Genomic DNA, 144,179 nt, shown 5'->3' on the forward strand with positions numbered 1-144,179 from the left:
ATTCTTGGGTGTGAGAGAAAATGGTTCTTAGGGTTATAAATGTTTACTGAGTTGTTTACACTGATTTGATAAGTATATCTGGGACTTGGTGCAGGTTTTGAATTCACTTCACCCTCAATGGTTTCTGCCTTCTTTATATGTGTATGCTGGATGCATTTATTCGCATTTATAGTCCCTGCATCCCAAATACTCAGATGCTGCCAGACATTCTCCATTCTCTCTCTCACAGCCCCCTGTTCCCCAACACACTCCACTTTAGGTTCCATGCACAAAGGTGTCACTCTTACAACCCTAAACACTCCCTTCTGTCCTCTTCTCGTCTCCTTTTGACCTCATGTGTTTTCATTTGTTATTTCTATGTAGTAGAGGGCTTGGCCCAATGAATAGCATTGAGAACGGGGGATGACAAATGGCAACAAGAAAATAAAAGCCTTAAAATTGGATGAAGCTGAAGAATTTTTATATTCAAAAGATACTCCTTAAATGTAGATCAAGTAGTAGTTTTATGCTGCCCTACTTTGGGTGCATTATGGGGATATAATGATTTCAGGATAAAGGGGGTGTAGAAAAGTCAAATAGGGCAGATACAGAACAATGTCAAACACAGCATAAGGAAACAGTGATTTCACAATATTGCATCCTCCACTGGGCATGAAACTCTAGTATTCTGCTATGGAGCTCTCATTTAAAATGGAAGAAAAACACAGATCCTTAAGCTCTCTGAGCTTTTACTTGCCCCTTTAATGCTGAAGCAAGATTATAGAATTGAAGCATTGCTAAGAGGAGGGAAGGCCAGGCAGGGCTGGTGGAAGGCAGAAAGGAAGACCTTATCTCAGTGCTGCTATAGGGAAGGGACTGTACTGGAGCAATTGCAGGTTCCCTGGGATTCTGTTTTCACTTATTCTCCCTAATAAGTGGGTTTTCATGCTAAAATAAGATAATTGTGGTTTCTATGGAATTCAATTGTGGTTCATAATTTCTGTGGAAAATTACTTAATGGACAGAAATTGAAGTTGTCTGAAATCTTTGGCTTCTGCTGCTGTTTGTCTATACTAGAATCTGGAATAATATGGCATATAAATTGACCCTAAATGATAGCATTTTAATTTCCACAGGTTGCCACTGTGCAGTGCACAGAGAGAGCTCTCTGCCACCACGAGTCCTGCCATCTTGAAAGGCAGGATATTATAGATGCAAGATCAAAGTCTTAGAGTCCTGGTTTTATCTTTCCACTCTTCCGCTTACTACCTTGCTTGTGCTCAAGATAGCTCCCTTACCTCTCTGGATCTCAGTTTTCACTGAGATTCTGCAAATTTGGATAATAACCAAAGCACAGGATTGTTTTGCTATTGGTTGCAATTATGCATGTTAAAGCACTTGGTCTTTGCTATGGTATGTGGCATATACATGGCCCAATATATGTTTTCCCTGTTTCCTTTCTTTTCTTGAATAAGTAGGAAAATCACAAGTAGAGGAAAAACAGCTTTCTAAGCCATTTTGATTTCTCACAAAGTAACCTAGATCAGTGTTTTCAGGCTTTCCTTAAATCTTACTTAAAAGCCCAATATAAAACAGGTAAAAGTGGAGCTTGAGTAGGAGCTTGGGGCTTCCACTCTTCAGTCTCCCAAGCCTCATTCCTATTGTGTCCTGAGGGAATGGAACTCCCAGTTCCAAGTAAATAGTGACCTCTGGAGCTGTGCACTGAGATATATGCCCTGGCGTCTCCATGGATTATGACATCTCTATGCCTTTAGTAAATTATTAGAGTTACCTTTTCCTCCCAATTTACCGACTTACCTGAGCTATTTTAATGATATCATATACTGGATTCACAAAGACTGTATCAGAATTCTGCACTGTGCATTCTCACCAAAACCAAGGGGACAGAAGCACATGCTTAAGGGATTCTGAAGCACAAAGTGTTTGGACCTGAGATACACACACAATTTCCTTGAGGCATTTCATTGTGAGAAAGGATATTCCATTTTTAAGCAACATGATCCAGCTATCTGCACATTTTCCAAGGATTATTGCTTGTCCTTGGGTGTACTCTGATGCCTGGTGTCAAGATGAACTAGAATATTTACTGAACTCCCTGGAATATAGTGCATTTCCTCCTGATAATTTATAAACATTAGGTTTTAGTAGAAAGTTACCAAAAAAGTTTTTTGAATAACTGAGCTCCCTTATTCATGCTCATTGATGCTTAACTTGATAGAGCATCAGCACCCAGAATTTTAAATCCTTTTCATACAATTAGGTTGTGTGCCTATGCATAGTAACAAGTATGTGAGTGTGGGATGTTTATCTTCTTCCTGAAGATTATAAATTCTTTTGGCAGGTACTGTCTCTTTCTATTTCACTGTGTAATATGTGCGCAGAGGCAACTGTGCTTTGCTAGAGTGCATCCTCCAAACAGAAATCGATGAAGTTAAAGAATGTCCTGAAATGTATGTCTCAAATATGTTGCAGTTTTCCTCACTAGTACATGCATCAACCACTTGGTGGCTATCCTTCTGCATCTGTTCTATTTATTACATTAGTTTTCAACATAGATTCTTTATTTCATAATCATTTAAAGAAGAGAAATTAAAATTGATAAAGTATAGAATGCCATCCTGATTTTTGATTTGGGACAAATACTTAAATGACTAATTCAGGGACCACATTGTATACCTAAATTGCAGTTGAGAATATTTTGAGATTTGGGAAATGTCATTATGCTATCATTGTATTTGTTTTGCTTGTGCCCATCTTGTACCTACCAACTGAAGTAAAGGTCCTGAAGTACAGGCATAGTAGTACTGTTGATGTTTTCAATCCAGTCTGTTGTGGCATTGAATGAGATGTAATACCACTGGAGTCTGATTGCTGCATCGGAGAGAATTGAAGCTATTTTTTGTTCTCAGGAAGGGAGAAATCTGAAGTTTACACTGAGGCAAGGAGTAACAGGAGGAGGAAGAAGAAGACATTTTTGTTTCTGGATTTTCCAAATTCAGTGGCCCATGTAACTACAACAACTGTTTTCAGGTTGTCAGTCCCACGTTGTGGATGTATGTCACCATCCACCAGAATAATTTCATTATGCTTTTTTGTCATCTTTATACCTAAGTGTGAAAGTCATGGCATGCTTTGCCCTCTCCTGGCGTAGTAATCAAGACGTGATAATTGTCTGATAGGCATCCAAGGTTGGGCTCCCATAGCTGTGGCAGGTTGTGTACTTAATACTTCTAGCACATCAGTTTGGCATATCAGTCATCTGCTTCCCCTACCCTGCTAACCACAGTGCACTGCAGTCCTTATATGTGAAACCAAGAGAAATGACTTGAAATGAAAATGAATCTTAGTAACCTCTCACATGGGCGACCATGGGCTGTCGTTCATTCTGAATAGTGCTAGTTAAGACTCTGAATGCATGTCTGAGAAACTTCAGATAACTGGTTTTATCACACACAATCATCCATGAGAAACTGCACCCCAGAAAGCTTCAGTGTGTGTTGTTTACATTGTTATAGGCACATAAGCATTATAGTCTAAATAACTCACTTAAGGTCAGCCTACTAGTATTAATAAGAAATTAAGTTTAATCAAGAAAGGAACCAGATTGCTCTTAGGTGTATGCAATTCTATAATGTTTTTCTGTAAGAGTAAAACAATGATTTCTCAGTCTTGGCTGTATTTTAGAATCACTTGGCTCCCAAGTGATTCTTTAAAAAGTGGTGCCTGATCCTACTCCACAAATATTTTATAATTGATGCTGGGATGTGACTTGGGATTTCTGAAAGCTTCTCATGTGATTCTAATGTGGTAACCAAGGTTGAGAATGCTTGCTCTGAAGTACTGTTTCTCTTTAAACACCATTTGATTTCATTATTTAATTTAATGATAATTTTTGAGCATTATATTTGTTGACTGATAACTTGTTTTCTCTGTCCCTCTCAGAAGAATGTAGGCTCTGTTAAGGCACAAACCATGTCTATCTTATTGGCTTTTATAACCTCAGAGCCTGGTATAGTGCTGGATAAATGAAAATGAGTAATATTGTTTCTCTTTGAAAACAGTTCATTACCAACAAGAAAGTACAGGCTTCAGTTTTCCTAGGCAGCATTTAGCACTTTTACTGGAATAGTAATTTGCTTGAAATGTGAGGGTGATAGCAATTTCTGCAGGTAAGTGACCACAGAAGACAGTCAAGTAGGGGAGGAGACGGGGAGGAAGAGAAAGAACAGGTCAGTGGCATGGAGCTGTGCTCCTGAGAGGAGCGTTCTTTACACGAGGAATTTTCAGGATGATAATTTGGCTTTTCTTTGGCTTAAAATGACATGTTAAACTTCAATCTGATTTTTAATTCAAACTTAAAGTCAATGTAAATGAGGAACCTTGATGGACAGTACAGGATGAAGGAAGACAACCTGGAGTCGGACCTTGGTTTACCCAACATTTCAGGAAAAGAACCGGCTTTCACAATGAGTAAGCTAGCCTGGCCTGGGCTGGGCTGGGCAGGGCAGAGCTGTGCAGGGGACTGTCAGAAGCAAGGCTGTCTCGTGTCTACTTTAGTTTTGGACTAGATGATTAATACAACCAAAAGTCATCTTTAACCTGGAGAATAATTCAGCCTGCAACAGCTCATCAATCTGCTGTTGCTGTGCAGCAGCAAAAATTTAATACATAATAAATAATTTTTCACTGGCTCACAAGGAATAAAGATTTCTTTGTAAAAATATTTCCCATTTTAAGGTTAACTATCATCACACACCATTAATGCTTAATCATACATTTAATTTGAAATCCAAATACGGAAGATTTAAACTGAAATTTTACCCACAACATGAAATGATTAATTTGGTAAGTTGTGATCTCTGCATGTGATTCCACTGCTTATAAAAATAGGATGTGGAGGAGGGAGGTGTAAGTAAGCTGAGTGGGAACCCATTGAGTCAGGGTATGTGTTTGTTTATATAATGCATGTCACAGACTACTTTAAATTTTACATAACAGACATTTTAATAGTACTTAGTATATACCAGGCATTGTTATTAGCAGATAATAAATATTAACTCTTTAAATCATTATATCCACTCTATGAAGTTGATAGTATTGTTATCATTCCTAGTGTGCCGACAAGAAACCAAGGCACACAAGAGATAATAACCTCTGCCTGCATTAGTCTGTGCTGAAGATCACAAAGTGTGTTAGTGATGCAACCAGGAACCAAACCTGAATTGTCCAAATCAGAGTCTGTGTACTTAATCCATAAGCTAAATTACCTCTCTAGGAAAACACCTTCCACCTCTATGTGCTCTCTTCTTAAACCTAAGGAAGGAGGCCACTCTTACCACTTCAGTTAAAGCGGTTTCATGTCCAGGAGGAAGATGACTTTCGTAAGATTGTTGACCAGTGGCAGGGGGCACCATAAGTGCATTTTGAAGGAGTGGCTGTTCTGATCATTGGAACTTGCACTTACCTGAGCAGTCCCAAGAGAAGTGAAGACCACAAAGGCCAAGTTAAATATTTTGTTTGCATCTGTATTAAAAGAGAAAGAAAATATGTGTGAACTTTCTCATGGATACAGAAGTAATGGCCTCTAGTAAGTGGGCTGAAGTGTGGTGAGTTAGAGACTCACTTTTCATCACATATCTTCTGTGCTACACAAGGGTTTTCAATACTGTGCAACTGTCAGTTTCATAATATTTTCCACAAAAAGAAATATCATTTGCCTGTAATCCCCAGCACTTTGGGAGGCCGAGGTGGGTAGATCACGAGGTCAAGAGATTGAGACCATCTGGCCAACAAGGTGAGACCCTATCTCTACTAGAAATACAAAAGTTAGCTGGGTGTGGTGGCGGGCGCCTGTAGTCTCAGTTACTTGAGAGGCTGAGGCAGGAGAATCACTTTAACCCGGGAGGCAGAGGTTGCAGTGAGCCCAGATTGTGCCACTGCACTCCAGCCTGGCGACAGAGCAAGACTCCGTCTCAACAACAACAACAAAAATATTCTGTGTATATACCAATTAGTATAAGTCTGAACTCAGGGAGGTCTCTGCTGTAGAAATTCATGTAGAAATTATAAGTATCTGAGCAAAGGTAGATCAGGACAAGCGAAGCTGAGTTTGGGGTCTATTAGGGAAAAATAACCCTTAGGAATTGGTGACTTGTGAGTTCTACCTAGTTGGGCTAGGTACCCAGCGATGGAAAGGGGAAGCGTATTTTGACAGGTGTCTACCATGGCCATGAGAGCTAATGATAACAGAGCAGATGGAGGTTGAGGAGATTTGGGAGAAGAGGGCACATGAAATTTAGGATCTGTCACATCAGTGCGGCTTGCTGAGCATCTAAAATACCAGGAGAACCAAGATGCATGATCCTAATGCCTGCTGTGGCATTAATGCTTGATGTGCATATGCTTGATGGGACTCTGAATCCTTGGAAGGGCCTTATTTTGACAACTTGCCAGTAGAAAATGTCAGTAGGGGCTAGTGCACATGTATCTAGGCTGAGAATTTTGCATTATAGACAAGTCTTTAAATCTAGCAGCAGAATTAGTTGCCATGAGTTAAAATACATACGATTAAGTCCGGACGTGGTGGCTCAGGCCTGTAATCCCAGCACTTTGGGAGGCCGAGGCTGGTGGATCACTTGAGGTCAGGAGTTCGAGACCAGCCTGGCCAACATAGTGAAGCCCCATCTCTACTAAAAATACAAAAGATTAGTTGGGCATGGTGGTGGGCACCTGTAATCGCAGCTACTCGGGAGGCTGAGGCAGAAAATTGCTTGAACCTGGGAGGAGGAGGTTGCAGTGAGCTGAGATCACACCACTGCACTCCAGCCTGGGCAACAGAGTAAGATTCTGTCTCAAAAAAAACAAAAAACAAAAAACAAAAAACAAAAACCTAGAAACATACAATTAAGTGTTTTTTAAAGCTGTGGTTAATCAGATCATGATAGTCAAATGAATACATTTTAAACCCTTATTAATGTTTTTAATGCTAAACATTTACAGTTAAAATTAATATTTTTCTCAAAGTAATGACTCTAGATATTGGATTATATCATTTAGGCATAAAATGTTCTGATAATTATGCACTGGGAAATGATTTCATGTCTAACTTTTCTTTTAGGGAAAGTGGAAAAAACCACATATAACAATGCATTATTTTATGTAAAAATATTTTTTAAATAATACATGTGCATTTAAAACATTGTGAAAATTTGGTTTCTGCAACACTGTATGAATTCTAAGAAGGCAATAAAAAGTATTGTTAATCAACTCTTAGATTAATGTTTATTATAACTAGAAATTTTTATTTACAATTGTCAAAATTATTATAAGAATTGCATATTTTGTATGCTGCAATACCTTGGGGCCCCTCATAATTAATGGGTGGACTAAGAGAAACATAATTTTAATGTAGAGCTTAACTATTTTATTACTCTCTCCATTCTTTGCTTCACTGGGTGTCTAAACTACAAGTTCTTTCTGCTTTCAAGGAAAGGGGGATTTAGAAAGTTTATTTAGTGTAATAATTAAGGGCATGAGCCCTGGAGATATACTGCACAGATTCAAATCCCCTCTCTAGCACTGCTTAGCTGTGTGGCTTTGGGAAAATTATTTTTTCTGTGCTACAATTTTATAACTATAAAAGGGGAATAAAAGTTATACTTACCTCTGATAGATGTGGGTATGAAGTGAGTTAATACATATAAAGCAACTAAAGCAATGTATGCATATACTAAATATGTAGTTAACATCAGATATTATTAGTTTTTGATTGGCTCTAGATCTGGTAGTAATCAAGGCCTTGCACTGTCAAGGCCTATTATAAAAGACTAAAGAGAAAGAAAAATAACTGCTTGCTTGTTGAGTGCTTACTGTGTGTCAGACACTTTTCAAGGCACCTTTTATGTAGTAAAGAAAAGGGAATTTATAGGTGTAGAAAAATTGTTTTTGATAAACATAGAGAAGAAATATTCCCTGTGTCCTGAAAGATCTCTAAATTGGCAAGAGAGACCATGGGTCCTAGGAAAAGAATGGGTTTGGGTCATGCTTCCTAACAACACAGCCCTGAGAGAAGTTGGGGGTTGGTGCTTCTGGGACAATGGGATCATAGGCACTTTTGTAAAGAAAAATTCCTGATGAAAAGACTTCTATCATGGAAACAAAGGTCCATCAAGACAATGGGATCATAGGCACTTTTGTAAAGAAAAATTCCTGATGAAAAGACTTCTATCATGGAAACAAAGGTCCATCAAGAATAGACTATGAAGTGTAGTGTCGTTGTTGCACCACCCAGCATCTTTGTGGTTCTTGTATTGACCTGCAATATTGGTCAGCTGTCACTAGAGGGTGCCCTGTCCACATCTGCCCCCAAAGACTAGATTAACTCTCCTTCCTGTGGACGTAGGGGAAAGATTTTATTAATGGCAGCTAGCATCTAGAGTAGTCTACTTCCACCAGGGGAGACACTCGTCCAGTACAGTGACTGACTTACTCCACGTGAACGTCCATCCTCGTATCACAACACTCCAGCATATCTGCAAGATGGTAGCGGGGCGCCGATCAATCAAATGGATGGGACGGTATTATCGTGGAGCTGAATTGAACCCTCTTAAGAACCCCTGTGCTGTGGCAGCAATAAATGATCCCTACATTGCGTTAATATTCAGTGTATATTTGTGCTTATTTTAGAGACTTAATAAAAGTATAGTGACTGGGCAGGGTGGCTCATACCTGTAATCCCAGCACTTGGGATTAGGAGGCAGGAGGCAGGAGGATTTTTTGAGCCCAGGAGTTTGAGACCAGCCTGGGCAACATAAGGAGACCTCATCTCTGCGAAAAAAGGGTACTATGTCCGACAGCAAGATAGAAGTGGTAGATTCTATACATTCTATACTTAGATTTCCCCAAATCTGTATTTGCCTATATGAACCCAGGCAAGTCATGTAATGTTACCCATTCCCACCATCTGAAGAATCAAGGGGTTGGGTTATAAGATGATATATAAAATTTCTAACAGTTTCTCTGACTGAGATCTGGAACTCAAATGGATGATTGTGAATGCCTATAGACCGTGGTGAAATCTTTGAAGCGAGCTGGTAATGTAGTGCTAGTATTTGCAGATTGACAGGGATGAGTGCTGATAAAAGGACAGAGTGGTTTTTGGAGCAGCCTTTGATGATGGATGTGACTAGGTGATCAAGGGAAGAAAAGCAATAGGCTGGAGGATGGAAACAAGATGGTGACTGCTGGAGTAAGTAATTAAGACTCTTACCATCTGGTGACATTAGGCAGGGTTCTGGAAATCTTCATGCCTTGGGTGAATTTGCAGACTGATTTTTTTGTGGGCTAAACTCAGTAATTTATTGTTGATTGTTGTTCTCCTTACATTATTTGAGCTCCTTAACTCTGAGAACTTAAAGAAGAATGGAAAGCTATGCATTAAAGATAGAAATAGTGGCAGGAGTATTTTCTTTTTTTTTTTTTTTTTTTATTATACTTTAAGTTCTAGGGTACATGTGCATGACGTTTATATCATGTATAACTCCCCAATGCAATCCCTCCCTCCTCCCCCCTCCCCATGATAGGCCCCAGTGTGTGATGTTCCCCTTCCCGAGTCCAAGTGATCTCATTGTTCAGTTCCCACCTATGAGTGAGAACATGCGGTGTTTGGTTTTCTCTTCTTGTGATAGTTTGCTAAGATTGGTCTCCTGTGCTTGCCTCCAGGATGCAGACTTTCACAAATTCAGGCACACTTTCTTTAGGGAGGAATGTGGCTTAGAGTTAAAAGATGTGAATGCTCCTTGGGGACTATTCTTATAGCTGCCTGTGTGGCAGGGTCCTGTGACCTTAAAGAGAACCAAGGAGAAATAGCAGGTTTCAGGAGATACGTATCATGCCAGCTGTAGCAATTGTGGCCCTCCAGCTTCTGTGCATCAGAGTTGAACCATCTTTTCACTGGTTTCTCTTCTTGAAAACATTAAAAGTGAGTATTTATCTCTCGTTGGCTTATTTATTCCTCAGACTCAAAATGGAGAATGCATTGAATTACTTTCTCTGACAGAGAGATAAAATTTTTATAAACTTAGAAAGCTCTTTCTTTGTTTTTTGGTTTCCGTATATCAGTAGAGAGTCATATACAATACTAACTTTTTAGATTTTTAACATTGTTATGGTACCTTTAGTTTTCATTTTTTTTCTTTTTAACCAAAGGGGCATATAAATCTGTGGAGAAATGTTTCTTCACCTAGGCTGAAATCTCTAAGATATTTTCTTTTCTCTAAACCTGTGAGGCAGAGGGTTTCAAACTTTCTCACTTTCAGAAACTTAGTGCCCTTAGTGTTTCAGTATATTTTTCACAGCCATGCCTAGGCCGAAAGAAAAACCTAACAGTTGTGTTTATTAAGTACATAGGTCCAAATAATGTAAGTATTTCTACCTAACAACTTAACAGCTGTATGAAAAAATAATATACATAAGTTACCTGTGAGATTACTGTAGAATCCCAGAATACCTTGGCAAACAGTTTGGGAACCATGACTCTCAGAATAGATAACCACAGATGGAATTTAAAGAAATTCCCACTGCAGTAGAGTTAGGTAGACAAGTAACAACTTCTATATGGCCTGTCATTATCCAGATGGTGGGAAGTTGAGACATTACGATCTGAGCAACTAGAAAGGCAGGTGTGGTAGTAGCAGAAAGGAAAGATGATGGCCCTCTTGGTAAAAAGCTGACAGAAAATCCTTGGCTAATTCTAACTCAAGGGATGCAGTGAAGGTCCTTGGAAGACAGAGTCAAGTTCGTTCCAGTGTCCCACCTCAGTGATTGCTGGTGAGGTGAATGGATTTTATACATGTAAAGTGCCCAGATAGTCTCAAGTCTCAGTCTTTATGCAGTTTCATAATGTAATGTTTGATATATGCATTCTATAAATTTTTCTGCTACTTAAACTCATTGATGAAACTCTGTGGAGTGTGAGTCCTATCCCTGCATTTCATGTAACACCAAGAGTGCAAGAACTGGGGCAATATGCTATCTATCAGTATTCCGTATGGAATTTGGATATTACATCTGAATAATACTTGCTGTTACAACATTTCCCAGAGTGTGTTCCATGGGAATTAATTGATGCTACTTGAAAATAACGTTCTGCAGTTAAGACGTGTTTGATGAATGCTGGGTTAAAACAAATTATGCTGGGCTTCACAGAGCCTTTAATATGTTAGTCTACATTGTGAAACTTCAGGAAAAGAGATAATAGCATAATTTATTCCCCAAGCTTCATTGATCAAGGAAACTTTTTATATTGAATGAAACGTCTTATAGATTCATGTTTCATAGAATATACTTGGGGTGAGTAGTTCCAAAGGATCTTTTTAACATATTTCTTTTGAATTAATATTTGAATAGATATTTGCTGATCAGGGCTCTGATTTATCTGATATTGTCTTCTAGGTCGGGATTACAAATCGAACCCTAACATTATTTTTATGAGAAAGGATAATGTGTTTCAAATCAGTTCTTTTGCATACTAGTTTTCTTTAATGCACCATGGTTCAAGTGTGAATCATCTGTATAGTGTTATTGCGTTTCCAACATTCTAATGCTGAATTATGTCTATAACATAATTCATAATTTATTGACAATTCCTTACAGGTGAGTGCTTCTGGTCATCAGAATATAACAATGCACATTTATTTCCAGTTATCCATAAAGTCTTCAAGCCTAATAATACATGTTCTTTAAACATGTATTATTTAAAGGGGGAACCCTTTAAATTCCTGAGTATATGCTGTATCACATAAGTTTGGTCCACCCATTAAAAACATAATAAACCCTCTTCCCTTTCTAGGTTTTGGATAAGGTGGCAAAAAAAAAAAAAATTAATTAATTAATTAAAAAAAAAACCCAGAGAAAAGGTAGATACCAAAACATCACAAAATATAACAAAATATAAAGTCTGTTGTTGATAATGGTCAGGTTAATATTGAACTCCAGAATTAGGCAGACATAACCGTTAAGTTCCAGTTAGCATTAGAGTGAGGTAGGCCTCCCCTTGCACAACTTGTGCCAAACATATGCTTTCCTCAGATAAAGCCAGTTCTACAAAAGAAGGAAGGGGCTGAGCCTTGCATCCTTCTACTGCCCCCACATTACCTGTTCCCTAGGAGTAGTGTAAGACCAGCACAAGAGATCTGGGATTACACTAATTAGCATGCTTCACAGGAGGGAAATATAAGGAGAAAGGAAGAAGTATTTCTAAATAACATCTGAGTTAGCCAGGAAGGCTCAGGAAATCCCTGTTTGGTGGTGAGATCATCATATCATTGTTTAGAGATTTCTAATTCATGATGCAATGTATTTTTAAACGGTAAGCTTTGGAAAGCTTGCTTTAATAATTCTAAACTCTTTCAGACATCAATTGTGTATCTAATCTTTTGTTTACAGGACCTACTCAATCTAAATCAGAAAAAGAACAGGCTCAAGCTACAAATAAGATAAAAAGAAGTAGAAATGACTGCCTTGTGTTTATAAAATGGCGATCATGAGATTTCATGTTAATGACTGACTACAGAGGCATGCTATTCGGCTCTATGTGTCTGTTTCCCACAGAAAGGATATCGGGCCTGGCGTTGATGGACAAGCTCGCCAGAACATGGTACCATGCACACAGCATGGGCTCAGGCCTTGGAGTCAGGCACACTGGAGCGCTCATTGCAGCTCAGGCTCACCCACGGGGCGAGTTCACACATGCTTGCTCTGGTGAGTGCTGGTAGTGGACAAGGATGCTTCAGCTCTCCTTCTACATGAAGAAATTAAACTCTTTATTTAGGACTAATTTTAAATTAGCTAGGTCTCTTTTTTAGATGAAAATAAAAACTGGGAGAAAGATGATTTGACATTATGAAAACAGTTTGTAAGGTCTTTTCATGTAAAGCAACTCTAGAGGAACTAGAACTGTGAAGATACCCAGGCAAAGTTTGGTCTCCAGGTTAATTCAGGGCAAGTTAAAAGAGGAGTCTGTCCAAGCCTGGGGTAAGATTCCAGAGTGAGAAGCAGTATTTGAGCTGTTGGCACTTAATAACAAATAAAACTAGTGGTAGTGCAGATATTTGTATTTATTTAAATCTCTTTTTAACTGAATGTCTTTAAAACACAGTATAAAGAGATTAGGAATACTTTTCAAAATAAATTTTAGTGATCTTCATATTGAGGCTTTATTTTTTTAAGTGAAAAGAGTTAATAAGGAGTAAAGGTATCCCTTCTTCTCTCCTCCCTTTTTTTTCTTCTGTTCAGTTCACCACATTTATGGGAGAACTGAATATCCAATGTTGATGCCATAACCATGCATTCCTCCTCTTTCTGATGGTTGTATATCCAAATAATAGGTCAAATATCTCAGAGAAAATATCTATTATTAAGTGCTGTGTTTTTCTGTCTTAAATATATACAATGAAATATTTATGCCTGTATAGTGGGAGTAAGGATTGACAGAAGTTTAAATACCAGCTGTGTAATCATGATTATTTTTCTAGAAAAATCTAGACAAACTTGATAGGTTTCATTTTTAAAAATGAGAAAAATTTATAAAGGGATTTCTATAAGTCAAATATTTAATTTTAAAACATCTTGTTTAAGATGGAAGAGGTAAGGACTACCAGTTTAGAACTCAATAGAGTCTACTTCTGAAGTAGTGATATTTCAGAGTGCAAGATTGCTGCAGGAAAAAGAAAGGTGAATTTTTTCCTACCTAGATTTGGACACAGCAGCGGTTAATTTTGGTAAGTGAAGGACTTCGTCTGAAGCAAAGATTGACCCATGGGGACTGGAGTAGAGCTAGGAGGAACAAGAGGCTGCACTCAGCACAGCTGAAGGAACCTCAGTTCTCATACCTGCTGGTCAGTGACACACAAAGTCAAGTGTGAAAACAGGAAGAAGTGGGTTTTGAAGCCGAGGGGGTCCAAGTCACCCATGATCACTTTGAAAAAAATTCAGCATTCACCTGAGGAAATAAACCTTCATATTTCTTGCTCACATTCTGCATGGCGGCCCAGAAGTGGGGGACCAAGGAAGACAATTTTACAGTTCATAACTTGGCTGGGTGTGGTGGCTCACACCTATAATCCCAGCACTTTGGGAAACTGAGACAGGAAGATCACTTGAGGCCAGGAGTTTGAAACCAGCCTGGGTAACACAGAGAGACCTCCTCTCTACAAAAAAAAAATTAAAAAGTATCCAGGCATAGTGGCATGTATCTCTGGTCCCAGCTACTGAGGAGGCTGAGGTGAGCAGATCGCTTGAGCCCAGGAGGTTGAGGCTGCAGTGAGCCGTGACTGTGCCATGGCACTCTAGCCTAGGTGACAGAGTGAGACCCTGTCTCCATAATAATAATAATATTTTTTAAATGTTAAAAAATTAATAAAATTCAAAACTGCTTAAGTAAGGACCGATTAGTTTGCAAGTCCAATACTAAGTTGGCTCAGTGGTGGAGGAGGGTAGAAGTGATGGGGAGGACATGAAGGAGAGGTGTCATGATGATGATTTTTTTTTTATTAAATAATGTTTAAATAACCTTTTAAGGAGTTTATTTTGACTAATTGAAAGGAATTTTCAAATGCTTCAACTTTGATATAGTATTGGAACAATTTGGGGTAATATTGGTAGAAATGTTAAATCTGTGGGTTCTGATGGCCCACGTGGAAAAGAGTCACAGAAAATTAACTTAGGGTGTTCTCTATCCATAACCTAGTTCAACCAATGTACTCTGCAGTTGAGGAAATCCTATCTTAGAAAAGTTCACTTTCTAAAAATGGAACAACCAAGACTAGCACCTGAGTTATTTGTCTTCATATCTGGTGGTGTTCTTGTTCTAAAAGGCCTAAAACAATTATTCCATAACATTGCATTACAAGATAAGACATGGGATCTACCACGAGAAACTGATGTCTTGCTGGATACAAATGAATTTGATTGCAAAGTTCCCCAGTCCCTATAAATTTAAAGGGAATACTTTAATAGGATTTCTTTGGGTAAATTTTTAAGAAGAAAGTTGATGAGACCAGTTAAACCACTTTTCCCAAAAGTAGATTTTTTTTTTTTTTTTTAACAGAGGGTCAAACAGGTCATCTAGAATAGTGGTATCTTTTCGAACAAGATATCATTTCTGCCAGGCCCAATTAGTTTACACTGAGCTGTAACTGTCTTTGGCTTGAAGTGATCATTAAAAGCCCCCTGCGAGCTTGTGATTAGCTCATAGGAGTATTCATTTGTGTGGATCCCTGCGTCTGTCAGTAAATGTGTCTTAATTCATAGCTTTGGATTTGTCAGAACAGCCCCAACAACCCTGACTTTCATGTAGGGTCAGGATATAAATTTTGTGTAAACAAGAAGCATCCTCACTCTTGGCACATACAACAGACCCAGTGGATAATAATGAATTCTTTCTCTCCAGGAATCTGAATAAACTGCCAAGTTGCAGGTTTTCTTTAAGTAAGATTCAAACCTATTCATATTTATTTCTGATACTTTTTACTCAACTCCAAGAATTTTGGCTTTAGTACCTGTGAATTGCAAGCCTGTTTATATTGGTGATTACTATATGAGGGAACTTGAGGCTGGGATAGAAAAAGATGTTAAAAGTTATATTAAAGTCAACTCAAGACCTTGAGGGAGATAGTTGAGGGAGAAAGAGGAGCATAAGGAAGAGGAAGGAGAAGGGAGAATAGGAGGAGGGGAGGAGGATGAATGGAAAGGCACAGTAACTGTGGTAGTAATTAGTGATTGTTCACTGAGTATTTCTAGCCCTCCTTGCCTGTGAAAATAGACAATGAAGTGAAAACAAATAATAATACTCCCTCTATTCCTGAAGTTAATCATGGCCTTGTAGTCTACTTGACTAAAAATGCATGAGTGGACCTGATATGTGCCACTTCCAGGCAGAAATGTAAAGAACCAGTGCCAGTTAGTGGTTCTCCACATTGCCTTCTTTCTACTGTAATTGTAGAAGTGCCTGCTGAGATGTAGCCCTGTCAGGTTGATCCCTGAGTGAAAATGATGAGCAGAGTCCCTCTGCCAACCTGCATTGATATTTCATGTCAGCTAGGAAATCAACTTTTATTAACATTGAGAGTTTGTTCCCATAGCATAACCTAATTTATCCCATCAAATACGGAAATTAGGACCTAAGAAGAGGGAGTCGGCATAACAAAACTATGAAATAGGTAGCATTGGCCTTGCTGCTCAGTAGAGGGTGGCAAATAAACTTGTCAGAGGCTAGAATGATGGTGATTCATATTATACAGTGGCAAAACATTTGTAAGAATGTTGGTTGGAATAGCTTTGAAGGCAAATCATTTACCTAATGATTTTGAAGGCAAATCATTTATCATTTGTAACCTTATGAAAAGAGTTTGAAAACAGAATCTTAGTAGCATGTGTTGGTTGCTATTGATTATTCATGGCAAGCTCAGGAAAAAACTGGTCAGTGCAAGCAGGAGTACAAGGGAAGAGAGGGAGTCCAGAAATTTGGAGAGACTTGTGGGTGTGGAAGAGACAACTGCTTCTCAAACTCAACTGGTAAAAGAGAAAATTGGACAAGAAAGGCTGACTAAACCCATCCTTATGGCAAATAGCAAATCAAGAGTATGGTTGTCATACATTGTTAAAACCTTTGGATGGATTAAGATGTCTTGGAATAAGGGTCCGCTGATGAGGCATGACCCTCAAAATCCTTTCGATAAAGTAAAATGGCATAGAGGAATGAAAACTAATGTTATGGCTCTCACTCTGTAGCCAGATAGACCTACGGTATGTCCAATTCAGATTATATATAATATATAAATTATATATTATATATTATATATAATTTATATGTAATATGTAATGTATATTATATATAATTTATATATAATTTATATACTATATATTATTTATATAATACATATATATAATATATATCTATTATATATAAAATATATAATAGATATATGTAATGTATAATATATAATTCATATAATGTACATAAATTATAAATTATATATATTCTACTTCAATTAATATAAATTAAATGAAGTAGAGGCATGGGGATGGGAAAGCAAGGAAATACAGCAAAGCTAAGTGTGTCTAGGAGAGAACCATGGGCATAGCTACTCGCGCAAGTAGCCTACAGGCTTCAAATAGCCACAAAGTTAAGTTTTATGGAGAGTTGTGTTGTCCTAAGACCCAGCAGCCTGAACTAAGAGAAACTGACTGTTGAAACCTAAAATGACTTTTGGTCAGAAGTAGATCAATAAAGTTTCTCAGCCTTCGTTGAGGGCGTGTTTTTCAACATCCGTATTAGAGATCTCCAAGAAAGACAACAGAAAAGAAAAAAATGTCTAGAGGGTGGGAGTCAAGGCCTGTGGACAGTGATGTTTGGAGAGCTCCTCCCATAGAGCAAAACTGCAGCCTATCTAAGGAGCATTCCCCACCCCTGGGGTGGGGGGCCTTTGCTGTGCCCACCCAGAGAAATTTTAGGATGGCTGCAGACCTGTGACTGCTGTGGGTCTCCCATGCTTCTTCATATTTCACTTTTGTATATTGGTGAGTTGGGCGTACAACTTACTGTCTAGATCTCCAGATCAAGAAGAGTTACACCCACATCTTATATAGAGATTCCCATGCATCACCTAGAAAGTCTAGAGATGCTTCTAAATGGGAAAGACATCACAAAGTAAGCCAAAGGTTTAAACTGACTAAAGAAAGACAACTGCAATACATGTGACAGAAAAGGTCCCGATCATTATTATACTAGGAACGCCTATAAATCAACAAAGAAACATGCAATGGAACAATAAAATGATGAGCAAAGAACAGCTAATGTGTTTGTCTGGATCTAGTGAGAAATAGATGCCAATAAGGGATTAAATGTGCAAGGGGAATTGAGAGGAAATGGGGAGGGTTCTGGTAAAGGCTGGGAAGGTTCTTAGACCACGATGCAAATCTGACCCTAAGTGAAAGAGAGAGGGAAGGAACGTTGAGTAAAAACGTTCCAGACCAAGGGTACAGTCTAAGGAAACGTCTGCAAGGTTGTTGAGGACCCTTGAGCCAGTGTAACCCTCTGAGGAGTCTTGTATCTCTCAGGAGTGGGATGCCTAATATCTCTGCTATGCTCAGTCATGGACAGGAACAGAGGACAGCAACTCCGACTCTTGGTCACTTGTGCTCCTTGTAGTTGGAGGTCTGCAAGACACAATCTTATGGCCACCACTCTTAACTTTAACAGTGATATGAAACACATGAAGAGATGGACACCTATTCTCATAATAAATGTATTTCAAAATAAAACAATGACAAGAGATTACTCTTTTTATCCCCCACATAGGTAAAAGATTTTAAGAAAGATACTGTACCCTATTGGTAGAGATGTGGGAAACAGCCAACTTATCCTTGAGTTTTAAGAATGTAAGTTGATATAATTTTTCCACAAGACATTTTGCCATATCTCTTAAAATTACAAATGCACACACCCATAGCCCAGCAATTGTATTTTTGTGATGTATCCCACAGATATATTCACAAGTGCACAGAGAAGTATGTCCCAGGATATTTACTTAATGAGTGCTTGTAATAGTGAATGATTGGAGACAACTTAAATGCCCATCAGTATGGAATTGATTATGTAAAGTATATCTATCCATAAAATTAAATACATGCCTTTAAAATAATGAGGCATGTAATGATAAGTCACACTATCTGTGATATATGTTAAAGTTGAAAAAGAATATGCAGAACAATGTGTAAAGTATGCCAAATTTGTGTTTTAAAAAGAGGGAGTCCCTATGTATGTGTCATTTGTGTATGCCTAGTGTACCCCTGAAAGGCCACATGAGAAACTAATGTCACCTGCTGCCCCTGGGAGAGGATTTTTGGGGACAGAAGTTGGAAGAAGACTTAACTTTTCACTGTGTTTCTTTTAGTACTATTTCAGTATTTTACTATGAGCATTTGTTTTTTGTTTTTTTTTTTGTTTTTTTGAGATGGAGTCTTGCTCTGTCACTAGGCTGGAGTGCAGTGGCACGATCCCAGTTCACTGCAACCTCTGCCTCCCGGGTTCAGGCGATTCTCCTGCCTCAGCCTCCCGAGTAGATGGGACTACAGGTGTCCGCCACCACATCCAGCTAATTTTTGTATTTTTAGTAAAGACAGGGTTTCACCATGTGGCCAGGATGGTCTCAATCTCTTGACCTTGTGATCCACCTGCCTCAGTCTCCCAAAGTGCTGGGATTACAGGCATGGGCCACCACGCCCGACCGCCCATGAGTATTTTTTAAGTAAAAAATTTTACAGTTTAAAACTAAGTAATACAGTAAAAACAAACAACAACAAACCTTTCCTCCCCAACCCCCGCTACCCATAGCTACCATGCATATATCAATTTCATTTCGTATCATCCTGTTATATGGTCATGGAGAATTGTCATGGAAAACTGTCCTTGACGGGCATCGGTACATATTATTAAGTTAAAAAAATTAAATTTGTTATTTCACTCACACTGGAATCTTGTGCTGGGATAATTTTGCCTAAATTGAGATTTGTCTTCTACCAGAATCTGCCCTATAATGAACATTACTACAACATCTGAAGAAAAGCCAGAATACAGTGTGATAATCAAGTTTGGGCATGATTTTACACTTTCGTTTATTACTTTGCAAAATATATTTTGAAATGAAGAAAAACCCCACATTTCTCTTGGAGGTTACACATTGGCATGGGAAGCTATGAATGAAGAACATGATATGACACCCTCCTGTTTTAAAGGAAAATCAGAAGTATAAACATTATATTTTTAATGGGATGCTTATTATTTGCACTTATGTATTTGAATTTATATATTCTTGGTTCCCATCTGCATCTCTGAGATACAGTATACAGTATCACATAACTGAAGGAACCTTAGAGATCATATATATATATTTTTAATGTTACAGATGAAAAAGCTGGGGCCTAGAGAGATTAAATTTCTCAAGGTCACATAGTTAGAATTAAAACCAAATTTTCTCACTTTCCGGCATCAGAATATTTAATGTGAGCATGACTCTGGCTTCACAAATGCAGTGTCTCTGACCACACTACCTAGGGCTCAGGAAATGCTTTAGGTGGGCTTCTTTGGGTACGCTCTCTTTTCCTTCAAGTGCTTAGGCCTTTCCAGAAAGATGATCTGTTGGCAAACATTTGTTGGTGAGCCAGATAGCAAGATTGGCATGAGAACTGAGATTGGTCATTTTTCTCCATTTAAGAATTTATCTTGAGCCTTTTTTCCTTTTCACAACTACCATATGAGTATTGATTTTAATTAGTTCTGTCTATTAAGATTTCCCTTAGGTTCAGAAGCCAGCCTGGTAATTAACTGTTCAGCTTTCCTCTTGCTGACACCATTGTTAGGTGAGTTGTTCCTACCCTCAGTCAAATACTGGGATCAATGTTCCTCTATGGATCCACCCTTAAGAGTTCAGACTCAGATAAAGTTCCTGTCTCAGGTGGTTTTCCCTAATTCTTATAGATATAGGAAGAGAAAAAGGAGACTCCTCAGATGGTTGACATTTTCCCTATTCATTATGGCGAATACACTTATCCCAAAACCTCAGGATGGTGTGCCTGTGGTAGGCAAGTAATGTGTTGATGCCAGATGGATTACGTGAAGCTTGCTTGATGGATTAATATCAAATCATTTCCTTTTGCATTCCCTGGATGGATGTGATACTTCTGGTGGGTAGAGCAGGGCCTGAAATTGCATAGTCAAAGTTTTCTTCTGCTTTCATTTTATTCTGAATTCTGGGGATGGTAGAGATTGTGCCTCAGTAATGTATTGGATATATGAAACTTAATCTCCCAGAAATATATGTGATGTTCAGACTTTTAGAATAAAATTTCTGAGACTCAATTCCTGAAGTGAGTATTCTGTATTTATGCAGATTTTAGTGACTAAATTTGTATTTGGGTTTGTAGTTACAATGTAATAGGTGTTTGAGATAATGATGGTAGTTCTAGACTTTGTTTGTGGATAATTAATTAATAATTGGGTGAGCACCATGACAACAACCTTTTAGATTAAATCAAAATCATTGCCATTTTCTGGGGTGTTTTATGGAGTGCAACCCCTTATTTTTAATGAAACAGCTAAACAGTCTAATGTATCCTTTGTGATGTTCATAAGCTCTAGATTTACTGTGATTAGGATGACACTACAAAATTGTCTGTGTTCAGTTGAACAAAAATTGGAGGTAGAGAATTTCCAGGCCCATCTGTTTCTTATGTGCCAAGTGCCTTTCCTTTATGACTGCTCTTCCCTCCCATGGTGTCCCATGTGCCTCAGCAGACTCTCTCTTGGGTACCTTGAAACCTTTGCAGTCAACATTTACTTCCTGAATTTGGTAGCCAAGGCTGTCAGTCATAGCTGAGGATTTAGTTCCCTTGTGATGTTTTTATTCTTGCCTGGTCAATCTGGGAGAGTTAGACTTGAATGAAAGTTGAATTCACATCTTGAGGGCTAGTTGGAACAGAGGACTTAGAGTGGTCATTATAAAACAAATCATATAATTAGATGACTGTCTTTGCTCATCTACTCCTGGATAATATTTTTAAGTGCCTGTCATATGGCAGGCTGAAATGAAGCGCTTTGTGCCCCTTGTTTTATGCTTAGCAAAGCATCACCAGGCAAGAAAAATATAGGGATGCACTGAAGCATAACACAAATTTGCAGCAGTGCCATGGACTTTTAGAAAGAAATGATAGATTATCAATGCACGGGTAGTAGAGTTAAAGAATTTATTCATTCAATCATTGTTTATTGAGTGTATAGTATTTACAAAACATCCTGAGTACATAAAGTAAACTCTAGATTTCCTGCCCTCAAGGAGAATATTTCTAGGAGTGATTTAGTCTGATCAAAGATACTGTGCTGTCTGTGAAACGAATGAACTGAAGTGGGTACAATGACAGAACCTGTGAGCAGCTGTCACATAATTGAGCCTGAGGAGAGGGTATTCATGTACTTAGCTCAGAAAAGACTTGGGTCACACGTAACTATGTGTAGAAACATGACTCACAGCTGGATTTTAAGGGCAATTACGCAACTATGACAATACTAAGCAAGATCTGATTTCCCTTTAGACTTGAGTCCTGCAAAATAGAAATGTGTTATCTATCTTCTTTCACAGCAACACTTAATGATATGTCTGTGCAGCAACAGAACAATCCTTTAAGCAAGAAAGTGAGTGACAGTCATTGACAAAATTTGCTGGAAATTAATTTTCTGCAGTTCCCTAGTGAGCCCATGCATTTTATACTTCCAGCTGATGGTTGCAGATGAAAGGAATATAGAATCAAATGGGGCTATATTCAACACATGTTAAATGTAATACATTATGCTTTCAGGAGACTAAACGTTCGTATTTCTTCCGAGGAGGGTTATATAGAGGCTAAAGTTGCTGGTGATGAAACATTAAATGTTTGAGTACTAACCCACCTTGCGATTGCTTAATAGTGTTATATTCTGAGGCCATTGCTTCAGGTGTCTGATGTACGGTTATTTCCAACGTTCCTCTTCTGGAAGATGGTGCTCTTGGGAAGAATAAACAGGACTAGGAAATAACATTTTTTAAAAAGCAGTTTCTCTAAAGTTACTCACAGTGTATCCTCTGAAAGGATTGCTTTATAAGAATCAACAGGATCATACATGCTAAATTGTATTTAAACTCAAGTTTGCTATTAACACACGTCCCCAAGATAGCATAGAATGAATAAAACATACCTCGCGGATCAGAGGGCCAGATTGGTTTGAGTCCTGGCTCTGACATTTATTAGCTGTATGACCTTGGCCATGTTACTTAACCTCTCTGTGCCTTAAAAGGTGTCTAGCTCTTAAAGTTGTTGTGAGGACTAAATAATAATAACTCCAGTTGTATATCTAATACATGTTTAATATGTATTGAAAGTCGTCCTTGTATTCCTGGTGTAGAGTATGTGCTCCAAAGGTACTTGTGGTTGTACTGTCATTATCTCCAACCTTAGCCATTTGCTATTGTATCATACGAAGGGTCACCAAACTTCATGTCTGTCAGTGACTGCTTGGTTTTGTAACCCCAGAAACATTTTTAGTGATCATAGAGTGATGATGATTCCTTAGCCTAGGCTAATTCCCAAGATCACTTCTTTTCCAAATGCCACATGTTGGATACATTTCTCTTCATTTACTTTGTATATGATTTACTCCCTATTTCTGAAAGGGATTCGGTGTCAATTTGAAGTCTGAGTCTTCCAGCTGCACTGGCGTTTCCTGGGGGGTCATTTCAAAGTTGTATACAGAGACCTTATTGTTCTCTGCTACCACATGACTGAACAAATGTGACACAATCATTTTCTTGTTGGAGGCAAATTTGCTGAGTGTGGAATTTCTATTGAAAAAATTTAATATAGGATCTAAAGGATCCTCCTTGGCTTCGCATAGATTGTAATTGAACGGATGTCAGAATGTTCTGATGATACAGGAACTAACTGCCATCCCACCAGGACTGTAAATATTTCCTTAGCACCTGCTTTGCGCAAGATAGAAAATATTCGCTTATCACTGTCATTTCCCTTCACAATATCTATTTCCAAATCAAAAAGCATGGCATGTCAATTTTCCAAGTTTCAGGCACCAGAACAGATCCAATGGGAACTTCCTGAGTACTGTGTTAAAACACAAAACAAAACACAATTAAGAAGAGGGTGAATTTCTCTCAGTCTCACCAACTAGAAAATATCCAAATATATCAGAGTACTAAGAATAGGGCAGCCTGAGAAAGGAGAAGGAAAGATGGTGTCCAGGCCCAACCACTGTAAGAGGCTGTGTGAAGACAGGGAACATGGCTGCCCTCCATTCTTTTCTCTCTGTCTTGTGGCTTCTGTCAGCTTTCCACCTGCCAGGAGGAACCTGGGGTCTAAGCCCCTGCCTTCCATTCTGCCTCCTGTCCCCACCCCTGATCTTGGGGATCCCAGTGCTTTTAGACTCGTCTTTTCCAGTCAATCCAAATCTCCTTAGGCTCTGTCCCTCTGCTGTTCATTCTCTGACAGTCACCAGAGATATGAGCAATGGTGCTCACTCTGACTATCTTGGGGTCACTTTAATTCCAGGGTAGGCACGTGTCCATGCATTTGTATGAGCTGGAAGAGGTAAGGATCAATATGTATTTAGGAAACAATGTGAGTAACTCTCATGCTGCTTCTAATAAATCTAGGCACCTTAGCTATTAATTTTTTTTATTGAATAAGCCAGGACATTCAATGTTGACTGGATTTTTAAAAATGCATTTATTTATGTATGTATTTTATATATTTTTATATATAATAGAAATATAAAATTATTTTACCACTACTATATATTAATATACATTTATATATGTATAATGATTAAACACAGTGTTTCTACTGATGGGCTAATTTTCTTGTTTTCAGTAAGAAATGTTTAAAGAAATGTGCAGATGAAGTAAAGTATATAAACACGCATAAGTGAAAACACATCACCGTGTGCAGATGAAGTAAAGTATATAAACGCGCGTAAGTGAAAACACATCACCGTGTGCAGATGAAGTAAAGTATATAAACGCGCGTAAGTGAAAACACATCACCGTGTGCAGATGAAGTAACGTATATAAACGCGCGTAGTGAAAACACATCACCGTGTGCAGATGAAGTAACGTATATAAACGCGCGTAAGTGAAAACACATCACCGTGTGCAGATGAAGTAAAGTATATAAACGCGCGTAAGTGAAAACACATCACCGTGTGCAGATGAAGTAAAGTATATAACGCGCGTAAGTGAAAACACATCACCGTGTGCAGATGAAGTAAAGTATATAAACGCGCGTAAGTGAAAACACATCACCGTGTGCAGATGAAGTAAAGTATATAAACGCGCGTAAGTGAAAACACATCACCGTGTGCAGATGAAGTAAAGTATATAAACGCGCGTAAGTGAAAACACATCACCGTGTGCAGATGAAGTAAAGTATATAAACGCGCGTAAGTGAAAACACATCACCGTGTGCAGATGAAGTAAAGTATATAAACGCGCGTAAGTGAAAACGTCACCATCAGAATATTGAAACAAGCAGAAAAGGGAGAACTGTATCATTATTTGATTTATTTAAAAAAAACTATAATTTTTAACGTTGTGTGTTAGTTATCTTGAGAAAGAAAAATAAAATATCTGCCCAAGAGTGTGCAGGGACGTGCCAGTGTGTGTGAAGACACATGTTGGTCTGTATTTCAGTGCATACCCTAGTTTACACTCTTCAGAAACCATGAAGCTGGGGCTCCTGGTCATGCCCTCCACCATCTGTCCTCCCCTGGCCAAGGTGAGACTTTCTCATTCTCAGACCCACTCAGGGGCAGGCTTGTGACCTTCAATTGCTCAAGGACCAGTGTTAAGGGCCTTCTGGCTTCCAATGCTCTGGCAAGAAATTCTGGCAAGGGGACTGTTACACCATGTAAAATCAGAACTATCCTACAAAATCCAGGGCACAGAGAGCAGAACATGTTGGAATGTACTGTTTGGATGACCAACAGCCACCAAAGTTGGAGTGGAGAGGAAGGGTACCTGTCATGTAGGTTTTCAGCATAGAGTACCCTCACTGCCCCAACAGTGTTCCCATCACTGTGCATGGACAATTCCACGTAGAATTATTTACAGGTGCAAATGACCTCTTTGCTGGCTCATTCATTTTGCTTTGACAGTTGGCTTGTGATATGAAAATTATTTTGTATAAGTACATTACTTTTTTTGTTTAAAGTTAATAAATTAAATAATTGCAAACTATTTTTAGCCTTATGAAATGGAGAGGGAGAGAGTGCAAAGCTGAAACAACAGAGGCATGTGGAAGCAGGATTTATGGAGGAATCATGGGAAGAGGATTGAAGTCCCAAAGTTTGGGTTTGAGTCCTGCTGTCCAGGATCCCATCAGCTGAGACTGGCCCAAGAACATCTGAGGCCATGCCCTGTGCTTAACTCATTTTGTGAAGTTCTTGCATATCTTTTCTCTATTCTCTGGTCAGGCCACATGTTGGTCCTCTTCTTTTGATTTCTTACACTTTTTCCCGGCCAGGCAGGGTCAAATCTGTAGTTGGGTTTTGGTCTTATTCTTTCTCAACGATGCCAAATAGGAGGAGTAAACCAACATTTATTGCAAATCTTCCATTCGTCAGGAACTTGATTTATCACTGATGCATCACTGAACCCTTGCAACAACCCTGAAAGTTGGGACTGATTATTTACATTACTTTAAATATTTTCATTTTTAAAAATGTTATGGGGGAGGAAACTGTACATGAGACATTTTTGATAACTTGATGAAGACCACGTGGTTAATATTGCAAACCTATATCTATCTGAATCCAAGATCCTATGATCTTCCCATTCCAGAGCATTGCCTCTCCTAGAGATTGTCCTGTCTCATGGGATCTCCATTGCTTTGCATTGGCGACTACCCACACTCATGTAGGCAGCTCTGGCTTTCTTTTTGGCCTTTTCAAAATAAGTGTGTGTCTCTTCCTGTGTAGAGATCAGGACTCTTAAGCTTTTGTAGGTCACAGAGGTACAATATCTGATGAAAGTTTTACATTCTCTCGGAAGTCATGTACACACACACACAAATACACATGTTTGCATATTATGTAAGAGAATTCAGAGGCCTGAGGTGTAACTGTGGACCTCTGTTAAAGACTGCTTGATCTGGAAGATTACTTTTCACTGGTTAGGGGCTGGGAAAATGTCCAGTTGTCTCCAACCTGGGCAGGCAAAGTAAGTCACTTTATAGCACCATGTGAGAGCGTGGTGCATGCCTCATCCCAGCTGAAGTTTTTTCAAGATAGGTGATTATGTGTCTGTGCCTGGTTCCTTTTGACTGGCCCCTGGAGGGCTCGGTGGAGTAATTAACTAAAAGATGGTCAGGAGAGCTGGGTTCCTCATCTGTACCTTGCTTTCTTCACCTGAAATATTGATATGATTCCTGTTTTCTTTGCTTTTCAGGGTGAAGGTAAAATGAGATAAGGGGATAAAGCACTTTGAAAGTAAGTGTGAGTGAGTCCCCGAGGAAAACCTGGGCTTGGTCATTTTTGCACAGCTGACCATTTCAAGTCTTCTCCTTGGAATACCCTGTAGCTTTAGGTGATATTACACTTTCTGAAGTGGGAGAACACTAGGTATTTTCCACCTGACGCTTAGCTAAGAATGAGCCCCCTGCTGGTGTATTTCTAAGCTGCTCAAGCCCTTCATTTTAAATGAACTTTGAGCCTGAAATTGGGCAGACCCTTCTATTTAGCTTTTTCTCCGAGAGTTGCTCAGTGCTGGTAGCAACTTTATAGCTGGATGGTTTGATTAATTTGAAAAATAATCTGATGCTTAAAGATTATATTAGCCATGGAGCACTATAAAGTAAGCATCTGCCAGGTTTTACAATCCACCCAAGGAAACATGACACCTGTCCTTAAAATGGCTGACATAGCAATTTTTTATTATCAGTTTGAAGTTTGGGATGTGCCATGGTAGTCTCCCTGTTGTTCATTTAGGTACAAACCCAACTCAATGATACTCAAGCCATAACATGGTCTTATGATAGGAAAGGCTCTGGGGTCTTCAACTGAGTGAGCAATTCTGATTCATTTTATCAGTGTGATGCAGAAGATACTTGCAACTTTGCTGCTGTCTTTGCTGCCTGTTGGAGCCTTTTTTGGGGTAATCATTTGACTTTGCACTAATAAGATTAAACCCAGCAGGGGTAGATATTTTCTTTTTTAATTTTCATTCCTGTTATTTAATTGGCATTACACACACATAATGAGACCAGGAAAAAAAAAAAAAACACCCTGTAGCAATCTGTTCAATACAAATAACTCAGGCAGATGCAGCCAGATGTATCCATGGTGACCTTCTTGACTGTCTACATTAGGGAAGATGGCCCAGAATGCTTAACTCCCTGTTTGCTGAATGTGTCAGAAGTGTACTTTCTCCTTTTCTTCTTCCACAGGAAAGGACATTTCCCAAGTCCAAGCATTTGCCCCATATTGGGGGCTGTCTTCTCAGCATCTGTGGGAGTGACACAGATGTGGATGGTTGTCCCCGGTGTTAGTGTTGGCTCACTGCTCTGTGGCTTCAGTGTTGTAGACGAAGACATTCTCCATCTGCTCCCAAGGCTTCATCTTACAATATTCCTAATGGAGGAGAAATGTTGAACCATATCAGAAGCCAGCAGAGCAAGTAACCAACAAAGGGAAATTTCCTTCCCATATCTTGATTTCTATATCAAAACCAGCCTTCTATTCTGAAAAAAGATAGTTTTAGGGTCATCAGAAGTTTTTAGGATCATCAGCACCTTTCCCTGGATTCTGTTTTCGGGGTCAGATTCTTGATCCACAAGTGTTCAATGAAACATTATTGCATGGTCATGACCACAAGGCTTCTTTCAGTATACTTACAGGAAATGGTAAATATCTCCTTCTTTTCAAAACAGGAAGTGACAATTACAGTAAACTCCACTTCCCATGGAGCAAATTGGGTGATTCTACCATGTGTCCTGGAACTTTCCTTTCTTTATGAGGTATGTGGAAAATGAAAGTCTCCATACTTGTAATATATAGGGCATTAACATGCTATTGTCCATCCGCCATTGAAAGAAGGGCATGGAGGAAGGAAGTCTCACTGCACCTCAGTTATGCTCTGACCTCATGATTTTCTCCTCCTCGAAACTGGTTGTCTCCCAGTGTTCCCTATCTCAGTGACATGCACAAGCATCCTGGTAGTGCAGAAATCTAAGCGGCATCTGTAAAAACCTCCCTCCCTCTCTTCACTGCATTTACTTGTCTTCATTTCCATTGGTACCCCCATGCAGCCAGCCTCTGCCTGTAATACAGGACCAAGGTGATAACCTCTCAATTATCTTCCCCTTTTTTATCTTTCCCTTCTGCCATTCGATCTAGCAACTAGATTGTTGCTTTTAAAATGTAAGTCAGATCATTTCACTGTGACCTTGTGGCGGTGGCTACCATCACACTTAAGCAAAACAAAGCACAATAACCAAAACCAAAACCAAACCGCATTAAATTCTTTCTGTGGCCTGCAGGACCCTGTGTGATCTGGGATCTAGCCATCATCTACTAACTTTCCAACATCTCATGTTTGGTCCACTTGCAATAACTAACTGTTTATTAGCTTCTTTTCACTCTTAGATGAAAACAAAATGATTAGCATCCCTCATGGCTCTGCAATGCCTCCAGCTTCATCTTGCTCCATACTTCCCTTCTTTTCCTTTGCTCCACAAGCTGCTTTCAGTTCCCAGGCTGGCCTATTTCTGCCCCGGGACTCTGTGCCTGCTAGTCACTTGGTCTGGAACAGCCTTCTTTTTCCCCTTTGATCTTGTCAGCACTTAAGTAGCATTTCTTCAGAGAGCTTTCCTAGATTCCAAGGTCAAGTCACGTTCTTTGTCATTTGGAATCACATGACTCTGATCATTTCCCACTACTTGCTTATTGTAAGCCCTATCCATAAAGTGACCTTAATCTTCTGGTTTCCTGATGAGAAGATGGAAGAACTTGTTTTTCAAACTTGAATAAATAAATGTTAAGGGATACAGATGAAACAGCCAAGAGCATAGTTGTTATATTTAATTTAGGTGTGCTAAATGTTTAAAATTACATTAGATTAAATAATGTATATTTAGAGACCTGCTTCTTTTTTTAACTTTCATTTTTTTCATGCTCTTCACATTCATCTTTGACATCCATGTCTTCATCATCACTACAGTCACTTTTTTGAATGCTCTAATGCAGTTTTGTGAGGCATGTCACCTTCACTTCCGCTAAAGTTGTTTGAGATACAGTACTTTTTGAATCATGCATGATCCTGTCACTGGAAATTTATCCCAAGCCACTAGAATCCATTTGCGTAACATTAGGACAGTTTTTTTTTTTTTTCATTTGTCCCGTGGGTATGTATTTATGATCTCTACACTCTAACCACTCACTGTATTGCTTTAAAAGTAATCTTTAAAATTTAAAAGGCTTGTTTACAATGACATGCAACATTTACAATTGTTAGGTCATCCCTCAGGGACAATTACTAAATTGTCGCTAAATTCCATTCCTTCTTTATTACCAATTATGTCCGTTATGGGTTAATTTGCTGAAAGACAATTCACTGAATGGCCAATTTGCTTAATTTACCTATTTCTTTTCACTACTTTTAGACCACTCGACTATTATTTTGACTTCCTAACAGTATTTTAAAAATGTTAATTGTTCTCTGCCTCAGTTCCCTGCTACTTGAACTAAACATTGTGTTTGCCAGTTCTGAACCCATAATCTCCCCTTCCTCCCCACCATGTCTTTCCTAATAGAACCTCCTTCTTCCATTTACTTTAGGTATCCATGGCTTTCTCACAGACTCAGAGGAAAAAGGATTGCATCCCTGTTTTTGTTTTCTTTTTTTTTTTTGAGATGGAGTTTCGCTCTTGCTGCCCAGGCTGGAGTGCATTGGCGTAATCTCAGCTCATGGCAACCTCCGCCTCCCGGGTTCAAGTGATTCTTCTGCCTCAGCCTTCTGAGTAGCTGGGATTACAGGCACCTGCCACCATGCCCAGCTAACTTGTTTTTTTTGTGTGTATTTTTAGTAGAGACAGGGTTTCGCCATGTTGGTCAGTCTGGTCTCGAACTTCTGACCTCAAGTGATCCACCCTCAGCCTCCCCAAATGCTGGGATTACAGGCATAAGCCACTGCGCCCGGTCCCCTGTTTTAATCATATTATCTTGGGAGAGGTATGATGAGGTCAGATGCAGATCAAGAGATGCAGATCAAGAGACAGAAACTGGAAAGAGTTTCCCAGTTTTGTTATACTCACAGTTCCCTGGGGAGGACATAGCAGGGCACACAGGGTCACTAGGAGGAAGTACCAGGGTCTTTCATGAGGCAGAGAGAGCAGACAGGATGATGAACAAATACCATTGTTGTGGTTTCTGTGGAAGGGGCAGGCAAGGCAGAGTAGGTGGGCTGAGGATTCACTGACTGTGTTTGAACGTGGCACCCCTGTGAAATTTGTGTTCACTGTGACTGTTAAGGTATGTGGTTTGGGGTTATCTGAAGTCTCCAGATGTTTTGGGTAAGCCAGGGCTTTATAATAACTAATAGCTATTTTGTAAATGTTAAAAGATCAATTTACAGAAATAAAAAGTGTGGTTACTATGATCCCCACTTTGTAGTTTTTACAGAACATCTTGAGGCTCTCTCCATACTAGGCTTACCTACCCAGCAGCTCTTACCCCGTTCTAAGTCATCCCTGGAAACAGATTTCCCTTCTCCTGAGCAGCAGGAGAGGTGGTGCGTTTATTAGAGAAAGGGTTGTTCCTGAGGAACATTCGCACAGAGCTGCAAAGAGCCACATTCACACAGAGCTGCAAAGAGCCATTTCAAGCAACTGGAGTTAGACTGTGAGATGAAGCATGCTTGCTGTCTCTATGGATTTTCCTCTACTGTTTTCTTCTTTCATATTTGGTAAAGTGTAAGAGATTGGGCCACAGTGCCCTAAGGCTTGGGATACCAACATGAGGACCCACTGCAGATAAAGGATGGTGGAACAGAACCAGTCACTGAACAAGATTTCATCTGGGCCCTTGTGCATAGGATTACCTGCTGTTTCCTTCAGACTTACTTGCTTGTATTTTTGGACTTTCTGCCTGCTTGTCCATCCCAGCTTGCTTTATGCTTCAACTGTTTATAGTCTTTGGATTTATTAATCTTGGTTTGAACATTTTGTCTTTGGATGTCTGCATTTAGATGTGGTTCTTGCCTCAACTTAGATGCCTAGTTAGGCTATTTACATAGCGTAGTGACAAATCCACTTACACTACACTGTGTGTCAGGCTAGGAAAGGATTGGCAGAGGGCGAGCAAAGAGAAAACCCAAAACTAGATAGCCACAAACTCTGTAAAATGTAGGGTGCAGAGCACAAATGGAGTAATGGCACTCATGCAAAAGAATTCAGAAAATATTTCCTAATATTAAGATGACTGGGTTAAAAGCACTCAACATTTTAAGAGTCTTGATACATATTGCTACACAGGTTTTTAGAAAGGTTGTAGGAATTTGCTGCTCCACTAGCAATGCACAGTACATCTAGGACTAGATAAGCCTAAATAGCGCCCTGATGTGAATTAGAAGTGACACCCAGTTGAATGCAGCCCTGTGCCATGGTGCAGCATGGCATGGCAAACAGTAGGCAACTGGATTTCAACGCCACTCACCTCCTTGCCTAGGACGCTGCCTGAGTGACAGTCATGATAGCACTGACCTTGCCTCATACTTGTTAGGATGGAATATGTTTGTATTGTAATCATTTCAGCCAAATTCTTGTTCAATCTGCCTTGTTTTTCTGAATCTTTAACTCAATCAGCTCTCCTTTCCTGTCACTGGTAGCTACATTACTCCTTTTTTTCTCCCTCAAAACAGTCTTGTAGAAGCTATCATACTTGAATAAGATGTAAACTCAGTAGGTTAATATTTAGTAAAGTTAACAGAGTTTTCAACTCCATGCTTTCTGGTTCCTTGGGTTCTAAGGTCTGTCTCCGCCACCCAGATCTCATTTTGACCACATTCCTCTAATGGCCCATTTGTTCCAGCCATGCTGGCCTTCCTGGTGTTCCTTGAACACCAAAGGTACCTCATTACCTCAGAGCTTTGCACTTGTAGTTTTCTCTGCTAGGAAGACACTGACCAAAAAATTAAAATTGTTTACTACCCCGATCCCTTCAGGTCTCTACACAAACTATTACCTCCTTTGAGAGACATTTCCTAACACCAGGAACCCCTTCACTGGACACTTTCCCTGCTTTGTGTTTCTTCACTTGCTACACACACACACACACACACACACACACACACATATATCATATATATATATTTGTATTTATATGTGTATTTGTTGCCATTGCCACTCTCCCCCACCCAGGGTGTTAGGTCCATATAAGTATGGACATGTCTTTGTTTACACTTGTATCTGAAACAGTGCCTGACATGAAGTAAGGCCTCAATAAGTATTTGTTGAAGACAATGGATGAATGAATGGAAGATTTGAGCTACTTTTGCTCTTCAGTGTGCAACAATAGCTCACTATTCACATTGCCCTCGTGGAAGCCATAATACTGAGGTAATAAAAAGTCCCAAGACTTCTTGGCTTTTGACTTTCTGAAATATGTTTTTGTAAATTTGGGTAGGGAAGACAGCATTGAGAGAAGAGACTTACTGAAAAATCAAGAACCCAGGTCCTGGCATAAACAATGGGTTAGAAGACTATCTCTGGCCAACTTTTCCTGCCATTCAGAAAGAAGATCAAATTGGCCAATAGGAGAAGGAAAGTCTACTGAAAAACAAAGTGATGGGATAAGTCCTTGGTCATACTCTCTGTGAAGGGTGTCTGGGATCCATTTTTGTTTGTTTGTTTTTTTGTTTGCAAAACTGTCAAACAAGTTGAGGGTGGAGAGGGAAGGAACAGAAACCAAAGATTAAACTTGTTGGAGATTTTTCAAGAGCAGAGTAGCCCAGGGATATCCAGGAATATGCAAGCCTCTGAGAGCAGCTCTATCTTCACAAGTGCTGGTCAGTGGACAGGCAATGACTGAGGGAGGTATTTTTAGGCTGAATACTTTGAGGGTCACAAGCTGAGTCCTCCATGCCACCACCTGAACACAAGGGGAGCAGCTGAGAGTACCTCTATTAGTCTGCTAGGGTTGCTATAGCAAAATAGCATAGATTGGGCAGCTTAAACAATAGAAATTTATTCTCTCACAGTTCTGAAGACTAGCAGTCCAAAATCAAGATGTCATCAGGGTTGATTTCTTCTGAGCCGTCTTTCCTTGGCTATAGATGGCTGTCTTCTCCCTGCATCTTCACATAGTCTTCCCTCTGTGTCTGTTGGTGGTAAGGACACCCCAGTCATATTGGATTAGGATCCATGGCCTGATTGGACCTTAATTCTTTCTTTAAAGGCCCTATCTCCAAATGCAGCCACATTCTGAGGTACTGGTTGTTAGAACTTCAACATGTGAATTTTGGAGGGACAGAATTCAGCTTGTAACAGTGTCCAAGTGCCCCTATGTGAGGTACAGAACAATTGAAAGATAACAGCTGGGCTCCATAGATCTCATGGTTACGGTGAGAATGACTCAAACAGCACGACCTGGCCATCTGATGCTACTTCAAGATTGTAGACTTTAATACTGGATAGCACTGGAGACCCAAATGAGGCAAATTATATCTCACTGGAAGCCAGTGTGAGCACAAAATTTTAGTGAGCAAGGTACCCCATTCCCCCGATGCCAGGGTTCTACAAAAGTCAACGGCTATGTAGCCCGTAGATCACATCAAGGGAGAAAGGAAGAAGGAAGGTGAGAGGGGATAAGGACTGTGTGTTTACCCAAATGAATCTGAGTATGTTGGGGAGGAGGGAGAATAAACCTCTGCAAATGGCCCTGTTCACTTGAATTGACATGCTTCGATTCCCAGGAGGAAGAGTTGAACTGAGATGTTTAGAAATAACGGAAGTTAGACTGTCAGATTCATCCGTGTTCTGTAGCAAACATTCTATCTTGACATCTTTAAACAACATTTTATGCAGATGTTCATAACCATATTTCTCATTTGTAAGTTTGGTTTTTCAGTTTTTCACTTTAGTTTGACCATATTCTTTGGTCTGTTTACTGTTCTTTAAATATAGTACCCATTATGGGTGTTGTGAAAACGACAGGTGCCTAAGCCAACCGTGAATTGTGTTACATTGGATCTACTGACTTGGATGTAATAAGTGGAAATTGACTAAAGATGGCCTTTTCAAATTGTTCATATTTATATTGGATTATTTGGCATTAATATGTCCAATATAAAATGATTTCATTCTTCTAGACTTAATACTTTTAACCTTTAGGTGAGTGTCGGAAGTGATCTGCCAATCACTTTGCAAGCATAGATAATCTCAGTCTCTCTCTCACCAACAGATACCTGGATATTATATAACAATAGTTCAAATTAGGTATTCCCCTCCACATTTTAAAGTTGTCACTTAAAATTTTTCCTTATCTATTTAAATGTTCCAAAGGATATAATTTCCAGAATAGTATTTGGTAAATATTGACATTTTGAAATAAAACTTTCGGATCACTCTTTTGAATATATTTAACAAATATTTGAATTCCAAATATATGAATTCCATAGTGATTTGATTTCCACCATCATCTGTTTTTTTTTTTTTTGTTTTTTGTTTTTGAGACGGAGTCTCCCTCTGTTGACCAGACTAGAGTGCAGTGGCCGGATCTCAGCTCACTGCAAGCTCCGCCTCCCGGGTTCACGCCATTCTTGTGCCTCAGCCTCCTGAGTAGCTGGGACTACAGGCGCCCGCCACCATGCCTGGCTGAATTTTTGTATTTTTAGTAGAGATGGGGTTTCACTGTGTTAGCCAGGATGGTCTTGATCTCCTGACCTCGTGATTCGCCCGCTTTGGCCTCCCAAGGTGCTGGGTTTACAGGCGTGAGCCACCACGCCTGGCCCATCATCTGTTTTAAAAATGCATGAAGAAGCACCTTTTTAATACTAGAAACTCTTGCATCATTTTTTCTTAGTCTAGCTAACATATTTCTGTTTTCCTTCTATACAGTGATGCATTCTAATGTAACATATTGCTATGTTTGAAAGCCTTTCACTTCACCATAATTCTCTAGAACAAAAATAAATATATAAAGTTAAATTTAAAAAATTCTTATGATCATAGGGTTCTAAAGTGTGAACATTTTTCTTTTAAATTGACTTACTACAATTATTTCTCATATACAATGGGTCAAACAATGCACATTTGTTACAAATTATAGTAAATTATTACCCATGAAAGTAAAATTGTAGGGAGAATGCATTCCATAATGAATTGGATTGAGAGAGGTTGTTAAGATGACTTGCTTATAAGACCATTTATCTTCTCTCTTTGTACAGCCACTTGAGAAAATGCACCAGCGTTAAGTAAGAAAAGGTATATTGTAAAAGGGGTGAGGACCCATATGACCTCCAGCACTATTTCAAGAAAATCAGTCTTAGGAATGTGTACATAAAGAAATCGAGCATCTAGGCCGGGCGCGGTGGCTCAAGCCTGTAATCCCAGCACTTTGGGAGGCCGAGACGGGCGGATCACGAGGTCAGGAGATCGAGACCATCCTGGCGAACACGGTGAAACCCCCGTCTCTACTAAAAAAAATACAAAAAACTAGCCGGGTGAGGTGGCGGCGCCTGTAGTCCCAGCTACTCGGGAGGCTGAGGCAGGAGAATGGCGTGAACCCGGGAGGCGGAGCTTGCAGTGAGCTGAGATCCGGCCACTGCACTCCAGCCCCGGCAACAGAGTGAGACTCCTTCTCAACAAACAAAAAAAAAAAAAAAAAAAGAAAAGAAATCGAGCATCTAAACATAGGCTTCACACTCCCTAGATATTTTTCTATTACCCTCAGAGATGACCATGCCCAATTCTGAAGATCACTATCACCTCACTTTCAGGCTCACACTTGGGAAAGACAGACATCAGACTGAACTGTGGTCTGCTCTTCAGTCTGGGAATGTTCGTTACAGCAGTTAGATATCTGAAGTACAGTGATGATTCTGCTGTGGCTGAAAGAGCAAACATATATATATATATTTTTTTAAACATAGAAAATAACTGGAAAGCAAGTTAAACATGATAGATGACCATTCCTTAGAGAACAATGGAAACTCTCAGGTGCTACGAAATTAGCATAACTCAATGCATGCTAAAATTGAACTTATTTTTAGAGATTTGTTCTGATACAAAGTGACCGCATTATTATGAAGGGTAAAATAACCCCAGGAATCACAAGATCTTCTGAGGTTCAAATTAACACAATATCAGAGTAGATATCAAAGAGAAATCTGAAATGATTTATTACAGAAGGCAGGAATACTTTCAGGGAAGGTTTTCCCCCCAGGTTAGCTAATATACAAGCCAAGTGGATATGTCAAATGTAAGAAAAATAATAGTCGTAATAGAATTGCAGAACTGAATGGCTTTGATGGAATTGGATCAAGAGAAAGCAGGAGAGGGAACACATTTGTACAGGGTAAAGTATTGTCTTGGAATGCAGTGTCTCATGAAATTTGGCTTTCAAAATGGGCTCAATTTAATTTTGAGAATAGTTATTTGAATTAAAAATAAGCCTTTAGAACCTGAAGAGAAATAATAGCACTGAATTGAGCTGCGGACAGTCTAGGGCTTTATTGACACTGGGTGACAAGTGTGGTTTTATCCACCTCTTCTATTTTCCTGGCCAGGGCTGGTGTATCTACTTGTGTTTGTGACAGGTGCACATCCTGGACCACCATGCCAGACCTCTTCTGCCAGGTCTCAATTACAGGACCAGCTCTTTGATCACTTTGCTACTCGGCAAACAATTACACACCAGCAAAGATCGTCAGTGACCTTCTGCTTTCACCTTGGTCTCTTGGCAGGTGTGATATACCATTTTAATATAGAAAGAGTTAGAGAGCATGAGGCTCTGGACACTTCAGCACATTTTTTTGAGGGCAAGTGCAAGGGTTTTCCTCTGCTTTTATTTATGCTCTGATTTCCTGATGATGTACCTTTATTGAAGATATGTAAATATCTCTGTTTCTGTTAATTTATTTTATGATATCTCTGGTGGTAGTGATTTTTTTTTTTTTTTTGTTCTGCCTCTAAGGAAGATAATTGTTTTGAGACTGTTATTTTCTATCCTTGGGGTCTCTGGTAATTGCTATGATATCATTAAGTACTTGGAAGAAAAATAGGTCATTATTTACATTTAAAAGGATATACTTTGAAAAATATAATTCTAGGCAGTTTTTCTTTACCTTGAACCAATATTATGTAAAAATATTCTAAAACTCAGAAGTTTGCAAGTAAGGACAAATGGGTTTTATTTTCCTGATACTGTATTTTTCAGAGTCTAAGCTTTTTTTGTTTTTGGTAGCGCCATCAATTTTCTATGAAAATATCATTTATACAAATAGTATTTATTGATTAATTTCATGAATAGCTACACGTATGACAAATATATAGTGTATTATATTCAAACTAATCATGAAAGTCACATATATATGTAAAAACCAAATTACTCCACTCAATATTTTGCAAATTCACACCTAAGAATCACCTTGAGGAGTGTAGTCATAAGAACATTTCATTCGCTCTTTCGATAGGCACAGACCACAAGCTCAAGTTATACCAAGAAAAATAAAGGGACTGGGGAAAGGGTTGGGGAAGATGAGAGAGCTTACTATTTAGCAAAATGCTTACTTGGGATTAAATGACCTTTCCTCTAAATCAGAAGGCAAACTGTCAGCCACGTACTTTCTCATTTGCAGCATGTACAAGCAGCAGGAAAATGAGCCAAAGCATCCTTTGAAGCAAAACATTACATAGAATGCAATTCGTTCTCACTGTGTCTCTCTTCTGGAAACTATTACTGAAGATAAATCAGGTGAGGCTGCAGTACCTCTTGCTCCTCCATGGGCAGGTCCTATTAGCAACATCTTTATTTTCTTACCTGAAGCATTCTTGCCCTTCCAAGCGACACGAGTCAGATAAAGTGAGTGTGTGCTGAGTTAGCTCCCTGTGATTAAAAAGGGAAACATTTTGCAAGATTAAAAACAAGAAGTGTTGGGGCCATACTATTCCAGAAGATGGTTATGAAATTCATCAATATTTCTCTGAACTAATTCCAAAGGAATGATGCTCTGCTCTTTTGGAAATTCCACCTGTTGGTTTAGAGTCATAGATACTTTCCTAGTACACTCACAGAATCACATCAACTCTGACCATCTTGTTAGAGAAAAATGCCAGCAAGCCCAATGACATGAGAAGTGCCCAAAAGATCAGACTGCCTTCTTCCTTTTGTGAAAAAAAAAAAATTATAATTTACTGCTTGTTTTCCTCTGGCTCTCCACATCTGTCCAACCTTATTTCTCCAGACACCAAATTTATTCCTTGTCAGACTGTCCCCTTTTCTGGGTGGTTCACTTGTCATGTTCGGCCCCTCCAGTGCTCTCAGTTATCCAAACTTAATGCCCTGACCCTTCTGCTGAGTGCAGGTGTGTGCCAGGGCTGGTATTGTCCTCTCTCTGTGATCTTCACTGTCTTTCTCAGTGTGCCTCAATGCAGGATGTCCAGGGAGAAAAAATACCTCTAGAGAGTTTCAGGTGAATCTTACCAGAAGGGAACAATAATGAGATGTCCTGGTGATGGCCAAAACTGGATTTTTCACTTATCCCCCTGGGGTGTCCATTCTGTTTTTGAAATTGTGTCCTTGAGTCCTTGACGCCTTGCTCTGGCAATCCATAAATAGAAAGAGCATCTGAATGACACACTCCTTCTAATGACCCTTAATACCTAGGGTAGTCATTTTGCCGGTATTTTTTGGCCCTAATTTTTGAATAATATTTGATAAGAGTACTCATATCCTGAGGTAAGCAAGATGCTCAGTAATATAAGAAAATTAAGCACAGGTCTTATCTCCTAGGAATCCTCTCATCTCATTCCTATAAGCATGTGATCTGTGGTTGGGGCAAAATGAGAGAGGGCCTTCAGGGACCCTGGCTGTGGTCTTGGTGGCATGTGGAGGTCAGGGTGTGTGTTCAGCATGTGGGGTGGTACACAGCTGAACAGTATGGTTGCTGTACTGCAGTTAGAAAACCTCAAAGTCGCTCCCCTCAGCTGCTGCTGACAGGACTTCTGTGATTCCAGTTACTCTTTGGTGTGCTTTGGTCCATGGACAGGCCCCCAGGACTTAAGTTTCTGCCCCATGTTTTTGACAGAAGACTATCTTAATTGTGAATTCCCTTTTTAGTAAGGAACTGGCACAAACTTCTAAAAGTGTGGAGTTAAAAGAATACCATATCTCAGGTTTGTTGAATGTTTATGGTGTACTGGCATTTGTTTGCATTTTCTCCTTTCTTGTTCTGAGGCACAGAGAGGATAAGTGATTTGCCCAAGGTCACAGAACCATTGAGAAGTGGAGCTGGGATCCACCCCCATCAACCTAACCACAGAACCCCTTGCTCTTACTCACTGAATGCTCTTCCTGTGTGATGTAGTTGGTTGTTGGAATTAGTTTAGTGATTCAGACACTTCAGAGCTAGCACTGCTGCCAGTCTCTTGAATTTGTCCTCCAAGATGTTTGCTGTAGCCTGAACTGCCACATTCTACCTTCAAGACAAGGAAGAAGAGTGAAGGCTGGTACTATCAAGATTTCCACTAAGATCTCCCTGGCTAGCATGGTACCACATGGCTATCATTAACTATAGGGGTAGCTGGGATAGTAAGGGTTTAGCTTTTGTATTCTGTGTAATAGAACAGGCAAAAGAACAGTGGTTTGGGGCTGGGGAGAGGCAGTCAACAGTGTCTTCCACAACGAGTGATTTTATGGAGATCTCTCTTACTTGTCTTTGGGGAAGGTGCTGGAAAAGGACATTCTCTTTCCATGAACACCATTATCCTCTATAGTAGGATAAGTAATAACCCACCAAGATATTTAGTTTCTAATCCCAGGAAGCTCTCCTTAAATCCTTGTAGCTCTTATACAGCAAAAGGGACCTTGCAGATGTGATTAAGGATCCTGAGATGTGGAGATTATCTGGATAATCTATTTGGGTCCTAAATGAAATCACAACTGTCCATATATCAGGGAGCAGAGAAAGATTTGATTGCAGAGATGGGGACAATGTGACAACTAAAACAAACTGATATGTTCCTGGCTTTGCAGATAGAAGAAGGGTCCATATGCCTAGCAGTGCAGCTCTAGAAACAAAAAGTCCAGAAAGCAGGTTGTGCCCTAGAGCCTCTCGAGGGTGTGCAGCCCTGAGGACACCTTGATCTTGGTCCAGCAAAATCAATGTTGGATTTCTGACCCCAGAAATACAACAATAAATGGATTCTGCTTGAAACCAACAAGTTTGTAGTAATTTGTTATAGTAGCCCTGGGAAATGAATATATTCCTCCAGCCAAGCTCTGCCTCCCAGTTCTGTTCATATGGTGCCCTTCACTAAGCTCTCTCTCTCTCTCTCACTGTGTGTGTCTCTGTGTATGTGTGTGTGTGTGTGTGCATGCACATGTGTGTGTGTGCATGAGAAGGAGAGCGAAAGAGAGAGAAAGAGACAGGAGAGGAGAGTGGGGAGAGGAGAGGGAAGAGAGAGATGGCAAGGTGACCTGGAGCTGGACACAATAATAATAGTTCTCTGCACTGAGAATGTGAGTTGTTGAGTGCCTTTGTTCACAGCTACAGCCATTAGTAATCATAGCTTGGAAAACAGAAAAAAAAAATCCCATTAGATCCCCTTAGCCACCTGATGCTATACTGTGATATCTGTAATAGGTCTAAAATAACTGGGCCAGAGCCCTCTTTAAAGGCAAGGACTTTCATGTGAAGTAGAAGGGGTTGATTATGTGAGTAAGACTTTCTCTTTGTCACTCTCTTTTTGACTTGAGTAAGGGATTCATTTGATAGCAGAGCAGTACATTGACTGCATAGCCAGCTGTGCAAATGGGATTTTTTGTCTCTTGGTTTTGCCAAGGCTGAGAACAAAATAACAGAACTCCTACATTCCAAGTGAGTGCCAGATCATGTACGCAGAACTGGCAAAGGAAATGGTCAACAGTTAGTTTTGTAACCTTACTTAGAGGATAAGTAAGGGATTAGGGCCAAGAAGGAGAGAATGCCTTAGAAAAAAGATGGTTGGAACACTGTGGCTTTCTCCTCCCTCTTCCATGTCGTACTGCCCTCAGCTTAAGCTTTAGGAGGTCCACTTGCAAAATTCATGGCTCTTTGGTGGAGTTCGTAGAGGCATAGGGAGAGATGTCAGACATTCCTGAGGAGGTGGCTAGCACTATTGGGCCTGGCAGCAATGATAAGAAAAAAAAAAGACTGCACTGGCAGCCATCTAATCTCCTTAATAGCAAGACCAACATGTGTGAAATTTCCTGTGGGGGTGTGTGGATCTGTAATGATGTGGTGGAGAGGAGCCGACCAATACTTGGCCCAAGACACTTACATTGATGTGGTCACTCTGGAGAGCCTTTCTGGGGAGGCTGCTGGGGCCCAGGCGTTGTCAGAATGGGCTGGTGGAGGAGGCAGCACCCATGTCCAGGGAGCTGTGTTTGGAGGTTGCCAGAAGGGAGTTCTCCAAGTCACCCTCCAAAGGCTCTTGAAACAAAGAACTGGGCTAACATTTGCCAAATGTCAGATCACAAATCAGCCATGCTCAGATTCTGTCCTTTCCCCTAATGCTGTCCTCCTTTAGGCTCAGTCCTGGAGGGGTCAGACCTTGGCTATGAACTAAAGGAGAAGCAATGGAAGAATACAGCTGGGAAAAAAGAGAAGCAGCTCCATATGTCTCCTTCCCACATCGTGTTTCTAGGCCTAAAACAGTAACATGCTGGAGGAGGAAAGAAAATCTAATTTAGGCTAGAGTTTGGGGTTTTTATTTTCATGTTTGACTGGGCAATTATTTCTAAAATGAAACTGTTCTTGTGCCTAAAACCAGCTGAAAGAATTAAGGCATGTGCCAAAGATTTCATCCAGGAGGCAAGGAAGAATGAGTCTACAGATGAAGTCTGAATGGGTAGTAAACAAAAGAATCAAGTTGTATTCTACTTATACCTTCTGGTGTGTGGCTTGTTCTGTTAAATGATTCCGCTGGGCTGGGCGCGGTGGCTCACGCCTGTAATCCCAGCACTTTGGGAAGCCGAGGTGGGCGGGTCATGAGGTCAGGACTAAGAAACTCAATCAAAACCGCTCAACTACATGGAAACTGAACAACCTGCTCCTGAATGACTACTGGGTACATAACAAAATGAAGGCAGAAATAAAGATGTTCTTTGAAACCAATGAGAACAAAGATACAACATACCAGAATCTCTGGGACACATTTAAAGCAGTGTGTAGAGGGAAATTTATAGCACTAAATGCCCACCAGAGAAAGCAGGAAAGATCTAAAATTGACACCCTAACATCACAACTAAAAGAACTAGAGAAGCAAGAGCCAAACACATTCAAAAGCTAGCAGAAGGCAAGAAATAACTAAGATCAGAGCAGAACTGAAGGAGATAGAGACAAAAAAACCCTCGGAAAAATCAACCAGGAGCTGGTTTTTTGAAAAGATCAACAAAATTGATAGACCGCTAGCAAGACTAATAAAGAAGAAAAGAGAGAAGAATCAAATAGACACAGAAAAAAATGATAAAGGGGATATCACCACCGACCCCACAGAAATACAAACTACCATCAGATAATACTATAAACACCTCTATGCAAATAAACTAGAAAACCTAGAAGAAATGGATAAATTCCTGGATACATATACTCTCCCAAGACTAAACCAGGAAGAAGTTGAATCCCTGAATAGACCAAGAGCAGGCTCTGAAATTGAGGCAATAATTAATAGCCTACCCACCAAAAAAAATCCAGGACCAGACGGATTCACAGCCAAATTCTACCAGAGGTACAAGGAGGAGCTGGTACCATTCCTTCTGAAACTATTCCAATCAGTAGAAAGCGAGGGACTCCTCCCTAACTCATTTTATGAGGCCAACATCACCCTGATACCAAAGCCTGGCAGAGACACAACAACAAAAGAGAATTTTAGACCAATATCCCTGATGAACATCGATGCAAAAATCCTCAATAAAATGCTGGCAAACCGAATCCAGCAGCACATCAAAAAGCTTATCCACCATGATCGAGTGGGCTTCATCCCTGGGATGCAAGGCTGTTTCAACATACGCAAATCAATAAACGTAATCCAGCATATAAACAGAACCAAAGACAAGAATCACATGATTATCTCAATAGATGCAGAAAAAGCCTTTGACAAAATTCAACAGCCCTTCATGCTAAAAACTCTCAATAAATTCAGTATTGATGGAATGTATCTCAAAATAATAAGAGCTATTTATGACAAACCCACAGCCAGTATCATACTGAATGGCCAAAAACTAGAAGCATTCCCTTTGAAAACTGGCACAAGACAGGGATGCCCTCTCTCACCACTCTTATTCAACATAGTGTTGGAAGTTCTGGCCAAGGCAATCATGCAAGAAAAAGAAATAAATGGTATTCAATAAGGAAAAGAAGTCAAATTGTCCCTGTTTGCAGATATCATGATTGTATATTTAGAAAACTCCATCATCTCAGCCCAAAATCTCCTTAAGCTGATAAACAACTTCAGCAAAGTCTCAGGATACAAAATCAATGTGCAAAATTCACAAGTGTTCTTATACACCAGTAACAGACATACAGAGAGCCAAATCATGAATGAACTCCTATTCACAATTGCTTCAAAGAGAATAAAATACCTAGGAATCCAACTCACAAGGGATGTGAAGGACCTCTTCAAAGAGAACTACAAATCATTGCTCAACAAAATAAAAGAGGACACAAACAAATGGAAGAACATACCATGATCACGAATAGGAAGAATCAATATCGTGAAAATGGCCATACTGCCCAACGTAATTTATAGATTCAATGCCATCCCCATTAAGTTACCAATGACTTTCTTCACAGAATTGGAAAAAACTGCTTTAAAGTTCATATGGAACCAAAAAGGAGCCTGCATTGCCAAGACAATCCTAAGTCAAAAGAACAAAGCTGGAGGCATCACACTATCTGACTTCAAACTATACTACAAGGCTACAGTAACCAAAACAGCATGGTACTGGTAGCAAAACAGAGATATAGACCAATGGAACAGAACACAGCCCTCAGAAATAATACCACACATCTACAACCATCTGATCTTTGACAAAACTGACAAAAACAAGAAGTGGGGAAAGCATTCCCTATTTAATAAATGGTGCTGGGAAAACTGGCTAGCCATAAGTAGAAAGCTGAAACTGGATCCCTTCCTTACTCCTTATACAATAACTAATTCAAGATGGATTAGAGACTTAAATGTTAGACCTAAAACCATAAAAACCCTAGAAGAAAACCTAGGCAATACCATTCAGGACACAGGCATGGGCAAGGACTTCATGTCTAAAACACCAAAAGCAATGGCAACAAAAGCCAAAATGACAAATGGGATCTAATTAAACTGAAGAGCTTCTGCACAGCAAAAGAAACTACCATCAGAGTGAACTGACAACCTACAGAATGGGAGAAAATTTTTGCAATCTACTCATCTGACAAAGGGCTAATATCCAGAACTTACAAAGAACTCAAACAAATTTACAAAAAAGAAAAACCCCATCAAAAAGTGGGCAAAGGATATGAACAGACACTTCTCAAAAGAAGACATGTATGCAGCCAATAGACACATGAAAAAATGCTCATCATCACTGGCCATCAGAGAAATGCAAATCAAAACCACAATGAGATACCATCTCACACCAGTTAGAATGGTGATCATTAAAAAATCAGGCAACAACAGGTGCTGGAGAGGATGTGGAGAAATAGGAACACTTTTACAGTGTTGGGACTGTAAACTAGTTCAACCATTGTGGAAGACAGTGTGGCAATTCCTCAAGGACCTAGAACTAGAAATACCATTTGACCCAGCCATCCCATGACTGGGTATATACCCAAAGGATTATAAATCATGCTGCTATAAAGACACATGCACATGTATGTTTATTGCAGCACTATTCACAATAGCAAAGACTTGGAAGTAACCCAAATGTCCATCAATGACCGACTGGATTAAGAAAATGTGGCACATATATACCATGGAATACTATGCAGCCATAAAAAAGGATGAGTTCATATCCTTTGTAGGGACATGGATGCAGCTGGAAACCATCATTCTCAGGAAACTATCGCAAGAACAGAAAACCAAACACTGCATGTTCTCACTCATAGGTGGGAACTGAACAGTGAGATCACTTGACCACAGGAAGGGGAACATCACACACCGGGGCCTATTGTGGGGTGGGGGGAGGGGGGGCGGGATAGCATTAGGAGATATACCTAATGTAAATGATGAGTTAATGGGTGCAGCACACCAACATGGCACATGTATACATATGTAACAAATTTGCACGTTGTGCACATATACCCTAGAACATAAAGTATAATAATTAAAATAATAATATTAAAAACAGTCAGGTGTTCCTGTTCAGCTCCTGGTAGATCAGAGCAGAGTAACTGGGTTGCTTTAGATAGGAAGAGTACTAGGTAACTTTAAAAAACATGCTTAGCTAGTTTTAACTTAGCTCAGGTAAAACTGCTATGCATGTGAAGGCTACCTTAGCTACACTCCTGTTTAACTTCACATTAGAGCAGATCAGAATCCGGGGCAGGGATATTTTGACCCGACTCCTTCACCAACCCTCTCATCACCCATATCTGGCCTCTTTCCTCCTGGTTTATTGGAAGGCAAGCTCATGGTGCTGGAATGGGGTGACTCTGATTCCATTAGCATTCTCCAGGCCCTATTCCTTAAACATTACTTTTGTTCTGCCTTCCACTTTGGCCCCACATTCCCTCTTCTAGTCATTGCCTGAAGTGTTCTTTGGATACAATGGCAAAGGTTGCAGTGAGAATGGGTAGCAGGGTCAGAGGTCACTTTCAAGGGCACAGCCTGAGCGAAAGGTGAATTTCCCTTTCCTGTGTTACAGGGCTGTTACTGAAATAAAGAAGGAAATGTCTGAGGAGAAATTGAAGAGACATTCAGTATACAAGCGGGATCCATTTTTGGCTCAAATTTTGGGTGCATCTCAGGAAAAGATGAACACCCCTGTTTTCAAGCTGTAGTTTTTGAAAGAAAAGAGATTGATTTAGTAAGTCATTTTTGGAATCCACTGGAACATGCATTGGTAGACACAGAACTGTGCGGTGGATTGATCCCAACTTAATGCAGTTCAACAATGCTTGTTAAAGCAATCACTGTTAAAAGGATATGCTAGCAATGCTGAAAAGCTGAAGGCCAAATGGGTTTCAACTTTCCTCAGCACTGAGCCAGAAACTCATTTGTTTTCCGTTTCTGAGAATCACCTCATGCTATTCAGACAAGGTGACAATCGTGCCTGAAGAAGCTCTGTTAAGCCAATTTACGTCAGGTGTGTGGGTGCAGATTTTAGAGGAAAGCTATGACTGATGAGAGATTGTTTTCCCAGCTCAACAGAGCTTTCCAGTGACCAAATAACTGAGCTATTCTCTCAAAAGAGTCAGGAGGGGACTCTAGTTCCGTTTCTACCACTCACAGGCTGTGGGACCTTGGCCAGTCATTAACCTGACAAGTCTTCATGTATACAATGGTGGGGTGCAGGTTGAAAGCTGGGGGCCAATGTGAGCTACAATTCTGTTGTTTTCTGAATTTTTTTCTGTTGGTGGCCAGTTGGTGTGTATATGTGGATGATTTTAGCCTTTCTCTGGGTCTGGCTTTATGATGTCACTAACAAGACCTGGTGGCCACAGAGGTCTTACTGCCAGGTCTGACCTTGGTGTCTGAAGACAAACCCAGGCTTCAGCTCACCTTGCCTCTCACTACTGATAGATGACCAGAGCTATCCTCTGATTCCTTATTAAAAGAAAGAAAGTGCAGAACACCTTGTTTTGGAATTAAAAATAGATCATGGACTTCTTGTTTCTAAGCATTGAATATTTCAATATAGTAGTATAGTGTTTCTATTAATTCTTAAAAAGAATTACCAGACTCATCTCGTTCCTCTTAGCTAGGCTATCAAGACTGTGTGTATCATTGGCTTTGTGTAATGCACCTTTTGTTCTCAGCCATTTTATTATTTTGGGTGAAGGTGGACAAGGGAGACTATTTGCTTCCTTTACTGCATTGGGTTGTGTGGCTTGTGAAGAGGGAGATAAGACATAACTCCTGTTCTAAAAGAGTTAACAATAGAGTTGGAGATAGGACATATGAATAAGAAAGAGTTAGAAAAGGAGCTTCTTCATCAGTAAATATGAGACTCCCAGGTGTGGAGGTCCTGGGCCAAGACTGGATGGAATATGGAAATATACTTTATAGACTGTCTCATTAAATATGGTATAGAATTTGTTTGCAAAGCTTTGGTTTCCTCTGCCGCTCTGACTGTTGAGAGTACCTGTGGTCTGTCAGCGCAGTTCAATCTAGAAGTCCCTACATTTGTATTCCTCATGGCCCTCTCTGGATAAGATGAGGTGCTCTTTCTACAAATCACCAGTGACTTCAGAGGGGAGCTGTATATCCTTCATTCCTTATTCAATTCTCTCTCTTCCCAAGTTTCTGGGAGCCCTCTGCAGGCAGGGGTCAGGTCTATTTTGCTTACCATTATTTTCTCAATAACTGGCACTTATTAACTGAGAATAACTGATAATTAAAATAATAATAATAATCTACCACTCTTGGGAGACTAAAGTTTGCAGTATGGGTTTAATGTTTTTCTTCTACTTGGCTGCTCTAGTTATAGTCTACTCTCCCATGGTAGATGTGGAACATATTAGATGCTATTTATTAATTCAACAGAAAATGATTTTATATTATTATTTCTATATGTCAAGAATAGTTCTGGGTTCTGAATTTAGAGGGGTAAACAAGACAGAAAAGAGTTGTGCTATTCCAGGATGTACATGCCATAGAAACAGAAAATAAATCATAAAGACACATGCTTGAGTATATTCATTGCAGCACTATTCACAATAGCATACACATGGAAACAACCAGAATGCCCAATAATGACAGATTGAATAAAGAAAATGTGGTACATATACAATATGGAATACTATGCAGCCATCAAAAAGAACAAGATCATGTCCTTTGCATGAACATGCATGGAGATGGAGGCCATTATCCTTAGCAAACGAACATAGGAACAGAAAAGCAAATACTGCATGTTGAGAGCATAAGGACACACACAGAGAAATGACAGACATTGGGGCTTCCTTGGGGGTAGAGGATGGGAGGAGGGAGAGGGTCAGGAAAAATAAGGGTACTAGGCTTAATACCCAGGTGACAAAATAATCTGTACAACAAACTCCTATGACTCAATCTTACCCATGTAACAAACCTACACATGTACCCCGGAACTTAAAACAGAAGTTGAATAGAAAAATAAAAAATAAAGAAATGAAAAAGATGATTTCAGATAGTATTGCATACAACTAAATAAATGGCAGCATGATCGTCTAGAGATTGGGGCTGTCTGGAAGGCCCAAGAAGGGACAGTTTTAGCTTCTCCCTGAGTGATTAAAAGGAGCCAGCATGAAAACAGCAGTGGGGGAAGGAGATAGTCTGGGCAAAGACAAAAGCCCAGATATAGGGACAGGCTTGGGTTATTTGAGGACTGAAGAAAAGGCTATGGTGTCTGGGAGTAAATGAGTGAGAGTGGGTTTAATAAGACAAAGTTAAAGTGGGAGGCAGAAGTCTGATCATTTAGGGGGCCTATATGCCACATGCACTGGCCAGAGTTCTGGCAGGAAACCAAAGACATAATCAAATTGGGTAACCTGGAGAGTGTTTTGATGTGGGCCATGTTTTAGGAAAAGCAAAGTGCAGTTTTAGGAAAAACAGAGTGCAATATCCCAGAGCTGTGGATGGGAAATGGGCAAGGGAAGGAGTCAGTTTCTGACCATGGAGCGAGGCGGCCAAACTGTCGTGAACCACCAAGGAGGAAGCTGGGAAAAACCAGACCTTTATTTCCTCCATGTTCTGGAACTCCCATAAGGTACCTCCCACTGGCCAAGCCAACCAGAAACAGGAAGGCAGAGGAGCCCATTGATGCAGACTTGTGGGCCAGACTACTGGGGTGTGGGGAAGAATCCAGCTCATTCTGCTGACAGGTTTGAAGTTTAATCCTAAGAATAATGGAAAGCCGAAAATCCCCATTGGGAAATTTTGACAACGGGAGTGGCATGAACTAGTGTATGCTTTGTTTTTTTTTTTTTTTGAGATGGAGTCTCGCTCTGTCGCCCAGGCTGGAGTGCAGTGGCCGGATCTCAGCTCACTGCAAGCTCCGCCTCCCGGGTTTACGCCATTCTCCTGCCTCAGCCTCCCAAGCAGCTGGGACTACAGGCGCTCGCCATGTCGCCCGGCTAGTTTTTTGTATTTTTTAGTAGAGACGGGGTTTCACCGTGTTAGCCAGGATGGTCTCGATCTCCTGACCTCGTGATCCACCCGTCTCGGCCTCTCAAAGTGCTGGGATTACAGGCTTGAGCCACCGCGCCCGGCCGAACTAGTGTATGCTTTGAGTATCGTGCTCTGGCTGCTGTGTGGAGACCTGAATGTGTGACACGGAAGTGGAAGCAGGCTGTGGAGACCTGAATGTGTGACACGGAAGTGGAAGCAGGCTGCCCTGTCAGGAGACCCTGCAGTGTCTGTGGCTGTCACCTTGTCCTCCACACCTGGAATTCAGCCACTGTAGACTGGCTCGTGGCCCTCCCTGATATGGTGAAGTCAGCTGACCATTTGCTCAGGACCATACATGGGTGTTCCCTGCTGGGATGTTGTTTAAGATTCCCTAGTGTGAAATGCTGATGGTGAGTGGATGTTAGTCTCACAGGTGTGCAGAGGCTTTCAGTTTTGTCTGAAATGGAAGCTGGGTTGACTAGCTAAGGATGGCCCTCTGATGTAAAACGGCATCACGTGCTTGAGTGTTGCTATGTGAAGCGGGTTCTATGGTAATGACTGACAGTGTTCTTTAGGAGGAGCATGGCTTGTATGGCTTCCTCTTGCGCTGTACGGAATACTCGCAAGGCCAAAATTGCATCTGAGAGAAACTTTCTAAGAAAGCTTCATAATAGGTTGGTCAATCCTGGGAAGAAAGTACATATTTATGTCTATGTACGTGTGTGTGTGTGTGTGTGTGTGTGTTTATGGGGAGGGAGTAGGGTAAGGGAGGGAGAGGGGAAAAGGAAAATGAGAGAAAGTGAGGGGTTTTGACAACATTTTGATGGGCCCAGCTTGTCTTCTAACATATCTTGCAGAAAATGATCTAAGATCTATTCTACCCAAATTTAGGATAAAGGTGAAAGTCTTAAAACTTAAAGAACCCAAGGCTTTCTCTTCTTTTTGTGTTTCTTGTTGAGCTTATCAGCCTGAGACATTGAGATGCTGTATATACTTTCTGAGGCATCTATAGTTCTGACTCTTAGTGAGGGTCACACTAAAAGTCTGTAGAAAGAGTGTGGACGTTGAATCAAAACTCGATTTATCTTTTGACTTCATCTCACATATAGGGCTATATGATGTTATTGGATGCTTGAAGCTGGAATAGTATATTCCTATTGTCTGTCAACTATACTTTTGATAACATGGTAGGGATAGGAATGAATGATTTCAGTTTACCAGTAATTATAATAAGATGTTTTTTTAAAACATTCTAATTTTGCAGTTTGAAATTGCTAAGGAATAAATCAAATGTTAGTGTTGGATAATATTTTAATACTCTGTTAAAAGTATATTGATCTAAATTGTTCAGAAATCATTGAATTATTAGTATTCAAGGGATGACTATCATGTAATGAGATGGCTTTTAACAAACTCATTAAAACGCATTCAATTGACAAAAAATAAATTGAATGTGGACTATTTGTAAGGCAAGTGAGGAAAACAAAAATGCAATAAGACATAGTCTCTGCCCCCAAGGAGCTTATGTATTATAATAATTTTTTCACTTCAGTATAATCAGTTGGGAAGCTAACATCTTTTTGCAATGAGATCACTCCTGCTAAACATATAGGAGCTTCTTTGGAATTGTCTTCAGATCTAGTTTAACACATTTGCATGTGTGCATGCATGCACACATAACTCTCATGGTCAGTCTCAGTTTTTTAGGACAGGGGTCAGCAAAATTTGGTCTGTGGGTGAAGTCCAGCCTACTGCCTGTTTGGCATGGCCCCAGAGCTAAGAATGATTTTTATATTTTTAGATGATTGAAAACAAAACAAAACAAAACAAAAAAACGGAGGAAGAGCAATATACGGGAACACATAAAACTTATGTGAAATTCAAATTTTAGTGTTAATAAATAATATTTATTGGTACATAGCAGTATTTACTCATTTATGTATATGAGATAAAGGTGGGACTTACTTAAACTATTAATTCTTTTTTAATAAACTTCTTAATTTTTACTGTTCTCCCTTACCTTTGCCATTAAATTCCCAAATGAACTCAAACTGTGTGAATGGCCTTTAAGTGGCCACCACCTTCTACCCCACCCGTTAGTTACTACCCAATTGTTCCTCCTCATGAGAGAATGAAGGCTGGGCGCAGTGGCTCACGCCTGTAAGCCCAGCACTTTGGGAGGCCAAGGTGGGCGGATCACCTGAGTTCAGGAGTTTGAGACCACCCTGGCCAACATGGTGAAACCCCGTCTCTACTAGAAATACAAAAATTAACCAGGCATCGTCGTGCACACCTGTAATCCCAGCTACTCAGGAGGCTGAGGCAGGAGAATCGCTTGACCCCGGGAGGCGGAGACTGCCATGAGCTGAGATTGCACCTCTGCACTCCAGCCTGGGTGACAGAGTGAGACTCTATCTCAAAGAAAAAAAAAAAGAGAATGAAAAAAAAAAATTGCAAAGGTATGCTATATTAGTCAGGGTTCTCTACAGGGGCAAAATAGGATAAATGTGTATATAAAGGAAAGTTTATTAAGGAGAATTGACTCACGTGATCACAAGGTGAAGTTCCACAATAGGCCGCCTACAAACTGAGGAGCAAGGAAGCCAGTCCGAGTTCCAAAACCTCAAAAGTAGGGAAGCTGACAATGCAGCCTTTTGTCTGTGGTCAAAGGTCCAGAGTCCCAAAGCTAAAGGACTTGGAGTCCCGTGTTTAAGGGAAGGAACCATCCAGCATGGGAGAAAGATATAGGCCAGGAGACAAAGCCATCTAGTCTTTCCACATTAGTCTGCCTGCTTTTATCCTGGTTGCCCTGGCAGCTGATCACATGGTGCCTACCCAGACTGAGGGTGGGTTGGCCTCTCCCAGTCACTGACTCAAATGTTAATCTCTTTTGGCAGCACCTCACAGACACACCCAGGAACAATACTTTGCATCCTCCAATCCAATCAAGTTCACACTCAATATTAACTATCACAAGTCCCCACCTTGTCAACTTGAACCCATGCACATCTCCTGAAATCTTCCAGTAAAGACAGTAAGGACATTATTATGCCTAACATAAAACAGCTATCCTTCATACAACTGGAAGCCCACTAATCCTTAACCTTAATGCTATTACATAAAATTAACAACATGTACATGGTGATATAAAGTAAATAAATCTTATGTCACGTGATAAAGGAAAAAGAAATAAAATGAAGATATTTTCATATTACAAGTATATACATGCACAAACATGTTCTTAACAAAATAATGAGGAAATACTCATGACAATTACAGTCCTTGTTTCTGCAGCTGGTCACGTGGTCGTAGCTGGTATTAATGACTACCTTCTAGTACCCATTCTGTATTCCCTTTGCCTTCAGCAAGCACCTCAGCAGGTTGTGGTTTTTTACCTGATGGAGTGACACAAACTTTCATCCTGAAGAGTTTTTTTTTGTTTTTTTTCCTCTGAGACGGAGTCTCACTCTGTCCCCCAGGTTGGAGTGCAGTGGCATGATCACTGCAAGCTCTGCCTCCCGGGTTCACACCATTCTCCTGCCTCAGCCTCCTGAGTAGCTGGGACTAAAGGTGCCCATCACCATGCCTGGCTACGTTTTTTGTATTTCTAGTAGAGATGGGGTTTCACTGTGTTAGCCAGGATGGTCTCAATCTCCTGACCTCGTGATCTGCCCGCCTCAGCCTCCCAAAGTGCTGGGATTATAGGCTTGAGCCACCGCCCTTGGCCCATCCCGAAGGGTTTGAGCCATTTGTAGTCCTGCCTGGATTGGGCTGTTGTAGTTTCCCATTGACCTTAATCACAGTGTATGGTAATACTAAGTGATGCCCTAAGGAATCTTCTGTATTCCACCCATACTCTTTCTTACCTCCTTTGTGGAGTAGTAGACTGATTTCATCTTGATAGTCCTGGTCAATCACCCCAGCCAACACTGTAACTCCCTTCTTAGCCTGTTGACTTAGAGGTAGAAGGAGCCCAGAGTGGCCAGGTGGCAATCTTAACTTCCAGCTTAATGGAATTGTTGTGTCTCCTGGTGGCAGCATTCCTCCTTCTGGAACTAAGACCTCTAGGCTAGCAGAATGAAATATTGTAGTAACAGGACGCAAAATTTTGCTGGTGGGCCACTAGGGGTAATGGTGAGTGGTGCCACTTTCACCCCTTGATTCTTGGACTCGTGAATCCTGGCTATGGGAGAAACAGTACCAGATATTGGATGCTGATGCAGAGCATAAATGTCCTTCTGGAGAACTTTGCCCCAGCCCTGCAAAGTACTGTCACCTAGTTAGCTTTGTAGTTGTGACTTTAAAAGGTACTGTTTTATCAATCCAGCTGCTTCAGGATGATGGGGAACATGCTAAGACCAGTGAATTCCATGAGCATGAACCCACTGCCACACTTATTTAGCTGTAAAGTGAGTGCCCTGGTCAGGGGCAATGCTGTGTAGAATACTATGACAGTAGATAAGGCATTCCATGAGTCCACGAATGGTAGTCTTGGCAGAAGCACTGCATGCAGGATAGGCAAACCCATATCTAGAGTAAGTGTCTATTCTGGTGAGGACAAACTGCTGCCTTTTCTGTGATGGAAGAGGTCTAATGTAATCAGCCTGCCACTAAGTAGCTGGCTGATCACCCCAAAGAATGGTGGCATATCAATAGCTCAGTGTTGGTCTGTGCTGCTGCTGGCAAATTGGGTGCTCAGCAGTGGCCATAGCCAAGTCAGCCTTGGTGAGTGGAAGTCCATGTTGCTGAGCCCAGGCTTAATCTCCATCCCTGTGTTCATGGGCCCACTGGGCATTGGGTGATAACAGGGGTTGCTGGGGAAGAGGCTGAGTGGTGTCTACAGAGCGAGTCATCCTATTCACTTGATTATTAACATCCTCCTCTGGTGAGTTCACCCTTTGGTGAGCACTCACATGAGATACAAATATCTTCACAGTTTTTGACCACTCAGAGGGGTCCATCTGCATACCTCTTCCCCAAATTTCTTTGTCATCAATTTTCCAGTCTTGATTCTTCCAAGTCCCTAATCATCCAGCCAAACCATTGGTTATAGCCAATGAATCAGTATATAATTGCACATCTGGCCATTTTGCCTTCCAAGAAAAGTGCACAATCAGGTGCACTGTTTGAAGTTCTGCCCAATGGGAAGAAGATTCCCCTTCTCCACTGTCCTTCAGGGATGTCCTAGAAAGGAGCTGTATTGCTGCAGCTGTCCATTTTTCAGGTGGTGCCTGCATATCGTGTAGAGCCGTCTGTGAACCAGTCCCTAGTCTTCTCTTCCTCTGTCAACTGATCATAGGGAACTCCCCATGAGGCCACTGGTGCAGGCTGGGGAAGACAAGTCAGGGTGGCAGGAGTGGAGTCATGGGCGTTTGATTCACTTCCTCATGTAACTTACTTGTGCCCTCAGGACCTGCTTGAGCCCAATTGCATATATACCACTTCCATTTGATGATGGAATGCTGCTGTGTATAACCCGCTTTATGGCTAGATGGGTCAGAAAGCACCCAGTTCATCATAGGCAGTTCAGGTCACAGGGTGACTTGATGACCCATAGTCAAACATTCAGTTTCTACCAAAGCCCAGTAACAGGCCAAGAATTGTCTCTCTAAAGGAGGGTAGTTATCTGCAGAAGATGGCAGAGCCTTTATCCAAAATCCTAGAGATATCTGCTGTGATTCACCTATGGGGGCCTACCAAAGGTTCCAAACAGCATCCCTATTTGGCACTGACACCTCAAGCCCCATTGGATCTGCTGGGTTATATGGCCCAAGTGGCAGAGCAGCTTGCATAGCAGCCTGGACCTGCTGCAGAGCCTTCTTCTGTTCTGGACCCCAGTCAGAACTGGAAGCCTTTTGGGCACTTGATAAGTGGGCCAGAGTACACACCCAAATGAGGAATGTGTTGCTTCCAAAATCCGAATAAGCCCACTAGGCGTTGAGCCTCTTTCTTGGTTGTAGGAGGGGCTAAATGCAGCAACTTATCCTTCACCTTGGAATATCTCGACAGGCCCCACACCACTGGGTCCCTAGAAATTCTGCTGAGGTAGAAGGTCCCGGAAGGTTATTCTGATTTATTTCCCATCATCTGGCAAGCAAATATTTCACCATTAAGTCCAGTGTGTTTCCTACTTCTTGCTCACTGGGTCCAATCAGCATAACGTCATCAATGTAATGGACCAGTGTGATTTCTTGTGGAAGGGAAAAGTGATCAAGTTCTCTCCAAACAAGATTATGACACAAAGCCAGAGAGTTGATACACCCCTGAGGTAGGACAGTAAAGGTATAGTGCTGGCTTTGCCAACTGAAGGCAAATTGCTTCTGGTGGGCCTTATGGACAGGAATGGAGAAAAAGGCATTTGCCTAATCAATGGCTGCACACCAGGTACCAGGAGATGTGTTAATTTGCTCAGGCAATGAAACCACATCTAGAACAATACTTTACATCATTTAATCAAGTTGACACTCAATATTAATCATCACATACCCCCTTGTGCATACGTATGTGTATCTACAGGAACATGCTGGAAGGCGATGGCTGTGGTAAAGCGTGATCCCTGGGTTGTAGCCCAGCTTAATAGCATGATGACTGCAGTTAATTAACCCATCCATATAAGAGACAGAAGCAAGAAGCACACTTCTGAGCTCCAGACGGTTTTGAGCATCAGAATAGTTTTAGAGAGAGTAAGATATTTTGAAATTATACAGTGATCTCTATTAAAGTGATAACAGCTGGTACCAACTTGAAAAATCATGGAATTTTTAAAGAAAGATAAACTGCACACTTGTGAAACCCAGCCAGACTAATATCATCAGGGATTACAGCAGAAGCACTTACTACTGTCAAGTCAACACATAGCCTAGTTGACCTTTTTATAAATGGATGAAAATAAGTTTAGCAGACCCCAGCAAGATATATTGAAAGATAGGCTGGAGGTGAATGGTAGGAGGTCTGAGCAATTTCACTAACCCAGCCAATCAGCAGTAATTGGTAAACTGCCTTCTCCCCTGAGAGCCTGGGGAGATGTGTGGCTGCCCATTGGTGAGACGCTGATTACTTGGAGGGTTTTTATCGACTCCCTTTGCTACTTTTTGGGTGTATTTCTCCCACGAGCTTTAACAATAATGCCCGTGAATCTGAACCTCGTGGCTGGTAAATGTTCACTGGCCTTGACAGTAAGTGTTTCAGCTTTGCTTCAGTGTTTGTTTTCTGCCAATGCTGTGGCCTGGATGCCCTGCAGTATCTATCTTGCAGCCCGAAACCATTATTGGGCAGTACATTGCCATTTTCTCCAGAATTATTTCTTTTAAATATTTATCACTGAAAATGAGCCACTTTGAGATGATTACACCATAGTCATCTGTGGGAGCCATAAGCAATTTTGTCAGTGTGTGTCTAGTTTCGGTCTCCCGTTCTTCGTCCTATGCAAGGCACATCTACAGGGCCCATCTTTCTCTGGTACTTGGATGCAATTCTTTAACCAGTGATTCTGCTTTTTCCTCTGCTCACTCCCAGCCAAAAAATCATCATTTAATTAGATCTCATGGTATGAAACACGTTTCACAAGTGTGAACCTAAGCTTGGTACTGAGCACACATCTCACAGAAATCCCTGAGTGGCCTCCCAGGAGACTGAAATCCAAGGGCAACAGGATCAAGCCCTCACAGTGAAATGGGAGGCAGGCTGGCCCATCTTTCTCTGTGGCTCAGTCATACGGCTTGCTATTTACAGTGCCCTCTTTACTTGCTGACTCTGTTAGCATTTTTCTTTTCAATTTGGATCTCGGCCCACATTGTGCCTCTCTCACAAGGCACGTGCCATTTTGATTTTAAAATAATAGGAAGAATGCTCCAGCGCTGCTCGTTGGTGATACGACTCTCAAACTATCTACAGATTGCCGAGTAAGTGAAATGTTTTGACAGAGAGAAATATGTGTTGTCAACATTGCTTTACCCATGGTTGAGAAGAAAAACTGAAACGACTTCAGCAGGGTTCAGACGCTGATGACTGGAATGATCTCCTTGAAACAAATGACTACAGACCATTTTGTTTTCCTTTATGCCTCATTCTTCTCTAATGAAATGCCCAATTAAAAGCATAGCTTATGTGCTTAAAAGAAAAAGCTTAGAAAGGATTCTTGCATGGAGCAGTGACAGTAGTAATCCTTCACCACAGGAGAAAATCAGAAAATCATAGTATCTTTGTAAAGAAACAGCATCATGTTGTGACTTCCAGTGGTCTGCATGGCAATTTTAGAGGAGACCCAAAATGAATGTAACCTTTTTAAGATAGAAAGATTGTGTGTGTATTTCTGTGTGTGCCTGTGTGTGTGTGTGTGTGTGTGTGTGTGTGTGTGAGAGAGAGAGAGAGAGAGAGAGAAGAGAGAGAGAAACATGATTTATTTGTGATATATCAAATGGCAGACACTGGTTAGAAATAGAAAAGAAAAAAGAGTTCCCAGTAGAGTGATACATTTAGGACAGCTTGTGAATTTGTCTCTGGGATTAAGTGGAGTATGGAACTGTGCAGCTGTGTGTTGTCTCCTAGCAAAATGAGGTTCCCTCTGTTTCTCTGGCAGGCATGTTCCTGTCGAGAGCTTTTTGGGAGTGGGAACTCAGACAGCTTGCAGAGCCCTGCTGACCATTATCTTCACGTTCAGGTCTGCATTGTGGGAGCTGCTCTCTATTTTCTCGCTTAGTGAACACTCTTGATGAAAGAAAATGTTGACAGCTTTGCCTTTCTTGAGAATCACTAAGGAAACATTTCATCTTGTCAATCTCCTTTCATGTGCTGTGCGGGAGAATAGAAAGGGAATATTGCTTTGGAGAATAACCTTGACTTTCAACATGCATTTAACAATCAATATTTTCTTGAGCACCTACTATGTGCTGTAGTATTTGCTACTCATTACCAGTCAGACAAAGATGAATGGAGCGAAGTCCCTGTCCTTAGAGAGCTTAGCACATTCTCATTTTAAAATCAGCTGCCTCGTTAGAAGGGCAATAAAAGGGATACAGATAAAGTAATAAGGGAATTTGTATCATTTGGACTTCCTCATGTGACTCACTCCATGGGTTCTGGAACTAGGCAGATCTGAGTTTGAACACTGTTACCCATGACATTGGCTGGCACAGTGTATTTTAAGCTATGTCTCCATTTCTCTCAGGTTTTAAATGAGGATAGTGAACCCTACCTTGCAGGGGCTGTCGGGATGAGTGAATGAGATATTGTGTGTACAGTGGAAAGCAGTGCTTGGCACAGGTGAGTCCACCTGGCATGGCAGCTTCCTTCCTACCTCCTTTACACCATGCCGCATCCCCTGTCAGTCATACAGATGCCTCTCACAAACCTGCCTGCACCTTAAAAGTGAACCATAAGCATTAAGATGGCTTCTTGAGGCTGGGTGTGGTGGCTCATGCCTGTAATCCTAGCACTTTGGGAAGCCAAGGTGGGTGGATCACTTGAGCCCAGGAGTTCAAGAATAGCCTGGGCAATATGGCAAAATCTCAGCCCAACCAAAACAAGAAAATTAGCCAGGCATATTGGTGTGTACCTGTAGTCCCAGGTACTCGAGGCTGAGGCAGGAGGATTACTTGAGCCTGGGAGGCGGAGGTTGCAGTGAACCGAGATGACAACACTGCACTCCAGCCTGGGTAAAATAAATAAATAAATAAAAATTTTTAAAAAATGGCTTCTTCAACTGTGTTGTAGCTCTGGAATGTAAAGAAATCTAACACATGGTAGTGACCATATAATAGTGAGGATTTTTTTAAAAACTAATTTTCCAAAATTTATATACAAATGATTCTTGGCTTCTTTAAAGAACGATAATACATGAGAGGTGTTAGTCAGAGGCTACCCACCAATATTCTGGCCTTTGTCCTGCCAAAAAACCTAGCAGGGTTCTACTCCTCCAACTGTTTGGAAGTTGGGTATGCCATGTGACTTTATTTAACTAATGGAATGTGAGCAGGAGTAGCTTGTGTCACTCCCAGGAGAAAGCTTTAAAAGATCCACTTACACTGCCACCACCATCATGGAAGCAAATGTTGAAATGGAGCTTGTGCCAGCGGAGCCCCGTGCGATATCACAAGGAGTAGAGTCCCTGTGATAATCCATGTGAAAAATACAGCAGGGGTGAGAAATGGAGTTTTTTTTTGCATTGTACCACTGAGATTTGGCAGTCTTTTGTTCATGGTCTGCCTAGATTAACATAGGAGATTATACACTATTTCAACAATTCTGTTTTTGCTTAAAACATTGAAGTGATTCTTCTGGTGGTATTGCTGTCAGGGGCAGTATTTGGCAACCACACTCTCAGTGTAAAGCCGTACTTGCTTTCTGCCCTACAGTAGTATTGCTAGGCTTGACCCTCTGTTTTATTCATTAGATTTGACTCTGCAACTGGTGAAAAAGATTGATTGGACATCTTTGAGCCTATTGGGATGAATACACCCTTCAGAAACAGTGGCATACAGAGGCTGGGCAGTGGGGGATATGAAGGCAGTTTACCCAGGGTGCAGGCAATAAGAAGATACATTGTCTATAGAAAAGTTTAAATAAATAGAACTGATTTAAGATACAGTGTGTTTTGTATTACCATCACAAGTCTATAATTCTAGACAATATTAGGAACAAAATACTCCTCCCTTCCCCACTCCTGTTTTTCCCCATCCTTGCACAACTACTCAGAAAGCAGTCACAATGAGATTTCAAAACTTTTGAAAAACATAACTGTGATTTAGAATGTGTTACCTTATTATGATGAGTGTTTTGAAATAGATAACTCTCATGTGGAATATTCATTTAAAAGAAAAAAGAAAAATTATTCTATTTTAGGGTTGTTCTTGGTACATTAATTTGGACATTGACTTATGAATTTGTAGCTAGTCATATGAATGTTTATGTAAATCTTTCTGTCTAAATTGTAATATCCATGAGGGCAGGGCTGGGCCTCATTCATCCTTAGGTGTCCAAGGAGTCTGGCCAGTACTGTAGTCCTGTACACATAATTGCCATATATATATATATATATATATATAGAGAGAGAGAGAGAGAGAGAGAGAGAGAGAGAGAGAGTCAAACTAGGCTAGCAGTGAAACGATATTTTTCTTTTGCTTCTCTTCAGTCATGTGTATGAGAAGCAGAGCTGTAGCTCTGGCCCACTTCTTTGACAGGTTCTGTTGTTGTTGATGTTGAGAAACTCCAGGAGCCTGCTATTTGGAGAGAGAGATGTCAGCTGCTGGTGCTAACAAAGATCTGAGGTTATACACACATGACCTATCACCCACACTCACCCAGTTGGGAGGGGCGGCCTTTCCCTGGGTCCGCACATATGCCTTGAGTTGCTCTTCGGTGAATATCACTTTTCCTTTCATGTTTTTTCCACACACTATTATCTGTATGAAATGAAGACCAAGAAAGGATGGGAAGAAGGAGAAGAAAAATTTTGGTTTATCTCAGAAACTATACACCTAAGTGAGAGTCCTGGTTGCAGGTAGGATTTTGTTGGTGATCATTAGAGGGATGGGGGCTGAGAGAACAATTTGAATGTTTCCTATTACTCCAGGCTGGGGTGAGAGTGGGAAATATGAAGGCGATTTGCCCAGAGTGCAGGGAATAAGAAGATATATTGCTTATAGAAATATGAATGAATATAACACTTGTAAAGATTATATAGTTGGGACTGGCCCACAATAGTTGATAATAACGAGAAGTTTTTGGAGGCCGGGTCATAGTGAACTTGGTCTTGGGGAAATAATTATCCTCTTGAACTCTGATTGTTTTATGGATAAATTCTGATATTGAGAAGTGTGTGAGGGGATGCTTAGGCCAGATGGAGTCTTTTTACCATTTTGAATGTCCACCTCAATGCTTCCTGAGTGAAGTTCCAAGATTTGAAGGGAGCATGCACAGCCTCTGGCCTGTATGGAGTCCATCCCGTCTTCCAAGGGACCTTGTAGATGGAGATTAGTCTTGGGTGGGCCATCTTGTGAATTGGAGCCAGTGTCCAGTGCTGGACAGATGTCATCTGGAACTTTCAGATGTAGCCCAAGTTCTGGGACTATGAGAAGCCACACAACCCAGGAATTTTCCTTTGTGCTTTTTTCCAGAAAAGAGTAGAGTCATTTTTGAGCTCCTAGGGTAAGATGGTAGAATGCAGAGAAATTAGAAAATATCTACATTTCTCTATTCCTAGCTCTGTTCATCTAGATTTGACAGTAAGAATTTGGTTGACATGTAAGTAAGACTGGATGTGAGATTCAAATGAAAGAGGGACACAAATGTTCGGTTTTGCTTTTACTCCCTGAGAATAATTCCTGGACTTTACAAATATCCTTTCTGGAAAGAACAACTAAGTGAGAAACCCTAAACTGATACTGAATAAAGCAAGTATGTCTCACAGAATATCTGATTTAAAAAAATTCTTGCTTTAGGAAATGTGTGTGTGTATGTGCACGTGTGTGTGTGTGTATATACATATACACATGTATATATACACACACATATATACATGCATATATATTTACATATATATATACACATACATACACAGAAACATTTCCTAAAGCAAGAATTTTATATATATATACACATACACACACACACATATATATACACAATCATACATATATAGAGAATCTATCTATGTATCTGTATATATTTCTTGGATGTCTTATATTAAGCTTTGGTAGATAATTGGACTTAGGGACCATAACTACCACCATTTTCCTTACAGAAAGCCTTTGAGTAACTTAGACTATGACCTCTTTTGTTTTTGTTCATTTGCCATTTGTTATTCAGACAGTACAACCCCAAGCAGGACCTAGGGCACGTTACTTAACAGTTTTAAGCCTGTCACCTATAAAATGTCAGAGATGGACCCAGTGACTTCTGAGGTCCCCACTTGCACCAGGAGTCTCTGGTTTGGTTCCATGGGGAGACAGCTGTCAAAGGTGAAGCCATGTGTGCCTCCCCCACATCATTCCCTTTCTAGAGCTTTCATTTTCCTTAGTGCCTCAGAAATATCATTTTATAGATGCACACCTTAGAACAGTATTTTCTCTTTTCATTGTAAAGGAAGGTTTTGGACTTTGCAACAAATGTTCTGGATAGAATGGACAATTAAAAACATGATAGAAACATGATTCAATCATGATTAAAAACATGATAGAAAAATGTGTCTCCACATTATTTCACAAGCTCATTCCTTTTGTCTCTACTTTGTCAAAGGATTTAGGCAGCTTGTTTCTTTGGCTTTCATCAAATATCTTTTTTCCTTCCTGTTCAAAATAAGCTCTGTTTCCTTTTTCCTGGCTAGATGAAAGCCTGTGGACTCTGTGCTTCCTGATATCAACCCAACGGTGGTGGTAGAGGGGTTCACATCACTCCAGATAGTCAGTTTCAAAGAATAATAGTTTGGAGACTGTGGGATGAAAAGGAAGCTTGAATTTTCCTCTTCAGATCTCTCCAATACACACTGTCTGTGTGTTATTTCAGAACACCCATTCAAAAGTAGACTGTTTCCTTCCCTGACTCGGCACCAAGTCAAGAAGTGGCACATAATGTATTGTTGTGTTTATTATGCATAATTTTGCTGCTGACACTGTGGCCATCAAATATTGGAAAATTTACAACCACGGAGGTCCAGCCATCATGCCTGAAGTGAAGGACAAAGTACTCTGTTATTCATCTTCAGTTCTGGCCCTTTATGATCAGACAGTGAGCTATATACTTATCAAAGTCAAAATAACCTTCACTTGAGAAAACATACTTGTCCTTAATTGCCAGAATAGGAATGCATAAACAGTCTCTCTCTTGATAATGGAATGGAGGCTGAGTTGATGTAAGTTTTAAGTATTTTGTAATTTTCCAATCATGGTGTGCTCAATTAAGTTTTAATTCACAAATTATGCATGTATTACACTGGCAAAGAGAAAAAATATTTGTAGTTTTAAACTATACAGTAAATATGTATGTCATACTTATGATATACACATTTGTGCTATGTTTTTTTTTTTTTTTTTTTTCCCCTCTGAGTCAAAGCTATGGCTGGTAGTCCTATTTCTATGCCCTGGTATACAGCAGTTTAGAGCTTGGATGCTGAAACTGGGAAGATGTAAGTTTGAATTCTTGGTTATCCCTGGAACACAGGCATATGCCTTAGTTTATTCCTCTGTAAAATGGTAATAATCATAATAGTACCTACTTTCTAGACAGGTATATTAAGAATTAAGTGAGATTGTCTACATTGAAAAAAATGCTTAGTGCAGTGCCTGGTACATTATGAAAACTCAAGGAATATTTGCCATTATTATTGTTATTCCCCTCTTTCTATTATTGTTAAAAACAGCAGTCCATAGAAAACATATATTTCCAAGTCCTTCATGTAAAAAAGGCGGGAATGAAATGTTACTAGCATTTTATAAATATGTATGTATGTTATGGTACTAGATGGCTTTTGGGAGACATATAGTTATAAGAGTGAGACAGAGATGACTCCGAAACCAGAAGGCAGCACTGAAAATAGTTCTTACTTAAAAAGGCATTTGTTTAATATGCTTACTCAAGATATATCTTACACAAGATATAAGATGTATCTTAGAATTATTTAAATCTATATAGTGGCTATATGAGCATTTAAAGTTATGGATGTTTATTTGGAAATAAGCAAGTTTTAATATGTGAGTAGTAACCCCATGTCTACAAGTTGCAGTGTGGCCAAATGTAAATGACGAAAAAAAAATTAGGAAATGAGCTCTAACTCTATTTTGGGAAAGACAAGGGGAATCTCTGGAATTTGGTCTTTGTTCCTAGCTAAGACGTGAAGGTGACTTTAATTGACAAGTATCTTCTGAGCAGTAAAGTCAGGATGACAGCATTTGCTTTCCTGGGTGGTCAAAAATCTTCTGTAACAACGGTGGGTGAGTTGTTGGTGAATGAAGAAATGGGCTTGAGAAATACTGTGAAGTAAAATGACTGGCAACTTTAGTTTCAGAGCAACAGGCCTGAGAGTTTTCTTTGTTGTTATTTTTGCTGTTTTTTTCTGGTATCATTGTGAAATTAAGTATAGGCAAATGAACTGTTAATGGACTAGAATTTCAGACCAATAGTCTGCTCAAAAACCACAAGACAAGCAATAGAACTTGTCTATTTGCTTGAAAATATTTGATATGAAAATTTGATATGAAAGTTAAAATTTTGTAATTTGATATGAAAATTACAGTAGGATTATTTTTATCTCTTCCTTTCCCCTCTTTCTTCAGACTAAGTAGAATAGACAGGTAAAATGGATACCAACATACAGAAGTCTTACCCAAATCCATTGTAAAGTTCCCATTCAGGTGTGGATTACATAAAAATTGCTTGGCTTTCACAAGAACCACCATTCTGAGAAGAAGAACCATGATGCATATTAATAGGTGAAGAGAGCGTCCTTGGGAAGGACCATGAACCTTGGAGGCCATAAACTCTGGAACTGGATTCCAGAATGAAAGAGCTTTGGAAGCCCAGAGGGTAGGCTAAGTATGTGTTGGGACAAGTAAATAAAATGTTTTGCCATGAATGGCAAAGTACAGTCAATTAATTGTCTACTGGGCTCCACCACCTCCACCCCTGCCTAGCTCTTGTAGCCTACTTGTTGTTTTCTGAGTGTGACCCTGTAGTTAATGAAGAATATAAAATTTAATGAAATGGGATCAAATTTTGGCTGGATACATTTTTTTAAAAGTTTCATTATAAATTTTAAAGGGATGTCCTTGGCCAGCGTTTTGAACTGAACAAGAAACTGTCATCAAATTAATGTGTTCACCTTCAGAGGTGCAGCTCTCTGCAGAAGGTCATGCCTTGTGGACGCAGCTGTCTTGTGGGGCTGTAGGTGAAGCTCCACTCTGGCTTTTTCTGTGTATACCCAAGAAGCCTAGAAGCGGTTGAAAATCAGCAGTATGAACATCAGCTTTCCAAATGGCCTCCTTCTTTCCTGACATTGCAATCTTAAAATGCCTTTGTCTTTCACAGTCTTCATAAGGTCACAAAGGAGTGTTTGTTACCAGATTTGTAGCTCTAATATATTCACATACACACTGGAGGCTCTGCCACTAGCGGCTCTGCCAAGCTCTGGGGGCCCCACGTAGGCCTCCCCCAGTTCAGTCGCTGCACACATGTGTTCTGAGAGAACTCGGAGCTGCTGTCTATGTGCTCATTTTCAGTCTGTAAATCCTCCGCACTCCTGTGACTGTTTGCTAGGCCTCCAGCCAGCACTAGACTGTACGTGTGAATGCCACATTTCCCGAGAGAGAGCTGAGCACTCCTGCCTGGTTGTTGTGGACAAATCCCCAGGTGCTGAATGGGAACAGGCTTCAGCTTGTACGATGCTGTCCTTTGACTGGTGTCTCAGGGAAGAGCCCAGGCTCTTTGTGTACAGATGCATGCAACGGCCCCAACAGTGGCTATGTGAGTGTTCTGCTTTACCTACAGAAGAGGGTGATGTGTTTAATTTGCTTAGGGTTTAATTAAGCTGCAGACACTTAAAAAAAATTTCATTAGAATGACTGGCCTTCCCACGGTTGGCAGTAACACCGTGAAGTCATTTTCTTTAGAAAGTGAAGGTGTTGCTTTAATAAAGAGTTGACAGTTTTGGATGAGTCCTTGGAGCCAGAAGAGAGAAAGGCCACATAGTAGTTTTAATCACATGATTCATTTTTCCACTGAGATTTTAACAATTAGTAAGCTCTTCAAATTTAACATTCTGAAAACAGAACAAGCCAGTAGGGAACTTGGGATTGAAGGGGAAGAAATAGATCATGCAAATGTGTCCCATCATCAATGTAGGACAGGGGAGTTAGTGAAGTGGAGGTGAGGGGTGCTAATCAAGGGGAAAGTGGGGCATCCCTGCTTTGAATTACTCACTTAGACATAGAGATGGTACCTGTGCAAGCTCAGGAGGGCAAGAGGAGGGCGGAAGGGAAAAGGGTCTGCAGGATGGATCCTGGACCTATAAATAGTGCTTACTACTCTTGAGTAAGACAATAGAGCTCCCCTCCTACTTCATTCAACAAGTCCTTATAGATTTCTTGCTGTATGCCACAGATTGTGTCCTGGAGATCCTGGCTGGTCATTTTCAGTCACATCTGCATCTTTATTAAATGTTCCCATCAGTCCACATGTGCTAGGTGCTCCAAGAGAGTTAACTGGAGCCAGCAGTGGCCTCCCTGACCTTTGCAGAAAAGACGAGATGCATCTACTTCTATTTCAGTGTTCAGTGTTTAGAAATGAGCAGTCTTGCATTGTTATGCAAATTCCAAGGTAATAGAATGTTTATAAATTACAATAGCTGCAATTACTCACAGGAAAATTTGTTGAACTTAGTTATGTTATTGTGTTCAGTGAAGATTATAGCTTGTTACTTTCTGCTCTAATATACTTTACCCACTTAAGTCTTGAAATAAAAATGAAATGCTGGTGTATCATTTTGCAAGAAAGATATATATGTTTCTTATATTGCATTAGACAGGTTAATATGTTTTTGCTTTTTATAACAGGGAACTTTATTAGCATGATGAAATTAATGCATGCAGGGCAATATCTTCCGAACCAGTTGTTACCAGTAGATAAAGTCTGATGTGGTAATTGCTAACGAATGTTGGATCAGGGTTATTACTGAAGTAAAATCATTCACTGTGGGATGATCAGAGCTACAATATTGTAAATGACAAAAGAGCCACAGCCACTCTCTGGTTTTAATTAGCTAAAGAGGTGTCCTGGGTGGTTTCGAAAGGCTTGGCTTATCAATATTGTTACTTAGAAATGATTTACAATATTCTTACAGGGTCTGCTAATATTTCTATCATTAAAGGTCTATCATTTCCATTAAGAACTCTGTTATGGAAGGCTTTGCAGGCATGGCTTATTTATTTCAATACTGTGTGTGTGTTTGTGTGTGTGTGTGTTGTGTGTTTGTGTTTGTGTGTCTGTTTACAACATTTTCTAAGGTCTTGAAATTCCAGGAGTGGCTGTTCATGGATGTACCATTATTGATCTTATTTATTCATATGAGTGCCCAGCTTCAGTCCCATAAAAAGGTATAAGCCTAATTTTTTTCAGAGGAAATGACTTCTCTGCTTTATCCATTGATTTTTTTTTTAATGTTTGAAAGTGAGTCTTGATTACCTGAAAATCTGCATGAGCAGATCTGATGTAATATACCTTCTACTATTTAATTATTTGGTTTGTTCTAACAGCAATGCTTCAAATGTTAATAAAATTTCCAGAAATGTTTATTATCTAAGGTGGTCCTAAGTGAAATGTTCATATTTTCAATTCCTGAATAAATACAAATGGAAACATTTTTGAAGAAAATAAAATGTTCTTTAAAAGGTTACTGGTTACATTACAATGTCTACATGCCTGAGAAACCTGTTTGCTAAGTAATATAATCATGTTTCCTGGTCCCTGCATTTATACCATTACATTGTTTTCCAGGTGCAACTGAAGGACTATGGCTATGGTAGCTGCCCAGGAAGACTGGCCGTCGTATTCATGCTTGTGCAGCCCTTGGACTTTTAGATCTACCAGGTACCCATACCTCACAAAGGTCTTTTTCTAGGGAAGTGATAAACTTTCACAGAAGTTTTGTTTTGAATCTGAAGGGACCATATGAATTACCTATTCTTATTTATGGCACACAAATGAGAAAAATGAGACCAAAAAGGTTTAGTATTTGTCTAGAGACAAGTATCTAGTTACTCAAAAGACCATGAATCGGAATGCAGCCTGGCCTGGCAGTATTTCTTTGTGATAACTGCTTGCCTTGCCTTGTTATTGCATAGATGGGAAGCTTTCTAGTGGTTTTCAGAGCTCTGAAGGCCATCAGAGATTCTTTTGCTCTGTTGCTAGCTTTCCTTGATACTGACATAGTGTTACCATAAAACCTCCTGTTTTTCTTCCTGGTTCTCAGGTAGAACCCTCTCCCAGAAAAGGAATCTTATTGGCAGTATATTGAATTTAATGTGTATATTTTCATATTTTTTTTTCACATTTGGAGAAGCAATAGAACATGACTTATTTATTTTTCATAAAATAGATACTGTGTTAAAATGATTCTATGAAAAAATCTGGAAGAATACATATGAGGGAATATATAGCATATTTAGAACTACAATAGTGAGCTAATTTCCAGTTAACAGATGATATGAAACTAAATTTTCATTTAGAAACAAGTTAACTCTAATTACTAAACTCAAAGTTTATTTTCATAAGAGATTTAAAACATCTGAGTAAGAAACACTTTTATTCTTTTTAAATATATTTATGCTTCTAAATGACAGCTGTTGTAAAATATGCCTTCCCATTAAATCTCTTATTTACAGTTACTAGAAGTCACACATGTTTCACACCAGTCACAACAAAGGTTTTGAAGAAGCATCACTCAAAGGTTCTTTATCAGTTGTAATAGGGACAGATATAGCATTTGCATGAGTGTGATGCTAGCTTCTGTAAAATCACTTAACGTGTATAGTGGTCCAAATAGTATAGAAATGTAGTTCTCATTCAATAAAGTACAAAATAGATATCCTTGGCTTATGAGTAGCCTTCTTCCAAGTAGTGAGTGAGGAAACCTAGTCTTTTTCCATCTTGCAGTTCTATCATCTTCAATATGTGGCTTCCCAAGTCTGTGTGCACACTCTGTGGAAAGAGTGGTTGGAGAAGTCACATTGACTCCTCAACCACATTGGCCCCATTGCCTCACACACATCCCATTGGCAAGAATGAGTCACAGGATCCCACAGGGACTCAGGAATGTCATTTTTGGCTGGGCAACTGCTACTCATTAACAACTCTGTATTTTGGAAGGGGGAGCAACGATTTGTCAGAGTTAGTCTCCTCTGTCATAATAACTCACCCACAATCAGCCCTCAAGACACATGATAGTTGAAGACTAGTTTTAGAAGTGAAGGTTTGGATAACTTTGTTCCAAAAGTGCAGACATCCATATTCATTCATATGACAGTTTTTGGCAATGGCTAAGAGTGGATTGACTCAGATGGACAGCCTAGGCGTTCTAATTGTGTGGTGTCCCTTCAAACTGATCATCTTTAAATATTTGTTTAATAACGATTTAGCATGGGTGATGAAAATTGTTTACTTTTAAAAATGTACACTTATTTATGTTAAAATTATGAGCCTTACTTTATATAATATCCAAAGTAGATAGCCTGCTAGAAGACATATATATGACATATACAAATTTGAAGGCATAAAGTATACATATTATGTACACACTTTTATATATGTCTATAATAAAGTAAATTAAATAATTAATTAACTCAGTCCAAGGTCAAAATTCCACACCTTCATTATTGAGTTATGGAATTTGAGCAGGTTGTGACTGCCGGTTTACTTGACTCTCAGTGAACTGAGATGAACTGTCAGCCTTCAGGGATGGTGGCTTTCTGCAGGAAGGTACAATTTGCATCACAGAAATCTCAGAGATAATGGGTCCAAAGGAGCTCAGAAGAGATTTTCTTGCCACTTAAAGGCACTATCAATTTGAGTGCAAGCATTTTCATTCCAATTTAGTAGTTACTATAAAAAGATGTTGGAAATCCAAAAATAACTTGTACCATAGTTCCATTTCATCGCAATTAAACGTTAGAGCCAAAATTGCCCACGAGTTGTTCCAGTTTGGCACTTTGTCACTCTTTGCCAAATTATTCCACAGGTTTGCAACTTGACAGGCTTCTGGAGAGGTATATTACTTCTAGTACTTACAAAGATAATCAATGCCTGAAAGAACTATGAATCTGTCTCTACATAGCAAAGTGATGCCTGGAAGATGTTTTGATGTCACTGTTCTCTTGAGGTCATCGGGTGCCTAAAGTTGTATTATGTTGGCTGTTTACATTCTCTAAAGCAGTGTTCCTTAACTGTGGTGGTACATTGGAGGACCTTGTATAAAGAACTGATGCCCACCCCTCTTCCTGCCCTAGTGGCTCTGATTATCCTGAGATGAGACCTGGACATTGATAGTGGGTTTTTTTGTTTGTTTGTTTTATATTTTGTTTTTTGTTTTTTTTAGTTATCTTCTTTTAAAAAGTTCCCCAGGAAATTCAGCAGAGATTGAGGATCCCTGACCCACGGTGATGGCTTCTTGTACTATTGTTTAATGAAAGGAGATCCTTGTAGCAGAAATCACTCATGATTCAGCAGTCTAGGAGCCATCATGAGGAAAGAGTTGGAGTGGACGGTTTTAATGCAGATGGTCTCAATACGATGGCTAAGTGTATCTTTCAGATGTTCTGCTCTCGCCCCTGGGGACTAACTCTAACATCAGAGCTTATGTTCAGCCTGACACTAGGGAACATATGAAAAGCAAATACACTCCAGCACTCCAGCAATGTATATATTACCCCAAAATATGAGATATTAGTTATTTCTCTTTAAGCAATACGATTTAACCAATATTGAGTGGCCTATGCTTATGTTATAAGTGAACGCTTCATCATTTAGTCATTCATTGATTCAAAATATTTATTTATCCTTTCATGTATCAGGCACCAGAACAGTCCCATAAGCCAACACATCAGTGTCTTTATAACCAAAATTTACTGTGGAAACAGGCAAATCATTTTTGTAGAGTTATTGTTTGTACCTCAACATCTTTGAGACAAATACTTTAAAGCATATTTTTGGATGGATTTTTTGACAAAGGAAGTCTTCCAGTTTTAACTTTTTGGGACAAAATGTATTTATGAATACTGGTTGTAATTATTCTAGAGTTTCTATTATAATTACAAAATTCTGATGCAGTGGTTCTTAACCCTTTATACTTATGGCACACAACTTCCAAATCCAAAATTTCTGACTGTATACATGAAGGCAATAAAAGATGAACAATGAATAAAAAATCAGTGCAGAATTATTTATAATAGAGAAATTAATGAAGCAAACATACCCCCAGAAGGGGATTACTTAAAAGGTAAGGTACATCCATGTGATGGAATAGTACAGAATGGATTAAAGTTTTTTAAAAGGAAATGGAAAAATGCTCATAATATATTACTTACAGAAAAAGCTGAATGTAAAACAATGGCAGTAGTATGATGCTTTTTAAAATGTATAAATATTCACATTGACTGTTTTTCTCCATCCCTGGGCACTTCAGGGTGGTAGCAAAGTAAAGGAAAGCAATAGATTGCCTCAATTGTCCTGAATGCTTACCCAGGCACAGAGAGTCTGAGTATCTGCTTTTCTCAGACCTGAGTTTCCAATTTCTGGTGATTTCTTCCACGTATAATGCTGGAATATCTTGGGCGAAACAATATGGATGTGTCACTAAAAGATGTACTACCTGGCAATGACTTGAACCAAAGTGATAGGTCACCAGCTATTTTATTTAGAAGTCATTTCCATATACCACATCATTCCTGGTGACACAAACCCCAGTGAAACTTTTTTCCCAGGGGAGACTCACTGGACCATACATACTCCCATTCCTTATTAGTGTTTTTCTCATTTGTGGTTGGTTTTTCTCTTATTTAATATAAGGCGGTGGTTCTCAGAGTAGGGCTCCCTGGACCTGTAGCATCATCACTTGTGAATGTTAACATTTTAAAATTTTTACTAGCTAGTAAGAGATCCTTCTTTCCTTTTGAATTCTCCTAATACTGTTTTCACTCAAAAATGTATAGGATCATGATAGCTAGAATGTGCATAGCTCTTAATTTATGTTGGACACTTCTCTAAGTGCCTTCCAAATTTTAACTTATTTAATCTTCATAATCACCATATGAAATAGGAACTACTATTTCCCTATTTTACAGAAAAAGAAAATTGAACACCAGGAAAATGAGTAACTCATCTAAGATCATACGACTATAAACATGCTCATAGGAGAAATACTGCAAGCAAATATAAAATGTTAGCAGTAATCATATCTAGTTATTTCCAGGTATAGGACCACAGATGGCTGTAAATTGTTTTATGTGCCTTTCTATATTTTCCAAAACATACATATTACAGTTGTTATCAGAAGAAAATCCAAAATATTATTGAAAAGAACTAAGACAGACATTTCAGAGAAGACCAGGAGTAAGGGCGCACCAGAAAAGAAGAATAAAGAAATGTAATTGAAAAAACTTCTTCCTCATGATTGGATCCTGGAAGCCACTGAGCAAGTGAGGAAATGAAGAGTCCCAGGTACGGGTGCACTGAGCATCCAAACTGGAAATCCAGGGACGGCATGACATTGAGCAATCTGATCTTTCTAATGTCCTAACAGGTTTTGCAACTTGTTTTCTTTGTAGGTAGCAGTGGATAAGTGCATTTAATCACAGTATTTCCAGGAGGCATTTGATGGAACAGAACCCAGCTCTCTGTATCCAGGGTAAAAAAGCCTGGCCATAAAATAATGCCCTGACTCATCTTTAATTAGGTGTGCAGTGTGGGAAAGAAACAAGTGTCCTCCTGTGTATGGGAGGTATGGAGAAACAGCTATAAGTTTTCAAAATAGTCCATTATTAACAATCTGCACTGAATCGATTGGTACCCACAGCTCAGTCAGTGCTTAAACAAGCTGGACAATAGCTGAAGTCATTATTTGGGGTAAATTATTGCCATTGTAAAATGTAATCAATGTTTTATTTCAACAAAAAGAGATCTTTTTCTTGATTTCTCTTTTCACCCCGCCTTTCCTCAGCTTTATCTCCTTACCAGAGGTCTGGAAGAAAGATGTTTTTGTTTTCTCCCCCATACTGGCAAGAGCGCTTCCACCCCATCTGAACATAGCAAGACAGGACACATCTTGTAAAGGTTTTCCATTTTAATATTCCTTAATGACCAATAATGAATTCTTTATAGTTAATCTGCTGTTCTCATGAAAACAATTTAGATGGTTAAAAAAATCAATCATTAATGAGCAGTAAATGACAGCTCCCCAACAACACAGCTGTATTTTTGTAAAAGTGATTAAACATTGTCTGCATTCATAATTGCATGCTTAATAAGAATGTTGAGCACTGAGTCAAGCATTGTTGCTAATGATGACAGATTACGATGCTACAAACGCTTTGGAGTTATGGGGCTAAATTTTCAAAGGCAGTCCCTGGAACGGAATGCACACAGACCCACTAAGTGTTCAATCTGCATGGGCCATTACCAGGTTTGTGCGTGGCATTTGGGAGCTTTGCAGTTGAGACTCTTTTGAAAATCTGGCCCATTATGACAGAAAGCATCTGTAATTAACAGTAACTGATCTCCCTCTGCCCAGCCTTGGTAAAAGGTATAAAATGCTCTGTGTGTGCTTTTTGGAGCCCAGCACCCCGTTGATGAAAGCCCTGAAACCTGAAAGGAAGGCAAAAAGAGTCTGTAGGGGCATAATTCAGCCTTACAGGCAGATGTGAATATCTTATCAGCAGGTAAGAGAAAACAGGCAAGTCATTCAGAAGAGGACTTGGTGAAGTCTCATCTCTGAGCTCCTTTCACGTATTACTTGCCCCTCTCATTCTGGCCATAAATATTCTTGCTAAACCTTGGAATTCCTGTATTATTATTCATAGGATTCATAGGACTAACTACTTAAAATCTGAGATTGTCCCATGGTCCAGCATAGATTAACTGTGCTGAGGTATGAATTTTAATCTTTATGAAGCTATGAGCAGAGCGAGTCACTCAGTGATTGAGCAAGCCCCATCTGCTGCTCAGTTTGTCCGTATTCTGATCAGGTATGAGGCAGTTCCATCTATGAAGCTATGCATAGCTACAGTTTATGAGAAAAATTGAGTGCTTTTAGAAAATTTATGAATTTCCTCAGATTTTTTCTTGGAAATATCTTGTATCTGTCTGGGATGTTGAGGATCTGTTGTACGGTTTGGTGACATTATATCTTGTGCTGTTATTTATTGCAGTTTATATGGATATCTTATTTTGCTGATACCTTGGCTTAGAGAACAGGGATCATTTGTATTATGCCTTTGACTTCTTCATAGCATCTCACTCACTGCTGTTTTTTCTGGATCAGCCACCCCTTGTCTGAGCAGAGGATTATAGAGTCTCATAGTCTGCAGATCAGACTGGCATATGGTTAAGAACATGGTTTTAAGATGCCTCATTTGAAATATCACTCTGTCACCCAGTAGTGACATGCTACATCTCTTAAGAGCCCTGCTTTTCCTCATCAGTAAAATAGGAATAAAATTAGTAGTTACATGTGAGGGTTGTTTTGTGAGGATTCAGTGAGATAAGTGTAAGAAACTCTTAGCAGAGTGACTAAGACTTAGTATGTGCTCGATAAAAGTTTGTTGTTCTTGTCTTTGGTTGTTAAGGCCACAGCAGTTAAGTTCTAGAGCTGAGGCCAGAATCTCTTTAGCTGGGCTGAGTCATTCTCCACAGAACTAAGGGGCAATAAGGTGCTGCCTTTAGTCCCCATGATCAATGACTGTAGCAGGCAAATGGTAACCTATATATTATGCGCTGAAATGTCTTCCTCTTACACCTAGGAAGGTACGTGCAAATCATATAGAGGAGAAAGAGAGAACAGCAGCCCAATCAGACAGGTCAACCCAGAGGCATGACATGTGTCACAGTCAGAGGGTCCTACAACCCTAGTCCCACCATCAGAAATCACATACAGAGCTACTACTGTAGGGTTACATTCAGGACTGGGTTTGACATGCTAATGAGGCAGAACGTTTTGGAGCCTATGCTGGCAACAGAGAGACCTGGGATGACGCTTGCTCTAACTTCTACCAGGGACTTCTGCTCTCTGAGGGGGCCCTTTCTGTTTCCAGCTTAAGCTTCTTGTGCCTCAGTCTATGGGCAGTGGGATCTTTCTTAATTAAATAGCAGAGGCTGCATATAATTTAAACATTGTACAGGCTCTGGTACTGCCTGCCCCCTCTTCTGCTTAGGTTGTTTGTCCTCTAAAGACTTAGGGCCCTGACTTAGGGCCCTCATCACAGTCCACAGTCAAACAATATGTGCAGAATGAAGGTGAACCATGAAGGGAGAATGGACTTGTGTTTTTGGCTTAGTTCTTTTCTCTTCTATCCCAGTACTCTTTGGATTCTTTATTATAAGAGCAGAAATGTAAAAAGTATAAGATAATTAAAACTAAAGGCAGAAATGCAGGTGTTATAAATTTTAAAGGCTCTCATGAACGTTCAAGATTTTTAAATCATTTAAAAAATGAAGTGGTAGAGGAGGGTATATGGCTTCTGGGATTTAATGAAGAATTTGAAATTATAATTTTCATACCTATCTTTGATTTAATGCCAAATGTCTTCATCTGACAAATGAAAACTGTCTGATTATTACCCACTTTCTCTTTGCAGATGAAGAGCAGTAGCTGCTAAATTATTGTCAAATATTTTGGAAATATGAAATGCTGTACAACAATAGTCATTTGCATGGTAATGGGCAAGAACCAGGTCTTGATACCGCATTACCACAAATAATTAACAAGAAGATTAGGCACGATAGTCTGTGTTTGGGAACCATTGTAGAGACTGGCAAATGCGTAGGTTTGCAAATCTCCTTTTTCTCTGATAATAGAGTAACCCCATGTGTTGTTATATGTGGATATTGCTGCACAAGGCAGAACTCATGATTTGCTGCAACTCAGTAGTAATTCTGCTCTTTGAGTAGCCCAGGCAATGTCCCTCCTTAGCCCACTGGTCCCACCTCATTTACCCTGCTCCCTGCTACTTCTTGCCTTTTTTTATGTTGTCCCCCAGCTAAGAATGGACCCTTTGTTGTTCTTAGTCATGGCAAATTCCACACAGAGAACCCATCTCTGAACAGTTCAATCTTGTGCTACAACTTCTAATATGGCAACAAAACATATAAGACTAACCGTGGACCTGGGGCCAATTTTTTTAAAACTCTGAGGCGCAGCTTCCTGAACTGCAAAACAGTGAATACGTTATTTACTGCTCAGGATTAATATAAGATTAAATAAAGTAATGTGAACAATTAAGGGTCAGTAAATTCTCACAGTCTGTGGACTCTCTTTGACTAACAGGACCTTTGATGACACCTTCTTTGTTTGAATTCACATATTTACAAGATTTCAGTGTGTGACACACACTTCGATGCTTGAACAAGAATGGTTTCATGTTATCCTCTTACTGTGTTATGTGTATAAAAAGCCCACAGCCTGTGTTTCTCAAGTTGCCCTCTGGAGAGCAGAGGAAACATTTTAATTGAACATCTACCGGGAATCTAAGTAAGGCATAGAATCAGATTTTTAGAGCTAGAAGGGAATGCAGGGATGTGTTGAATTTTCCAGATGGCCACCACGGTAACTCCTATCCTTCGTGATTTCCTACAATGTCAGGAAAGTGATCAGAAAGTGAAGTCAAATTCTTCTCCCTTGAATAGGACTGAACTTGTAACTGCTTTAACCAGTAGAGTGGAGGGGATACTATATGATTTCCAAGGTTATAGAATGCCATGCTCTTTCGGTCCTGTCAAACAGGATCATCACATTTTGGAGTTCTCAGTCCCATTTACAAAGTCCAGCTATCTGAGGCCACCATGTGCTGAGGACGTCCCGTCCACCTGGAGAGGCTACCAGATACGTGAATGAAGAAGTCATCTTGAAAATGGATCTTCCAACCCATGTTGTCTAGCTGTGGCTGTTTGAGTCTCCTCGTGCAAGCCCTAGGCATCTTGGAATGAAGAAGAGCTGAGCCACTGTGTCCTCTCCAAATTCTCAATCCACAAAACTCATGAAAATAATAAAATGATTGTGTCTTTGTGCTACTAAATTTAGGGAAATTTGCTATTCAGCAAAGATGATTAGAACAAGAGATCACAATTTGACTACCGTATTTCAGAAATGACACAGATCCAGAGAGGTTAAATAAATGATTTTATTCAAATGAAGACTTAGTGGTAGAGTCATTCTTAAGTACTGGTTTAAAGATCCATGCGCAGTTCACTACATCATGTACCTTCCTAGCTCTTGACATCAGCCCTGAATATTTGCATAGTTAAGACTTGACTTCAGGCTTCTGTACTCAAGGGGCATACATTCTAAGAAGTATTATGCTCATATAGTAAGCTATGAGGAAATTAATTACATTATAAGCTTAGCAGAGAGGATTCTGCTGCAGACTTTAGGTAGTGAGAGATATTGGAAACTACCAGAGAAGGGACAGAGATGAAGAAATGGAAATAGAGAGGAAGTGAGAGAGTTCTGCTGAGACTGAAGCCTTGCAGGGGAGAGAGGGGTTAAGTAGCAGAGCAGGGGCCAAGTCATGAGACACTGGTGGAAAAAGAAAGGTTGAAATTGCTTCAACTCTATTCAGGCAAACAACTGTGCGTTGACAAGAAGAAGAAGGCTGATAAGCAGCTTTAGACTGTCTATAGCTAAAGGGGAAGTGAGAGGCGGGCAGCATATGGAGCAGGAAAGAACAGAGGGAACCAGCATGAGGGGAGAGAGAAAGTTGAGGAGAGAGATGGGGAGCCCAAGCAAAGAAATAGGAAAACAGTTGGCCCTAAGTGTCCAAAGAAAATAGGAAGAATTGGAGACAGTGGGAGATGATGAGAGAAATAAAACCACAAAAAAGTTCAAGGAAAACATTTGGAATGCAAATAAAAACAGTAAAGTGTGTGTAGAAGAAATGGAAAGAAATGGAGGTTGAACCACATTAGAGGTAAAAACAGTAAATTGATTCAATTTTTGATAAAAGAAAACAGTTTGGATGAGAGTTTAAGCAACATGACACATTTTGAGTTACCTGGTTACTAAGAGGCCACACTGTATTTCTGAGATGTTTCTAAACGTGGAGTTTGATTTGTCTTTTTATTGTAAGATAAATTATACATACAGAAACTTAAACAATGGATAGACTGGGAATTGGATTTTCTTAGACTCCTAGAAGAAAAAAAAAAATAGCATTAAGGAGTTAAAGTCTCTAATTGTGAGGAAGCAATAAATTCAATAGAGGAGTGCATATTACTGATGCCTGTATTTGAGACCAAAGAAGACCAGAAACACCAGGTGGTAATTTGTCTATTGACATCCTGGAGCTCCTTCTAATATGTAGAGACCTTCTAGCCTTTATATTTATTAGTGCTTCAAGCCTGAAATATTGATAGTGATGAAGAAGAAGATGGTAATGATGATGTTGGTGGTGGTAAGGATAATGTTTTTTATAAGCCAGACATTGTTCTAAGTGCTTTATATATTATTATTATATATATTATATATTATCTATATTATTATATATTATATATTATTATGTAATATATTAAGCCTCTCCTACAAATAATATAATATATAATAATAAAATATTATAATATATAACATATTATTATATATTACATTATTATATATAACATATAATTATATATTATATCTAATATATAACATATAATATATTAGATATGATCTATATATTAACTTATTTAATTACCCAACAGTCATTGGAAGTTAGCTAAGTACCTTTAATTATGACCATTTTATGGATGAGGATACCGAGGCACAGTTCTCTTTCTTTCTCTTCCTTATATCTATGTCTATGTTTTTCTAAGTAATTGGGAAAAATTGGAAAGAAAACCTATATCATGACCAGTAATAAACAGCTGTCTGCAAGATCCTGGTCATCCTCAGAACCTTGTCAGTCCTACTTACCAAGGCTCTGCTTAGCAGTGAATCACATGTCTGTCTGCATGTCCCACTTTCCTAGTATATTTGCTTATTAATGGAAGGATTGCTATTAATAGAATGGTTGTTATTTCTGATTGTGAGAGAGCAGAACATTATAAGCCCACCTAAAAACAGGGTTTTATTCTTCAGTGGCCATCTGGTGTAAAGGACAGAATGGGAAACTTGTATTTGAGCATGGCTTTGAATTGAGTCGTGGCTCCACTTCTTACTATCCATTTGACTTGGCCAAATTTATTTATCATTGTTTTACTCATTTCTAACATGGAGATAATACCATTCTCTTTGTAGGGTCATTGTGAAGATAAACTGAAATGAGAGATATAAAAAGCCTGGGAAAGTGCTTGGGAATTAGTAGAGGTTCAATACTTGTTACTTATACTTTATTATAGAACTGACAATTGGTGATTACAGATATTCAATATTAATAAAATAAAATGTTGATAAGGCCTTTGTAGGTGAGGCTTAAAATTTCCTACTTTCATAGGAAAGTTTATATATGTACAATTATACATATACAATAAGTTTATATAGTTATATTCATATTTAATTATACACATATAATTATACATACATATACATATATACATATAATAGGAAATTCTATGTGTATAATTATATGCATGTGTAATTATATACATGTACATGTATAATTATTAGAATAATTAATAGAAAATTATGTATGTTTTTTTTCCCTATTTTCATGTGCACATGGACTGTACATCTCCATTATAAAATGACCCCTGGATGAAATATTGGAAAATTGTTATGAGATTTAGGCAAATAAGAAAAACATACCTGAAATTGAAAACTAAAAATATTTTAATTTCAAAAACCCTTCTGTGGTAGACAGAGTAATTACTTTCCAAAGATATCCACATCCTAATTTCTGGAATCTGTGAATATGTTAACTTATATGGCAAAAAAGTTTTTGCAGATGTGATTAAGGTCCTTGAGATGGGGAGATAATCTGGACTATCTGAGTGGTCCCAATCTAATCACATGGGCCCTTAAAATCAGAGAACTGCTCAGACTGTGGCCAGAGAAAGAGATACGACGACGGAAGAATGGTCAGAGAGATGCAACTTTGCTGGCTTTGCAGATGGATGAAGGAGTTATGTGAATGACCTCTAGAAGCTGGAAAAGGAAAGGAAATACTGTGTATTCTCCCCTAGATATGTAGACTTTCTCTCCTGCTAACACCTAGATTTTAGTCCAGTGAGACCCATGTTGGACTTCTGATCTAAAGTAATCAATGTGTGTTGTTTTAAGTCACTAAGTTTGTGGCAATTCAAGATGCCTGTTGGGAAGTGTCTTCACTCTGCTCATGTGATGGTTAATACTGAGTGTCAACTTGATTGGATTGAAGGATACAAAGTATTAATTCTGGGTGTGTCTGTGTGGGTGTTGCCAAAAGAGATTAAGATTTGAGTCTATGGGCTGGGGAAGGCAGATTCATACTTAATCTGGTGGGCACAATCTAATCAGCTTCCAGGGAATATAAAGCAGGCAGAAAAATATGAAAAGGAGCGAGACTGGCCTAGCCTCCCTGCCTACATCTTCTCCCATGCTGAATACTTCCTGCTCTCAAACATTGGACTCTAAGTTCTTCAGTTTTGGAACTCGGACTGATTCTACTTGCTCCTCAGCTTTTTGACAGCCTATTGTGGGATGTTGTGATCGTGTAAGTTAATACTTAATAAACTTTACATATATATATGTATATATGTATACGTGTGTGTGTGTGTGTGTATCCTATTAGTTATTAACTTACATGATCTTCATATAAGTTCTGTCCCTCTAGGAGTACCTTAACACAGGTCATTTCTTAGCCTGTATGATAAAAGTCTCCCTCCTAATAGAGTCCTTGTGAAGATGCTATTGCAGCCTTTCTTTGGAGTGTCTTCACAATGACCTTATTTTCTCATCAGGCTGCCCCTTCTTGACTCACAGATGAATTCTTCACAGTCATGTTTGCCCTCTTGTCACAGTTGATTTGAATAGAGGAGGTTACTTGGCCCAATGCGGGCTAATCAATCTCTTTCCCAGGACTTTGGATTTGGTGGAGGGGGTGTTAGTTTCAGCTTCTACACACAGTTCAGGCTTGAACTGAGATACCATAAACCAGGGCGCTGGGTGGTGGCCACAGGCAAGGTGATGTAACAATCCCTGAGGCAGATGGAGCGGAGCAGAGCAGAGCAGGGAATCTAAGAGCCAAGATCAAGAGAGTGGTTGGGCTTGTTCCTGCTGGCAACAACATTTTTACTCCTACTAGGGCTCAGGTACCTTCTTGTCCCAGATTTCACAAGATAACATTATTCCATTATGAAAACTATGCTATTTTCCCTTAACCACGCTAAGAGAGTTTCTGTTACTTGCAAACAAAGGAGCCTTGACTAAGACACATACTGTGATGGGGGTGAATCAAGAGGATGGAAAAGAGACTATATTATTGTCATCTTGGGTCCTCATTCATGCCTCATTTCAAGGAGGCAAATACAAATTCAGAAAATTTGACGACCCAATAGGACAGGGAGCATTTTGTATATCTTTGACTGTAGCTGGAGCTGCTGGTAGGCCTGCCTTTGGGGGAGTTGAGGTCCCTGGCCATATAATGCTTCTTTAGGCTCTAAGGTATCTAATTCTCACATTCAAAAATAATGTTGGCAGAGGGTATTTTTAAATCAGAATTTTTCAATTCCAGCTGACCTTTCTTCAGCAAGCTTAAACATGTAAGTATAGCACCCCATTCAGCTTTCGTGCTTTTCAGTAGTTACTTAATTTTGAGAGTATATCTGGTGGATATTATGGTTTCTTGGAGGAGAGCTTGAAACCAGAAGTGATGGCTTTCCTAATTAACTTATAGAGTTTCAAAAGCAATCATAAAAACTATGTTATCCAACTCGTTAATTATACAGACAGGGAAATATGCTAAGTAATGTTAGACGGCTCGTTCTGTGGTCCTTCATTGAGTCCATTTGTATATTTATATGAAGAATTCCCAAACTTAAAAATTTAGAGAATAGGCTATCAGAGAACACAGAAACCTTTGGACTAAAATATTTGTATGAATACCAAATATTTTTTATAATGCAGAGAAAATGTTTTTGCCTGTCTCTTTATGAATTGAAAGTATTTCTATAACCCTAAGTGTGCCCAAAGAAATATAATTTCTTTGATGGATTGGATGTTATTGATAGGAAGTTAGATAACTCTGAAGATAAAGTATCCATGCACCCATTAATCTTTTTCTCCCTTCTTCCCTTCCTCCTTTCTTTCCTTCCTCCTTCTCTCTCTCTCTCTTCTTACCTTTTCTTCCTTCAAGTTATTATTCACTGAGTACCTACCATGTGCCTAACAATTTCTGAAAGCTGGAGATGCAATAGTAAATGATACACCCTCATGGAATCCTCCCCTTGTGGAGACTCTGCCTTCATGGTGCTTACATTTGAATTGAGAAGAATAGAAAATAGATATGTAAAAAGATATATAAGATAATTATGGATAATAATAAAGTGCTATAAAGAAAATGAAACATGATAATGTGAGATAATAATGGGCTAGGGTGACAGAGTATGTTTTCTTAGAATAAGAAGGTGACATTTAGTTGATCCACTTATTCTACCCATCTATTATCTACATATTCTCTATATTCTGTGATTACATAAAGCAACAGACGACTCTAACTCACAGAAAACAGTGATTAAATCGCTTTCCCTCATGACAGAGTTCATGATTTTAAATCCAGTTTTCTTTCTGTTGCCTCTATTGCCACCTCAAAAGAGGATTGAATTGAAAACTTGTTCTCAAATAATTTGTATTCAACTTGGGGAGAGAAAACACAAATTGTGGGGCAATATGTCAAAGTATGAATTGGTTTCTTCTCCTTCTGCACAATCCTTAACAAATCCCTCCATTTGTATCTCACGAACTTCTCTGATGGGTTCTGTTCTCTCCCCTGGATCCCCCCACGCATGGACATGAGACCAATCAGAAACATATCCTGTGAAAACACAACCATTTTTCTGGGAAGCTGCTGTTCAGTGTAAGAGAAAGATTCAGATACACACTTTTAGCATTAATTTTCTCAAATTGAGGGGCTAGACTGTAAAACCTTAACTGTTTCTGCATTGGACACCTTCTGTCACCAGTTCTAGCTATAAGGAAACTGAGTCACTGCTTACTTATTGGTCTCATCACAAAATGTTGAATATCACCAATCACCAGGAATCTTCTCTTCTCAAGCATGTGGAAGAAAGGTCTATAGTAAAGGTCTGTTCAGATCTGATCTATTCTGTCTGCTGGCCCAGGGGTACGTAAACCCTACAAATAGGAGGGTGGAAGACTCAGGAACTAGACAGATGGTGACATGAAGAGGAAGCTTTGATTATGACTGGGATGGGCAGAATATCTTTTGAAATAATCTTGTTGTATTCTGTATTGTCCTAGTGGCTATCTGTTGCCACCATAATGTCTCATATCAAATCTCCCCACAAACCAGTAGCTTAAAACAATAAGCATTTATTTAGTCTGTTGGTGAGTTAGGCTGGACTTAATTGAATACTTTTGGTCTCAGCTGGGCTCACTCATATGTCTGGTGTTGGGCTTTTGGCTGGTATAAGATTGCTCTTGCTGGAGTTCCTGGGGCTACTCAGCTCTTCACATGCTTCTTATACAGTAGGCCAGTCCATGAATGTTCTCATGGCAATTGTAGAAGTGTAAGAGTAAGCAAGGTCAGTTTGCAAATCCTTCTCCAGTAAGCATCTTATTGACCAAACAAGTCTCATGACCAATTCAAGTCAGTGTGAAAGAGAACTGCAGATTTACATGGTAAAGGACACGGAGTCAAGAAAAGGTGAAGAACTGGGACCATTAATGTAATCAGTAACATCCACCTTATTCAGGGTTGAAATGTTCATGGTCAGTTATTTACCAAATAGTCTAGGCATAGTTTTAAGGATACATTGGAGTGATGAGAGACTGGAGGCAGGAATCACAGACAAGAACCTGAGACGGGGACAAGGGCAATGTCTGAATCTGGGTGACTGGGGAAATGGGAAGTGGAGGGGTGGGAGACAGTTTGGCTGGGAGGTGGAGGTGGAGAGGAGATGGAGGACAAAAGGTTGCCTCTGGAGTCAGTGACCTGGAGGAGCAAGTAACCCACCCATGCCTTGTAGGTGCAAGTCTGGAAATCACTTGTGTAGGAAGAGAGAAGCTTGGTGACGTGGGGAGGTCAGGTGTGTGGGAGAAGGAGCAGCAAGAATACAACATGGTAGGGGCGATGTCTGATTAGAATTGCAAGGCAGGTGGAAGATAATGGCTATGAGTGCTGGGCGGAGGCATAAGCTTGGGCATATTTCAGCTTGTACACAATAATTTGGATGCATCATGTTGGAGAATCTGGAGTTTCTCAGGGCCCTAAGGAGGGTGTGTATGTGTTACTAGTGACTCTCCAGGCGTCTCTAGACTGGAGCCTTATCAAAGTGTCATGCTTGTGGAGACCCCTAGGTAGATGGGAGCATTATGGTACGCCTAGACCATAACTCCCTCCCCCAACCACAGTTGCGAGGCCCTGCTGCAGGTTTAATCAACTACCAAGTTAGTTTTATTTTTATCCCCAGTATCCTGCCCCAGCTCACATTCAGGTGCCCTCTGACTGTCTTTTTTTTTTTAAGTCCCATCTAATTCCATGAATAATAGCAAAACCCGGCAATCCAGTATGAAGTCAAGCATTCTGAATCTTAATTTATTTTTCTGTTTTTCCAATATAAAGGTCTTCTAAAGACTCACAAAGTGGAAAATATTTTGAATTACTTTCTTTCACTGTTCTTGAATTTCTCAGGATCACCATTGATAACATTTAGAATGATTTCCGGGACACAGCACTAGGCTTAAAATAGTTTGAAGGCTTCTGGGGCAACTCCCTGATATGAGAAGTGATTTGTTACCTGTGTTAAGGAAGAATCGGATGTCATGTTATACAAAGTTAATGAGCAACAACTGTTTTGTAGCTTGAGTGTAGCCCGTACCTCATACCCTAGTTTCTCCTTGCTCCAGAGAGAGCCACAGTGTTGTAGGTAAAATAGAAGTTATTAAATACAGATATTATTTTTTTTAGGTCTTAGATCTGCCCAATCCATCTTTGTCTCCTTTGTCCTTGTGAGGCAACTCCTGCCATTTGAAGTTATCTGAGTCTCTGCGAAGGGCCAAGTTGTTTCTGCGGTGTCAAGGAGACTAGAAAATAGAACCTAGACAGCAAAACAAACCCTTTGTGGGAGTGGGTGTGTGCTTGAATGTGGAAAATCTGAAACCACAAAGATTTCCTGCTCCTTCCTGGAGCTGACTTCTGCTGGGTTTTGTGAGGAGACTTGGATGGCTGATGCATTTCTCCTCTCTCCAGTCTAACTTTTAAGCAGCCATTATAGAACCACCAGTCATGAAATAACAATGGGTCTATGCCAGTATTTCACCAAGTACGGTCTGTGGGCCTGAGGCCTCAGAAGCACTTACGTAAAAATTACTGGGTCTGGGTCCTGGGAATCTACATTTTTGAAATTTAGTATTCATCCCAGGTGATCTCGTATTCCCTGATGGATGAGAATGTACTATCCTTGGGGACAAACGTACATTTATTTGTTATTATTTGTATACTTTGGAAGATTATGTAGCAGCAGGATCAAATAATGTTTAAAACTATTATCCTTGCTTGTGGCTGTGTAAAACAATTTCAGCTGGCTCCTGACTTTAAGGGTATTATCTCACAGCCATTTTTTGTTTCATGATTGGTTATGTTAGTAGGGAATGACAGAGATAACTAGCTATTTACTTATAATTCATGCTCTGCTTTTCATAGTGTGGAGTTGTTCATGTGAAGTGGCTGCACAGCCATGTACCACACGGCCACTGGCATCCAGGAATGGCCTGTGACTAGTTCTCCCGGTAGAATGAAACTGAAGTGATGTGCGTCCATTTCTGTTCCCCTTTGCCTGGGTGCAGAGGCCCAAGTGAAGGATAAATGAAACCCGGGTCTTTGAATGATCATATATCTACAGTACTGTTTTGAGCTTTCACTCGGGTTAGAAGTAAGTCTTCATGGTGCTGAGCCACGGAGATTTCGAGGTATCCACAGCTTTTGTTACCCAGATAACTCAGGGGGCTTGGGCTATATACTTAGAGGTTCTAGATGGGAACCATATCCTTTTGCAGCTCAAATTTTAAAATGCATGTGGTTTACATAAATCTGGTTCTCTTTTGAGAAGTAGGAATGATCTTTTAGAGAAAAGAGCACCATTCCCAGAATTAGGGAAGTGGGTTCAAGTCCCAGTTCTGCCACTTACTGGCTGTGCAGTTTTAGAGAAATCACTCAATTGCTCTGAGCCTCAGTTTTTTCTATTATTTAGTGAGGATACTAATACTGTATGAATTGCCTTTGATGGTATGTTTGTGAAGGTCAATTTAGGGGAATGCTTGTGAAAACACTTTGTAATTTATAAAGTTCTAATATACAAATGCAAGAGATGACTTGTTTCTTTTTTTATAGAGTTAGTGCTAAATGCTATTTCTGGCTTTAATTCTTTCATCAGCTTCCTAAGTCTCAGCTTTTTCCCCTAGAAAATGGGGATTTTCTTGGATGACTGTGGTGATAAAATGAGACAGTATATGTGATGGTAAAGATCCCAAGACCCGACATATTTCAGGAACTCAGAGGAATGCTAATTTTCTTCCCTGAAGTGCTGTGTGCTCAAGGGAGGCAATTTAGGGAGAGTCCATGTAGGCTGAGGATAAATATGAACAGTGTTCGCCTTTGCTTATATTTTACTCACCTCTGTTGATGGGTGGGCTGATTTTCACTGTATCATCCATCCTGTCCTTCCCAGAGCTTGATCATGACCACACATCAGCGGGAAAGATGACCACAGAGGAGCTAAGGGCTTGTTTATGATATTGTGGGCTTCCATTTCTTCTCCTACAAAGGTGGAAACTCGAGTCAGTGTGGGTCTGATGGAGCCCTTACTGGAGGCGCTGGCCAGTCGGTTCCCTGACATTCAGGCACCTGGCATTCTGGAGTGCTTTGTCAAGAGTAGTCATTTCCCTTGGAACACTTTGTCTTTTTCTCTCTGTTTTATCTTCACTTGGCTTATTCTTTGCCCCAGAGTCCTTTACTTGGACTGTTCTCAAGCTAATTTACTTACTACAAATTTAAGCCATGGAAATCTGGTTTTGCAACACATGTTTAACAAAGGGAATGATACTTTCTTCAGTTTATTTGTATACTATGCTACCCTTTTCAAAGTGCTTTCACTGGAGTGACTTTATTTGCTCATAGTCTTCCAGTAACCACTCTTCCTTTTGCTTATCCAAGGTGCATTTATGGGGCAGGTAAAGCTGCTGGGAGGATGAGGTAGAGGGGGTAGGGAACGGAGAGCTAATACTTATTAATTATGCATTTTTGCCAAGCTACTTTTAATGGAGGTTAGTTAATTTAATTCTCTCAATTTTTCTGAGTTATCTCTAGTGCCTAGCCAATACTTATGGGTGTTTAAAGGCTTAGCAACTGTAAAGTTCAACAGAGTTTTAAAATCTTGTTCAAAGTCAAAAAGCTATTTGGTGATGGAAATGGGATTTAAATCCAGGTCTCTTTTTTTTCCAAATCCCTTGCTTTTTTCCTGATGTTACTATCTCTAGCACATGGGTCCAGGGACATAAATAATTGCTCTCCAATTAACCTACACATTCAGTTATTTGGGAGCAAAGACACCAACATTTGAGTAGTAAGACAAGGAAAATTTCCTTTTTTCTCTCTCCTTTCCTCCCTTTCTTTCTTCCACAACATTTTTTGAGTGTCTATTATGTAGCTTCCAGTGTTCCAGGCTCTGAGATTCTACATCCCCATCTTGCAGCTTATATTCTAATGGACGAGCCAGATAGATAGATAAGTAATTTAATGTGAAGTATTGATAACTGCTAAGAGGGGCAGTGAAGCAGAGGATAACAGTGACGTGTGGTCAGGAAGACCTCCCTGAGGTGACATTTGAGCAGAAATCTGAATGAAAAGAAGGTCTGCCACTGGCGGGGGTTGTGGTGTGGACAGCAAGTGAGAGCTGGCTTAGTGTTTTGTGAGTTCAGAGTATACCTTGGTTGGAGTAAGCACAAGAAGGGTGATGAAGTGAGGCTGGAAAGTTCAGAAAAAGCTTGTGAATACTTTAGATTTTATTATGAATGAGGTTGGAAGCCATTCAAGAATGTTGAGGAAAGAAGTGATAGGATTTGACTTACCGTTTAAAAAGACTAACTGTGGATATTGTATGTGGGTAAGATTACAAGGGGCAAAAGCCTACGCTGGGACCCCAATTCAGAGTCGATGGTAGTTGTCTGCATATGATGATCATGAATGGTATTGAAAAGGAGTACTTCAGCAACATTGCATTCTTTCACTTTCAGTTCTTTTTTTTTTTTTTTTTTTTTTTTTTTGAGACGGAGTCTCGCTCTGTCGCCCGGGCTGGAGTGCAGTGGCCGGATCTCAGCTCACTGCAAGCTCCGCCTCCCGGGTTTTACACCATTCTCCTGCCTCAGCCTCCCGAGTAGCTGGGACCACAGGCGCCGCCACCTCGCCCGGCTAGTTTTTTGTATTTTTAGTAGAGACGGGGTTTCACCGCGTTAGCCAGGATGGTCTCGATCTCCTGACCTCGTGATTCGCCCATCTTGGCCTCCCAAAGTGCTGGGATTACAGGCTTGAGCCACTGCGCCCGGCCTCACTTTCAGTTCTTATCTTTGGATTTTTTATTTCAATTCCTTATAAATCTCTTTAAATTTATTAAATTCATACTGTGTTCAGGAGATGGAGAAAAATTCCATTTGTGTCTTTATCTCTTTCTTTAAGCCTTTTCCTACAATCTATATATTTTCTTTTTCTTTTTTTACCTAAACCAAATCACACATTGTTCCACTTATCTCAACAGTAGGAGAAAGGAAGCAATTGCTTTGGTTTTCTGATAGCACAAACCTAGCTGCAGATCTGAAACAGAATGAACTGGCATTAGAGTGATAGCAGGCCAGTCTGCCGACAGCACCCTTTCTCAGTGACAGCTAGCCAGTGCTGGGAATGGTCGGCACAAAGGCCTGAGTTTGTAATCAACTTGAAACTTGGACTCTTTCTCTTTGGATAGCACTTGCTCTCCTCCAGCTGAGGTGGGTGATTGGATTGGGACTATTATCTATCAAATGCCATGAAGAGCTATTAATATAGGTGGAATAATTGAAGAAACAGACTTATTGGAAAATGTAACTACTTTACACATCATTGTAAATTGTTTTCCAGGCTATACTGGTCTCCCTTCAGCCATGAAAACATTCAGATGTTAAAAAAAAAAAGATGCTTCTTGAATACTTAACCATAAAAGTGAATGAGATTGCTTTAGACTGCTTTGTTAACACTGGAACCATCCACACATGGAAATTATTACCTACCCTGTGTTTGCTTGAATGTTAGTAGATATTGTCGTGCCAGCTCTGCTGTCTGTTAGTCTAATGTGCACTTCTGTGCAAACAAGTGAACAGCCCAATATCGTTTTTCAGGAACATTCTTTCATTAAAGAATGAGTCTTTTCTAAATACCATTACTACTATTTTACATTTCTCTCTAATTTACAAAGGGGTTTTGAAGCTGGATTGCGTTCATGTGTAATGACTCTCACATTGCTCTGAGGGGTGAGTTGTGGGAGTGATAGAGCATCTGAAAGCTGGGTTTAGGTACATCTGGGAAGAGTTTTAAGCAGGTCGGCTGCCTTCATTACAGCTATTTCTCCATGTGGATGGCACTTGGTGTAAAAATCGATCTGTCCAAATTCTTCTTGCTATTCAAGGTCAAGCTCAAATCTCAACCACTTTAAGCAGTTATACTTAAGTAATTTAGTACATATAATTACTCTCCCTTCTCAGTGAAGAGGTATGAGAATAGATATTTTCTTAGCAACTGCTGTGATGGATTGTCACATCTCATCTACTGTTTACACAGCTCCTCAGTCAGGTAGGCACTTCTGGGAAATGAGCTGAAGTGTGTGTGCTCACACAGCTGCGAGGTGGAAGAGTCAGGATGTGAATTCAGGTCTGTCTGACACTAAGACTCTTTCTACCTGTGACTTCACAGAACGTTCAATGTGAACAGATCATGATACATATGCTTTAACATTTCTTTTTATACTGTTTATTTGTATTTGTAGTTGCTTCATGTATGGGTTTTCTATTTCTAGCAATGTTTTTTTTTTTTTTTTTTTTTTGAGACGGAGTCTAGCTCTGTCACCCAGGCTGGAGTGCAGTGGCGCGATCTTGGCTCACTGCAAGCTCCGCCTCCCGGGTTTACGCCATTCTCCTGCCTCAGCCTCCCAAGTAGCTGGGACTACAGGCGCCCGCCTCGTCGCCCGGCTAGTTTTTTGTATTTTTTAGTAGAGACGGGGTTTCACCGTGTAGACCAGGATGGTCTCGATCTCCTGACCTCGTGATCCACCCGTCTCGAAGACAGTTCGAAGAAACACAAAGAAGACGACGTGTCCCCTGCCTTATTGTAGCTTAATATAGAGTACAGACCTGAAAAGAAAGATATCTCCAAATCCATTATAAGAGGTCTGATGGTGGCTGGGTGTAGTGGCTCATGCCTATAATCCTAGCAATTTAGGAGGCAGAGGTAGGAGGATCACTTATGCCTAGGAGTTCAAGAACAGCCTGGCTAACATAGTGAGACCTTGTTTCTACAACATATTTTAAAAGATAAAACAATTAGCCCAACATAGTGGTGGTGTGTGCCTGTAGTCCCAACTACTCAGGAGGCTGAGATGGGAGGATCACTTGAGCCCGGAAGTTTGAGATTACAGTGAGCTATGATGGCACCACTGCACTCCAGCCTGGATGACAAAGGTCTGATAGAAGGAAGTCTATGGGGATACCAAAGCAACACAAAGGAGGAGATGGTCTCTTCTACCTGTGGAGACTGGAGTAAGTGTGTGGGAGCAGAAGAGAAAATACTCCAGGCAACAAGAAGGCATTGGAGTTATGAAACAGCCAGGTGTGGTGCATAGAGGCAAAACAACTAAGAGTGGTTGGATCATGCATTAAAATGGCAGGGCTGGGGGTTAAAGAGAAGAGTCTAGAGAGAGAGGTGGCAAGAAGGCAGGAAATGGGTTTCTTTAGTGCTTACTGAGTTGAATTTTATACATTTCTATGCCATCAAATGCTTTTTATCAGGGAAACAATATAATCCAAAACAAAGAATTTTGATTAAGGCTGTATATGGCAGGGATATTATTTGGAAGATGTTTGGGTAGCAGACAGGTGGGCTGGGCAGTTGAGAGACTCTTGCAGTTGTCCTGGCAAGAGATGATGAAGGCCTGGATTAGATGAGGAGCAGTGGGAATGGAAGGTAGTCCAGTCAAACTCAGTGTATTGTTCTACTGTCAACTACCTTGAATACTTCTTGTGGGCAGAAGTCATTTCACATTTTCAGTTAAAGTCACAGCTCAATTCCAAGCACATGAATCCCCCTTTTAAGTTCCCCCTTTTTAGTGCATATATTAAAAAATTCTGCAAAGAATCTGAGTGGGTATGACTTCAAAGCATACAAATGTTTTTCCATTTGAACTGCTCTATGGTAGGAAGTGAAATTTAGTCCTGTTTCCTGCAATATCCCCATGTGGGCAGAATTACTATCATTATTTGGTATTGGAAGCAATGATTCACAGATGAAAATAACCTTGGAATTAGAAAGAAAAATCAGGAGGAAAATCAGAAGTATTACCAAAATAACTTTTTCTTCTAGCAGGACTCTGGCTATTTATGTTTTCTTATAAGTAAAACTGAAATATAGTAGCAAGTGTTAAAGCAATTTAAGTGTTTAGAGCTCTTAACCAAGTGTCCTTGAAGCCTATAATGTTTGTAATAGGTAGGTCCATTGCTGTAAATCTGTGTTGACAGGTGTAAGTTTATACTAATAAATTGATAACACAAGTAAGAAAAACAAACCCCAGCTCCAAAAACATCGCATTAGCTGTAGAACTAATAATATCAAGAAAAAAACAGATCAAATGCTTTCTGACCATTTTCTCTCTTGATTAGACTGAATTGTGCACAGATGAAATTATAACACTTGGTATTTTCCTCACCTGTGTTTTTCACTTGTGGAATTTATTCATCACATCTCTCTATGATTTGTATATCTAGAGATAGGTTTTAAAGATGAACTAAAAAATTAAACAAATATACAGCTATGGCAAGGCTTCACATTCTGTCCCTGCACTGTGACACTTTAAACCTCCGCAAGCTATTTATCACCCAGTTTCCAGTTTCTAGGTTTCTTCTTAAGATGTGATAGCTCGGTAAGTGAATATTTTCTTGTTTTATGTCCTCCATACTAGATATCTTGAATCTTGAAAGAAGGGATTGTATCTTGTTCATCTTTGATCAGTTTCTATTAATAGTAGAATGTTTTGGCATCTAATAGGGTCATTTAATGAATACTGGTTGAGTAAGGACAGATGTCTACTCTTTTGGAAAAGGGAATAGTTGTCTTTGAGGTGAGGTTGGGTGAAAAATGTAGGTATTAGTAAACTGAATTGACAGAAATCTTTGAGAAGTGGGAAAATGCCTGATATGATGTTGAGTTTTATGTTTACTGAGTTAGGCAAAAACACAAATTAAACAAAATCATTTTGGCATGGATCTTAAGGTTTTTCGACTTCTTAAGTTATGGATGAGGAATAATTGTTTCTAAAAAATATTATCACTTAAAAATTCATATTTATAAGAACAACTGCTTATACTTCTTTCCTAAAAATAGAAACCCTACAAAACCTTAATTATATGTATAGATAGCTACACTGTGATGGCTCACATGCATGCCTCACGGGTTATGTTGTTATCTCTATGTCTGGTCATTGGAGGTGAGACAGCTAGGACGCCAATCATCCTCTCAATCAACTGGACTACACTATCTTTTCAGACTGACTGGACTACAGTCTCCATCCTCTCCTCCTGCTCCACGTGCTGTTTGCCTGTGCCACTTTCTTACTGCTGCAGTAACAAATGATCACAAACACTCTGGCTTAAAACAGCACCCACCGTTCTGTATGTCAGAAGTCTTTGTAGGTTTAATAGGGCTCTCTGCTCAGGGTCTCCCACCGGCCAAATTAAGGTTTCCTTCAGGCTGGATTCTTTCTGGAGGTTCTGGGAATGAATCGGTTTCCAAGCCCATTCAGATTGTTGGCAGAATCCTTTGTTTTTTGTTTTTTGTTTTTGTTTTGTTTTGTTTTGTTTTTTTTGCAGTGCGGGACTGAGATTCCCATTTCCTTACTGGCTGTCAGCTAGGGTCCACTGTCTGCTACAAGGGCCCCTTGAGTCCCTTCTCATGTGGCCCCTCCATCTTTCATCCAGCAGTGTTACACTGAATTCTTCTTCTGCTCTGACTTTCTGAATTTCCCTTTGCTTTCCTCCCTGTCATAAGCCAGAAAACGGTGTCTGGTTTTTAGGGCTCGTGTGATTATATTGTGCCTACCAAGATAAACCAATGTAATCTTCCCATCTTAAAGTCAACTGACGAGTAGTCTTCATTACATCTGCAAAGTCCCTTTTGTAATGTAACAAAACATACTCATGTGTGTGATATCCTATAGTTACAGTTTCTGGGGGGTAGGGCAGGACATTTTTAAGAGGACTTCTTAGAAATCCTGTCTACTGCACCCCCTAAAACACAAACAAACAACAACAAGAAAAACTTTGCCAGATAGAGGCCAGTGAGTCTCCGTAGAGGGTATCTATAGCTAATGGTCCATTAGCAAAATGCTGCCACTTTGCATAATGCCCCAATGAATTCCTCTTAGGTCTATGTTTCAGAGTAGTTCCTAGAATTGAGACATTCTATTATATTCTATTAATATCAAAATAAATCACCTAGCTAACAGTAAAAGGACTAAAACTTAGGGTACATTTTCTGTGAATATATGAAATTTTCCATGCACACAAGGTATCAGTTAATTTTATGGTCCCTCAGCTATGTTACTGGTACTTGTAACACCATGTGCCATGTAAATCCCTTTGAAAATGTCATATCATGGCGTAGCATTGAATAAGAACATGAGTGCAGATGACTATCCAATCCCAGGCAGTAGAATTAGGTGGTGGAAATTACCACTTGTGGATAAAGCTTCCTTTTTTTTTTTAATCACAAGCCAGGACAGTTTTCAGGAACAATTCATATTTCATGAAGAACTGTCACTGAATATCCACCATCATCATCAGCTTCCAGGTGACAGTCAAGAGAAGTTGTTTGACTTTTAGTAACTAATTCAATAAGGAAATAAAAAAAAACAACAATTTTGATCACATGAGAAGCGCAGATTAAACACTTGAAATTATACTATCAATACTAAAGTTGCTGTATAGAAAAAGATTTGAAAGTATGGCTTAAAAAGTGTGGCATCGTGATGGTATGATGGCCAAAAGTGATGATGAAGAATCTTTAGACTTTTGAATTGGAAGGGCATTTATACTTAAACTAATTTTTTTTAATGTAAAAGGCATCTTCTAGATTTATTTTTATTATGAGTGAGATAGAGCCAATTTATATATAAAATATCTACATTACTCTTTATGAACTGTTTTCTGTTCATTTTTAAATTAAGAGTTTTATTACTGATCAAACTGATCTTCATACTGAAGCATAAAAGGATTACTAATTATCTAGTATTTATCAGATAGTTTTCAATTTAATTATGTATCCATTGCCCCAAAAGTTGTTGTTAAATTGGTGTGTCCTACAGTTGATGGGAATTGAGAAGTGAAATAAGAGAACATAGAGTCACACATTAAAAGTGCCTAAAGACAGATACAGATAGTATCTGTATGAAATATTTGACACAAAGTAATTTATACTATTTTATACATTCCCCCCACCATTGTCTGTTTTTCAGGCTTGTTTGTTTTTAGGGTATGTACTTTCATGGAAGAAAACCATGCAATGGTTTGGAATGAGAAAGGAATTTTATAATAGTAAAGAAGGCATTATCCTGATTTATTGAAATTTAAAAATAAACTGTAAGTGGTATAATATGGATGATTGAATACTGACCTGAGAAGCAATTTCTATATGTAACTTTTAATGACATTGATATTATGACCACTGGTGACATACTGTATTCTGCAGACGTTTTTCTCTCCGCAATATTGGAGATGATGGAATCTTCTTTACATCTTCCCGCATAAGACTACTCGTAAGAACAAAGGTGGTTGGTGCTTACTTAATGCACCAAGCTCTTTTGTAGGGCACCTTTAAATCACTATTTTGATTTAATTCTGAATCAACTTTATTCTTGAACTGGGAAATCAAATTTTAACATGAACTTGCAAATAGTCCAATGCTTCACTCCCAATTCATATTTCAACATCCTTCACTGAGGCAGGAAGCAGAGTCAAGCTGTTGCCATGAAGCTTGTTTCAAGAGCTCAGAAATCTTCCAGGGACTCCTTTACTACTGCTTTTCAAAGAGGCCTTTTTTTTTTCTCTTCTCCTTTTCCTGCAAAGAGGGTTATATCCAGTACTCAAGGATATGGTAAGGCCAACAAGGACTGGAGGAATCTCCAGGACTATGATCTCTTGAATTGTGAAATATGACATTCTGATTGCTAGCTTGCCTTTCTTCCCACTCCACCAAATTGTAATACGTCTTTTCATGTTACAGTTTTATAAAACTCTACTGTATAACAGAAATTGTCTATTCATTTTTAAAGAACTACACTCCCAGATCAATTGAAATTTGTTTTGTTTTAAGTCTTCTGTGTAAACGCTCATCAAATTCTCATTAAAGTAACATTTTTGGACCATATTATCTGTTCAAAGATCTTCATTGATATAAAAATTTCCTAATTAATGGGCACCAAAAAATGTCTTAATCTGTCAGTAAAGTTGACTTTTACTTCAAATATGTAATGTTTAAATTTTTTTTCCTCTGTAAGGTAGGATCCTAATTATAGATAGGGATGTAGGTCCAAAATTAGTACATGGATTTAATGTATTTTCAGTAAAGTTAGGAATAAAGTAACACCACGTATTTCATTTTATTTGAGGTAGCCAAGAATAGTTATTTTCCTTTAGAAACTTCAACAAAAGGAAGCTTTTCAACTTCACAGCATTCTTAGGGAAATATAACTGTCCTGTTTCATAGAGGATGTGGAATAAGAGAAAATAAGCTATTTTTTTTAAGGAGGCAAAAGGAGGCAGACTTTGTCAATTATATTTATGTTCAATCCAATAGATCATAATATTTTTTTCTGAAAAGAATATTAATCTTATTCTACATGGATTATCAGGCTAAGGCATGAATATATGCTGTGGAAACAGAAATATGTGTGAAGGGATGTATGAAATCACAGAATAAATGGAATCCACTTTCTTGAAGTAGCTACAATTCTACTTGAGAGTAAGTAATTAAGTATTTTAAAATGCAAAAATGTGTATATTATGAGGTAGAAGCTAAATTTTTATTTTTAGGATAAAATGTTCAAATTCAAAGGGATTTTCAGCATGTGGGGAAGCAAGTGTGGCGCAGGCATGATGTGTTTCATTGTGCTCTGAAGCAAAGGGTTTCTCAGCGGTGAAGCTTAAGAATGCCGATCTGCATGACGGGGAAATTTCGTGTTTGCACAAGAATTAACTAATATGTTTTTCTATTGTCTGAAAAGGAAAATAATGCTTGGCTTCAGGTCTTCGGAAGTACTGCACATTCAGGCTAAGAGTGAGATGACCATTTTCTCATTTTCAACTAATTATTTCAAGATACCAAAACAAAACAAATAAATGCCACTGGGGAGTACCTGCTATATACAAATGAGCTGTATGTAGTGAAGTGGCCGGAAGGGCAGAATTCACAGCCATAGGTAGGACAGGCCCTGGCCACCCTTTAGGGGAGCAAGAAAGGTAAACCAGGTGGATGGAACATATCCTATAGCACATTGTAATTGGCAAGTGGACGCAAGTGGTTTCTTAGCAAGTTGGAGGCATTGGGCGGTCTAAAAGAGGTAAGAAGGTTTTATTGACAGAGAGGTGGAGCACACAATGAGGTGTCTGGGAGGAAGCATTTGAAGAGCTGCAAGGAGGTCTGATTTATGGTAGAAAAACTGAGTCCCCAGGAACTGGGGAAGTGACTGGCAAGAAGAGGATAGGGCTTCTAGTCTAGGGGAATCAAGGCATAGGAAATACTGCTTACATAGAGATTCAGTCAGGGGTATGGGATCAAGCCTGGGTACAGCTTTTGGAAGACTGCTTACTTGACTGGGTTGGCGTGAGACTAACAGCAAGTGTGGTTTGATGCCGACCCTTCAGTACTGACCTAAGTAGCTTACAACAGTTACCCTGTCTAAGAAGGAGTTTGATTCCAGAACCCAGAATAGAGCCGAGAATGCAGATGGTGGTCACATGGGTTCAGGTAAGGAGTAAGGAAAGTTACTGGCCCTTCTCCAAGTGCTGTGCAGGTGCAAAAGTTATTTAATTTTCTGCTTCTCTCTTGAATGAGTATGCTACCTATTTGGTGGTATAACACGTACATGCATTCATATTAAATGTCAATACATGCTTTAATGTTTTAATCAATGAATGTACTAAATAATTTAAATTTACAAGGGATTTTGGAAACAGATCTAGCTTTAAGCATGGCAGAAAATTGATATTTGGACAAGGAATGTTAGCACCTTCTTAGGTCATACTCAGATTTAAGGTAAGACTACTCTATTTTTCAAACCAATCTAGAGATATGAAACCAAGTCTAGTTAGAATGAGAATACTAAATTAAAAATAAGTTTGTTAGAATGGAGTTCAAATATTCCATGTAGAACTGTGGGATGAAGTGCAATCAGCTGTAACTGGTTGGAATAAGGACCTGCCTTGTCCCAGGGAGAGTTAGAGAATCTGTTCCAACAAGGACAGAAGGTCCAGTTGGGAAGAGCTCTGGAAAACAAAACTCTCTGACAGCGCAGTTTAAAGCTCTGCTGGCAGTAGGCATGTCCTTGCTTATGCTAGATTCGAGCTTAGTGTGGGAATCAGGATCTGAACACAACTCACTCCCTTCCCTGTCCCATTCAGTTGCTGCTCTTGGGATGTAGCATGCTGCCTGCAGCACATGAGTCTGTGTTTTGCTCATGCCTGGTAGTAGCTGCTTGGCACCTCGCCTCTGGAAGCTGATGATTTCAAGTGTCCAGACCCGTCATGATGCTGTCCAGGAGAGGGGTCAGGCTGTCATCATCTATTAGGCAGCCCCCAGCTGACACATGCAAGGCCAGTTACTGAGTGCCTTTTGCTCTCAAGCTTTGGATTTGCATCTCTTACTAGGAATTGGGATAAGACACATGTTCAGAATCCAAATTGAGGCATTCAGTTACTCTCCTATGCACTTGGTTTAATTTGTTTATTCATTATCTTGTGGTTTGGGCAGAATTTGCAAAGATTTTACAATTTCATGAACTTGCATGGAACCATCACTTTCTTCAGAAGGATTCTTCCATGGGTCGTAAAATCTGAGCAGCTTGGCACTGTCTTCTCATATTCATTGACAAGGAATTTAAGTAAACTGGACGCAGCTAATCTTTCTTACTTGGGACCTAGTTTGAGAGTACTCTATTCTTCAGCAGAAGAATATCAGGCCTGCCTCTGAGTGCTCCTCTTGCCATAAATCATGTACATGACCATACCTTTAAGAGAAACTAAGATAGATCCTGACGTTTACGTCATGGAGTTATGGAGTTTTACCTAAATCACTTCTTGCTGTTACTCTGCTGTTGACTTTTTGTCACTATTGTAATAACTAGGCTTCAATCTTGTGGAAAATTTTGACAAAATGATTTTTTTCTTCTGCTCTTCTGGGTGCTCCTATCTTTGTTTTTTGTCCATACACTCACTCTCCCAGAATGGGGGCCCAGTATGATTATGTAGTGAGTATTTATTTATAGATGTCACTTACCCACTTTGCCTTCCTCGGGAACCACATCCCATGCCTTCCCCACTTGCAGGGATGGAACACATGACCCAGTTCTGTCATTCATGTTTACAAGCCCTTTTCATTAGTTTACGGCTAAGCATGTGACACAAGCAGATTCTATCAGAGTCAGAAGGAGAGCACTTTTGTAGGATCTAGCAGGAAACCCATGCATTAGTTTATGCAGGCTAAGATAGAAGAAGCTGCATGCTTTAGAGCTTCAGTAACCATTTCCGTGACATTGAAGGTGACTGTTAAAAAATGAAGCCAATATATAGAGGAGAGTAGCGCCAAGTAGAGGAGGACAGATGGAGAACATTTGGTAACATCATTTGGGTCCTTTCAAGCAACCATGTCTTAAGCCAACTCTGAGGCAGTTTATTCTCTACTTTGCTTAAACAAATTTGCATTGAATTTTCTGTATCTTCAATTTTGAAAAAAGCTTCTGCCAGTGATTAGAGTCTTGGCTGGGAGTTTCAAAAAAACGAGGCTGGGCTTAGCTACTTGCTGACAGCCTGCTTGATACCACCTGTGGCCTGGTTCGCTGACCATACCTACCCACTTTTATATTTTCTGTGCTGGGTTTATCCCTATTGGACCATCCTGATATTTCATATTCAACCCTGATGCTCTTTCACAATCTGGATAAAATTCCAAGACATAGTAGCTATGTTGCCCCCCGTGAGTATTTTAAAAAGTCTTAATAACTCAACCAATAAATTGTCTCTTTAATAATTCAAAGTGGGGAAGTTTCAAGGATTTTCACGTTAACTAACCCTGGGATCATAAATGTTTTAAGGTCAGTGGCTCATTAGCTTTTCCTTTTCTATTGTGGATGTTGTTATATCATTTTACTTTCTTAGATAGTGGCCTTTATGACATTTTACTTGGCTGGCAGGCAACAGAGTAACTGCTTTTAAATATAAGAGATGATGAAAGAGATTTCTGTAATAGATTTTACTATAATGGGATCAGAAATGGCAGGGAGGGCAGAGAAGAAGTTAGAGGCAAGGCAGCCACAATGTTCTCATTGCCTAGAGGTAAGTATTTCATGGTTTTCTGAGAAACTAAAGATGACCTGAGAAGTAGGACTTAAAGAAAGCATATTGAGCTCAGTAAACTCTGAAGACTCTGGTGATAAGATGAGCAAAGACAGGCCTAAGCATATTCTCCTATAGACCATGGACTTTGTGAGAATGGGTGTTGGTTCTGGGAGTTGGGCTGAGGCTCAATCTATGTTCCAGACCCAAGGCCAACTTTAAACCTTATAGGAATACTGAAAATGCCCTGTGGGGACAGTTTCCGTTCTACTCCATGTGTTAAAAGTGCCTCTTTTAATCCTAGTTAGACTCTTTTAATTGGAATGATCTTTCCTCAAACTCTTCTTCTTTAGTTTTTTTTTTTTTTTTTTTCTGATCCTGAAGGGATAAACAGTCTTCATGGGTTAAAACAAAACAAAAGAAAACAAAACTCCTTACGGCGAATTGAGAAGCAATTGAAGTCTTCTTCATTCCCTCACCTCTTTCCTGATTGCTTCCACCTCTTTCTTTTGCTCTATACCAAGGTCTTCTCTGCTTTTTCATTCTGATCCATTATGTGAAACATTTCAGTCTCAGTGATAACAAAGTAGCTAGGAGAGAAGCTTGCAATATGAGGGGCAGAGGGGTCCCCGGGTAAGTGGGATGGCAAGGGCTTGATATTCCTTTTTTTTTTTTTTTTTGAGACAGAGTCTCGCTCTGTCGCCCAGACTGGACAGTGCAGTGGCCGGATCTCAGCTCACTGAAAGCTCCGCCTCCCGGGTTCACGCCATTCTCCTGTCTCAGCCTCCCGGGTAGCTGGGACTACAGGCGCCCGCCACCTCGCCCGGCTAGTTTTTTGTATTTTTAGTAGAGACGGGGTTTCACCATGTTAGCCAGGATGGTCTCGATCTCCTGACCTCGTGATCCGCCCGTCTCGGCCTCCCAAAGTGCTGGGATTACAGGCTTGAGCCACCGCGCCCGGCCAAGGGCTTGATATTCTTAACGGAGAAAGTTTTAACAGACAATATGAAATACAAAGAGTTTTGAGAAAAGGATGGTCATTATGATTTGAATAGAGAAAATGAGAAGGATGTTTTTGAATTTTTACATTTTGGAATATTTGCATATATATGCATATAATGGATATCTTTGGGATGAGTTCCAAGTCTAAACACAAAATTTGTTTATATTTCATATATATCTCATACACAAAGCTTGAAGGTAATTTTATTCAATATTTTAAATAATTTTGTACATTTGTCACATGAGGTCAGGTGTTGACTTTTCTACTTGTGGCATCACGTTGGCACTCAAAAAATTTTGGATTTAGGAGTGTTTCAGATTTTGAAGCATCTCATATATAGGATTTCAAATTAGAGATGCTCAACCTGTACTAGGAAGATGGGCCAGGTAGAGACGAGAGTCTACCTTTGTTTAATCGAGCTAAAGGTTTGTCAATTTTGTTTATGTTAAAAAAAATCCACCTTTTTTTCGTTGATCTTCTAGACTGCAATTTTTAGTCTCAGTTTTGTTCTTTTGAAAAGATAAACAAAATTGACAAACCTTTAGCTAGATTTATAAAAAAAAGAGAGATTACCCAAGTAAGTAAAATCAGAGAAGAAAAAGGAGACATAATAACTGAGACCACAGAAATACAAAGAACCATTAGAGACTGTTACGAAGAACTGTATACCAACAAATGGGACCTAGAAGAAATGGGTAAATTCTGGTAAACGTACAACCTAAGATTGAACCATAAAGGAGTAGAAAACCTTAGTAACAATAACAACAAAAAATTAAGCAACAAGATCAAAACCATAATAACAAAAAAAACCCATCAAAGAAGAGTCTAGGATCTGATGGCTTCACTGATGAATTTTATCAAGCATTTAAAGAACTAATCCTAATTCTACTCAACTCTTCCAAAAAATTGAAAAGGAAAGAATATTTCCAAAATCATTCTACAAGATGAGCATTAACCCTGATACCAAAGCCAGACACAGAGGAAACAAACAAAAAAAAACTACATATCAGTATCATTGATGAACACAGTTGCACAAATCCTCAACAAAATACTAGCAATCCAAATCCAGCAACACATTTGATGATGTTTGGACATATGTTCCCGCCAAATCTCATGGTGAAATGTGGCCTCTATTGTTGGAGGTGGGGTCTACTGGGAGGTATTGATCATAGGGTGGAATCCTCCTGAATGGCTTAGTGCCTCACCTTGGTGATGAGTGAGTTCTTGCTCAGTTCACTCAATATCTGTTTGTTAAAAACAGTCAGGGATCTCCAACTTCGCTCTCTCATTCCCACTCTGCTCTTTCACTCCCACTCTCACCATGTGAGGCACCTGCTCCCTCTTTGCCTTCCACCATGATTGAAGGCTTTCTGAGACCCTCAATAGGAGCAGATGCCAGTGTTATACTTCCTGTACAGCCTGCAGAACCATAATCCAATTAATCGTTTTACCTTATAAATGACCCAGCTTTAGGTATTTATTTATTGCAATGCAACAAAACAAAACAAAAAAATCAGACCAACACAACATTAAAAATGTCATTCAGCATGACCAAGTGGTATTCAGCTCAGAAATGCAAGAATGATTCAACATATGCAAGTCAATAAATGTAATACATCCCATCAACAGAACCAAGAACAAAAATCATATGATCACTTCAATAGATGCTAAACATTTGATAAATTTCAACATTGCCTTATGAATAAAAATTGTCAACAAACTAGATATAGAAAAAACATACCTCAGAATAATAAAGACCACATGTGACAAACCCACAGCTAACATAGTACCAAAAAGGGGAAAATGGAAAGCCTTTCTTCTAAGATCTGGAGCGAGATAAGCATGCCCACTTGCACCACTTTTTGTCAACATAATACTCGAAGTCCTGACCACAGCAATTAGGAAATAGAAAGAAATAAAGGGCATACAAACTAGAAAGAAGTCAAATTAATATCGTTAAAATGACAATACTAACCAAAACAACTTACAGAGTCAATGCAATCCCTACCAAAATACTAATAACATGCTTCATAGAAATAGAAAAAACAAAAACAATTCTAAAAATTATATGGAACCACAAAAGACCCTGGATAGCCAAAGCAATCTTGAGCAAAAACAGTAAGCTGGAGGCATCATACTACTTGGTTTCAAAATATATGACCAAGCTATAGTAACCAAATCAACCTGGTACTGGCATAAAAAGAGACACACAGACCAGACCAATGGAATAGAATAGAAAACCCAGATAAAATCCTTACATTTATAGCCAGCTCACTTTCAACAATGATGCCAAGAACATACAATAGGGCAAAGGACAGTTTATTCAATAAATGGTGCTGGGAAATCTGGCTAACCATATACAGAAGAGTAAGACTAACTCCTAGCTCTCAGCATATACAAAAATCAAATCAAAATGGATGGAAGACTTAAATTTAAGACCCAAAACTATGAAACTACTAGAAGAAAACACTGAAGAAATGCGCCAGTGCATTAGTGTGGGCAGATATTTTTGGGGTAAGACCTCAAAAGCACAGACAATTAACCAAAGCAAAAATAGACAAACGGGATTATGTCAAGCTGGAAAGCTTCTGCACAGCAAAGCAATCAATCAACAAAGTGAAGAGACAGTCCACAGGAGGGAGAAAATATTTGCAAACTACTCATGTGACAAGAGATTAATAACCAGAATATATATATATTTATATATATATTTATATAATTTATATATTTTATATATATAATGTGTGTGTGTGTGTGTGTGTATATATATATATATATAAATGTTGGCTAGGCTGGTCTTGAGTCCTTACCTCAAGTGATCTGCTCACCTTGGCTTCCCAAACTGCTAGGGTTACAGGTTGCCACTGTGCCCAGCCAGAACAGACATTTTTAAAAGGAAGACATTCAAATGGCAAACAAGTATATGAAAAAATGCTCCCTATCACTAATCATCAGAGAAATGCAAATCAAAACTACAATGAGATATCATCTCGCCTCAATTAAAATGGCTTTTATCAAAAAGACTGAGGCTGTGGAGAAAAGGGAACCCTTATATGCTGTTGATAGAAGTGTAAATTAGCATAGCCACTATGAAATGGAGGTTTTTCAGAAAAGTGAAAATTGAACTACTATATGATCCAGCGATTTCATCACCGGGTACATATTTAAAGGAAAGGAAATCAACATATTGAAGCACTATCTGTACGCTCATGTCTATTATAGTCAAAACATGCAGTCAACCTACATGTCAATCAATGGATGAATGGGTTAAAAAAATGTGGTTTATATTTATATACAATGGAATATTATTCAGCCATAAAAAGAATAAGATCCTGTAATTTGCAGCAACATGGATAGAACTTTAGGTCATTATGTTACGTGAAATAAGCCAAACACAGAAAGACAAATACTACATGTTCTCACTCACATGTGGGAGCTAAAAGAGTGATTTCATGAAGATTAAGAGTAGATTGGTGGTTACCAGAGGATGGGAAGGGTGCTGGGAGGGGAGAGGAAAAAGAGAGTTTGATTAATGGGTACAATTATACAGTTTGGTAGAAGAAGAAAAACCTAGTGTTTGATAGATCTGTAGAGTGACAATAGTTTACAACAATCTATTATGTATTTCAAAATATCTAGAAGAAAATAATTCAACTGTTTCTAGCATAAAGATAAATTTTAAGGTAATGGATATCTTAATTTCACTGAATTGATCTTTATATATATTACATGAATGTATTAAATTATCACATGTACCCTGAAAATGTCTACATCTAGTATGTATCAATTAAAAAATTAAAAAAAGAGCATCTGAGAAGTGTAGTTTTTTAGCTTCTTGCCTTAACACCCAAAATAAAGTCTGACTTTTGTAACTAAGGAAGCAGGAGTGAGTGGTTCATGGATAGTCATTTTTAGTCTCTGTTACAACAGTTTTTAAAACCCATGATTGCTCCTTAGGAGATGCACTAAGTTGTTAGAAGGTTTATAGATTTATAAGGAATATAAATGTTCTTATTTTCAATGTAAGGATTGGTTATGGAGAGCTTAGAAAGAATATTCTAAGATATCCTTTCTTCTTCTAAGATATTCTTTATTCTTTTCTAAGATATTCTTTATTTTATTCTTTCTGGCTATAACAACCTAGCCATAAAATAATGAAAATTGTAATTTCTGAGAAAGGGTTTATATCATTTGCTTATATATGTATATATTCTATAATTAATATTATAATATATAATATTCCTCTGGGGGTATAATGGGTGAATGCATATTGGAAAAGCACCTAACATCTCTACTACAGAAGTATTTTATATTTATTTTTATTTAAATATAAAATACTCTAATGGTTCTATGGTTGTATTATATATCATGATATTATGTTATAAATTATATTTATTAATTATCATATATAATATATTGTATTATATTATAATATATTACATAATATATTATATGATAATATATTATATAGTACAATATATTATATATTATAACATACAATATGTTGTACATAATATATAATATATATATAATATATAATACATAATATATATTATATAATCTCATATTACATAACCTCATACAATATAATATATTATGTAATATATAATATATTATATAATATATAATGTATGTACAGCATATTATATATTATAATATATAACATATTGTACTATATAATATATTATAATATAAAACATATAATATATAATAATATAAAGTATATAATATATTATAATATATATTATAATATAAAATATAATAGAACCATGGAACCATTAACCATAGAATCTTTAGAGTATATTTAAATAAAAAGAAATATAAAATACTCCTGTAGTAGAGGTGTTAGGTGTTTTTCCAATATCCATTCACCCATTATACACCCAGTGGAATATTATATATTATAATATTAAATATAGAATATATACATATATAAGCAAATGATATAAACCCTTTCTCAGAAATTACAATTTTCATTATATATATTTATATTATATATTATAATATATAATATATAATACATAATATATATTATATAAAATCATATATGATATATAACATGTATTATATATTATTACATATTATACATAATATAATTATACATATGTAATAATATCTTAATAATATATACAATATTTATATATACATAATAGATAGTATATTAATAATAATAACATAATATAATAATATATAATATTTAATACTATTATAAGATAGGATTAATTATAAATATAATTATAATATGTAATATATTATGTATTATATATTATAATATAAATATATAAACTTATAAATTATATTTACAAATATATAATAATATATAAAATACATAATATACATGATATAATATGCATGCTTTATATAAAATATAAATATTTATATAGCCATATATAAATAAATATGATTAAATATAGTTATATAAAACATATATTATATAAATATGTAAGCTTATATGTTGTATCGTTTGCAAGTACGGAAAGAAGTAAAAACAAGATTTTAAAGTTTTGGGGGTTTAGCTATGATGACAATTGTCAAACAGAATTTAGAAAGGTTTGAGTAGCTCAGTGAAAGAAATGAATTTATTTAACACTGAAAAATTTGAGATAGACTTATGCTAGATATATGCTTATGGTCCTAAACTAAGATGGGGAGGAAGCCAGAAATATAATAAAGTATAAGCTACGTTTAGAAGTAAAACCGGTACATTTTTGTCCTAGAGTTGGCCATCTGATTAAGATGTAAGTCCTGTAAAATGAACGAACAAAGGGGAACACTTCTAATACAATAGGGTATGTTGTGGATTGTAAGAAACAGGAGAATACAGGCCTTTCCTAAAGGGGCAATTGCTGCTTGGCTGCAGTCATTTATTGCCATCCAATAAATCAGGCTTGGATATTCTACTTTTGCAAGACAGAAATCTAGAGTTTTACATAATCTTCCAGATTTTTAAATAATTATGCAGGCCAAGCAAATATGTCTGCATGTTGGATTTGTCTAGTGGACAGCCAGTTTCCAACTTTTGATCTAGTTCAAGATCTTTATTTTACTAAAACTGTGAGAAATATAGTGACGTGTTCCCAGCCACCTAACTCATCAGTGACAGAGCTGGGACAAGAACCCTACCCCTTCACTTTCAGTTATCTTTCTACTGCACCACATCTGAACTGTTTTTTGGTAGAGCCTAGACCATCATGTGAAACTGTTTGGTGGAAAGGAATAATCAAGGAAATTAGACATATAATGTTTGCGGTTAATTTCAAAAATGCCTAGCACAGAGTTTAGCTTTCAGAAGGTATCAATCAATGTTAGCTCGATCTCTATCAGAATTGTTAAAATCATATAAGGCAATGAATAAACTAGAAGGAAAGGTAAAGAGGAAAAAGAGTCATTATCAAGCCTTGGGGAGCCACATAATTAACAGTGGAGGCAAGATAATGAATTAGCAAAGACAGCATCCAAGGAGCAGTCAGAAGCAGCCAGGATTGCTTTGTGAATCTCTCCTTTACCTTTGCCCTAATTACAGCTCTAGGCTGTAAATGTTTTAATTTGAGGATAATTTCCAGCCCTTTAATAAACTTTTTTTTTTTCTAATTATACTGCTGCCTTAAACTTATAGCCTTATAAGAAAGTGTGGTCTTCAGAGAATTTTTTCTTCTTCCTTTAATGAAAATTAGATAGATTGATTAATTTTGACATAAATTTCTAAAACTGTTCAGTTATATCTTGAGATTATCCCACGGTTAGTGGTTAAGTGTCTCCATTATAAGTAATTATTGTCATTAAAAATAGTTTAACAAGAAGAAATGTCCTTTGAAAATCCCCTTTTTGGTATGCTTGTGGCCCTGTATGTCACAAAAATTCGCTGCATTATCCCAGTATCATAGATCACAGGGTAATTTTTGAAGTGACCCATTCTGTTCTTTCAGTTTTAAAGAGATTAGGCTTTTACGACCATCTCTGATGTAAGTTTTAGTGTGCATAGTGCAATGCATTTCTGAGACACTGTTTAAAGTTCTGAGGAGAGAAGTCCCTGGCAATGTAAAATTTTGATTTAATGCTGATGTTAAAATTTTGACTAGTGAACACAGTGGAAGGACCTTAGGGATCTGGTGGATTCCTTAGGTAATTTGTCTCGGAACTCACTGCTTTTGCAGTGGATTTTGCTTACAGTAGTACAACCTATAATTATGATTTGTTCTCCTGGTAATTCTCTCAGCAGAACTGAAATACCTACAAGGTCAGTGATGCTAGGTTAAGGTCACCAACTGGTCATTCTTAAATATTTGATTGGATTTCTCTTTATATAAAACAGTCCAACGGAATGCTGAAGAGAACTAGAATATAGTCCTTAGAAAAAGGAAAAAATAGTCTATTTTTTATCTGTTTAATCATGCCCTTATGCCTTTTTTCTTTTCTTTTTAGTTCCAAGGCATGAAGATAGTACCTGTACATCTCAACAAGAACATAGATGGTTCTCTGCTATCAGCTGAAGCTACTGTGACCACAAAACTGAAAATTCCCATTCTGTATCTTTGTCAATAAAAAATGTCCATCAGAGCAGGCCCAGTAGCTTATCTCCTTATCCAGACAGTGCGTCTCAGTAAGTACACAGAGCCTGATTTTAATGTCTTCACTCAGCCCTGGTTTCCACCATTTTCAGTGGAAGAAAAATTCTTATGAAAGGTGAATTAATGATGTGCAAATGGCTAATATTCTTGCAATTTGCATTGGTTGTCTTTTGGAATCTGTTGAGATTATTTTGGGTAGACTGAACATAGCTCTGTACTGCAAGTCGGGGACAGAGGAGAGAAATATATGACCCCACTACCTAGATTTGAGTTTCTGGCATTGCAGGGGCAAATATTCTGAAGATCAAAGATATCTTTGATCACAGATTTTTGAAAACAAGTCCAAAACTCTCAGAGTGGACCAACTCCCACCCCCCTGCCCTGCCAAACAAAAACAAAATCATTTTCTCTCTCCTCTGGGTCCTAAGAAATGAGATATCTATTTAGGGTGCTGCAGGAAATATTCCAGGTTCTCACCATTTTTGGGGTCACATTCCCATTTGATAATCTGATAAAAATTATGAAAATTTTCATCAGAAGAAATATCCATAAAAACACATACACAGAATTCTGAAAACATGTGTGTTTTCTTACAAAAACATGAGTGTTCCTTAAATATTATCTAGACTGTTTAGGGGTTCTGGACTCAGGTGAAGAATCCCTGGGACTCCGAGGATAATTATGGAAATTTGCCTTGGACTTCTACGTAATTCATGTTCCCCAACTATACCTACCTAATCTTATAGATGGATGTTAACAATATGAATGGTAATAACCTGTACTATGTGGCTTTTGTGTCATTCTGCCAATTCAGGAGTTCTATCTGCTGTGAAGTCATTTCTCTTATCCAACTAGTTATATCTAAAGTCCTCAACACGTTTCAGTTGTGTTTATGAACAAGCCCAGACAGTGGTCACATAGTGACCTCTGGGTACTGATGCCCCCTCTGCTGGATATCTCTAATTCCCCTGTGTACTGCCAACTCTCTCAGGAATCCATACCCAGCTTGCACATCTTTGCCACTTCTGCTGGGGCCCATGGTGCTCTCCTTTTGCTGATGTACTGGAGTTTTTGGGGCCAAGGCTGTTTTTCCATAATTTCAATAATTCCAGGAACAACTGGAGAAAATGCTTTCCTCCTCTTTGTGGAACTGTTGTCACACAGAAATAATTACACTTATTTACCTTTATATAAAACAAATCATCTAATAAAAAATTAGACAGTTTCTTATGAATTCTGATTTGAATGCTTTTAGCAAGACAGGACTTTTGACTTTTATTTCCAATTTCTCCCTCCTTGCCATAGAGCCTTGCTGCTGGACTGAAAGGCAAACCCAAGGGACCTCAGATTGCATTCAGAATCCTCAGTCTTCTCCCATGGCTGAAGTTTGTCTCTGGCCCAGTGGTGTTTGCCTGACTCACACTCCCTTTGGGAGCTCCTCATGCAAATACTGTTCCAGAAATCTGCACATCAATTTATGGAGACACTCAGAATTGCTGCTCATCAAGGAACGAACTCTACATAGGTTTAGATTAGGAAACTCAGAAACATCAATTCTTAAGCATAATTAGACAACAGTGCAACCTTTGGAGCTTAGGCATGGTATTTTGAGAGGACCTTTTGCAGAGCTCTTCCAGATCTCTGTGGTGTCCTTCCAAAGACAAACTTTATAATTCTACTCTGTCCCACATCCAAGCCAGCGCGGTACTGAAAAATGGCATTAACAAAACTCTAGGCTCTTACTGGAATCAAGCACCTTCTTTATTGTAAATAACTCCATACAGACCTGTAATAAGTTAGAATCAGAATGATCTTTCTGTCATGATTCCATTTTTTATACAACTCATGTGCCTCAAACTCCACAGGAGTCAATAAATTATGACTCTGAAATAATACTGAATTTCAAAGCTTAGTATGCAGTGTATGGAAAAAATGCCCCACCATTTTTCTTGCTGTCATTTGAAGGCACAGTAGCAGATGCATCACAACATTGGAGATGTATTCTGAAAATGCCAATATCTCCATCAGTTATAGATTTGTCATAATTAATGCTGACAGCTGCTGCTGCACCATTGTATTCTTCACTCACACCATTAGTCCTCTCTTTGACATGCTAGACTGTGTTCAGCAACCTTGGTGTGGCTCTCTCCCCATGGTTTTATATGCCCTCTCTTTCAACTTTCTCCCAGATCCACTAACTAGTCCTCAGACCAAGCAGGGAATTTCCAAACCACTCCCTTTGTCTCATGAACTTTCTTTCTCTTTGTTTCTTCTCCCCCTCCATGTCAATTGCATTTTCTCTCATAAACAGTCATGATAATGTTGAAGATATAAAACATTTTGAGGACATCTTAGAATACAAATTTTTGGGGTCAACTTGGATGCAAAAATGAAATGAAAACTATTCCTTTCCCGCAGTTGATATAACTTTCTCATGAGGCTTGTCCCCTTCAGGTGTATATGTAGGGTGGGGTCAATGTTGGAAGAGTGGAATTCTGGAGTGCCAAAAAATTCTTTGTCTCCTTAATGATCTCTTTTGCATGTCATTATCTTTCAGGTAAAAGCTCCATTTTCAGATTTTTGCTCCCTCCCCCAGCTCCTTTCTAAGATGACATGATGCTATATCTAGGAGGAGGGTCTTATGTCATTTTGTATCATTGGGATAGGGGACTGCACTGTCTGCCAGGTATCCTCTGGGTCCTCCCTGTTCTGATTGGCCTGTTGTACACTGAAGTGCCTCTCATGCCACCTGCAGTTCTAGAAATACGTGTTGTCACTGATTGTTGAAATCTGTGATCTGGTCATTTTCTGTTGATTAAGAAATCTCCACCTACTTCAGCATGTTCCGACTCCATGTCTCTGCCAGTCCAGCAGGTCTCTGACTGCCTGGGCTGTCCGCCAGGCATGCAGAACTCCATGATCCCTTGAAGCCATGTGAAGGTGGAGGAAAGCCAGGAGCAGAACTTCAGGCTCATCTATTTTGTCACCTCTGTCTGCCAGGGCACTTTACTCCTGTACCATATGGGATGTGGCACGAGTCACATGCCAGGCTGCTCCTAGAAGCTTGCAGGTTTTCTTGGGCCTCCCAAAGGAGGCCAACCACTGCCCGAGTGTCCTTGTGTTCCCCCCACCCCGCCATCACCTCTGTCTTCTTGGGTTTTCACCTTCAGTTGGGAAGTAGGTCACATGCCTCTGGCTGTGACTTCCTGCTTGGCTTCTCCCTCCCTGTTTTCTTCCTGCCATAGAGGGTTTCTTTTATTTTCTCTCCCAGTCTGGAAGGAATTTTCTCTGGGGTGATAATGGCAGAGAGGCTTCCAGATATCATGATTCAAGGTGGTAGAGAACAGGGAGAGACAAAGAAAAGCCCTATTATTTAAATTTTTTCCAAAATGGCACCCCTGAAAATAAAATTGTATACCTGAAACTAGTGTTCCCTAAACCACTTATCATCCTTGAAGGAAAATGGGTATCATATGAATAGTAATAAGTTCTCTTGTTCTGGCTCTCATCTTGGTCTTCGATTTGGAGCCTCTAACTGCACTCAGAGTTTTCTGCATTTATTTCTATGATTCTTCCTCACATATCCCTCTAAACAATGTGAGCATGTGGCCAATCCACCTCCTTATCTTTTGCTACCTGGAAAGCCCTGTACGACCTTTCATGCGGGCACAGGTGATTTGGGTGATGATGCTCTTGTCAAGGACACTGCCTCCAGTCACTGGAGAAAAGGCTGCCCGGTCTGGCATGGTGGCTCACGCCTGTAATCCCAGCACTTTGGGAAGCCAAGGCAGGCAGATCAACTGAGGTCAGGAGTTCAAGACCATCCTGGCCAACATGGTGAAACCCTGTCTCTACTAAAAGTGCACAAATTAGCTGGGCATGGTGGCGGATGCCTGTAATCCCAGCTACTCAGGAGGCTGAGGCAGGAGGATGGCTTGAACCCAGGAGAAGGAGGTTGCAGTGAGCCGAGATCATGCCACTGCACTCCAGCTTAGGCGACAGAGCGAGACTCTGTCTTTAAAAAAAAAAAAAAGAAAGAAAGAAAGAGAAAAAGAGAACAGGCCGCCCTCTGCTGCTCTGGAAATGCTTGGCACTGGGACCCTGGGGAACCCGACTGCTGTAGTTGTGCTGCCACTGCTAAGGGGAGGGCCATGCCTTCTCTCGTGGCTGCTTCTTGGCTGTCATGGCTGCACTTACGACGTGCAGGGCCCTGCCCACACTGGGCTATCAGGAAGTGGCAAGGAGGTCTTTCTCCCTAGTGTACTAATCATACTTCTTATAAAGTCTCTTGGGAATTTTTGAGTGTAAAAAGCTTATTTTGTATTAACTTGCCACTCTTTGAGTTCAATTTTGGGCTACAGTAGAGGGCAAACACAATTTTGTTACACTAAAATTGTAAGCTTGTTGTTCCTCTTTCAGTGACTGGGGTGTTGCTATTGGGTTAAGCCTGTGATCCATGCTTTCTCTTCCAGGATACACTTTTGTGTGTGTTTGGTCTTGGCAGTGCCCTTTATTCCTTATGCAAATGTGTAATTTGCAGGCCCTTCCAGCCAACTTTTCAGACACTATCACAGTGGTGGTAAAATTTATGCTTAATGTGAGGCTCCTACTTCCACATATAATTTAAATAATTTAATGATTTACAGTTTTTTATTTAATTCTGTAAATGAACCAAGTAACGTCTTGTAAATCTTCTGGTCTCTTGTTTCTTGGGTTGCCAAATGGTTTTCTACAAATTATAGAAACAGTTGAAATGTTTGAACCCTTTTATTGCTCCCCATTCAATAACAACGGAAGTGGTTGGATGTAAATAGTATCTTCTGTGAAAGAGTCTCTTTTCGGTAAATGCTTGTCTTTCAGATTTTTAACCCTACTTTGTATGACTTTTGTATGACTTTTCAAAAAGTTTTGTGCTTTCAAACGAGAGAAATGTGAGTTAAATATAGTGAGATTCATTGAAGTACCCTCCTTCCTATTTAGGATCCTAAATGATCTCTGGAGAGACTGGGCCATCTATCCTGGTTGACTTGCACAGAGCCATTCTCGGCTAATGTGTGCGCTCCTGGCCATAAAAGCAGAAACAAGTAAAAGTCAAGTATTCCTTTAGCAAAATGATGCCTGTTATTTCTCAAGGTTCTAAAGAAGTTACTTTAAAATTATCTAGATATGAGGAGCATATTGTCTCCATGTGAGACTAGTACATTGAGCATCCCTAGAATAATTAATTAACTAATTAACAATTAATGAATTTCTACTTGGATAAGATATGCTGGCCCTTAGGGAAAAAATAAGAAAAGCAAGGACTATTTATTTAGAGCTTTCTATAACAAGGGAGTCACCCAACATCACTTGCATTTTGGCAGAGAAACAAAAGGCAGCAGAGGAGTGGGGAAGTTTTATAGTAGAAAAAAAAAAAGAGAAGGCTTCAGATATTCCCTGACGGAAGGTTGTTGAGAGGGAAGCTATAGGCAGGTAACTAGAAGTGGAGATCCTATGTGATTGGTTGGGGGTGCCTATTCGGCTTGCTCTAGTTGATTCTAAGTTGGAAGCAAGAACAAAAATTAGGAAAGCAGTCAGTTTTTAATCAAGTTCTGGTCTATTACTGGGGTTATTGTTTGGCTTCCTGAATGGGCTGCTAGAGATAGTGGTTTGATTTTCTACAAGTCTGACTCATAGTTGGTTTACTTCCTGGCTGGTTACTATAGATACTGGGTTAGTTTCCTGAGCTGATTTTTGCAGACTGCAGGTCAGTATTCTATTTTATATGCGGTCTGGCCATTTTTGTTTTTGTATTCAGTTTCTATTCCATTAGTGGGCATCGAACAAAATCAGGCTACATAGTGATTCCTTTTACACATTTACAGTACCAGAGCTCATCCATCTTCTTTGGAGCCAGCAAAAGCTTCAAGCAGAATAAAATCTACATGAATTTCCAGTGAGGTTGAAACCATCAGAATTTGCAGGAAACAATTACGAATAGAGTCCTGAGATTACTCAGATGAAGTGGAGTGGGGTTTCCTGGAGGAAGGAGGTAGAATGCTTGTCAGGAGACAGTTGCTCACAGATAGGCTGAGAGAAGATGATGTGGAAGAGGTGGGGGGATGAGGGAGTCAGTGAGGGAAGAAGCATACACAGGGGGAACTCTCTGAAGTCTTAAATCCTAACCGCCTGGATCCTCCTTGAGTTGCTGTGAGAAAATGGGATAGGAATAGAGCTGCAGCTCCCAATCTTCTCCCTCTTAATTGCTTTGTGCTAGTTTAATGCCTCAGTACAAGAACTGATCATCCCCACATTTCAGCGTGGGTTCTAAGAGGATGGCTGCAGTGATGCTCTAGAAGAAAAATGTCCTGACCAGCTGGTTGATCCTGGATGAGGAAGGATTGAGGGCTTTCCTTAGTTCTTCAACTAATGAAGACTATTAGATGGGAAAGTCTACAGCAAAGCAGGCATCTTGCTGAGCAGGAGACAGGCTCCTTGGCAAAGCAAGGAGAAACCAGACCATGTGGGCAATATTAAGACCACACTCTAAAACAGGCCAAACCAATAAATACATTAACAACCCAAATTAAAGCTAATCTAAAGATCAAACTTTCCCCATATTGTGACTCAGCACTTACTGGAGCATAGATTACCCATATACATTAATGATTTCTCAACTCTAACTTTGATAGTGGAGTTGAAACAGAACACTGAGCCAGATTTATTAACTTTTGATGGTGTGTTAGGCCATTCTTGCATTGCTATCAATACCTGAGACTGGGTAATTTATAAAGGAAAGAAGTGTAATTGGTTCACAGTTCTACAGGCTTTACAGGAAGCTTAGTTGGCATCAGCTTGGCTTCTGGGGAAGCTTCGGCAAGCTTACAGTCATGGCAGAAGGTGAAGGGTGAGCAAGCACTTCACGTGGCCAGAGCAGTGCAAGAGAGAGGGGGAAGAAGTGCTACACACTTTTAAATGACAGATCTCCAGAGAACTCACTCACTTTTGCACCAAGCCATGAGGGATCCGCCCCCATGATCCAAACACCTCTTACCTGGCCCCACCTCCAGCTTTGAGGATTACAATTCATTTGGGTGGGGACAAACATCCAAACTGTGTCACAAGGGTAGGTTTTCTTTGTTGAATATAGTTTCTACTGATAGAAAAATATCTTTCCGTGGCCAGGTGTGATGGCTCATGCCTGTAATCCCAGTACTTTGGGAGGCCAAGGTGGGTGGATCAACTGAGGTCAGGAGTTTGAGACCAGCTTGGCCAACATGGTGAAACCCCATCTCTACTAAAAATACAAAAATTAGCCAGGCGTGTTGGCAGGTGCCTGTAATCCTAGCTACTTGGGAGGCTGAGGCAGGAGAATAGCTTGAACCCAGAAGGCAGAGGTTGCAGTGAGCCAAGATTGCACCACTGCACTCCAGCCTGGGTGACAAGAGCAAAGCTCTGTATGAGAAAAGAAAAAAAAAAAAAAAGGAAAAAAAGACGAAAAAGAACAATATCTTTCCCTAAGTAGAGTGGCCCTAATACCTAAAGCGCTAAACTTCTCACAGATAGATTTTGTAGGATAATCTTTTTCATGGTGAAAATACTTATTTGATTTACTTAATCAGAAGATTTCTTGGGATTAGTCAAACTTTTTTAGAGTTTGATACAGTGAATTATTGAAAGACCCCAGTTATTTAGATATTTAAGGGCTCATGTTTATACTTTCAGTTCTTCTGAAATATGGTTGTTAATGTATATAGTCCTATTGTGATACGACTATAGCTTTTCTACCAAAAAAGGTCATACTATTTTATAGCTTAAGGAGTTTTCATACTAGATTAAATAAAGTTTAATTCAGATGACAAAGTTTAGAGTGAGGACAATGCTGTTTGAATAGCACTTTTAAAAACGGAACTATTCCGTACATATGTTTGGAATACATATCTGGGAGTCATCAGCATAAGTTACCATAAATACCACACAAATAATTGGGGACCAAGATACCAGGAATTGTGATTAAGGCAGGACTTATAGCTCTAAAGAATTTCAACAGGCAAGGAGAAGACAAAACCCCAGGACTAGTGACCTGGCTTAAGTGACTGAAATCTAAGATGAAAGGCAAGTGTCTTCTTACTTAAATCTGCACATAAGGTCAAAACAGTATGGACAATATATCTGAGATGAAGTGTTGAACCACAAAATTTTTAGCCTGGGGTTCTTTAAACTCTATCGTTTTAAAAATAGTATTGTATCAAGAGGACAGGATGAAACATGCAGATGGGCACAGTGACCCCTATTTCAAAGCCTAGGGAATAGCAGGGCATAAAGCAAAGCAAACTTCAGAGCAGATGGGAGAATGTGAGGAGACCAGGATGTGTAGAGGTGTAGCTAAGATGGATTAACTGCCCAAAACCATGGTAATTGTCAGTCAGAATTAATCAGAGGACCTTATTTTGAGTAAAACATTCTAGTTCCTCTAGAAGCACAGTATTGTTATTTTCCCCTTATGTATGGAATGTCTGTGTTCACTATTTTTAAATTAATATATTGCATTACCATGCTATGGCATGACTGGCTCAAGCATTTTCTCCCACTCTCTAGACCTGTGCTGTGTGCTACGGTAGTGATTGACTGGTTGTATGGCTGTGAGCTTGTGCCTTACTAGATTACCAAACCACACAGGTAGCTGTAGGCAGCCAGTGAGTGAGCATGTCAGCACTGCTCTGAGTTCATGTGATTGTTACCACTAGGTAGGTCAGGACACACTGTTCTCCCCTCTCATGTCCAATTCCATCAGCTGGCTCTCTGATGATTTCAAAATCACAATTTCCCTACCCAAACACATCTTTTCCTTCACTGCCCATCTAATTTTTCAAACTCTGATGTGATAAGCTTAAGAGGTTGATTGATCTTTATTTCTAATTCTTTTTGCATCTGTTTCCTAATGTATTAGTTCTCGGTCACTTATTATGTTTTTTATATTTGTCATTTGCAATATTCTAATTGTCTCTACTCTGGTAGCTAGTTATGTTACATTAAGATCATTACAGTGGTCTCCTGGTAGGTCCTGCCGCTGGCAGTATCTCGCTAAAATAACTTTTATTAGGACAATTTTCTGCTTAAGGTCCAGAATGCTTATGGGTTAAATCAGTTGAAAGCTGTATTCTTGATCTCTCCCCAATGAGCCCCACTGTTGAGCTTGCTTTGTTTCCCTGCCCCCGCCATTCTGACCCCTGCACCTGGATAAAACTTTTCCTGACTCCATGCCCCATAGCCTGAGATGTTCTCCCATCTGCTCTGCTATTCTAATCCCACCAGCCAGGCACAGCCCAACCCAATGCTCATCTTTACCAAGAACTGTTTCCGGTCAAAGACGAGTCCACAGAAGACTCTTCCTTACTCCAAGTTTTTATTTCACCATAAAACCAGCATTGTCACAGAGCTCCACCAATTGGAGAGATACTTTTATATATGGTCCACCCTACTACCTAGTATTACTAGAATGCCTTCAATCGATTTCTTAAGTGTCTATTTGTCCTATCTCCACAAATAATGGTCACACTTTTTTTCTATTTGTTAATTTTGTCTGAATTGCAGAGACTTTTTTCCTACACTTTGGGTTGAAATGAGTGGTCAGTGCAGGACTAAGCACAGATTAGATTTTTATTTAATATTTAAGGGACAATGAATTCTTCATCTGGAGATAAGGGATTCAGTTGGTGACAAATGATAATAAAACAGTTTTATATAATGACAGAAATAAATTAAGCTAAATGATTATACTTGAATCAAATCACTGAAACTCAGGAAAAAATATAAACTGTAGTAAATCAACAGTGACGAAATACATCATATGTCATCTACTTCATGGATTAGAAAATGAATCAGTTGCATTATTTTGCTGATTATTATGACAAGCAGTAATTTTCTATTTGTGAGAGAGATTCAATTCTGAACTTTCTGATTTATTTGTCCTACACTCATAAAAATATGCTTATTGGCTTGGTTGAAAAAATACTAAAGAAGCTTTTAGTCAAAAAAGGGTTCTTGATAAGACTTTAACACATAAACATATGAAACCATTTATAGATTTTTAAAAAGCAGCCTTGTGGAAGTCAAAAAGTTGTTCAAATGGGAAGGTCTATAATTCAATATTTCTAAAAGTACGTTAGGCTCCTCTACATTACAAGGAACAAAACATTTTCAGGTATTTCATTTAGTGGTGTTCTCTGGGAAGTATAGATACAGAAGTAAAGGAGGCAATGAATTGTTTCTACGAGTGAAGATAGGCCCAAAGGAGAATTGGGGTATTATGCAGTGTCCAGCAACTATAGTCATCCTTGCCAATGCTACAGTATCTCTGCTACTTCTGCCTGCCAGTCACTACTGAACAGTCTCTCTCAACTCTCCTCTCTAACTTACGGATTCTACTTACTGATAAGTTCTGCTACTGATTTGTCTCTATTGCTTCCTGGCTTCTGTCTACTCTGTTCTTCCTGTATCTCTCCTCTTTCATCTATCCTGACTGTTTTTGAAGTTGTATTGAAATTATCTAAGAAAAATCTAACTGACTCTATATTTTATTACCCACTTTTTGTTCTTAGGCCCTTTGTAGCTCAGTATGATTTGAGTGCCATCCTTGGTCTAATTAGCTATGGCCAGAGTGTTAGCGGTCATGATATTCAAAGTAGGTCCTGACCAGATTGCATTTTATTGGTAAATTTATCCCAGGATGGATTTTTTTTACTACTGGCTTTGCAGGATCTGGAACTTTGTCTTACCAGAGTGGATAGATGTGGGGATATTGCAACTTCATGCTGAGAAACAAGACTGATCTAAAAGTCAGAATATCAAGTTATAATTTAAAATAAGAAAGGTAGCTATCTTACAAATCAGATATTTATGACTGCCTGTCAAATTCATTTTTCCATCCTGTAGGCAGAGCTGGACAATGGGCAGATTAGTTAGACAACTGGCCAGAGTACCAAGCTATGAGGTGGCCTAAATAGCTTTGGAATAAACTAGAAGTGTGGTCCCTCTTAGAGAGCACAGCTTTCTGTACATGACTCCTTATGTAAGCGGCCAAATGGAAATTGGCTCCACTTCTGATTCAATAGGCTGGTGCTTAGTAGAGATTTATTGAATGTGAAAGTTCTCTCTCTCCTGAACCTTTTGGTGAAAATAAAAATCAGTTCTTCAGAAAACCTAATACCACATGTTCTCACTTGTAAGTGGGAGCTAAATGATGAGAACACATGACATAGAATGGAACAACAGACACTGAGACCTGTCAGAGGGTGGAGGATAGAGGGTAGGAGGAGGGACAGAATCAGAAAAAATAACTAATGTGTACTAGGCTTAATACCTGGGTGATGAAATAATTGGTACAGCAAACCCCCGTGACACAAATTTACCTATGTGACAAACCTGTGCATGTACCCCTGAACTGAAAATAAAAGTAAAAAAAAAAAAAATCAGTTCTTGCCAGCACCAATCTATTTCATTTGAGTTCTTTTTTTTTAACTTTTATTTTAGGGTTTGCGGGTACACGCGAAGGTTTGTTACATAGGTAAATACGTGTCACGGGGTTTGTGGTACTGACTGCTTCATTGTTCAGGTATGAAACCCAATACCCAATAGTTACCTTTTCTCCCTCTCCCTCCTCCCACCCTCCCCCCTCAAATAAACATCTACGTTGCATTGTGGACTTACTCTGAGACCTCCTAATCACTCTCTCTCTCTCTCTCTTTTTTTTTTTTTTGAGACAGAATCTTGCTTTGTCGCCCTGGCTGGAGTGCAGTAGCGCAATCTCGGCTGGCTGCAAGCTCCGCCTCCCAGGTTCACGCCATTCTCCTGCCTCAGCCTCCCAAGTAGCTGGGACTATAGGCGCCGCCACCACGCCCGGCTAATTTTTTGTATTTTTTAGTAGAGACGGGGTTTCACTGTGTTGTCCAGGATGGTCTTGATCTCCTGACCTTGTGATCCGCCTGCCTCAGTCTTCCAAAGTGCTGGGATTACAGGCGTGAGCCACCGCGCCCGGCCGAGACCTCCTAATCTCTTAAGGCATGTGGAGGTAACCATTTACTTCTGACCCTTCATTTTTCTCTCATCCTTTTTCTTTCCTCTATCCCAGGCCTCCTGGCTTAAGATATGTTAATACCATAATTCAAATAAAATGAAGCTTTCTTAAACTCTGCTGTAGGGTGGCAATGGTGGATGGTGGCACATTCAATATCAATGTCTTCCTGAAATGCTTGACATTAATTTAATAGCACCATTAATTTAATGTTAATCTGATCTGAGGCATAAATTTACGATTTTGATTCTCTCACAATACCTTAAATCATCATGCATTTCTGGCCTAGAATCCTTTCTGACATTTTAAGAGGATTTGATATATTTCTGATTTGATGATTCAGTATTAACATGGTGCTAAAAGCGATGTTCAAATATGAGACCCTGTGTTGATTTCAAGGACTACTTTTTGGATAAACAAACTATTTCTCACCTCTTCATGATAACCCTAATCTGTCTCTCACTAACTTGAGGCCTGGATGGAGTCTTAGTGCTAGGATCCAGCATTCTGTCCAACACATTGCTGGTACTTAACTGCAGAGTAGAGCCGGAACTGGGTGGGTTGAGGTTGGTGTGGACATGGCTGGTATTTAGCTGAAGTTTATTGAATGTGAAAGTTCTCTGTTTTCAGTATATACTGGCAATTTTCTATAATTGCCTGTAAATGCAGATTACAGATATGTTTAAGGAGTTAGTGAATTCAACAGAGGAGTTAGCATAAATCTTTAATGTGTGGAACTAACACTGTCACTGTGAGAAGCACATCTTTCTTTTTTTTTTGTTAAGGATATGATTTCAGGCCGGGCGCAGTGGCTCAAGCCTGTAATCCCAGCACTTTGGGAGGCCGAGACAGGCGGATCACGAGGTCAGGAGATCGAGACCATCCTGGCTAACACGGTGAAACCCCGTCTCTACTAAAAATACAAAAAACTAGCTGGGCGAGGTGGCGGCGCCTGTAGTCCCAGCTACTCGGGAGGCTGAGGCAGGAGAATGGCGTAAACCCGGGAGGCGGAGCTTGCAGTGAGCTGAGATCCAGCCACTGCACTCCAGTCCGGGCGACAGAGCGAGACTCCGCCTCAAAAAAAAAAAAAAAAAAAAAAAAGGATATGATTTCAATATTGATTCAGTTTCATATCTGAGAGTAAATTGACAGAGTATCAGCCTACATTACAAGACAACGCTATAATGTAATCTTTAATTATTTAGATTTGAACTTTTGTCAAAAAACATGAAATGATTACCAGGCCAGCTAAGGCCATGCTGTGTCTGCTTACTGTGGTTGAACAAAAGCAAAAGCAAAAACACAACAAAAAATAAATAATACTCCTTTTTACATATTTGCTTTATGTGTGTGTCAATGACTTATCCCAATTTGAGATTATCTTTAATTTCTAAGAGATGATAATCTTTGCTTCTTGTGAGAGAACTGCATCTCGATATCTTTGTATGAAGTCAAATGTGTGTGTGTGTGTGTGTGTGTGTGTATATATATATATATATATATTTTTTTTTTTCCCCCTGGTTAGCCATCACAGAGTAAGGCAATTGCTCTCTTTCTAAGAGCCATTATCTACTATTAGCTGCAGTGCAAAGTGTGCTCTTCTATATTATCTGGTACACTAATTAAATTGAATGGGGTAGTGAGAACCTATTCACAGTGTTGGAGCTAATGACCCAGTGAATTAGTAGTGATAGGGAAGACACATTCAAAGATAAATGTCTTGTTTTAATTGCACTATTGTAGCATTTGAATAAAGAGAGTGACATTTCTTGCGAATTGTCTGTAAGTAAAGTCTGTCATTATATAAATGGTAACGTGTCATCTATGTCCTCAGACTAACTAAAGTTTAGTAAACACTTTTCCTTTGTTGATGATATCCATTTGGGGACTATAAAATCAGTGCTGCTAATGTAATTCTGAATTAGTATTGATACTGATTACAGTTATTATACCACTGCAAAATTAGGCAATATGGAAGGCTTAGAATTGCATTAGAAATGATAGTCTATACAAACTTTTTAAAAAGTAGCAGTACCAGTAAACAACCCCAATCTGCACTCAAGAGCTCATGACAAAATACACATACAAATGACTTACCATTCAAGAATGTGAGTTCCCCAAGACGGGGGTTTTGTTTGCTTTGTTTACAGCTGTATCTTCAGCACCTAAAAGAATGGCTGGCCTATAACATTTCTTAATAAATATTTGTTGAGTGAATAGAAGTCATAAACATTATCCTATGACCCATCTTCTCATGAGTACTTAAAGTTTATTTCCAATCTACTTACTGGCTTAGTTCATTAGGATAGGGCTTAAAATGTAATTTTAAAATCCTACCTCCATCCATTCCATGGTCCTCGTGCCTCTTCTCAAATATTAAGCAGTATTAGTTTTCTCTTACGAATTTGAGAACTTAGGTTCTAAGAAGTTAGGAAGGCCGGGTGCTATGGCTCATACCTGTAATCCCAGCACTTTGGGAGGCTGAGGCAGGTGGATCACAAGGTCAGGAGTTCAAGACCAGCCTGGCTAATATGGTGAAACTCTGTCTCTACTGAAAATACAAAAAATTAGCTGGGCATGGTGGCGGGGATCTGTAGTCCCAGCTACTTGGGAGGCTGAGGCAGGAGAATCACTTGAACCCAGGAGGTGGAGGTTTCAGTGAGCCGAGATTGTGCCCCTGCATTCCAGCCTGGGTGACAGAGTGAGACACCATCTCAAAAGAAAAAAAAAATGAAGTTACAAAATGTGGCCCCCATCATATGCCTGTGAAATCACATAGCTATCCTGTGGTCCTCTCATAACTTTCAGATGTTGCCACTGTGCACACCATCCCTGACCCACATCTAAGAGAACTAAGCACTGTCTTGGCTCTATTTGTGTAAGAAATAGAATCAGAATATTACACCAGTAACACAGGAAATGAATAAGTCTACTAGAACTGCAAGCTAGGTTAGTATTATTGAAATTTTATAAAATAAAGAAACAGGTAATTTGCAGTAAGTAGTTGAGTACCAGGGCATCGTGAAAAGAGACTTTAAATGCCAATGTCTAGAGCACCCTTCATCGATAGAATTATTTTAATGATTATGATGTCAATCTGCTAGCAAAAACGCTAGCCTTGATGGAGAGGAATTCCTTTTGTCTGAATTGATTTGAGACCCTAGCTTTGCGAGGTTTTGTTGCAGTAAGAGACCACTACAAATCTCTCAATAATGATTTCAATAATGCTAATGTGGCACATGGGCTGGTTGTAACTCAGTTACACATCAGCTAAAGGACTGATCCCTACCTGGAAACTTCTGTTCTCCTGGCAGAAGGAAAAAGACCTAACAGAAACACCCAGTGGTTCTTAAAACTTCTACTAGCATATAATGCACATCACTTCCATTCCCACTGTATTAGCCAGAGCAAATCAGGCATTCAGACTCAACTCCTGTGGAGCAATGAGGTATATTCATTCCCACAGGTATTAAAAGTCAAATCGCAATAGAAGGTGAGGTAGGATTGATATTATGGAAAGAAGGTGAGCGAGTTATTAAAAACATGACACATTCTACTACTCCATCTGTATTTGTTTCCTAAGGCTGCCTAACAAAATACCACAAGCTGGGTGGCTTAAAACAAAAGAAGTTTATTCTATTACTGTTCTGGAGGCCAAAAGTCAGAAATGAGAGTGTTAACAGGGTTCTGTTACCTCTAAGACTATAGGTAAAATTCTTCCTTACCTTTTGGTGGTAGCCATCAATCCTTAGCAATTTTTTATTTTATTTTTTTTTATTTTTATTTTTTGGATCTCAGGCACTTTTATTTTTATTTTTATTTTTATTTTTATTTTTTTTGGATCTCAGGCACTTTTATTTTTATTTTTATTTTTATTTTTTTTGGATCTCAGGCACTTTTATTTTTATTTTTATTTTTATTTTTATTTTTATTTTTTGGATCTCAGGCACTTTTATTTTTTATTTTTATTTTATTTTTTATTTTTTTTTTTTTTTTTTCTTTTTTTCTTTTATTTATTTATTTATTATACTTTAAGTTCTAGGGTACATGTGCATAACGTTTATATCATGTATAACTCCCCAATGCAATCCCTCCCTCCTCCCCCCTCCCCATGATAGGCCCCAGTGTGTGATGTTCCCCTTCCCGAGTCCAAGTGATCTCATTGTTCAGTTCCCACCTATGAGTGAGAACATGCGGTGTTTGGTTTTCTCTTCTTGTGATAGTTTGCTAAGAATGATGGTTTCCAGCTGCATCCATGTCCCTACAAAGGACGCAAACTCATCCTTTTTGATGGCTGCATAGTATTCCATGGTGTATATGTGCCACATTTTCTTAATCCAGTCTGTCACAGATGGCCATTTGGGTTGATTCCAAGTCTTTGCTATTGTGAATAGTGCTGCAATAAACATACGTGTGCATGTGTCTTTGTAGTAGAGTAATTTATAATCCTTTGGGTATATACCCAGTAGTGGGATGGCTGGGTCATATGGTACATCTAATTCTAGATCCTTGAGGAATTGCCATACTGATTTCCATAATGGTTGAACTAGTTTACAATCCCACCAACAGTGTAAAAGTGTTCCTATTTCTCCACATCCTCTCTAACACCTGTTGTTTCCTGACTTCTTAATGATTGCCATTCTAACTGGTGTGAGATGGTATCTCATTGTGGTTTTGATTTGCATTTCTCTGATGGCGAGTGATGACGAGCATTTTTTCATGTGTCTGTTGGCTGTATGGATGTCTTCTTTTGAGAAATGTCTGTTCATATCCTTTCCCCACTTTTTGATGGGGTTGTTTGTTTTTTTCTTGTATATTTGTTTGAGTTCTTGGTAGATTCTGGATATTAGCCCTTTGTCAGATGAGTAGGTTGCAAAAATGTTCTCCCATTCTGTAGGTTGCCTGTTCACTCTGATGGTAGTTTCTTTTGCTGTGCAAAAGCTCTTTAGTTTAATGAGATCCCATTTGTCAATTTTGGCTTTTGCTGCCGTTGCTTTTGGTGTTTTAGACATGAAGTCCTTGCCCATGCCTATGTCCTGAATGGTACTACCTAGATTTTCTTCTAGGGTTTTTATGGTATTAGGTCTAACATTTAAGTCTCTAATCCATCTTGAATTAATTTTTGTATAAGGGGTAAGGAAAGGATCCAGTTTCAGCTTTCTACTTATGGCTAGCCAATTTTCCCAGCGCCATTTATTAAATAGGGAATCCTTTCCCCATTTCTTGTTTCTCTCAGGTTTGTCAAAGATCAGATGGCTGTAGATGTGTGGTATGATTTCTGAGGACTCTGTTCTGTTCCATTGGTCTATATCTCTGTTGTGGTACCAGTACCATGCTGTTTTGGTTACTGTAGCCTTGTAGTATAGTTTGAAGTCAGGTATCGTGACGCCTCCAGCTTTGTCCTTTTGACTTAGGATTGTCTTGGCAATGCGGGCTCTTTTTTGGTTCCATATGAACTTTAAAGCCGTTTTTTCCAATTCTGTGAAGAAACTCATTGGTAGCTTGATGGGGATGGCATTGAATCTATAAATCACCTTGGGCAGTATGGCCATTTTCACGATATTGATTCTTCCTATCCATGAGCATGGTATGTTCTTCCATTTGTTTTTGTCCTCTTTGATTTCACTGAGCAGTGGTTTGTAGTTCTCCTTGAAGAGGGTACAAGGAGGAGCTGGTACCAGTCCTTCTGAAACTATTCCAATCAATAGAAAAAGAGGGAATCCTCCCTAACTCATTTTATGAGGCCAACATCATCCTGATACCAAAGCCTGGCAGAGATACAACAAAAAAAGAGAATTTTAGACCAATATCCCTGATGAACATCGATGCAAAAATTCTCAATAAAATACTGGCAAACCGGATTCAGCAGCACATCAAAAAGCTTATCCACCATGATCAAGTGGGCTTCATCCCTGGGATGCAAGGCTGGTTCAACATTCGCAAATCAATAAACGTAATCCAGCATATAAACAGAACCAAAGACAAGAACCACATGATTATCTCAATAGATGCAGAAAAGGCTTTTGACAAAATTCAACAGCCCTTTATGCTAAAAACGCTCAATAAATTCGGTATCGATGGAACGTACCTCAAAATAATAAGAGCTATTTATGACAAACCCACAGCTAATATCATACTGAATGGGCAAAAACTGGAAAAATTCCCTTTGAAAACTGGCACAAGACAGGGATGCCCTCTCTCACCACTCCTATTCAACATAGTGTTGGAAGTTCTGGCTAGGGCAATCAGGCAAGAGAAAGAAATCAAGGGTATCCAGTTAGGAAAAGAAGAAGTCAAATTGTCCCTGTTTGCAGATGACATGATGGTATATTTAGAAAACCCCATCGTCTCAGCCCAAAATCTCCTTAAGCTGATAAGCAACTTCAGCAAAGTCTCAGGATACAAAATTAATGTGCAAAAATCCCAAGCATTCTTATACACCAGTAACAGACAAGCAGAGAGCCAAATCAGGAATGAACTTCCATTCACAATTGCTTCAAAGAGAATAAAATACCTAGGAATCCAGCTTACAAGGGATGTAAAGGACCTCTCCTTAGCAATTTTTGACTTGCAGCTGCATAACTCCAATCTCTTCTTCTCACATAGTGTTCTCCCTTTGTGTTACACTCCACATGGCATTTTCCTCTTCTTACTAGGACACCGTTGTATTGGATTAGGAGCCCATTCTATCTAGTATGACCTCATCTGAATTTGATTCCATTTTTATAGAATCTATTTCCAAATAAGGTGACATTCCCAGGTGCCAGGTTTAGGACTTAAGCATGTCTTCTTATGAAGACACAATTTAACCCATTACACTATCTTGGACTACTTCCCACTTCTTGTAATATGTCCAGGATCTTCTGCACATTCTCATTCTACTATAAATACTTTGTTCTGCTATCTCCAATTTCTGCTTTATTATAGATTGATATCTTATTTGCTTCTCTGCCAGTGTTTTCAATTTCATAATCTAATTGGACAGTGTTGATCAAAGTATTACCATTTAGTTAAATTTATTCTTATCCTTACATAATCTAACAGAACTAGATGCCAGATAGATCAATGGATTTTAATAGAATATGGAAAGTACATTGACATGATTTCAAATTCCTCATTGAAACTAATCTTCCAGAATCTACCACTTGTCCAGTTTTGGTTATGTAAAATAATATCTAGAGTTATCTGGCAAGGCTAGTAAAATGTCTATTTTCCCAATCATGCTGTCTGTATAAGGCTAGATTTTTTTTCATATATTTCAAACAAAACAACATACTGCAACAGGCTAAATGCAGAAGCAGATATGAGAATCCAGCTGTTTTATATTAAGCACAGTATTTAAAAAGCTTTGCAAAAAAAAAAAAAAGAAAGAAAGAAAAAAGAAAAAGGCGAAACAGTGTACTCTTGTCACTAATTTTTTTTTGTTTGGAAAGTATATTTTTTTCATAAAATATGTTCATATGTTAACACATTAGCAGGTTTACTATTGTTATTTTAAATAAAGTAATAAATATTTTTCATTGTCTCAGTTTTAATCTCTTGTGTGGTAAATACAGATAGCTATAACTCACATAACTAAATAAAAGCTGTTTGGGATCATCAATATCAAAAAAGTTTGAGAACCACTGATGTGGAAAATCAAGGGGGCATTTGGGATGAGATGGGACTGATAGCCTTTCCTCTTGATAGAAACAATAGAAACCATTAGGCCAAAACATTCACCACCAAATATGGAAATCTTTCTACAACTACCCCATTCAATCCTCCTTTCTGTTTTAAATAAGGGATGAGGTATCCTGTTTCCTAGGTAGGATCTTCCTCTACTTGTGCTCTGAAACCAGCAGACAACCATGGGCCTGGCCTATTGCTTATCTCCTGTTCCTTTATCTTGCATGACCCATCCTTCTCTACTGGTTGTATTCTTACCAGCCTTTACATGGGTTTAGTTCGTTGACACTGAAAACAAAGGACACTGTTAAATTCTCGCAGTCATACCCATCCCAAGAGTTTGTTGTATTAGTGAAAATAGTGCTAGACAAATTGAAGATATCAGTGAATGTCAGCTGTTATTTTCTACTCTGTTGCTCCAATAAGAAACCTGGGTGACATTCTTAGAATCTCAAACTCCCTAACACCCTCCCATTTACATTCAATTAATCATCGAAGTCTAGTAATTTTTTCTGACTGAAGATTTCCAAAATCTACTCATGTACCACCATTGCCATTAATGCAAACTTCATCCTGTGTTTGAGCTGAACATAACCCCACTGATTTTCCTAGTTTATTCCTATCCCTTCCTAGCCCTTTTCCACAGTACAGCCCAAACTATTATGAACAACAATCTGATCATGTCGCCATCATCCACAAAGCCCATTAGTGGTTCACTCATTAGTGTTCATGGGGGGCTGAGCTCTTCCAATATGCAGACAAAGAGAAGAGAGGCACTGGAAGCCAGTGTTGCTGATCTGCTGCACTATTCCCCCAAGGAGAGAAATAGAGAAAGCATCTGATTCCATCCACAATCTCAGCATGAGTTTTCTTAGATCTGAGGAGGAGAATCTGTCTTATATTATTTTTTCAGATGATTTATTCAAGGAAGTTCAGAAACTCTGGATGGGAGCTTGGAATAATTATGGGAAGTCAAAATAGAAATACTCAGATAACCAGGTGGAAGGATGAGGTTTTGGGAAACAAGAAAGTTAAAGGTTAATTATATTATCTCTTTTCAAGATTCTTGCTCAGTGATAGGGATTGCCAGTGTCACTGTGGGCAAAACTTAAAAGACTGATTTCTAATTTTTATTTGGTTACACGTTAGTATTGTAAAACAAAATAAAGCCGAATTTAAAAAGGTTTTTCAGCTGAGAATTTTACCTAGAGCCTTGTGTCCACTCAAGGGAAATACTTCAGAATGAAATAGACCAAAGTGTTTGGCTTCCTGGCATGATTTCCTAACAATTAAATTGGGCTGCTTTAGCAAGCCATTTCAAAGACATTTTCTGTTTGAAGCAGTCTGTTCCCTTAGTGTGAGAGGATGTAGCTGATTATCTTTCTATAAACAAGGAAAAAGCTTCAGGTGGTCTGACTTGGATGGAAAACCTGGCTCTGGGAGAGAGAAAATGCTTTGGGGCGAAAAGGAAAAGGCATGGGACAAAGCCAGGGGAAGGAAATTTAGAGCATAGAATGAACCAGAGAAAACCCAAACAAGGTGCAGTGGGAAAGTACTGCTGGCATTACTTACTCTGGGAACACTGGCTCCTTCTCTGGGTGAAAGGCTTAAGCCACTCACCTCACTGAAACAAGCTGAGATTGTGTGCTTCTCAGAGAAATGTCAGACTAAAGGTATACTAACTAAACAATTTTATTATGAAAGTCTTGAATATTTTCTGTAGTGCCTGGTTTTCTAAAGCAGAATGTAGAGAAGAGGAGATCCTGAGACATTATCAAAGGAAAATTGCACTTTATGGAGTTAAACAGGCAAAGAAGATCTTATTCAAGACCCTAGCAAAAGGAAGACTGAACTCAACTAACCTGAAACAAAAGGGAGGAGGGTTCTTTAAGCACTGGGGTGAGCTGGCAGAAAGGACATTGGCAGGCATATTGGCTCACGTGATGAGGCTGACTGTGCTTGCTAATTGTCCATTACAGAAGTTGGGCTCCTAGCCTTTATGCAGCCTAGGAGAGAGGAGCACTATCACCTTTAGAGGTTACATTTTACAGGATGCCTCCAGGTCCTTGAGAACGACATTCCTGGGTTGTAAAAGTGACTTTTTGAAAGACTTACTGCTCAAAAGGGAAGAGAAAAAATTTATAATGGAAAGTTTTCTAAAGCAAATGCTCTAAGAAGAAAAGGGAGGTCATGGGAAGAAGCCTGTCTAAATTTTAGTGAAGCTGAATGGAATGCTAAGGACTTCTTGGCCAATATAGGTTAGAACTAAGCTAATGTGTTCGAGGCCAGTGAGTGTAAAGATTCAAATCATTGCTTCTGTGCTAGTAACAGAGAAGTCTTCAATAATATGAATAATACGTAATAAAAATATAATGTGTCCAGAATTGGTGGGTTCTTGGTCTCATTGACTTCAAGAATGAAGCCACGGACCCTCGCAGTGAGTGTTACAGTTCTTAAAGATGGTGTGTCTGGAGTTTTTTCCTTCAGATGTTCAGATGTGTCTGGAGTTTCTTCCTTCTGGTGGGTTCATGGTCTCGATGGCCTCAGGAACGAAGCTGCAGACCTTCGTGGTGAGTGTTACAGCTCTTGAAGGCGGGGCATCTGGAGTTGTTCATTCCTCCCGTCTGGCGTTTTTCGTCCCTCCCAGTGGGTTCATGGTCTCGCTGGCTTCAGGAGTGAAGCTGCAGACCTTTGCGGTGAGTGTTACGTTCATAAAGGTGGTACGTACCCAAAGAGTGAGCAGCAGCAAGATTTATTGCGAAGAGCAAAAGAACAAAGTTTCCACAGCCTCGAAGGGGACCTGAGCAGGTTGTCACTGCTGGCTGGGGCAACCTGCTTTTATTCCCTTATCTGACCTCACCCACATCCTGCTGATTGGTCCATTTTACAGAGAGCCGATTGGTCCATTTTACAGAGAGCAGATTGGTCCGTTTTGACAGTGTACTGATTGTGTTATGCCCAGACCGTTTATTCCCTGAAGAAGACCACCAGAGTCCAGAGTCAAAGCCAAGTGGCAAGGATCTTTAATGCAAGTTCGAACTTGGTCCCTCCATTCTACAACATACAAGAGGGCCCCGAACAATGCGTGCGCTTGCTTTTTATAGCTCGAGGTAAACAGGACTTGTCAGGTTACAGAGGAACAAGGCATTTCTCTAGGTTACAGCATTACAATTGGTTTACATTTTAAGTTATACTTTTAGCAGCCTTCTTATTGGTTCCTGTGCTTTTACAAACGGTTGTAACCTTATCGGAGCTTCTCCAGGCATTGTTTTTCTTCTAAAGTTGAGATATATGGAGGAATGTGTTTGTGTCGGGCCCAGGAAGTGGAGGCATATGGGGGGATGTGATGTGTCGGGCTCAAGGCTGTGATGTATGGAGGAATGTGTTTGTGTCGGGCCCAGGAAGTGGAGGCATATGGCGGGATGTGATGTGTTGGGCTCAAGGCTGTGATGTATGGAGGAATGTGTTCTTTCAATTGATGCGTTTACAAACCTTGAGCTAGACACAGACTGCTGATTGGTGCATTTACAATCCCTTAGCTAGACACAAAAGTTCTCCAAGTCCCCACTAGATTAGCTAGTCACAGAGCACTGATTGGTGCATTTACAAACCTTGATCTAGACACAGAGTGCTGATTGGTGCATTTACAAACCTTTAGCTAGACATAAAAGTTCTCAAGTCCCCACCAGACTCAGGAGCCCAGCTGGCTTTGCCTAGTGGATCTTGCGCCGGGGCAGCAGGCTGAGCTGCCTACCAGTCCCGTGCCATATGCCCACACTTCTCAGCTTTTAGGTGGTCGATATGACTGGGTGGCACGGAGCAGGGGGCATGCCAGTCAGGAAGGCTAGGGCTGCGTGGGAACCCACAGAGGGGAGGCTCCGGCATGGGGGGCTGTAGGTCCTGAGCCCCGCCCTGTGGGGAGGCAGCTGAGGCCTGGCGAGAATTCAAGCATGGCGCGGGTGGGCCGGCACTGCTGGGGAACCAGGTGCACACTCTGCAGCTGCTGGCCCGGGTTCTAAGCCCCTTACTACCTGGGGCCAGTGGTGTCAGCTGGCTGCTCCAAGTGCAGGGCCGGCTGAACCTGCACCAACCTGGAACTTGCACTGGCTTATGAGTGATGCGTGCAGCCCCAGCCTCTCCCTTCACACCTCCCTGCAAGCAGAGGGAGCTGGCTCTGGCCTCAGCCAGCCCAGAGAGGGGCTCGCACAGTGCAGCGGTGGGCTGAAGGCCTCCTCAAGCGTGGTCAGAGTGGATGCTGAGGACTGAGGAGGCTCCAAGAGTGAGTGAGGGCTGCTAGCATGTTGTCATCTCTCAATCTCCCCTCTAAACAGAATACCCCAACTGCTGTTGGGAATTTGGCTGATGACCGTTCTAGCTACTTCCTGCTGGATGGGGGCAATGAAGAGGCCCTGCAGTTGTAGTGTCCTCCAGAGGGGAGCTCTCTAGGACAGTGAAAGTGCCAGCGGGTCGGTCCAGGGGTCCTTGGTAAAAGTTGTTAGTTAAACTCATTTGGGGTTCCATTTGTAAGGCCATCTGTAGTTTGATGGCCTCGATTCTAGAGGAAACAAATTTAACAAAGAGGTTAAAAATACAGGGTCCAAAGGCGAGTAACAGCAAGATGACTGCCATGGGACCTAGAAAGGGGAGAAGCCAGGTTGCCCAACTCCAGAGGTTGGTATGAGTTTGAAAGGCATTGCCTGATTTCAGAAGCCTTTTCCTGTAAGTGCCAAGTGGCATCTCATACTATCCCTGACTGGTTAGTGTAAAAGCAACACTCTTCCCATAAGAAGGTGCAGAGTCCTCCTTTCTCAGCAGTGAAGAGGTCTAGGCCTTGGCAGTTTTGGAGAGTCACTGCTGCCAAAGAGTCTATTGGGGATTGTAGAGTAAGGATAGTTTCTGTTATTTCCTGCAAACTGTCTGAGAAATCCTTTGAGAGTATGTGGTAGTAGGCTAATGCATGTTACACTGTTAACTTTTAGCAAAATTTACTTTAGTTGAAAACCTTGTAAGTTTGGGATTTTAATTTTTCTTTGCTATTAATAAGACCTCATTCAGTCCATATTAACTTAAAATTAGTATAGATGGCTCCTTCCTGATTTTGCAAGTACTTTAAGGTTTGGCTGAGTGTAAAAGCTCCCACATTTGAGTAGACCAATTATTAGCAATTTTCCTAACTCTGCTTTTACAAGAGTTTCCTTATCGTTTACTGAATACCCATTGTGTCTTTTTTCCTTAATCGCCTGGGAGGAAACATTATCGTCCTATCCTGAAGAGAGTTCCTCCTAGGTCTGGTTGGACCTTTGTATGGTAATTAGTTAAGATTTAGATTCTCTGTTAGTAAAACTGCTGGGTTAAGGATTTTTGATAGGAAGGCTATGAGCCTCAGTGCTTTTGGGCTACGCCCTTGTTTACACTGACAAGAAGGTGGTATTGGAGTATTATAGGGTTACAGAGAAGACCTTCAATTATCAATTATAGGTTTTAAATTTATCCTGGATTTTAAAGGAATAGGGTGCACTGTTTTTTTTTTACTACTTTCATCTCTCTTTCTCTTTGGCTTCTTCATCTCTTTCTTTCTTTCTCTCTGACTCTCTCTTTGTCTCTCTCTTCCTCTCTGTGTCTCTCTCTCTGAGTTTCTGTCTCTTTCTCTCTTTCCTTTCTGTTGGTCTTGGCAGTGTAAGACTGCTACCTCCTTGGGTTTTTGCACTGTGTGCAATGACTATAATTTCCTTGTGGTATTTAATGGGGGTTCCTCCAGAGGTTAGGAACTCCCTTTCTTTCCATATTGCAGTATGCGCATGTAGGATTAGATAAGCATACTTGCTATCTGTATGCACATTTATTCTTTTTCCTTTTCCCAGTTCTAAGGCTTGGGTAAATGCCACTAGTTCTGCTAACTGGGCATTGGTCCCTGGGGGAAGAGGCCAAGTACAGTTACATCACTAACTATGGCATAACCTGCCCTTCATATACCATTCTCCACAAATGAACTTTCATCGGTATATAGGTTAAGGTCGGGATTAGCTAAGGGGACTTATAAGAGATCATCTCGGGCGGCATAAGTCTGGTTTATAATTTGTTGGCAGTCATGCTCGATTGGTTCCCCATCCTCTGGGAGAAAAGTGGCAGGGTTGAGGGCCACGCACTTGTGTTTTTGAAACACCAGTCCCTCAAGGAGTAGCGCCTGGTACCTAAGTAGGCAGTTGTCTGATAGCCATAAACTTCCTTTGGCACCTAGTATGCCATTTACATCATGAATAGTCCAGACAGTGAGGTCCTTTCCTTGTATTATCTTGATAGCCTCTGACACTAAGATGGCCACCACCACTACTGCCCATAAACAGTTAGGCCAGCCTTTTGCTACTACATCAATTTCTTTACTTAGGTGTGCCACTGGTTGTGGGGCTGTCCCACGAGTCTGAGTAAGGACTCCAAGAGCTATCCCTGCTTTCTCTGTGATGTATAAAGAGAAGTTTTGTCCTGTGGGAAGGCTTAAAGCTGGAGCTTGTACTAGGGCCTTCTTTAAGGTTTTGAAGGCTGTTTCTGCCTCTGGTTCCCATTATACTAGATGAGTGTTTGCTCTCTGGGTCTCCTTGAGTAGAATATAGAGGAACCTGGCTATCTCACTGTATCCAGGGATCCATAGTCGGCAAAAGCTGGTGATTCCAAGAAAGCCCTGCAACTGTTTTAATGTCTTAGGGCAAGGATAAGCCAGTATAGGTTATATTCATTCCTTGCTGAGGGCCCTGGTTCCTCTGGCTAAGATTAGGCCTAGATATTTGACCTGCTGTAGGCAAAGCTGGGTCTTTAACCTGGATACCTTGTACCCTTGATTAGCTAGAAAGCTCAAGAGATGTGGAGTAGCCTGCTGGCATGAGGCTTCCGAACTGGTAGCCAAAAGTAAATCATCCACATACTGAAGGACCAGAGTGCCTGGACTTGAGAAGTGGCCTAGATCTTGGACCAGTGCCTGACCAAACAGGTGAGGGCTATCCCTAAACTCTTGGGGCAAGACTGTCCATGTAAGTTGGGACATGTGGTCTGTGGGATCCTCAAAGGCAAAGAGAAACTGGGAGTCAGAGTGCAGGGGAATACAGAAGAAGGCAACCTTGAAGTCCAGAACAGTGAACCATTCTGCTTCCTCTGTTAGGGTATAGGGGATGGGTACAACTGCACATAGAGGAATTACTGCCTCATTGATGAGTCTAAGATCTTGCACTAGTTTCCACTGACCATTTGGTTTTTGTACTCCTAGAATTGGGGTGTTGCAAAGACTGCTGCATTTCCTTACTAATCCTTGAGCTTTTAAATGTTTAACAATATCCTGTAATCCTTTATGAGCTTCAGACCTTAAGGGATATTGCCTTTGATAAGGAAAAGCGTTGGGGTCTTTTAGCCTGATTTGGACTGGGCGGGCATTTTTTGCCTTCCAAATTGCCCTTCCAATGCCCAGACTTCAGGGTTGATTCCCTCCTCAAGTAGGGGACAACAAATGGGTAACTTGTTCACCATATTCATGTAGATAGTAGCTCCAGCTTTGGCTAATACGTCCCTCCCTAAAAAGGGTGTGGGACTTTCAGGCATAACAAGAAAGGCATGTGAAAAGAGCACAGTCTCCCAGTTACAAGTAAGGAGGTGGGAGAAAAACCTGGTTACACACTGTCCCAGGATTCCTTGGATGGTAACGGACCTGGAGGACAGTCATCCAGGACAAGAGATTAACACTGAGAAGGCCGTGCCAGTGTCCAGGAGGAAGTCAATTTCCTGGCCCTCAATGATTAAATGTACCCAGGGCTCAGTGAGGGTGATGACATGAGCTGGTGGTTGCCCTGGGCACCCTCAGTCCGGTTGTTGGATCATCTGGTTGGTGGCTTCTGACTCAGAGAACCTTTGTCCTCTGGGGCAGTGTACCTTCCAGTGATTGCCTCGGCATAGTGGACATGGACAAGGGGGCAGCTTCTTTCTCATTGGACAATCTTTTTTAAAGTGTCCTAGTAAATCACACTGATAATAAAGCTTACTGGGTGATTGGCCTGCTCCATTTTCTGTCCTCTCTGAACCACCAAGGTTTGTGTGTCTGAGGGCCATGACTAAGGCTGCAGCCTTTCTCTGATCTCACTTTTCCTTTTGGGCCTGTTCCTCTTGGTCCCTATTATAGAATACTTAGAATACTGAGCTTGCCAGCTTTAATAATGCCTCCAAATTTTGTTCAGGGCCCAGGGCTTGCTTTTGGAGCTTTCTCCTGATATCTGCAGCTGATTGGGTAATAAACTTATCTTTTAGAATCAATTGACCCTCGAGTGATTTGGGTGACAGGGGAGTATATTTTTGACTTGTTTTTTCTAAGACCACCAGAGCGGGCGCAAAGGAACCAGCGACTAGGCAAGGGTAGGAGCAAAACTGCAAGTTTATTTTGGTCACCTAGCTTCAGGGGAAGAAGGTGGGTAAGGAGAGGTCTGTTGGCCTCCGGCAACTGAGGCCCCAGAGTTCTCCATGCTGCCCTCGGACGGAGTTCCGGCAGTCCCGACCGCAGTGGGGAAGCTGGGAAGTCCGCGCGTGGCACTGGTCCGCAGCGGCTTTTCTGGGAGTGGGAGGGCGATAGGCGGGGCACGGGCGTGTCCGGGGGCGTTCCGCAGGTGCGACCAGGTAAATCTTGGTCTCTTCAGATTGACGTCACCTGGCGCATGCCCAGTTGGTCTGCACCTTCCCGGGCGTCGGCTGCATTTTCGCGCGCGCGGGAAAAGTTGGAGGGGGGGGGGATGAAGAACCCGGAAGTGCACCATCTTGCCTCCGCTCATCCAAACAATTTTCTTAAGGCCTCCCATAACCGCTCAAGGAAGGCAGAAGGATTTTCTTCCTTTGCCTGAGTTATGGTGGACATCATTGAATAATTCATGGGATTTTTCCTAATTCTCCTTAGTCCTTCTAGAACACAGGTCAACAGATGTTTACGACTCCAGTCCCCATGATCTGAGTCAAGGTCCCATTGGGGATCCATACTGGGGATGGCTTGCTGACTGGTAGGGAATTTATCCCTTTCTTCGGTTGTCAATCTATCATTTACTTGACTAAGATACCAGGTATCTCCAAACTCTCAGGTTGCCGCTAAAGCTGCATTCTTTCATTAAAGGCCAGGGTTTGATCTAACAATAGCATGACATGTTTCCAAGCAAGATTGAAGGTTTGCCCTAGACGCTGTAGGACATCTATGTACCTATCAGAATCATCTGAAAACTTCCCCAGGTCTGCCTTGATCTACTTTAAATAAGAGAGGGAGAAGGGGACATGTAACCAGGGTGGGCCAAATTCCCCTCCCCCTACAGCTTGAAGGGGACACAACCGATAGCCTGGGGGTTTTGTGGTCCTTTGGAGATTTCTTTGCTTATTTCTTTCTGGGCAGGGGAGATTAGAGGAGGATTATCATTAATAGGAAGGGGAGCTATAGGGAGGGTAGGATATGGGGGTAAGCTGAGAGGTCCTCCTGTGGGACGTAAATTGCAAGCTTTGCATAATTGTGTATTCTCCCTCAATGAAAAGAAAGCTTGGACATAAGGTATTTCACTCCATTTGCCTTTCCTCTTACAGAATAGGTCAAGCTGCAGGATATTACTGTAATTTGTACTTCCCTCAGGTAGCCATTTTTCTCCATCAGAGAGAGAATATTGAGGCCAGGCCACAGTGCAGAAAAAAAGGAGCCATCTCTTTTTCAGGGTTTGTGGGTCAAATCGGTCCCAGTGGCTTAGGATGCATTTCAATGGTGAGCCTGTTGATGCCTGAGTTTTTGCCATCTGAAAGACAAAACTGCCCGTGGCTTTCATTTGTTTTGTTTCTCCCCCTGCCCAAGAACCTGCAAGGGTCCTTGGACCCTGCTGATTGGAATAGTTGCACTCACTGATGCAGCAGCAGAAACACTAGTTTTCCTCCGAGACCACAAGGAGGACTGAGGAAGGTCGGATTTAATGGCTCTTACCAATGCGTTCTCGAAAACCTGCACCCTTGCCTGTCCTCCTACACCACAAGGAGGACCGAGAAGAACCGGATTTAGTGGCCCTTACCGATGCATTCTCGAAAACTTGTTAGAGTCCTAAGCATCCTCCTGTTAGTATTGGGACCTTACCCATGTCCCACAAAGATGTTATGCTCCAAAAATGAAGTGGAGGGCCATACCCTGAGGGAGGGAAGGGATCTCCAGAGTTGGAAGAGTGACACCTTTTGTCCTCACTTACATGAATAGGAAGGGTACAATTTCTGAGGCTCCCCATATCCTAGCTTCAGAAATAGCTTTTGTTAGGCCTGTTAGTCTGAGGAAGGATCCTAAAATTCCAGATAGTCCCCCCATAATGGGGCTTTGGGCCAAAATTATGTCTTTCTGATTGATGAGCCTGGGTTCCTAAAGAAGGTATCAGAGTCCTGGAGTTTATACTAGAAATCATTCTTATAGGAGAAACTAGAAAAGCACCAGAGACAGGGAGTGATTTTTAGAAGTGGGACCAGCCTCAGAGAAGAGAGGTGAGAGGAAGTTTGTCTGGCAGGCATTAGGACCCAGAGTGCAAGGGTCAGGATAGATAGGCTAGATGGGTGAGTCTCGCTGGGGCGACATGCCTTTGAGAGTTCGCTCATGGCTGCAGGGTCAACCAACTTGTTTTCGGGACCCCCAGAGCTGAATGGCTTTCCTCTCTGTCAACTCTCGGCTCAGCCCAGAAAGACATGGAAAGAGGAAGATGGTTCCAGGCAACCAATGCTCCCAACTCTGAAGAGTAGGGAGTTGTTAGAGAGCCCTTTCCCAGAAAACCTGACATCCTTGTCTTTAGTCTGGCAGTCACGCTAGTCACTTTTAACTGGCCGACAGGTGCCCAGTATTTACCTCTGAATTCTAAGGAATAATAGGACAGAATAGCAAGTGAAAGGGGTCCAATGGTACTCACCACTTGGCTATAGGCAATATTCCCTTCGTGGTCGCCAAAATGTGTCTGGAATTGGTGGGCTCTTAGTCTCGCTAACTTCAAGAATGAAGCCATACCCTCGCAGTGGGTGTTACAGTTCTTAAAGATGGTGTGTCCAGAGTTTATTCCTTCAGATGTTCACATGTGTCTGGACTTTCTTCCCTCTGGTGGGTTTGTGGTCTCGCTGGCTTCAGGAGTGAAGTGCAGACCTTCACGGTGAGTGTTACAGCTCTTAAAGGCCATGCATCTGGAGCTGTTCGTTCCTCCCAGCCGGAGTTGTTCATACCTCCCGGTGGGTTTGGGGTCTCGCTGGCTTCAGGAGTGAAGCTGCAGACCTTCGTGGTGAGTGTTACAGCTCATAAAGTTGGCACGGACCCAAAGAGTGAGGAGCAGCAAGATTTATTGTGAAGAGCAAAAGAACAAAGCTTCCACAGAGTGGAAGGGGACCCAAGTGGGTTGCCACTGCTAGCTTGGGCAGCCTGCTTTTATTCCCTTATCTGACCCCACCCGCATCCTGCTGATTGGTCCATTTTACAGAGTGCTGATTGGTCCATTTTGACAGTGTGCTGATTGGTGTGTTTACAAATCTTGAGCTAGACACAGAGTGTTGATTGGTGCATTTACAATCCTTTAGCTAGATACAAAAGTTCTCCAAGTCCCTACTAGATTATCTAGACACAGAGCACTGATTGGTGTGTTTACAAACCTTGAGCTGGACCCAGAGTGCTGATTGGTGCATTTATAATCCTTTAACTAGAGACAAAAGTTCTCCAAGTTAGCTAGCATTTTGTTAAGGATTTTAGCGTATATGTTCATCAAGTTCTCTTTTTTGATTAAGTCCTTTCTTAGTTTTGGTATTAGGGTGATGCTGGATTCATAGAATGAATTAGGGAGGATTTCCTCTTTTCCTGTCTTGTGGAATAGTGTCGAAAGGATTGGTACCAATTCTTCTTTGAATGTCTGGTATAATTCTCTGTGAATCCGTCTGTTCCTGGATGTTTTTTTGTTTGTAATTTTTAAATTTCCATTTCTATCTCACTGCTTGTTTTTGGTCTGTTCAGGGTATCTAATTCTTCCTGATTCAAGCCAGAAGGGTTGTATTTTTCCAGGAATTTATCCATCTCTTCTAGGTTTTCTAGGTTATGTGTGTAAAGGTGTCCATAGTAGCCTTGAATGATCTTTTGTATTTCATTGGTATCAGTTGTAATTTCTCCTGTTTTGTTTTTAATGAGGTTATTTCGATTTTTTGTCTTTTCTTGGTTAATCTTGCTAATGGTCTATCAATTTTATCTCTTCAAAGAACCAGATTTTTGTTTATCTTTTGTATTTTATTTTGTTAAAATTTCACTTAATTCTGCTCTGATCTTGGTTATTTTCTTTCTTCGGCTGGGTTTGGTTTGGTTTGTTCTTTTTTCTCACAGTTCTTTGAGCTGTGACCTCAGAATGTCAGTTGGTGCTCTTTCAGTCTTTTTGATGTAGATGTTTAGGGCTATGAACTTTCCTCTTAGCACTGCCTTTGCTGTATCCCAGAGGTTTTGGTAAGTTGTGTCATTATTGTCATTCAGTTCAAAGAAGGTTTTAATTTCCATCTTGATTTCGTTTTTGACCCAATGCTCATTCAGGAGCAGGTTATTTAACTTCCATGTATTTGCATGGTTTTGAAGGTTCCTTTCAGAGTTGATTTCCAGTTTTATTCCACTGTGACCTGAGAGAGTGCATAATATAATTTCAATTTTCTTAAATTTATTGAAGTTGATTTTATGGCCTATCTTATGGTCTATCTTGGAGAAAGTTCCATGTGTTGCTGAGTAGACTGTTTGTTCCACAGTTGTTGGAAGAAATCTTCTGTATATATCTGTTAAGTCCATTTGTTCCAAGGTATAGTTTAAATCTAGTGTTTGTTTGCTGACTTTCTGTCTTGATGACCTGTCTAGTGCTGTCAGTGGAGTATTGAAGTCCCTATTACTGTGTTGCTGTCTATCTTATTTCTTAGGTCTATTAGTAATTAGTTTATAAATTTTGGAGCTCCAGTGTTAGGTGCATATATGTTTAAGATTGTGATATTTTCGTGTTGAACAGGGCCTTTTACCTTTGTATAATGTCCCTCTTTGTCTCTTTTAACTGCTGTTGCTTTAACGTTTGTTTTGTCTGATATAAGAATAGCTACCCCTGCTTGTTTTTGGTGTCTATTTGTATGAAATGGCTTTTTCCACCCCTTTACTTTAAGTTTATTTGAGTTCTAATGTGTTAGGTGAGTCTCCTGAAGGGAGCAGATAGTTTATTGGTGAGATCTTATCCATTCTTGTAACTGGAGCATTTAGGCCATTTACATTCAATGATAATATTGAGATGTGAGGTACCATTGCATTCATCATGCTATTTGTTGCCTGTGTACTTTTTGCTCTTTATTTTTGCTTTTTATCTTGTATTTTGTTTTATGGGTCTTGTGTGATTTATGCTTTAAAGAGGTTCTGTTTTGATGTGATTTTAGGGTATTTTAATTATAATTTAATTTTATTTTTCCATAAGTTATTGGGGTACAGGTGGTAGTTGGTTACATGATAAATTCTTTAGTGGTGATTTGTGAGATTTTGGTGCAAACATCACCCAAGCAGTATACACTGCACCATATTTGTATTCTTTTATCCCTCACACCTCCCCCACTCTTCCTCCCAAGAAACTTCTGCTTGCATCAAATCATTTGTAAACATTACCTGGAAGTTGTATTGACATGAACCAATATATTCCTTTTATTATTTAAGCCAGTTATTTATTTACACTATTTATCATTTATTATTATTGAGAGGTGACAACATGCTATCAGCCCTCACAGGCCTCGCTCACTCTCGACACCTCCTCAGGCCTGGGCGTCCACTCTGGCTGCACTTGAGGAGGTCTTCAGCCCACCACTGCACTGTGGGAGCCCTTCTCTGGGCTGGCTGAGGCCAGAGCTGGCTCCCTTTGCTTGCGAGAGGTGTGGAGGGAGAGGCGCGGGTGGCAACCAGGACTGTGCGTGGCGCTCACAGGCCAGTGCAAGTTCTGGGTGGGTGCAGGTTCAGCCATCCCTGCACTTGGAGTGGCCAGCCAGCACCACTGGCCCTGGCAGTGAGGGGCTTAGCACCTGGGCCAGCAGCTGTGGAGGCTGGGTCCCCCAGCAGTGCCAGCCGGCCTGTGCCATGCTCGAATTCTCACCAGGCCTCAGCTGCCTCCCCTCGGGGCAGGGCTCAGGACCTGCAGCCTGCCATGCCTGAGGCTCCCAACAGTCCACTGTATAATTCTTATGCAAATTGATTATTTCCCCAAATATGTTTTCCAAGCTTTTAGAATTCTCTGCTTCCTCAGAAATACCAATTATTCTTAGGTTTGGTCATTTAACACAATCCCAGACTTTTTGGAGGCTTTGATCATATTTTCTTATTCTTTGTCTTTGTTGGATTGGGTTAATTTGAAGACCTTGCCTTCGAGCTCTGAATTTCGTTCTTCTACTCGTTTAATTTTATTGCTGAGACTTTCCAGAGCATTTTGCATTGCCATAACTGTGTCCAATGTTTCCTAAATGTTTGATTGTGTTTTCTTGAAGATATCTGTTTCCTTCAATATTTCTCCTTTCACTTCTTGTATCATTTTATGGATTTCTTTGCATTGGGCCTTTCCTTCCTCTGGTGCCTCCCTGATTAGCTTAGAAACTAACCTCCTGGATTCTTTTTCAGGTAAATCAGGGATTTATTCTTGGTTTGGATCCATTGCTGGTGAAATAGTATGATTTTTCGGGTTTTTTTTTTTTTTATTACACTTTAAGTTCTAGGGTACATGTGCATAACGTGCAGGTTTGTTACATATGTATACTTGTGCCATGTTGGTGTGCTGCACCCATCAAGTCGTCAGCACCCATCAACTCGTCATTTTCGGGGTTTTAAAGAGCCTTGTTTTGTCATATTACCAGAGTTGGTTTTCTGGTTCCTTCTCATTTGGGTAGGCTGTGTCAGAGGGAAGGTCTACAGCTGAAGGCTGTTGTTCAGATTATTTTGTCCCATGGGGTGTTCCCTTGATGTAGTACTCTCCCCACTCTTTTTTTTTTTTTTTTAAATGGATGTGGCTT

The 144,179-nt window shown here is 39.7% G+C and overlaps 1 long non-coding RNA gene across 3 annotated transcripts; it reads left to right on the forward strand.

Annotated features, from left to right (window-relative positions):
* The first annotated feature begins 61,453 nt into the window (after nucleotides 1–61,453).
* LOC117064628 lies at nucleotides 61,454–109,411 on the forward strand. 3 transcript variants are annotated; one of them, XR_004429564.1, is made up of 4 exons: nucleotides 61,454–61,630; nucleotides 65,400–65,649; nucleotides 68,614–68,706; nucleotides 109,272–109,411. It is a non-coding gene; the product is annotated as an uncharacterized LOC117064628 (long non-coding RNA). The 3 variants fall into 3 exon arrangements; XR_004429563.1 differs by lacking the exon at nucleotides 109,272–109,411 and adding an exon at nucleotides 77,606–78,003; XR_004429565.1 differs by lacking the exons at nucleotides 61,454–61,630; nucleotides 65,400–65,649 and adding an exon at nucleotides 66,459–66,585.
* The last annotated feature ends 34,768 nt before the right edge of the window (nucleotides 109,412–144,179 follow it).

The sequence above is a fragment of the Trachypithecus francoisi genome, unplaced genomic scaffold (genome assembly GCF_009764315.1).
Source record: "Trachypithecus francoisi isolate TF-2019V2 unplaced genomic scaffold, Tfra_2.0 Lachesis_group2, whole genome shotgun sequence".
NCBI lineage: Eukaryota > Metazoa > Chordata > Mammalia > Primates > Cercopithecidae > Trachypithecus > Trachypithecus francoisi.